The sequence below is a fragment of the Magnolia sinica genome, chromosome 3 (genome assembly GCF_029962835.1).
Source record: "Magnolia sinica isolate HGM2019 chromosome 3, MsV1, whole genome shotgun sequence".
NCBI lineage: Eukaryota > Viridiplantae > Streptophyta > Magnoliopsida > Magnoliales > Magnoliaceae > Magnolia > Magnolia sinica.
In genome coordinates, this window is record NC_080575.1 from 3,107,651 (window position 1) to 3,251,829 (window position 144,179).

A 144,179-nucleotide genomic window follows, 5' to 3' on the forward strand; every position below is an offset into this window, starting at 1 on the left:
ATTCGCAACTTACTATAAATAGTAAATTTACTATTTATAGTAAGTGTCATATGTGGCTTAACCACGTTATTCTTCTAATTTTTCTAAACACTTTTCATGTTGGGCACAACTCCTAAAGCCCAACAGATGAAGAGTTATAATAAAACTAAAACTTACTAAAAATAGTAAAAACAGAAATAAACATGGAATTTGACCGTCGATACGATGGAATCTCGTAAATTCGGCGTGGAAAACCAAGAATAGCCAGTTGGTTGGCTAAATTAGCTTGTCCTACCCCAAAATCATATATGATACGTCGAGTAACTCATTCCGGTTTGCGAGATATGCCTATTTTAAGGTTCTGACGGTCTTGATGACCTTTGCCTCTGATCGGGCCTTCTCTGATCCATCTTGGACATGAAAGTTTCCGTGACCCACTCGACATCACCCACCAGATGAATGATCTGGATTACAGAACAGTGGGCCGTCTATAGTTTTGGGGCCAAGTAAACAGAGTGATGTTTTGCTTACCTGAGTATTGTACATTTTCATTCTCATTTCAAGCTACTTGTGGTCTGGCTGAGGACAAGTGGATTTTAAATTGCTTACAAGTGGTGCCCATAATTCAGTGATCCAGACCACTAGCGCGTGGTGCTCCCAACTGCAAATTTGATCGACCAATTCCTTGAAAAGCTGGCAATGAAAGGTTTGGGGCAAATTCATTTCATGCTGATCAGTCGAGTTCACTAGGGTAGTTTGGGGCAAATTCATTGAGTTTTTGTATTATGAAAATAAGTTAAAAGTTAGTTTATTATTGTCATTTTCATTATGTTGATATGTGAAGAATAAACTCATTTAGAAAAAAAAAATAAAATAAATAAATTTTATATGGAATAATGGCATTTAACTTCTCTTCACGTCAACATGTTTTTTTTATAAATATTCTATAGAACAATGACATGCTTCCATGGATCTGCCTTTCATGCTATACAATTGCTTATTTTGGTTTGTTTTCTTTCTTCTTCCTTTTTTCATTTTCATTTTGATTTTTTATTTTATTTTATTTTTTTGGGGGTAAATCTGTAGTCTGTTTTCTTTTGTTAATTGAAAGAGTGGTCATTCTGATCATCGAATCAGGTATAAGACCGAAAATGGTCAAAAGCTTGAGCCACTGGAAGAGGGGGGAAGGCGCTGAATGATTTTCAAGATTTGAAAGGTTCATTCTATTTTCTAGTCTGAATTGGAAGCTTGTAGCAGACCCTTGAGTTTCTTTTTTTATTAAGGCAATGCTTGACAGACATTTTCAGACACATCATCAAGCTTATGAGAATAATTAGAAATCCTTGATTGATCTTTACTTGATTTTTCTTTTTCTTTTGTGGGGTGGGTTAATATATGAAAGAGTACATTTATGCGTCTGAAACTGGCATATGTGACTGTGTATAAGTGAAAAGTGGGTAGGTTGCAGCCATTGCTTTAAACATCTTCAATTAGTCTAGATAATGGTGGATGGAATTCCATAAAGTCACTTGAGTTTTGCATTGTAGAGAACATTCGTGCATTTTTCCACATAAGGCCTCTCCTTTTGGGAGAGAAATGTAGAACTTTTGTACCTGTGGTAACTTTGGATTCATGTATGGTGCTTCTGAAATTCGCAGAGAATAAGAGAGAGCAATACAGTTTCAACAAGGTTTTCCATCTGGGGTCTTTACAAGGTGCTCAAAATCAGTATGTTAGATAGTTTCCATTTCTCTATTGTTATAAATGCAATTTCCCAGTTGCTTCTCAATGCGAAATTGTGAAGTTGGATTCGTTCTTGAAAATTTTTAGATGATTTTTTTTTCTTCCAAAGTTGAGCCAGTGATCAAATTTGCCTTTGATGGTTGCAATGCCTGCATCTTCGCATTGGTGTGATCTAAGCCTGCAATCTTGCATATCATATTTAATTTTCCATGTCCTGCATCAGAGGGTTTATTTGAACTTTCAATTTAGTTCATCCAATCTGTTTGTGGAATCCCTAGCTAATAAGAGCATAAGAAATCTTTTAATTGGATTAATGATCTGTTCTTGCTTTTAACATATGCATGGATAGCAATGGGCTAAGTGGTGAGATTCCTTCAACATTTTCTAACTTGAGAAGCATGAAGATCAACTAGGAGCAATATATAACTTTTAGTGCTCTAAGAGCACTGGATCTTTTCTTGGACAGTCCAGATTAATCCATTGAAATGCAACTAGGAGTAATATAACTTGTATTGCTCTAATCATATTCAGATCTTCGGAGTAAGGGAGTAACATGGGGCCTTAGTTCTTCCATGTGTTGTTGAAGGAGATGAAAAGTTTGGCTTGTCTTAAATGTATTGTTGTGAGTAGCACTGAATTATATCATTTAATTGTATTAAAGTGAGTATCATGTTGCTTATACAAAGTTTGTTGCTGTTAAGAATGAGATTATCCAAATGAATCTCATAAGTAGAGTTTATCATGCCCCAAACTCAGGAATCGGGCTCACTAAATTCCCAGCTATTGAATTTGGTGTTGACAGCCTCCGTAGTCCCCCATTCTCGGCTCCTAGCTCTCATACGTCAGGTTCTAATCCTGTGATCCTATAATGATGATTTTCTTAGTGATTTATTTATTATTATTATTATTATTTGTAAAGGAGCATAACCATAAGTGCACCCAAGTCACAAAAACATCATCATCACCACATATCCGTTACTATAATATTTGACTACAATGCTAGAAAGAAAAATACAGAATATAACTAAGAACTCAAAAAGATCAGGCTCATGCTCCGTGCTTACTCGTCCATCAGGAGAAACAATCTGAGAGGTCAAAACCCCTTCTTAATCCCCAACACTAAGTATCAGACTATTGTTCAAATTTAATACTCCGGTGGGAGGTGGTATGGTCAGTGTGGAGAGTTCAAATCCAGTGATTCGATTTCTCCTTCTATTCATAATTCTAATTGGCAATGTTACGCCAGTAAATTAGAGACAAGATCCCACTGGGAGTGCCAAAAACTTATTTCTCTTTGTTTTTGGCAATATGGTCACGTGGTGAGTGCAGGCATGCTAGAATTGAATTTGTGACTCAATTCAAACCGAACAACTATGACCTAAGCGCCAAGATAGGCAGATACATAGCATATGACCAAGATCAGATGAGATCGGACGCCTATTCAGCCACTCGCTCGACATGTAAATAAGATTAGACAATATTTTGAGGGCAGGGTTCATCCTCTAATGATTGGTTACACCTTTGTCTTCTATACAAAAGTACTTTTCATTACAAATAAAAGAGAAATAAGAAGGAATCTTTACGGTCGGTCGCAGAGGATAGTTGCGGAACACCTTCTTGGATCGAGAATTAAATCCAACATTTGAGTGCAGACAAAATTACAACGACAATTACCAGCTACCTGATTATTGCTACGAATTATATTAGGGAATGTCAATAGCAAATAAAAAGTAAAGAATTACACTAAAAACGTAATTGTCTTGTAGGAAAGTAGAGTGTTTACACTAATGAATGTAAAGTAACAGACAATTGAAAATTAATGTTTGGGTTTGATTGGGATAGTATAAGACTCAATTTTTTTGTTGAATTCCTCTACTATTTATAATCTTACTCTGACCATTCAGATTCTTCTCTCGTTCTAACGGTTGTCATAACTGTTCGACATTACATGACCTTCTTTGCTCCTGCTCTTGCCATCCGTCTTGTAACTGCTTCTACACGATTGCTCTTCCATCGACCGCTTAATCAATGTCGTGGCATCGCTCGATTTGCTCAAGCTATATTATCATAAGATCCTTTTCGTATATCTCCGCAAATCTTTAAATATACCACTCGGATCCATGCAGATTGCACGTAACCCATTCTAATTGGTTCCTACAGGAATTGACACCAATGGGGATGAACAATATTGACTTAGGGCATATGGACCCTACCATTAAGGTAATGTCCTGTTGCTCTAATGTTTGTCGACTAGCCACTTTAGGTGTACAAAATCCACTACCTTGCAAACCTCAATGCAAGGAGTCTTGATTAGTTCCCAAGAAATACTGTGTATCTATATGATTAGCATTTAAGTGTTTGAAAGAGAGTCATGTAATTAGTCCTATCTCTTATGGGTGTATTAAGGTACTTGGGTGCATTCATTCATCATTGTGGTGCTTGGACACGATATCTTATATAGTAATTCTCTTTCCAGGTTGTTCGTTAAACACAAATCAATAGGCTGGACAAACTAGATTTTCAAGAATAGTGTATCCTTGAAATCATGAATGATACTACATGCATTTTCTCACAAGGGTTCAAGATGAAAATTCTGGCTGATACACCAATTACCAGCAGGCACTCCTCTTTTCCAACGCATTGCTTCTTTAAATTAGCTACATAGGCAACTTGGGCCATCAATGGGTAGGCTGGCCCCTTGGGTTTGACCCACTTCAATCTAGGATTGGGCTGAAATACTAGACCCGAGGTCCTGACCCAGACCTATAGATTAAGCCCGTTTATTAACTGAGCCACGCTTGAGCTGCATCTAACATCCCATCAGCCCAGTCCATCAATATCATGTATAATTGGGCAGGCCAAAGGAACAGCCTAGATTTTTCAGAATAGAGGGTTTTCGAGCTTGGCCTTGGGCCCCGGCCATCCACAGTTATGTACTAGTCTTGGGCCTATTTGTCTAGGCTGATCACGGGCCTAATCTGGATACAGGCTGGGGTTTTACCATGCGGTATGGGCTTAGACCTGCTTGTAATCGACTATCACAGCCCAGGCCGGATGGGTCTGAGTTCTACTTTGCCGGTGGGCCAGTGAGAAATCGGGGCTGGGTTTTACTTTGCGGGCTACGCAAGGGCCTATTTTTATTGGCCTGTCACGAGTTTGGGCCAGATCTGAACTGGTTTTTGCTTTGTGGGCCACGCTTCAGACTATTTGTCTTGGCCTGTCAAGGACTGCAGACTCAGGACTGGGTTTTACTTTGCTTGAGCCCATTTTTCTTGAAACTGTCATGGGCGTCGGCCAGATTCAGGCCTGGGTTTTACTTCGCTGGCTAGGCTTCGACAGATCTGAGCCTGGCCCAAACGCAGCCGGACCCATCCCATCGGGGGAAAGGCCGAAATCTTTTTTTTGTTTTTTTTTCCCATTTGCCACATGGAAAATGTGTTAAGTGATTCTTCTAACTCCCACGTCCTTCGCAAGAGCTTTCTATACATCCGGTTGGATTGGCAGGAATCAAAATATAAATAATAAAAAAATCCAAACGTCACATAAGAAAAGGAGAAACGTGTAGGTTTCACAAATTGAAAGACCGTGGAATTGAAAATAAATTTTCATGGAAAGATGTGTCTTCACAAATTGAAACCGTTGAAAACTGATTTCATTTCCACGACTTTACAGTACAACTAAAGATAAGCAAATATATATTTTTGTATTATTGAAGAGAACTGGAGCAACATTGAGTTAAGGAAATCAATGATCCGGGTTAAGGATAGATGCAATAGTTGAAACGATGTCAGAGAGACGATTCAGGTCGTCATTTCTGAGACTCAATGGCGATTTATGACCCTTCTCTCCAAACGAATCTTCGCATATTCGAGCTTGAGCACCGACAAACTGAACACTTAAATCGAGATTCTCATAAACCTGAGAAGCCAAAGACATGATTGCATCTGAGATCCCAGCAAGCGCGTAGTCGTAGTTTTCAAAGCAAAGGTTAAGCCATTTCTTCATTGCAGGCTCGGTGGCATTTTCCAGCAAGTGAGAGATGTATCCATGTGTGTCCGTAGCATTATGTGACGTTAGATCGAGAGAGATGTTAGCAAGACGAACAAGATCTGCGTTTGCAGTTCGAGGATCAGAATCTAGGGTGTGGATACAGAATTTGTAGTCAATCGTTGACTTACATGTCTTGTGAATTAATGAAGAGCTCATGGAATTCGAAAATTGAAGGAAAACGGTGACTGATACTAGTAGAATTGGGAACGAGAAAAGACGGCCCATCCTCTTTTCTTTCTTCTTTCTTGGTTCCTTTCATAAAAGGAGCGTGAGTTGGCATTTTATAGGGACGGGACTCCCAAATCCAATCAGTTGGGCCACAAACTCACCGTCCATTTAGTAAATGACTTCCAACCTGTCATGTGTATGTGACATCTAACCTCTGCAATACGTTTGACGAATCATGCTTTCAAAAACAACAACCTGCACTCATCAGGTGGACCGCACTTGTATTTTGTTACTTATAATCGGGTAGACCTTGCTTCCTATGGTGTGGTCATTTGATCAACGGATGGGTGTGATTTTTACAGATGATGATCTTCGTCATGGGGCCGACCAATTAGAAGGCTTGGATGTCTTGATGTTCATGACAGCTTGGACGTTATCCATTGGGTGGACGGTAGCTTATGGTCCAAACGATTGCCCCCAGACCCTCATGGAATGAGTGAGTGTGCTGAATAATGGCATTGATTGAATTTGTTGGTAATGGTCTCGCATACAACTGGTTGTAACTGTTAATAATTGAGGAGTGGGGCCCACCGTGTCCTATGCACGGCATCCAACCGGTCTAACATGGTCGCCCCGCAATGAAAATGGTATACCCAAAAATTCATGCCGGCCTAATCATCAGGTAGGCCAGCACGTGACTTCAAGGATTTGGGTGGTTGTCCTTTGTTTTCTATCATATAAAAAGCGTCGTATGATGGTTGGATCGCTGGGGCTTTTGGGGCGTCCTATTTTCATGATGTGACAACTATGAGAGATGGACAGGATATCGATGTCATACGTTTACCATTTTGGACCCCACATGCAGCTAGTTGCACGCTTTTCCTCTGCAACTAGTTGCGCTAGAGATATTGCGTTTTGATTTCTTGCCACAAAACGCCTCAAGTAACCGTTACTAACTGTGTTCATATTGCACACGTCGCACGGGTCGCCCCCTTGGGCCCACTTGCTGAAATGGTCTGATGATTTGAGCCGTAGATTTTCTTTGTAACTACCGCATATATATAAGCCATAATCCTGTTATCATGCTACAATATATATTCTGACCATTGATTTCACACGTTTAAAGAGGGTTTTTTAATTTTCTTGTTAATGTTCTAAATTAATCTTTGATATAGTGATTACTGAAATCATTCATGCAATTAAATTATCCTTATATGGCCCTAATAGCATAGGATTTGATCATGGACGGTTCTGATCATTGGACCGTCACAGCACACATGCTCAAAAATGAAGTAGATCCAATCTCAAGTATGCCATTCAAAGTGCATCTATTACATTGGAGTCTTTGCAAGAGAACCATTAATTAGGCTACCTCAAAATGACTAATGCCTAAATATCCTTTATATATATATATATATATATATATATATATATATATATATATATATATATATATATATATATATGGAATCTCTAACTTGTAAAATGATTTAAAAAAAATTTCTAACAAACACCTTCTAAGCAACATAAAAATCAAGAAAAACTAAGAAAAAAAGGGTATTTATTTCTAACAAACACCTTCTAAGCAACATAAAAACCAAGAAAAACTAAGAAAAAAAGGGTATTTATTTCATGTACATACCTTCCTTGCCACCAGCCACACTTCGTTGAGTCATTTTATCAAACACTTGGTGAGCAACATCAATGGTAAAGTAACCGAGTCACCGAACTGGTTCGATTCGAGCTGGATTCAATCTGAGTCGAGTGAGCTAGGGCTTGCTCGAACTCAGCTTCGAACCGAGTCGAATCGAGCTTTTTCGAGTCGAGTCGAGCGAGCTAACCGAGCTAGCTCGGTTCGTGTACACCCTAGTCTCAACGCAGAAGATCGCTTAGATTGGAAGATCCTAACCATCAATCACATACACTGTGTAGTACAAACTAGTGGGCTGGACAAATTAGAAATTCAAGCATTTGTCCTTCAAATCATAGATGATTCATTTTACATTTTCCCACAAGGTTCGGTACAATTCATGAAATGTTGATGCAACTATCTGACGCAGGGATGAACATGATGAGGCACCGTCTTCCTCAAGGATAACTACCCCAAATCCACGGAGCTTCTCTGAACTCCTCGCAAAGACTTCTCAAATCCACGAGGAAATAAAGAAAGAAGAATAGAAATAAATTCTAATAAATTCGAAATTTGATTGATGATTGAAATAAACGAGTTCACAACCCTTTAAATATATATACCAAGCAAATGAGAGAGAAATCAAAAGCAAACTATAACTAAAACTCCTAGAATTCTTAACTTAAAATAGTAAACTTACTATTTATAGACGGTCGTGATGTCTACTATTGCGCAAGGTTTTTGACAAAAAATAATAAGTGTCCTATTTGGCTTCACCAAATCGTTCTCCTAATTATTTTAAGCTCTTTTCATGTTGGGTGCAACCCCTAAAGCCTGACGGATGAAGAGTTATAATCAAACTAAAACTTACTATTTATAATAAAAACAGAATTAAAATAGGGAAACAACTGTCAATCCAGTGGTAATTCGCAAATCCGGCTTGCGCAACCCGTTTTACCACAAAATCTTATATTTTACGCCCGATAACTCATTCTGGATTGTGAGATACGCCCGATCTAAGGTTCGATGGTCCGGATCACTTTTGTCGTCGACCGAGCCTTTTCTGATCGATCTTGGCCATGAAACTGTCCACGACCCGCTTTACATCAGGGGGACCAGTCGACTATTCAGGAGGCTCTTGATGGGCCTGTTGAAGAAAAGTGGAAGATGGCTATGGATGATGAGATGAACTCGTTGCACAAAAATCATACATGGGAGCTGGTGGAGCTTCTAGTGGGTTGAAAAGCGATTTGATGCAAGTGGTTATTTAAAAGAAAACAAGATAAATATAAAACGAGGTTAGTAGCGAAGGGATATGCTCAAAGAGAAGGAATTGACTTCACAGAGATATTTGCATCGGTGGTTAAGCAAGTGTCTATCAGATTCGTGTTGGCGCTGGTTGCCTAATATGATCTCGAGCTGGAACAAATGGATGTTAAGACTACTTTCCTTCACTGGGAGTTGGAAGAGCAGATCTACATGAAGCAATCAGAGGGCTACGAAGTTAAAGGAGCAGAAAAAAAGGTTTGCAGGTTAATGAGGTCATTGTACGGCCTAAAACAGTTGCATAGGCGGTGGTATAAAAAATTAATTCTTTTATGCTGAGTCAGAAATTTACTCGAAGTGAATACAATTACTGTGTCTATTACAAGACACCGAGTGATGATAAATTCATCATCTTATTATTGTATATTGATGATATGTTAATCGCCTGCATAATATGTTTGAAATGAATATACTGAAGAATCAGTTATCAGGGACATTCAAGATGAAAGATCTGGGGGCTGCAAAAAGGGTTCTTGGCATAGACATTCATAAAGACAGAAAAATGAGCAAGCTTTGGTTATCACATACAAAATACCCTGAAAATGTGCTGATCAAGTATGAGTTGGACCAGGCAAAGCCAGTGAGCGTTCCCCCACACGTCTCACTTCAAGCTTTCTTCAGAACAATGTCTTAAATCAAATGAGAAAAAAATAGGTTATGTCTCATATGCCTTATTCAAATATGGTTGACAGTTTAATGTATGTCATAGTTTGTACGAGACAAGATATTTCATAGGCAGTTTGTGTTGTAAGAAGATACATGTCAAACCTCGGCAAGCAACATTGGGAAGCGGTGAAATGGCTACTTCGATACATTCAAGGTACAAAAGACTACATCTTAACTTTTGAGAAGACAGGGGCAAAGTTGGTAGGGTACGTGGATTCAGACTACGCAGGCAATGTGGATTCCAGAAAGTCTACTTCAGGATACTCGTTTGTACTAGCGGGTGGAGAAATTAATTGGATGTCGAAGCTTTAGTCCATAGTGGCTCTTTCCACGACCAAAGCAGAATATATGGCAGTGAAAGAAGCGTTTAAGGAAGGTGTTTGGTTGAGAGGCATGATAAATCAATTGAGGCTTCAGCAGGAAGCCATGCCGGTTAACTATGACAGCGAAAACTTTATAAATTTGGCTAAAAATTCTGTTTATCACTCTCATACTAAACACACTGATGTTCGTCATCACTTTATCCGATAGGTATTTGAGGAATGAGACGTAACTCTAGAGAAGATTCACACCAGCGTGAATCCAGCAGACATGTTCACCAAGATTGTTACTATAGAAAAGTTCAAGTTCTGTACAATTTTTCTGGGCTTGGCGATGATGTAAAAGGAAGACTGTGCATGTGAAGCATTGATGAAGCTATGATGCGAGGTAGAGATAAGAGAAGAGGACAAAGAGTTACAAGTTTGAAGATAGAAGACATGGTAGAGATGGTTGTATTTGATGTTTTAAATCTAATCAGATTCTGCGCAGATTTTTCCCGCAACTGCGGAATTTGTTTCCGATTTCGTTTATGATTCTTTCCAATTTTGTTTGGAATTCTTCCTAAGACTATATATATGGGTGTAAACAAGATTAGGATTTATTATTCTAAGGGATTCTAAGGCTTTCTAAAAGGGTGGAGCAAGAGAGGAATTTGAGGATTTCTCAAGTCTGATAAGTCCTTCCTCTTTGTAATTTCTACTTTCATAGTAAAGATCTGTCACTTTGCGCCATAATTTTTTATCGAAAGAGTTTTCCACATTAAATCTTTGTATTTTCTTATGTTTGCTTAGTGCTCCTGGATTGCTATCCTAGATTCATCTCCGTGTGATTCTGCAGTTCAAGTCTCAACAATGGCCGTGTCCCATGATTTTTGAGGCATCCCATTTTTGAGGCATCTCATTTTCAGTAGGCAGCGACCATTTTACACTGTTTAAATGCTATACAAACGTCACGGTGGGCCAACACTCTAACGAGTAACATTAACAATGATATCTTCACCGATCAAACTAATGCTATCATTTGGCATGCTGCCTCCTTGAGTCCGACCGGGTGTACCGTCGTTTACCATCCATTTAATGGAGAACTTCCAATCCATCAGGAATCTGTTACATCTAACCCTTCTAATAGGTGGGTCTCATCACGAAATTCATCTTCTCCAAAATTCATTCCCACCCACGTATCAATTGGACCACACCATAGGAAACAATTTATAGGTGATGATAAGTAACAAAATATAGATGCGATCCACCTGACCAGCAGAAGTTGTTGACTTTCATGACAATAATTGCTAAATAACGTTGTATTGAAAACTGTTAGTATGCGCTTGGTTGTTAGGATACTCTTTATCACATGTTATATGTTTCGTGCAAGATTTGGGCTGATGGGCCACACCACAGTGAACAATGAAGATATAATGTCAGCCATAGATCTCCATGTCGGGCCACCATGGTGTGGTGTATACTTTTCATCAAAGCCAATAATCAAGTGAAAATCAAGAGGATGAAGCGCAAGCGGACTAGGGACTACCCTGCCTGTTTGGAGCTCAGGACTGCTAGGCCAACGAGATGTATGAACTTTATCCACACTGTCCATTCGTTTTTTTCATATTATTTTAGAATATTAGTCCGAACATAGAGATTATAGAATTCTTAAATTGGCCACACGGTGGTGATTAAATTCCTACCGTTGAAAAATTATTAGGAACGGTGGAAGGTTTATATCAAGATGATATTTGTTTTTTCACTTCATCCAAGTGTATATGACCATATAAAAATATTTCATCCAAGTGTATATGACCATATCAAGGGGTTGGATGAAAAATAAACGATACAATGGGCCCTAGGAAGATTTCAACGGTGGGCGTCCTTAGAACTGCTGCTTCCTATGTTGTGGTCCACTTGAGCCTTAGATATATCTTATTTTTTGTCCAGTATGCTAGAATGATATGAAAAAAGAAATGAACAGTGTGGATAAGATTCATACATCACGGTGGCCCTTCAGTGGCCATCGGAGCCTCCGCCTGTCGCGAGCACCGAAGAGGAGGGGGTCGTACTTAATCCGCGCGCCCGGATGAAGTAACTCGGAAGCAGATTGCGCTCTGTGGGGTCCACCGTGATTTATATATTTTATCCGCTCCGTCCATCCATTGTAACAGACAATTTTAAGGCTTGAGACCAAAAATGAAGTATATCAAAACCTCAAGAGCACCACACCCTAGGAAACGGTGTGAATTGAACATCTACTGTTGAAAATTTCTTGGGGGCCACAGAAGTTTTGGATCAAGCTTGCATTTATTTTTTCCCTTCATTTATGTCTGTGTGATCTTATGAACAGTTTGGATGAGAAATAAAAATCACTGTGGGCCCTATAATGGTTTCAATGTTGGAAGTCATTATTCCAACTGTTTCCTATGGTATGGTCCACTTGATCTTTGGGTATGCTTAAATGTTAGTCTAAACCCATAAATTAAGATGTAAAAACGGATGGACGGCGTGGATAGACCAGATACATTCACGGTTAACTCTACCAAAAATACAAAATTGAAAAGGATGGGCTACGCCGACGGATGGGCTACGCCGACGGTGCACGTGTAGCACCACATGTGGGCAGTAAATAAACATCATCCATTTGAGCAAACATCTTCTCTTTTGCTTTCAAAGAAGATCACTCCTCGTTAAATTACACGGATTGGATGCTTACAGGAATAACCATGCACCACTACGCGTTCCAAGATCTATGGGCCCACCATGATGTATGTGTTTTATCCATGCCGCCCTCTGTTTTTCTAGATTATTTTTGGGAAATGGTCCAAAAATGAAGGAGATAAAGAGCTTAAGTGGACCACACTATAAGAAACAGTGGGAATTAAAAGCCCCCGTTGAAACCTTCCTAAGGTCCACATTGATTTTATTTTCCATCTAAATTGTTAAAAAGGTCACATAGACCTGGATGAAGGGAAAAAAAAAATACCAGCCTGATCCAAAACTCTGTGTGCCCATACAATTTTTAATGGTGGGCGTTCAATCCCCACTATTTTCAGTGGTGTGTTCCACTAGAGGTTTGGATCTTCTTCGTTTTTTGGATCATCCATTAAAATGATCTGGTAATACGGATCAACGGTGTGAATAAGATAGATACATCACGGTGGGCCTTACAGAGCTTAGGCCATGAAGTAGTGGAGGAATATCCTGGTAATAGCAATCGGCGTTAGTCATTATCAAATTTTACCTCTGAAAACGAACCGTACAGGGACCGATAACAGACTCCTTCCGCGAGAAACTCTAGTAATGTATCTTGTGCTCGGCAATTTCTCCAGAAATTTTCAGATTTTCACATTTTCAGCGTAGAAGTGGCTGCGATAGGCCACATCATGTTTATCCTAAAATGCACGATCAACCATCATGCCAAGTCTACAAAATCAGATCCACGTTATTCAAGGATACTACATGATTTAAAACATGGTATTATGAGAGTTTCGACAAAAATAAATAAATAAAAATCGGAATTTTCAACTCTTAATCATGACTCTCTTGAATTTGGAAGGTGAAAATCCCTAATTCCAAAAATCCTTAAATCTTAAAATTTCTAATTTCCCAATTTATAAAATCAAAAAAATCTCAATTCAGAGTCCACCTTCAAATATGCAAGTCATAAAATTCCCAAATCCCTAAATGTGAGTCCACATATGAATCAGGAATCCACAAATTAGTAAATCTCCAAATTCCTAAGTTAGCATTGAGATTGAGAGAGAGAAATACCTCAAGTGAGTGAATATGATTCAACTCGAGGCTAAAAAATAGAAGGGGCGTGCGTGAGAGAGGGAGCAAGGTGGTGCGTGATATAGGTAGGGAGGAAAGTGGTGCATGAGAGAGAGAGAGGAGGTGCGAGAATGAAAACCTAGCTCGGAGACTTTTTGTGGGTGCGGATTGGGTACCCCACCAAGAGGGAGCTAGACAAACAGTCTTGTCAGGGACTCTATGGGGTCAACCATGATGTACATGGTTTATCCATGTTATCCATTCATTTCAATGGCTACTTTTAGGGCATGATCCCAAAAAGGAGGCAGATCGAAGGCCCAAGTGGACCGCACCATATATCAACGGTAGACAATCTCCATTGTTTTCTACGATGTGGTACGTATACTTGAGCCTTTGATATGTCTACTTTTTTGGGCTCATGCCCTAAAATGCCTTAAAATGAGCTGTCAAAATGGTTGGATAACTTAGATAAAACACACACATCGCAATGAGTCCTATAAAGCCCCTTACATTGTGGTGGTCCATCAGAGATTTTAATGTTTCAGTGTTCAATCCCCACTGTTTCCTATGGTATGGCCTCCCGAGATTTTGATCTACGTAATTTTTGGGACCACATCCAAAAATAGGCTGAAAAAATGGATGGATGGCATGGATATACATCAAATCATCAAGGTGGGCCCCAAGTTAAATGTAACACAAGGGTTTAAAAACCTCTTGCTTATGGCGACGGGCAAAGGCTGTCGGTGACACTGACAGCTACAGGCCGTCGGAAAAACCACCATACGACCACCAAATTTGGTCAAATTTTTCTTAGTAATTAATGGTATTACGTACTAGTTTAAGTTTGGACTGCCATGGTAGTGATAATAATTACCCATGTATATAACATTATAGCACATTACGGTTGTATTGGTTAAAACAAACATACCCTAAGTGTGCCTAAAATATCCTGCTAGTCCATGCGGGCCACATGACTCATTGCCACTGTTAGATGCAGTGCACCTCTCCACCTAGATATAAAAATCATGCATTCAAATCGCGAAATGGGTGGGGTTGATAGGTGTCCGGGCGTGGCCATCCATGAAGACCCAAGTTGAAGCCCAACCCATGTGTTAAGGTCACGAAACATGGATGGTTGGATATGAACCCAACATCCAAACCTCAGCCTAACAATCTTAAAATAAACTGGACCTTGCTATTTCAACTTTTGAAACCTATAAGCAGACTCCAGCACAGGACCAGCTTGGGTTCTTGTGTCATTTAGTCTCGATTGGTCACTGTCTATGTTACAGTAACTAGCTTGCCACATTTTAGTTCTGAGAAGGGTTAGCAATGGAGGAATATTAGGATGATCTGGACCGTTTATTTAGTTAGCTAGCAATTCTGCGGAAGCCATAGGCTAGGAAATGTACCCATCAGATGGTCCTAGCAATTCGATTAACATGTGGACCAGTACTAAACTTTTATAAACCTTCCATCTGATGACTCCAATCAGACGGTTTGGATCAACTGTAAAGTGGCTATTCTGAGAGAGAGGTGTGATTCGCACACGGTGATGTTGCTTTGTTTTTTTAATTCCTCGTAAGGGCATTTTTGCCATTTACAAAAATGACCAGCTTAATTTAAATGCCATTATAAAAATCTAATAAGGGAAAGGGTAATTGCTTAAACTAATGAGGTAGTTTAATGAACAGTTTTTTAAAAAAGTAAATATAAATGTCATAATAATGAGGTCCTATTTTATAAAAACGTCAAAATTATGAACTTCCTGTATTTGGAATTTCTCATAAGATTTGATATTTCTAATGAGATTTTCAAATTTCTCATGAGATGATATTTTCAGTGATGTTGTTTTGGCGGAGGGGGCGGCGGAGGTTTGGCTGTCTATATAATAATGGAGGCTTTCGTCTTTGATCTGTGCTTACGAGAAATTTTTTTGCAAAAGAAAAAAAGAAAGGAAAGGAAAAGAAAAGAAGAAGAAGAAGCTTTAGCTTCATTCATCTTTAACCGTGATGGCTTGTGCAATTTTTTTCTTGATTTTCTTGATGGTGGAGATGTTCCCTGTAAAAGTGGGTCCCACGGTAACATCTGTCAATGGAATTTTTAACGTTGTTAAATATGGAGCTGTGGGTGATGGAAAAAGAGAAAACAGTAACGTAAGTTTCATTATTCTTTTTAAATATCCTTACTGTCGTTGTTTGTACTCTCAACTGAGTATGAACATACGCACGCATGCATGCAATGTAGCGTTGCATGTAAATCGATCTAATGTATCTATTTGCTGTCCAATATCTTATAAGGTAGCCGCTTTTTGGTGATCCAGTTTCATATCCTGTATAACATACAACATGTGGTTGGTGGGCCACTACGAGTCTCCCTCCCAGGGCTGTCAAAAGGTTGGGTTGGGGTCTGGTCCTATAGTACCCATTCCTGGGTAACCGGTTCGGGTCTTGCTGCTGAGTCTAGGTCCTTTTGGGTCTGAGTAAGCTAGATCTTGAAGACCAAGACTCCCCTACGATCCAGATCTGATACTCATTGGATCTTTGAATTCCGGATTTCAAGTTGGGTTCAAGACAAATAAGCTCAGTTGCATGGTTTTACCCACCCGATGGATAGTTTATGTTTCACGCCCATGTATCACTTTGACACATGCACTGTGTGTTTGTGAACTAGGTTTCTTACATGCTTGTGGTATTGGGATTTGTTTGTAGATCATCAACACATTAAATGTTATATAATCATACTATTAAAACTAACAGGACCCAGTGGATGTGAATTAATCTAGCAACAAATAAGGTTTCAAATGAAATGTGGGGTCCACCAGGTTCTTGCAGCGGCTGAGTTTCTGAGACAAGGCCATTCATGAATCAAGGACCCAAGTTGAAGCCCAGGCCAACATACAGGAAAACAAAAAAAAACAAAAAACAACAGGGTTAGATATGGACCCAACATTCAAATATCAGCCTAACAATCTTAAAACAAATTGGGCCAGGCCATTTCAACATATCAAGATTACTAGCAGACTCAATCACAGGCCCAGTCCTACAGAATGTATTTGGGCCCTACATATGAACTACTGCCCGGATCATTCAAATTTCTAAGTTCTTATTGTGCTGGGCCTTTACCCGGCCCATTGAAAGCCCTACTTGTCATCAGCCCTTAACAACCAACATAGGCTTAGATATGAATCTAACATGCAGTTCCAATTGACAAACTGATGGGTCCTCATGGATGGGCCAGTTGGCTATTTGTAAATATTTTATTTGCAGGATTTTTTTTGGGGACCGTTGATCAAAACTTCTCCTGGCCATCCTGAAATGATTAATGCATGGGAGAGTTCTCAACTTTCAGTCTAAACAAGTTTCAGTGTATTGCTCATCCAAAAAATTGGATGGTCTGGATTATTGCCTAACATGCACCATTGGATTATGGATTCACCAAGAAATAGGCATGTTCTCTTGCAAAGTAGAAATGGAAACGGTATATGGTCAAGGACCTAAGGTGCCAATTAGACTGGGATGGTTTATTCCTGCATTAATACAGCCAGCTTTGGTCCTGTTTTGAGCAGAGCCTAAATGATTATTGGTTGGATAGTTGCCTGAGTTTTAGGCCCATTAGCTAATTGGGCTTGACCTGACTTATGTAACATTATGGGCTAGTTGGCTGGTGGAGTGGGCCCAGCCCAAGTCCAATTTCTATTCAAGCTGCTTATTAGTTGTACTTAGACACGTCTTGTCTTAGCCTAGTCCAATTAGACACGCCCATGTATCACTTTGACACATGCACTGTGTGTGAACTTGATTTCTTACATGCTTGTCTGGTTTAGGGAACCTTATTTGTTGCTAGATCATCAACACATATTAAATCTGATATAACCATACTATTAAAACTAACTGGACCCAACCTGGGTCAGACCAATGGGTTCAAAAGATGGAACCTGGACCCACTGAAATTCAAAATATGGGACCTGTACCCACCAATATAATCATCGGCAATTACGATCACCATATATATTTGCCGCCTATATTGTGAGGAGGGAAATGCAAGGAAACTCGGCGTGATGCACAACTGCATTTTTTGTGACTGTGGTTAGGGTTGTCAATGGGCTGGGCTCAGGCCTGCCGAAATGAAAATTTTGAATAGGCCTGGTCCGCAGCCCAACCTGAAACAGTTTAAACTCTAGGCCAAGGCCAACCCCAGGCTTGGCCCGTTGACAGCCCTAACTGTAGATTGTCCTGTAAATGGGCTGGGCTAAGGCCTGACAAAATCAGAATTTTAAATAGGCCCAGTATGTCAGGCCCAGCCCAAATAGCTCAAAACGGGCCAAAGCCACCCCTAGGCACAGCCTAACTGTAGATGTTTCTATTCCTAACCCTGATACTCCGACAAAGTGTGATGGATGATACGCAAGCACTTATAAATTTCTTAGAAATTACATACCTAGCATACAACAAATTCAAATTAAACTCTCCCAATTATGATTCCTACTTTAGATGAATCATGAACCAAAAAATTACACTTATTAAATTATCTGACTACTGGATTGGTGTATAATTATTGGACGATTAAAAAGCTTGGCCCAGCCCTAACCCAGCCTATCGAAACCCTAATTAATCTTTAAGGACAAGTTCTTCCCAACCAAGAAGGAATGATGCAACCTATAGTAGGCCCATGATAAAATGAGAAAACGTTGAAGCCATATATGTGCTATAGCATGCACCTCTATGAAGGTTGTGGATATTTTGGGGCCCTCACACGAGCCCATCGTGTGTGATATTTCGCTCAAGTCCACAAATTGATGTCTTGAAGTCTTTTCTTATTTAGCTCAATTTGAACAGTCAAGCCTTCAATTCTTTTCTTCTTATCTGTTTGTGGCTATATTTTTTCAGGCTTTCTTAGCGGCGTGGAAATCTGCATGTTCCTATGATGGCAAATCGCACTTTCTGGTGCCCAATGGAGTATTTTTACTGGGCCCTGTCACATTTTCTGGGTCATGCTATAAAAAAGCATCTCCTAATGTCCAAATAAAGGGGATAGTCAAAGCTCTCCCAAACCTTGTTGCATTTACTGATGAAAATTGGATAAAGTTTACAAACTTGCACAGGTTCACGGTGAGCGGTGGAGGAATTCTCGATGGCCAAGGAGCTGATGCTTGGAAACAAACAACCTGCCCGGAGGAAAAAAAATGCCAATTTCCCCCAACTGTAAGTTTATTCGTCTCTTTTTGCATTGCCAATTTAATTAGAGATCTAATCACTATTAAGAACAGGTGCTTGCACGATTTCTCCCACTAATATGCTACTTGCAAGGACATCAATACCAAGAAGATCAACCTATTCAAAAAACTAGGTTGATTCACTCATTCGGTGGCCGCACCTATACATTGAGTTAGACCATTGATTGTCCATTAATTCCAATGGTTCACCCCATCTTGTGAGCAATGTCGACTAATTGTTTGGCTCATGGTCTTGATTATGTGGCCTACCATTTTCCTGGTGCATATTTCCTACATAGTTTGTATGTTGGCAGGAAAGATGGTATGTCACCATTAGTTATGGAATCATTCCTTTGCCTATGGTGGTCTGTTTGCATTTGATTATTCACATGGGGATCAAACCCAAAAACCTTTTTAAAAAAAGAACATGAGATCCTATCATAAGGTAGTCCTTAAACCATTTGGGTACATTTCTAATTTTGAATCACGAATGAGATGTTGAAGATTAAGAATGCATGCGAATTGAGGGAGAAATGAAACTAATGCATTCTTATGGTATGGTACAGTCTACAAAGTTCACGAATATCACCAACGCTGTAATCCATGATATTCATCTCTTAAACAGCAAGTCTTTCCACATCAGCATATTTAGGTCCCAAGGAATTCAACTCCATAACCTCAATATCACGGCTCCAGGGGACAGCCCTAATACAGATGGAATACATATCAGTTCATCTACAAACATCAATATCACAACTTCAACCATAGGCGTAGGTGATGACTGTGTATCAATTGGAGAAGGCAGCAATGATATCTTCGTCTCTGGCATATTCTGTGGCCCAGGCCATGGAATCAGGTACATGCTTGAAAACTGGAAGTTAGATCAGAAATTGTTGGAGTCTAGTATCTTTTTTATTTCTTATATTGTTGTTGCTTTCTCAGGAGTTTAGAATATTTATATCTTATTTTGTTAATAAAATAGAATGAGGTAGTCATTTTTTCTTAATCTACAAAATTTTGAAATTAACTACTTTCATAATGTGGCATTAAAGCTAAGATTCCAACCTCGCATCTCCTCTTTTCCTTATTTCTTTAACGAAAAATATAGTTTGTACTATCTAATTATATCTTTCATTAGTTCTATTTGTAAATGGTGCTTGTAATTAGAAATGACTAATAAGAACTCTAGCTACAAATAGGGTGAATGTGATATCACAAGTGTGACGGAATCAAATACAAACCATGACTGAATTTAAGTAGAAAATAAATGAATCTGAAAAAGAGTGATGTGAAATAAAATTTAAAGAACAAACTTGAAGTATCCAATTGACTCATTTGTTCTAAGATTGCACCATAACTCACCCGAGTCTAATGGTTACTCATCCACTTGAACCTAGTGGGGTGTATTCTAGCTGCTGACCCATGGGTTGAATTAGATTGAGATTGATTGAGTTATCAATTCATAATAAGAAAAAAAAAATGATTATAAAAGAACTATTTATTGAATTGTTTTAAATTTATTTTAACTATTTATTGAATTATTTTAGATTTATTTTTTATTTGTCAAGAATGTCCAACGCGCTGTAATGAATTCTTGATTGTTAAGATTTGGTAAAATTTGCAGCATTGGTAGTCTTGGTAAACGTCCAGAAGAAAAGTCTGTAATTGGGGTGCACGTGACAAACTGCACTCTCACCGGTACCACAAATGGCGTAAGGATTAAAACATGGCCTGAATCACCGATGCTTGAAGTTTCTGATATCACATTCAAAGATATCATCATGGACAGAGTTTCTAAGCCAATCGTCATCAACCAAAACTACTGTCCAGTCCAGCCTTGCACAAAGAAGGTAACTTTCAATACATAATTCTCTGCACTTGAATATTTTGAGCCCGTCAAGTTATAAGAAGGTATGTTTTCCAGTTAGGTATGGGGGAAAACAACTATCAAATCATGATTTACTGTGTTGATTAAACACGATTGATTCTATTGGATCATTTATCCATTTTATTATTCCATGTGAAAATTTGAGTTTTCTCCTTGGCTTTAGTATTATGAAATTTTGAAGAAAAAGAGAGAGAGAGAGAGAGAGAGAGAGAGAGAGAGAGAGAGTGGAAAACCCACATCTAGTCTTAATTTTATTAACAAAATATTATCTAATCTGGTTTCCCACAAGTGCACACAAAAATATACTATTGTAATCAATTTTAAGGTCCAACTGCCCAGCAAATAAATAAAAATAATTACACAAGTCATATAAATCTAGGCTGCTGGAATCATTTTCTTCACAAAACCATATTACTTCACAGTAATAAACCAAATCAAATCCAACGATTCTAAGAGCTTCTTGTTGAATTTAAAATAACAACTTTGCAACTTGCAATCAAACAGTTAATCCACACCTTCCAATATCATGTGTTTTTTTACTTTGTTTGTGAACTTGTGCAGCCCTCACGAGTTAAGATCAGCCATGTTACATACAAAAACATCACCGGCACTTCTTCAAAGGAGTATGCAGTCGAGCTTAACTGCAGTTCGGCTGTTCCATGCCAGGATATGCAATTTACTGATATCAACTTAGGGCCTATGGACCCTACCATTAAGGTAACGTCCTGCTGCTCTAACGTCAATCGACTAACCACTTCAGGTTTACAAAATCCACCACCTTGTAAATTTCCATGCAAGGAGTCTTGATTAGTTCCAAAGAAATACCGAGTGTATCTATACGGGTAGCATTTCAAGTGTTTGGAAGAGAGCCATGTAATTAGTCTTATATTTCTCTTGTTGATGTATTCAGGCCTCTGGGCTCATTCATTCATCATTGCAGTGCTTGGACACAATATCTGTAATTAGGTTTTTTCTAATCTCTCTCCTTCAGATCCTTCTCGTTAATCAATCTCTTTCCAATCTGTTCATTAAACACAAATCAATGTGCTGCACAAACTAGATTTTCCAGAATAGTGTATTCTTGGAATCGTGAATGGTACTACATGCATTTTCTCACAAGGGTTCAAGATGAAAATTCTGGCTGATACACCAATTACTAGCAGACTCTCCTGTTTTCCAGTGCATTCCTTCTTTAAATTACCTACATGAGCAACTTGGGCCATTGTTAGGTAGGCTGGCCCCTTGGGTTTGACCCACATCAATCTAGGCATTGGCTGAAATACTAGACCCGAGGTCCTGACCCAGGCCTATAGAATAATCACGTTTATTGATTGAGCCAGGCTTGAGCTGCTTCTAACATCCCATCAGCCCAGTCCATCAATATCATGTATGATTGGGGGCAGGACAAAGGAACAGCCTAGATTTTGCAGAATAGAGGGTTTTCGGGCTTGGGGGACCTGGCCATCCACAGTCATTACTCAGGCTTGGGCCTATTTGTCGAGGCTGATCACGGGCCTAAGCTGGACTCAGGCTGGGGTTTTATTGTGCGGTCTGGGCTTAGGTCTGCTTGAATTCTCCTATCACAGCCCAGGCCAGATGGGCCCAAGTTCTACTTTGCGGGCTGCATTTGGGTCAGGGAGAGATCATGGACAGATGTGTTTTCACAAATTGAAACCATTGAAAAATGATTTCATTTCCATGACTTTACAGTGAAACAATAAACATCACATTGTAACAATCTTCATTACAGATAAGCAAACATATTTATTTATTTTTTATTGAAGAGAACTCGAGCAACTTTGAGTGAAGGAAATTAATCATATTCTGGCGGGTTAATGATAGATGCAATGGCCCCAACGATGTTAGAAAGACGATTCAGGTTGTTATTTCTGTGACTCAACGGAGATTTATCACCCTTCTCTCCGAACGAATGTTCGCATATTAGAGCTTGAGCACCAACAATCTGAATAGTGAAATCGATATTCTCATAAACCTTAGAAGCGAAGTCCCTGAATGCATCTGAGATCCCAGAAAGCGCATAACCGTAGCTCTTAAGGCAACTGTTAAGCCATTTCTTCATGGCGGGGTCTGTTGCATTTTCGAGCAACCGAGATATGTATTCATGAGTGTCCGTAGCATTTCGGGACATTAGATCGAGAGAAATGTTAGCTAGGCCAACAAGATCTGCGGTTGCTGTTCGAGGATCAGAATCCAAGGTGTGGATACAGGCTTTCTTAGCTGCATGGGAAGATGCATGTTCCTATGCTGGTTGTAGAACGAGCTTCGTGGTACCTGATGGAGAGTTCTTACTCGGCCCCATTACATTTTCTGGGTCCTGCCATCAGGAATCATCTCCTGAAGTTGTGATAAAGGGACTAGTGAAGGCTCTACTAGACCTTGTTGCATTTAGTGATGATAGTTGGATAAAGTTCACAGACTTGCATGGGTTGACAGTGAACGGTGGAGGAATTATTGACGGTCAAGGATCTAATGCTTGGAACCAGACAACTTGTCCAAAGAAAAAAAAAATGTCAATTTCCCCCACCGTTTATGCATATCTTTTTCCATTGCCAATTTAATTAGAGATCTGTTAACCTGTAAGGGCAAGTGCTTCTACTATGTTTTCCACTAATATGCCACTTGTCCAGGACATCAAACCATGAAAATGATAGATCCCGCCATGAAGATTAGCCTATTCAGAATACCGGGTTGATTTATTCATTAGGTGACCACACACATGTTGAGTTAGACCATTTACTGTCTATGCATTAATTCCAATGATTCACCTCATCCAGTGAGCATTGTTGACTAATTTGTGTGACTGACAATCTTCATTATTGGGCCTACGACTTTCATGGTGCATATTTCCTGCATTTAATTATTCACAAGCAGATTAAGTAAAAAAAAAAACCTTTAAAAAAGAGCATGGGACCCTTAGCATAAGGCCGTCCTAAACTATTTGGGTACCTTTCTAATTTCGAATTACAAATAAGATGACAAACATTAAGAATGCACATGAATCAAGCGAGAAATGAAACTAATATGTTCTTGTGGTATGGTGCAGTCTATGAAGTTCACAGATATCACCAACTCTATAATCCATGATATTCATCTGATGAACAGTACAAGTCTTTTCACACCAGCGTATTTAGGTCCCAAGGGGTTCAACTCTACAACCTCAGTATCACGGCCTAGGGGATAGCCCAAATACAGATGGAATACATATTAGTTCATCTACGAATATCAACATCACAACTTCGATTATATGCGTAGGTGATGACTGTGTGGAGAAGGCGGCAATGGGATCTTCGTCTCTGGCATATTCTATGGCCCGGGCCATTGAATCAGGTACATGTTTGAAAATTAAAGGTTAAATTAAAAACTGTTGGAGACTATTTTCTTTCATACTTCTTATCTATGATACTTTCTTAGGAGTTTAGATTGTTTATATCTTATTCCTGTAATAAAATATGATTAGACAATTTTTTTTAAAAAAAATTCTTAATCTATAATTTTTCCAAATCAACAATTTCATAACATGGTATTAAGCTAGAATTCCAATCTCACATCTCCTCTTATCCTTTTTTCTTCAATAGAAACAAAGTCCATGTTAACTATATTCTTAGTTAATTCTATTTGTAAATTGTGTTTGATAGAAATAACTTGTTAGAATGCTAATAACAAGTAGAGTGACTGTGATAACATAAGTGTAAAGGAATCAAATATAAGTTATGATTGAGTTTGAATAGAAAACAGAGGAATCCAAAAAAGAATTATGTAAAATCAAATTTAAAGAACCAACTTAGAGGAAGAACCCAACCAACTCGCTTGGTATAGGGTTGCACTATGACTCGCACAAGTCAAGGGGTCACTCATTTTGCTGAACCAAACAGGGCCTACTTTTACTATTGAATTATAATGTTGCATTGGATTAGGATTGATCGGGTCATCGATCCATAATCTGAAATGATAATATGATTACAGATGACTATTTATTAAACAATTTCATATTTATTTTTTAATTTTGTCAAGAATGTCACACAAACTGTATAAATTCTTGATTGTGAAGCTTTGGTAAATTTTGCAGCATTGGTAGCCTCAGCAAGCGTGCACAAGAGAAGTCTGTGATTAGTGTACATGTGAGGAATTGCACTCTTAGTGGCACCATGAATGGTGTAAGGATCAAAACATGGCCTGAATCACCGGGACTTAAAGCTTCTGATATCATATTTGAAGATATCATTATGGAAAATGTTTCCAGGCCAATCATCATCGATCAAAACTATTGTCCAGTCTATCCTTGTACAAAGAAGGTAACTTTCAACACTTAAATTGTTTGCATTTAGATTTTTTTTTATTTTTTTTTGACTGATCAAGTTATAAGAAAGCATGTTGTCCTATTTAAGCATGATTGTCATTTATGTATGGGAACCATTACCTGGAAAAAAAAAATCTAATACAAGCCAATGAACAACCATCAAATCATGATTTATCGTTTGATGATAGAGTATAATTGATTATATTGTTTGACTATTGGTTTTCGTAAAATTTTGAGTTTTCTCCTCAGCTGACAGCTGACATTATGAAATTTGAGAGAGAGAGAGAGAGAGAGAGAGAGAGATTGCTTAAATTTATTAACAAAATAATTATCTAATTTGGTGTCACACATGAGTACACAAAAATATACAAGTTTAGTCAATCTTAAGGTTCAATTACCTATCACTCAAACAAACTTAATTACACCAACATGGTAAAAGTAGCATCTACCACCAATTTTAGGCCGTTGGAATCACATGCTTCACGACACCATTTTACTTCACAATAACAAACCAACCAACAATTCTATGAGTTTTTTTATGGACTTGAAATAATAATTTTACAACTTAGATTCAAATAATTTAAACCTACCATGTGCCTAATTCATACCCTCCTAACTCACGTGTTTTTTCATTTTCTTTGTTTGTGAATGTATGCAGGCCTCGTGAGTGCAGATCCGTCATATTTGAAGATATCATTATCAATAGAGTTTCTAAGACAATCATCATCGATCAAAACTATTGTCGAGTCCATCCCTACACAAATAAGGTAACCTTTAACAAATAAATATTTGCACTTGGATTTTCTTGCGGTGCACCAAGTTATAAGAAAGTGCGTCGTCCTATTAGGTATGAAGCTAATGAAAACTTATCAAATTATGGTTTACCGTATGATGATTGAACACAATTCTATTAGATCATTCATCGATTCTATTATTCTACATGATTTTTTTTATTCTCCCTAACTTTAATATCATGAAATTTTGAAAAAAAAAAAAAAGAATAGAAAGAAAGGGAGAGGAAAACCCATCTCTAATTAACCTTAATTTTAATAACGAAATAATTTTCTGATTTAGTGTTATACAAGTGCACACAAAAAATACTATTTCGATCAATCTTAAGGTCCAATCGTCCAACATCCAAATAAACTTAATTCCACCTAATCCAGGTTGTTGGAATCATTTACTTCACGTAACAATTTTACTTCATACTAACAAATCAAACCAAACCCAACAAATTTACAAGTTTCTTTCCGGATTTAAAATAACAGTTCAGTAACTTAGAAAAGACATTTAAATGCAATATATGCCTAATCCACACCTTTCAATTTCATGGGGTTTTTTATTTTCTGTGAAGATGTGCAACTCTCGCGGGTATAGATCATCCATGTTACTTACAAAAACATCATTGGCACTTCTTCTTACAAGTTTGCAGTCCATTTTGATTGCGGTGCAGTTACCGCACACCAGGTATAGAGCTGGTGGTGTACATACGTGTCGTGCGAAGAGGAGGGCCGACGCTCTTCGAGCTCCGAGTTGTACGAACGGTTCAAAGGAGATCAAAGTTACATGGGCCCCACAGTGATGTATTTATTATATCCACACCATTCATCCATTTTTCGAGATCATTTTAGAGCATTATCCAAAAGATGAATCATATCTAAAAATCAACTGGACCACACCATAAATAACAGTGGGGATAATGGCTTTCACCTTTAAAAAATTCATAGGTCCATCGTAACGTTGATTTTCCATCCAATCTGCTCATAAGGTCACAAAGATCTAAAAGATCTCAAAGATCTGGATGAATTTCATATTGATCCAAAACAATTTTCATATTGATCCAAAACTTCCGTTACCTCTAAATGGGTTTCAATGGTAGACGTTCAATCTCCACTGCGTTTTGTAGTGTGGTCTAGTTGATGGTTAGATCTGTCTTATTTTTTTCCTCAAGACTTAAGACGAGATCATCAAATGAATGGACGGTTTGGATATAACAAATACCTCATGATGATATCCACAAAATTTGCTGACGTCAATACACCCGCTAGATAGCTGGTCTCTAGTACACCAGCCAACCTACTCTCTCTCTGATGTTGAAGTAGATTTCTGACAGATTTTGTTTTCTTTCTCCGGCCTTTACGGAGACAATTGTGTTTCCGATTTGGATAGATGAGATGTGACAGCACTTCGTCAGAGATCTAAACTTGGTTGGGGGGAGCGGATTGCCTGTCCAACAGTGACGTTGACCAATGAAAACGCTGGAGGCAGGGAGTTCCTGCCTCCGGGAGGCAGAGGATCCGCACTCATTTCGGATTCATGCTTTATACTTCAAATTTGACAACCGGGGCCTTAGTATATAACTTCCAACATGTGACATCCAACCAGTAGATTTCACTTCACTCAGGATGTTCACCGCACTTGTATTTTGTTAGTAATGATAGGTGAGACATTGCTTCCAATGGTGTGGCCCACTTATTAATGGATGGGTATGATTTTTGCAACGAATGATCCCTGTGATGGAGCCAACCTATTAGAAGGATTGGATGTCAGACATTTATGAGAGAATTGACAATAACCGTGGGGTATGCACGTTAAGTAATCCGTCCGGGCAGAGATATGTGGGGCCCACCATGATGTAAGTATTTTATCCACGCTGTTCACCACTTTTCTCATATCATTTTAAGGTATAATCTTAAAAATGTAGAAGCTCTACATATCTAATGGACCACACCAAAAGAAGCTGCACTGTTACTGACACCCACTATTGAAACCTTTCTAATACACACTGTGATGTTTTTTAACCATCCGACCTATTCATAAGGTCATGTAGATGTGGATGAAATGAAAAAACAAATATCAGCTTCATCCGAAACTTCTCCAGCTCCCAAGAAGTTTTTAATGGTGAATGTTAAATCCCCACTTTGTGGTCCACTTAAGCCTTGTATCTGCCTATTATTTTTGGTTTGCGTAATAAAATTATCTAATAAATGATTTGAATGGTGTGGATAAAACACTTACATTATGGTGGGCCCCACAGATCCCTGCCCAGACGGATTAGGTGGGACGCAATCTGCATAGCGAGGGAGCTTGCCGAATAATCGCATTGATTGTATTAATTGGTGAAGGTCTCACCTACAACTGGTTGCAAATGTTAATAGTTAGGGTGTCGGCCCACCGTGGGGTATGCACGTTATCAAACTGGTCTAACATGGCTGACCCACGATAAAAATGGGACACCCCCAGAAATCATGCCGAACCAACCATTAGGTAGGCCCCAGCACCTAAAAAGCCCTGTGATGGTTGGATCGCTATAGTTTCAGGGGCATAGTATTTTCATGACGTGGCAACTTCTATTCTCGATGGATACGATTTCTTACGTTCACCATTTTGGGTCCCTCATGCAGCTTGTTGAAATGGTCAGATGATTTGAACTGTCCACTTTATTGGTGACTACCGCATATAAGCTATAATTCTATTGTCATGCTACAGCTAAGATTCTGACCATTGATTTCTCAAGTTTAATGAGGCTTTCTAAATTTTTATCATCAATGTTCTAAATAAATCCTGATAGTAATCGCCAGAATCATCCGTACAAGGAAATTATCCTTATATAGCCCTAAAAACATTTAGGATCCCATCATGACAGTTCTGATCATTGGAACATCACACCACATATGTTTATTTGATAACATTGAAGTGTTTGCAAAAGATTTAAACAATTAATCTCTTGTTGATATATTTAGGCTTATGGGCCCATTCTCACCATGCATGTATTACTAATTAGAAGATCCTAACCATCAATCATGTAAACATGGTGCAGTACAAACCAATGGGCTAGGCAAACTAGAAATTCAAGCATTTGTCTTTTGAATAGTGAATGATTCAATTTACATATTCTCGCAAGTGCCCTGTGAGAGAAAATTTTTAGAGAGACTAATGCACCTATCCCATCCATACCTTCCTCTCTTCCAATACATTGCTTCTTTGAAATGGTTACTTGGACAACTAAGGCTATCAATGGACTGGCTTGTGTGCGAATTCGGCCCGTCATGCTAGGCCGTAGGGTCAGACCCAGCCCCAAATTTTAAGCCTGTTTATTAATTGGGCCAAGCTCGGGCCACATATAAGAGCCCAGCATCGAGGCCCATAAGGTTGCAAGGGCATTTTTCCGTCAACTAGATGTTGCACGATATATAAAGTGTGGCTGGTTTTGGCCGGACTCGGGTCAGGCAAATGACATTAATCATGGGTCAGACTTGGGTCTGTTTGCCTCCGCTCATCATGGGCCTGTTCCGGACTTGGGTTGGAACGGGCTTGGGCCTGCTTGTTGTGGCCCACATTATCAAGTCTGGATGTGTGCATATTTAATCTATATGCAAACATTTGAATGACAGAAAAATTGTAAATATAGATTAAAGTATTTGTGCGTGCATATATATATATATATATATATATATATATATATATATATATATATATATATATATATATATATATATATATATATATATATATTATTCAAAGCTTTAATATTCATATTCATGAAAAAGAGTCGAATGATCAAATGGTCAAAAAATTCCTATAAATTAGCATTCATTTTATGTACCATACTCATCCAGGGTGAGACCCACTGTATAAATAGTTTGAATAAATGAAACATAGCCCTATATCCAATGATTAAATTCTCCACCAACTCTCGTAGCATATGATAATACACATCTATCAAGCTTAAACATGACACTCCCCCAGTGCAAATATGTCAGGAGATTATGGGGCCCATCCTCGGGTGGGCCACACCGTAATGTTCATGTAAAATCAACCCAACCATCGGGTGTGTCAACCTATATTAGGCCAAATGCTTAAAAATTATATTTATATATGATTTAGGGAGACCACATCATTAGGGAAGGTGTATAAGGTTGTAACACCCTGAATCTCGAGTTTTGAGTGAATACTCGACTCCCCATGTGTCACTTATGCATTACGGAAGCAGATGATATGGTTTATTTTACTTGGCATGAGAGCATTTGAGGAATGTAACATGGATCATGGGACGTGCACTGAAATGGATGCAAATTCTAACTTAAAGTATGACTAATCGAGAAGATGTGTATGTCTAGTGTACGGGACCGTATCCCAGCAAAAATATATACGGTTCTAAAATACAAAATGTCTAAACTCAAAATCCATCGTTGCCCCTAAAGCGACCTATAGTGGCCCACCCAATAGCTAGAAATACAAAAACTCCTCCTTGGAGTCCACGGATGCCTCCTCTAATGTGTCGGACTCCGGGGTACCTTCATTTATGATAGAGTCTGGTTGATGTTTTAAAATATTATCCCAAAGTGGGAGTGAGTGATCAACTCAATGGTTCCATTAGCATCAAGTTACGCATGTTATCAATTCCACGAGCACAGATAATGATAAATCAACTTAAACATCTAGTTCATATATACTCTTATTAATGCATGTGCATGTTATTATGAGATGATGCATGTCCTCGCAATTCAACATTCCCTCATAGCAACTTCGACACCTCATTCGCAAATACCAACACTCCTTCATCACACGAACACAATGCCCAAATCGCCACAACCTGTACTAATGCAATGCGACGAGTGATCATGTTATTTGAGTATTTCATTCAAGTTACATTCATCCAACAAGATTGGAGAAGCCGAAACACCTCCGTTTTATCGATGTCCCAAACCCAATCACTAGGCCCAGAGGAGGCCGTAGCGGCCTCGTGCCTATGATCCTTGATCTGTCTGGGTTCGTTACTCTCAGATGAACTCATACGATGGGCAATATTGTGAATTAAATCGCTCGCAGTATTATAGGGAGGCTCGTCACCCCAACGTAGGCCGACAACGTGAACACAGTATCTCATACCACCATACCCGCCTCCCCGAGGCTCGGGGATCATAATGCTAATGGTTATGAGTAGGCCTCTCTGGGGTGCGGGGTACTTCAGATTCAAGCGGGCATGGTCATACATCATAGACACACATGGTTGGTCAACTAGTAGATTAGTTCAGTTAACTCGGGCGAACTCTAATACAACCGGTACTAGGTGCAATCATCCCGTGTCGTCCAACTATTGTCGATTGTCCGTGTTCAACCTAGGTTAGTCGGACTAGCCCGGGGCAGCCACCCTGAATATGACTATCTTTCCAAAATTTACGGTTTGTTGGCCAACCCGATTAACCAATTAGCCACAATCAATTGGTACACTGCATGCTTTACTCGTCGCAAGAATAGTAAGGAACACAAAACAATAAATCATGAGGGTTTTACTTGATTTATGCAATTTATCGAACATGCAGGCGTACTACCCAAATTATCGCAATTCACATGTGAAAAGGCAAAATTAGGCGCGTATGATGAGAATAATATGGAGCATGAACAAGAAATTTAAGTAATTTCTCTCTATTATAACATGCAATTAGATGTTCAAGCTACATTACGCAAATTTTGAAAATTATGGAAAGCAATTAATTGAACAAATATACATTGATTAACATGCAGACATCTACTCACTACACAGACCATTAGTTGCGACATGGGTTCGATAATCGGCAACCTAAGGGTAATGGTTTGAACCTATAAGTGGTTTGTTATTTTTTTATCTTGCCACTCTTAAGGTTAGGGTCCGTAGATCAGTGTGTCAGTGCCCTACGCCAGTGAGTTTAACTTACAAGAGGGTATGCAATTATCCTATAAGGCTCAAATCACGAGGAGGTTCGATAGTTACCTTTTTCTTGTCGTCAAGTTGTTTCCTATGGTGCGACACGGTCGTAAGCTATGTAGCTGCCAGTTGTGGCGGAAAAATCTCTCAAATCAGCTCCACCGAATGTTTCTTTCTCCCCCTCTCCCTACTCACTCTCCATATGTGCAATTAAAATATCGTATGGGAGTGAATTTACGGGCCTTTTATAGTCCGAGATTTGTGCACAAATAACCCTGGGGACATCTTTTCTATTAGAATTGCCCTCGATGGACTTTTTTTGGCCCACAAGGTCCCTTTGGGGGCCTGTTGGCTCATCTGCACTAAGGGGCAAGTGCCCCACCATAGGATATGTGATTGGTCACACTTGGGCGGAGATTAGATGCTTTGATCAACCGTGGTGACCCACTTGCGATGGAGGTCATCGGTGATCGATCGATGACTCGATTACAAGGATCTAACAGTCGAAAAGTCATAAATTTGCGAAAGAGCTAGTAGCCTATTTCACATAAGTTTCAAAATTTTGCCCATGAGATTTCGCGTGTAAAGCGCTTTAACTTTCGGCCCAAGTTGTGCGATTCTAGGAACTTTCTTGGTTTGCTACCTGCGATGGGCCTCGAGCCCAGTGAGGTAGACGATCATCTACAGTCTCAGACCAAATGGAACTATGATCGAGTGGTCTAGATCTATTTTGGTCTGTCGAGGTGGTTTTGGGGAGAGCCAACCCCTGAAGTTCGCTTCGGGTTCGGTCTTACTTGGGTGTGTAGCTATGTTTGTGATGTCATCCATTCACGACTTGTGAAAGTGGTCGTTCAACCCTGTTCGTCCTTAGTTTATAGGGCTTTGCACATTTCCCCATGTAGTATACCTGGCATGGTCTTGGGGTGGCTCCGTTGGTGGACGCCCTAGGGTCATGCGTCGTTTGGCTCAGGTGTTACAAAGGCAGTGCTCATCCTCCGAATTGTCTCCATTAGTGTGACACAAGTGAATCATGGATAAAAGTGTTTTTTTTAGACAAAAGCATATTAAGATAGTGCACAAATGCATCCAAATGCATGGCTGCAAGCCTATTGACACTCTGTCAACAAAGGTTATGGACTTTGTCTAAATATTGCCTCAAGACGGATGCAAAAAAGAAACAAACTAAGATTACTCAATTTCTATGTGTTGGCGTGATTGGCAATTTGATGTATGCCATGATATGCACTCGACCAGACATCAGTTTTGCAAGTGAGTTATCAAAGTAATCCAAGACTGACTCATTGGACAGCTGTTAAGAGGATATTTCGATACCTATGTGGGACAGCAAATTACATGCTATGCTATAGAGGTCATATCTTCGCATGTGAAGATACAATGATGCAGACTGGGGTAGCGATTTGAACGAGCACAATTCTACTTCTGGATATGTGTACATGCTCAATGGTGAGGCCATCTCTTAAAGTTGCAAGATTGGATTTCCAAAATTCTTTAAATTTTTTTTTTTAATTTAATTAACTTATAATATTACTTATTAACCATTATGACTCAATGTTAGTGTATACAGGGGTAGTACCAGTAAAGAACCACACCAGTCCGATTAATCAGCCGTAGGAAGCCAATGAATCCGCCCGATCACTTGAACATCAGGTGTAGTGTAACGACCCGCCGAACCAGAACAATGTCTTGGGGCGTCCACGAAGGATTTGCCAGAGGACCGTTCGTTTAAGCCACTCGTAGTGAGGTATCACAAATAAATTGGACCAATATTAGCCCAATTGAATAGACCAGTCGGGTCCTGATAGAACCTGGTGCGGGCCTCTAAGCTAGATGGCCGTTTACACCTAGCAACAGCCCGTGCGGGCTGTACCGCGACGCAGGAAGGTCAGAAAAATCTAAAAATTTAGGAAACCATAGAGCTCACTGGGCTTGTGGACCATCGCGAACCACAGACCCAGTGGACACCCAGAAGTGAGATCTGGCACTGACTAAATGCACCCCACTTATGCAGGACCGGAATCTGGCGCTCGCAAATGAAGCTGAGATACAAGGCTATCCAGCCGTCGGATCTCTTCTACATTTTCAGAGGAGGTCTAATGAATTTTTCTACACCCGTCCACGAACTCTGGGACCCGATCGTGGAACGGTGACCGTTGATCGCAAATCGGGCCCGTGCGACCAAACTCCAGATCCGATCGTCCCCAAATTTTGCGTGGCCCTTCATCGGGCCATGGAGCACCTATCCTATTAGTTTCATGGCCAGAGGGCTACCAGAACTGTCCCGAATCTCCAAACAAGCTCTACACCACTCGTTGGCGGGCCACTAGTTACGAAACTATAGAATAATGTCCGTCTCATTGGGACATTAAAGTTTGTTTATGGAAATAATAGGTCTAATCAAGAATTCCAAACATCCATTTGGAGGGACCATAGTTGATTGCTTATGGTTGTAAACAACTCCTTTGAATATATGCTTGTTCACTCCCCAAGTATAGGGTTGTGATGTAGTAATAAACTCGGTAAGACCGAGGTCGAATCCACAGGGACTGATACCTGTACGTTATCTGAAACCAAGTAGAACTAGAACTAGACTAAGATGTGATCTAAACCAAATAGAATTTAAGAAATAATTGTGGAATAAAAACTTCAGTGAATTCAGAGGAAGGAAACTAGGGATTCAGAGGATCCACTTGTAGAGATCAGGGAGATCTTATGCCTGCATCAAGGATTATGGAATTCAAACTGAACTTACTTGATTTGGTTTTCAAGAGATGAAAGGTATATGAATTAGAATGGATTCCATCATCTAACCATGCCCAGGAGACAAAGCAAACAACAGGATTAAACTAATTACCAACCAATCAACAATGTATGAAGATCAGGAAGGGTACTGTCATCCTACCATGCCCATGGAACAATGATGAACAACAGGGCTTCCTGACTTCATAAACATAAAAAGGGGAAGAAATACTCAAAACCATCGCAGATCTATTGTAATTTCAGTCACAACAAACCATTAAAAATAACTGAAAGTATTTCTTTTAATTTGAACAAAAATCAACATCAGTCAGTCTAAACAATAGGCACAAGCAAAGTCCCTCCCATCAGACTACAAGCTTCACCTCTTAGCCCTAGCTAAGAGGTTTAGCCCAACATGATTAGGCTAATAACCTTAGGCATCATAAGAGAAAGAAGAAAAGGAAAAACAACAGCCGGTAAAAAAATAAGAAAAAGAAAATAAGAGCATTCCTTTTTTCCTTCTCCCTGTCTTCACGTTCCAGCCCAAACCCAAGCCAGCCGTCACACGATCTCCTCTTTCTTCAGAGCCAAAATCGCAACCCTGCTCCTGTGCTCTCTCTCTCCAGCCGTGGATAGCAGAAAGCCCCTGCCTGTCTTCCTGTTTTTCCTCCCTGACGTGCAGCAGCAACCACCCTCCTTATAGAGCTGTCCTCCGAGAGCTGCTGTAGAGTCCTACCGGAAATAGGTTGCGGAGACACTCCTTACGCAGCCAGGACCGGTGGAGAGCTGGAGTCCGCAGACGAGCCAGCTGCGGAAACTTTCTCTACGCACAGCAGAGATGTTTCGCCGCCGAGAAAAACAACAAAGTTGTTGTTTTGTTTGCACATGCAACCATGGACGTAGGGCCAAAGGGCGACCTTGGCGAGGGTCTCATCCCCCCTCCGGACATCATGGACGGTCCAGATCGTCAATATGATCAGCGCTGGTGGCCCACCTGAATCAACCGCAACCTCTGCTGCAGAACAGAGTTCGCGCACACGTCGCTGTGAAGGTCGGTGGGCCTTTTGTGGAGGCCGAGTCGAAAATCCACTCCGTCCATTCGAATCACGTCGAAAAACCGTTGGGGACGGACGAGACCGGTTTGATTCCGTTGCGACCCACAAGACTTGGTGTTTCACCGTTCATCTTGCGTTGAACGGTTGGGATCGTGAAGCTGCGTGCATGGTAGAAAAAGGACACCTAGACATTGTTCTTGGCCATCTCCTACGTCAAGTGGACGGTTTGGATCATCGAACTGAGGAGCGAGTGGGGCCCACAACGATCTCCCGGTGAAAACAGCGTCGGACGCTGTTTCTTTTAAATAAACGGACTTCGGGTCAATCCGTGGTTGGACCGGACTCTCCGTCCGGTGCACTTCTCGTGCACATGTAGTGTGTACTTTCTCTCACAAAAATGGGTCCCACCTTGATACATGTAATAAATCCGCTCCATCCATTTGGTTCTTCTCATAATTTAAGGCGTTAAGACCAAATTTTAGGCATATCAAGATCTCATGTGGGCCCAAAATCAATAGTTTATGGGCTTCTTTGAGCGTTGGGCCACTTCCATAAGTACTGAACAGATGAAATTTGACGTGTACGGTTAATTTATGGTCCTCAAGCCACGTATGGAGTTTCGAACCGAACAGATGATGGGAACCCTGTGATCTTGTATTCTGTACCAATTTCAGGCTACTTGAGCATTAGTTTCTCAATTTTCTCGAATCCCTGGCGCGCACATCCGTCGATCTTGGTTTCCTGGGGTCCGTCGCTTGCCTTGGTGACTTTAGACCTGTTAAATCCATGCTTTCAGTACCCTTTCCAGTCCGTGCTCGTGAATATGCCCTGCATCACAAACATGATTAAATCAGGCCATTAAGCGGTATCATGCTTGTAATTCTATGCAGCAACTGGGTCTGATATGCAATATTTGACCCTGAACACAACCCCCAACCAGCATCTTGCTAGTCCCGAGCAAGGTATGCGAAAAATAAATTGAGAATTACAGGACAATTTCTACAAACTCAAGAGATTTATGAAAAATAGTTCAGATACTCGAATTCTAAGATTCATGAATGTTGGCATTACTTTCTCCTGGAATCAAGCTTACAGTAAACTTCATAATCAAGTTCAAATATTAATCCCTTAATTAGTCCAATTCCAAACACTGAATTCCATGGATGTATAGTCTAATCTCGACTTATCAACATTGAGATTCACCTCGATATTTAAGGATATCCTTAGTAACAACTAAGAGAATTCACGATAACCCAACTTGGCTTACACATTATCTTTTTATTCTTTTAATTTTTGAATTTTTTTTTTCATTAGAAGTAATGCCAAGAAGAGGGATCAGATCCTCACCTATAGGGAGCAAACCTAAGGTAAAGACTGTACACCCAACTTTTTCACATATCATTCATGGGGAATCGAATCCTCACCTATAGGGAGCAAACCTATGGTAAAGACTGTTCGCCCAATCCATTCAATTTCTCAAGTTGGTTCTTTTCATGTTTAGTGATTACCAAGTTAATCCTCTAATATCGAACTGAAACCTTAATATGTAAGCGAGATGTGTCCTGCAAATTCATGACTCAATCAATGTTTACAAATTCTAATAATGGATTAACAATTCAAACTTAGCTGTGAAATTTAATAGATAACTGAATCCAAGAGTCATAAAGTACTAACATCACGCATCTTGAAATTTTAAGTGCCCTAGATGGCCTGTCAAAATCATTTCGACTTCATCAGAAATCCTGAAAAATTAAAAGTTTTCACAACTTTTGCTCAAGACCAAGAAAACACTGATTAGGAAACCTAATCTCCCACCCCCAACCAAAAATCTACATTGTCCTCAATGTAAAAGAAATAGACATGCAATGCACATGAGATAACGAAAAAATAGGAGTGATGGAAAGATAGTACCTGGACGAAAGAATCAAGAGGCTTTCCAAGGATATCCACGTAAGAGCGGGTCAGCACAAGAGAGAAACCAACAAAAATAAAATAAAAAATACAAAAATGAAATCCTACCTACACCACTTTCGTAGGTGCTCTCGATTGCATTTGGCGTATGCAACAAGCCTTTAAACCCCTAGGTTGCCCCTAGTGGACGAGTTTGAGTCTCGTGAGGGTTTGCAGTAATGTTACCCACAAACATTGAACTAACTAATGATTAAAAAAAATGAAATAAAATGAAGAACTGGGTTGCCTCCCAGGAGCGCTAAGTTTACCGTCTTCAGCCAGACAAATAAAGCAACTACCCTAGTCCTATGAAAGCGGGAAACTTACCTATACCTCCATCAGACTAGGAGATCAATCCTGGTAAACAGGATCAGTCAGAGGCATGGACATGTCCTCTGAATCAAATTTCTCGACAAATGGTTTCAATCGATGTCCATTGACTTTAAACTCCTTGCCATTGTCGGGATCTCTTATCTCAACGGCCCCATGCGAAAAAACAGTGACAACAATGTAAGGGCCGGTCCAACGAGATCGAAGCTTACCCGGAAAGAGATGTAATCGAGAATTGTACAAAAGGACCTTCTGACCAGGTGTGAATGATTTTCGCAAAATGTGTTGGTCATGAAATGCTTTCATCTTGTCCTTGTAAATTCTCGAATTATCGTATGCATCATTCCGGATTTCCTCAAGTTCATTCAATTGAAGTTTGCGTAGCGAGCCAGCGTTGTCCAGATTGAAATTAAGATTTTTGATCGCCCAGTACGCTTTATGTTCCAGCTCCACAGGCAAGTGACAAGCTTTCCCATAGACAAGTCTAAAGGGAGACATTCCAATAGGGGTTTTAAAGGCAGTACGGTATGCCCATAAGGCATCGGTCAATCGGATTGACCAATCCTTACGATCAGGGTTAACCGTTTTCTCCAAAATGTGTTTAATTTCCCTATTAGAAATCTCGGCTTGCCCACTTGTCTGTGGGTGGTATGGGGTGCTCACCCTATGAGAGATACCGTATTTCTTCATTAAGCTCTCGAATGGTCTATTACAAAAGTGTGAGCCCCCATCACTAATGATGGCTCTAGGCATTCCGAATCGAGAAAAGATGTTTTCTTTTAGGAATTTAATGATCGTGCGATGGTCATTAGTTCGACACGGAATCGCTTCAACCCATTTAGTGACATAGTCTATGGCGAGCAAAATATACAGATTTCCAAATGATTGGGGGAATGGTCCCATGAAATCGACGCCCCAGCAATCAAATGCTTCAATGATAAGGATGGGATTCAAAGGCATCATATTTCGACGAGACAATGCTCCCAATTTCTGGCAACGCTCACAAGCTTTACAAAACTCATGAGTGTCCCTAAACATAGTGGGCCAATAAAAGCCGCACTGCAGAATCTTGGTCGTGGTCTTTGTTAGTAGAAAAGTGACCACCACAGGCCTGTGAGTGACAAGGAGATGACGCTCCGATGCTCATCGTCTTCTGATACACATCTCCTTAGGATTTGGTCCGGGCAATATTTAAATAAGTAAGGATCATCCAAGAAAAGTTGCGCACCTCGGTGAAAATTTTCTTCTTATCTTGCGCATCTAATGTGTGGTATGGCATCTGTAGCAAGATAATTAGCAATATCAAGAAACCAAGGTGAATGGGAGACTCGAACAATTGTTCATCGGGGAACATGTCGTTGATATGGGTTGTCTCAATGGGATCAGAGGTATTAAGGCGAGAAAGGTGATCGGCCACTACGTTCTCTACTCCCTTTTTATCTTTAATTTTCAAATCAAATTCTTGGAGTAGAAGGATCCATCGTATCAAACAGGGCTTAGAATCATTCTTAGAAAGAAGATACTTAAGTGCCGCATGATCTGTGTAGATAATGATCTTGGATCCGATCAAGTAGGACCTAAATTTGTCCAAGGCGAACACTACAGCTAAGAGTTCCTTTTCCGTAGTCGAGTAGTTCACCTGGGCAGAATTTAAAGTTCTACTTGCGTAATGAATGACGTAGGGCCTCTTATCTTTTCTCTGGCCTAGGACCGCTCCAAGAGCATAATCAGAAGCGTCGCACATAAGCTCAAAAGGAAGGCTCCAGTCGGGTGGCTGCATGATAGGTGCAGTGGTTAACGTGCCCTTAAGCTTGGTGAAAGCTTCCTGGCATTGCTCAGTCCACTCGTACGGAGCATCCTTTTGAAGAAGAGTGCATAAAGGACGAGAGAGGAGACTAAAGTCCTTTATGAATCGCCTGTAAAATCCTGCGTGTCCTAAGAAGGATCGCACGTCTCTGATGTTCTTGGGTGGAGGTAGGTTAGAGATGAGATCGATTTTTGCCTTATTTACCTCGATTCCCTTAGACGAGATAATATGCCCAAGGACAATTTCCTTCTGAACCATGAAATGACACTTCTCCCAATTAACTACCAAGTTCTTTTCTTCACATCTTTTCAGCACACATTTAAGACTTTCCAAGCATTTGCTGAAAGATGGACCATAAACAGAGAAGTCGTCCATGAAGACCTCTAGATATTGCCCCACCATGTTAGAAAAAATACTAAGCATAAATCGCTGGAAGGTGGCAGGGGCATTACATAGTCCGAATGGCATCCTTCGATAGGCAAAGGTGCCGTATGGACATGTAAATGTGGTCTTTTCCTGGTCTTCAGGAGCTATCTCTATCTGGTTGTAGCCCGAATACCCGTCAAGGAAACTATAATAGGAATGACCAGCTAACCTTTCAAGGATCTGATCAATGAATGGTAAAGGAAAGTGGTCTTTCCTCGTGACGGTATTCAATTTCCTGTAGTCAATGCACATTCTCCAACCAGTAGTGACTCTAGTTGGCACGAGTTCATTATTAGCATTGGCTACGATGGTGATTCCGGACTTCTTAGGGACCACTTGAGTTGGACTCACCCATTGACTATCAGATATAGGGTATATAATACCCACGTCCAATAGTTTAAGAACCTCGGCTTTAACCACTTCCTTCATGTTTGGATTTAGTCTACGTTGTGGTTGCCGAGCGGTTTTTGCATTATCCTCAAGATATATGCGGTGAGTACATCGAGGGATCGATTCCCTTGAGGTCCGCTATCGTCCATCCCAGGGCTCCTTTATGCTCAATGAGAGTAGATATGAGCATACTCTCTTGTTCTTTCTCCAGGTGGGCAGAGATCACCACCGGGTATGTCTCATCTTGACCTAAATATGCATATTTCAAATCAGAGGGCAAAGGTTTTAGGTCAAGCTTCGGCGGCTTGAGGTTAGACGGTAGAGGCACTATATCGGTTTGTGGCAATTCTTCAAATTGTGGCCTCCACCGGTTAACTTCAAGTACCGGTGCAGTATCAAGCAAGGCACACGTCTCCCTAATCATGTCATCATCAAAATCATGGGAGTGGGCCAGGCATGTCTCTAGATAGTCGGAGGATAAGGTTAGAGGTGTCGTATCTTCCACGAAAGAGTCAATCATGTTAATGTCGTGGAAATCGTCATCATCCTCTGCGTTGCTGCCGTTATTGAAAAAAATGTTTGACTCCAATGTCAAATTTTCAAAAGACATAGTCATGACACCATTCCTGCAATTGATAATTGCATTTGACGTGGCAAGGAATGGGCGACCAAGAATGACGGGAATCTGAGTGCTCATGTTATTGATGGGTTCGGTGTCCAGGATGATAAAATCTACAGGGTAGTAAAATCTATCGACCTGGACTAACACGTCCTCAATTATCCCTCTTGGTATACGAACAGAGCGATTGAAAAGTTGTAGTGTGGTTAGGGTGGGTTTTAATTCACCCAAACCTAACTGTTTGTATACCGAGTAGGGAATCAGATTGACGCTCGCTCCTAAGTCAAGAAGTGCGTGATCAATTCGATGGTTCCCGATTACACATGATATGGTTGGGCTACCGGGATCCTTGAATTTCTGTGGCACGTCTTGCTTCAGGATGACACTCACTTTCTCAGTCAAGAAGATTTTCTTTTGAATAATTTTTCGTCTTTTGGTCGTGCATAAGTCTTTCAGGAATTTGGCATATGAAGGTATCTGTTTAACGACATCAAGTAGAGGAATGTTGACTTTCACTTGTTTCAACACCTCTAGGATATCCTGAGAGTTAGAGAGAGGTTTTGGTGAAACCAACCGTTGGGGGAATGGAGCAACTGGCTTCTCTAGAAGTTCCGGTTCTACTTTTTGTGGGGCATCACTGGATCCATCATTGTTGTCCTCTTCTGGTTCTTGAGGCTTTTCGGGCCTAACCGGAAGAGTTTTATCAATGATCTTCCCACTCCTAAGAGTGGTGATGGATTTAGCATGCCCCATCTGATTTGAAGAGCTGGGATCATTAATCTCGTACTGCGGTTTAGGATTGGGGAGAGGTTGTGCAGGAAGCATCCCCTTTTCTATAACCGTCATACGAGAATCTATCTTTTGCATAAAATCTGTAATTCCCCGCATTGCCTGAGCCAGCTCTTGTATGGGATTTTGAACCGGTTCCTCTTGAGGTTTCACTTGATTTGGATTTTGATTGAAGAAACCTGGAGGAGTAGCCGTCTGTCCATTCCTCCAACTAAAGTTTGGATGATTTTTCCAGCCAGGGTTGTATGTATTGGAGTTAGGTCCAGTAAAAGGTCTTTGATAATTATTTACGGCATTGGCTTGTTCATTCAACACTCCTCGAAAGGCGGGTATTGTAGGACAGTTTTCAGTTGTGTGAATGTTGCAATCACAGATGCCGCAAACAATTTCATTAACCTTATCCTTCTTTCCTTCCATGGCCTCAACTTTCCTTATGAGCGTAGTCACTTTACACTTGAGATCATCCTCTTGTTTTAAGCGAGATAATCCGCCTTTCTCCTTTAATTGAGTCGGCCTAGACGTGGTGTTCGACTTTGGGTAATAGTCCCAAGATTGTGTTTTTTCAGCCAAACTATCGAGGTAGTCCCATACCTCGTCGACATCTTTATTAATGAACTCTCCATTACACATTGTCTCGACCATTTGGCGCATGGAAGATGTCAGTCCATCATAGAAAAAATTTGTAATGCGCCACGTTTCAAATCCGTGTTGTGGGCATGAACTGACCAAATCTTTGAACCTTTCCCAACATTGGAAGAATGTTTCATCTTCCTTTTGGGCAAAGTTCATGATTGCTTTTCTGAGGGTAATCGTTTTATGATGTGGGAAGAATTTTTTTATGAATTCCCTCTGCATGTCGTTCCATGTGCCAATGGATCTAGGACGCAGTGAATGTAACCACGTCTTAGCTTTCTCTTTTAAGGAAAAAGGAAAGAGTTTCAGCTTAATTGTATCCTCAGATACATTAGGAAAACATAATGTAGCTATAATCTTATCGAACTCTTTCAAATGCAAATATGGACTCTCTGATTCAAGTCCATGAAATTTGGGAAGGAGTTGGATAACTCCTGGCTTGATGTCCATTTGTCCTGTGTTTTCAGGAAAAATCATGCATGAGGGCGTACTCACTCCCGCCGGTTGTAGATAATCTCGTAAAGTACGAGGCGGGGGTGCCTGTTGCACCTCATTCTCATCTTGGGTATCCTCCACCCTGGGTGGAAGTAGAGGAGGTTGGTCTTCCGCCATAACTTCAATTAACTCAGGAGATTTCGAGTGGTGTCTAGTCCTGCGATAGATAGTCAACCCCTCAACCAATCCTTCTTCAGTCAAGAGACGTCGAGTGTTGTCACGGGCCCACTTGGGCATGAAACACTCGCAGCCCTCAATTAAAAACTTAATCCTAAGAAAGGAAAAGAAAATCTAGAAAGAAAGAGAGAGTTGGAAAGAAATTACCAAATTGAAGTCCTAAGTTAAAAACCTGCAAAATAAAACAAAAATAAGTTAGATTCTAAAAAGAGAAGAATGATCCTTTAAAAGAAAAATAACATTAAATTAATTTCTAAAAGAAGGTATTCTTAAAAGAAAGTGGAAATTTCTAAAGTAAATTAGGAAAGATCTAAACTAGAAAGTAAATTATTAAAAGAGAACTGAAAAATAGAAAGTAGGGAAGGAGCTTACCGAATTAGAAATTTCTATCTTGAAGGCCTACAAAATAGGAAGGTTAGTTTCTAAACAAAAATTCTAAAAATAAATTAGGAAACAAATTAGATTTTAAAAGAGTTAAAATTAGAACGTTACTAAAATAGAAAGTTAATTTCTAAAAAGGAAAAGAAATAACCTAATTTCTAAAAATAGGAAAAGTAGAGAGATTAGGAAGGAATTACCAATTGAAAAACTTATGTCAAGATCCTATAAAACAGGAAACAAGTTAGAACTCAAATAAAAATAAATAAAAAAACTAAGGTTAGTGAAATCCTAATCTTAAACTAATCCTAAAACCAATTAATTTCAGAAAAGCAACGGCGCTAAAACTTGTTCACTCCCCAAGTATAGGGTTGTGATGTAGTAATAAACTCGGTAAGACCGAGGTCGAATCCACAGGGACTGATACCTGTACGTTATCTGAAACCAAGTAGAACTAGAACTAGACTAAGATGTGATCTAAACCAAATAGAATTTAAGAAATAATTGTGGAATAAAAACTTCAGTGAATTCAGAGGAAGGAAACTAGGGATTCAGAGGATCCACTTGTAGAGATCAGGGAGATCTTATGCCTGCATCAAGGATTATGGAATTCAAACTGAACTTACTTGATCTAGTTTTCAAGAGATGAAAGGTATATGAATTAGAATGGATTCCATCATCTAACCATGCCCACGAGACAAAGCAAACAACAGGATTAAACTAATTACCAACCAATCAACAATGTATGAAGATCAGGAAGGGTACTGTCATCCTACCATGCCCATGGAACAATGATGAACAACAGGGCTTCCTGACTTCATAAACATAAAAAGGGGAAGAAATACTCAAAACCATCACAGATCTATTGTAATTTCAGTCACAACAAACCATTAAAAATAACTGAAAGTATTTCTTTTAATTTGAACAAAAATCAACATCAGTCAGTCTAAACAATAGGCACAAGCAAAGTCCCTCCCATCAGACTACAAGCTTCACCTCTTAGCCCTAGCTAAGAGGTTTAGCCCAACATGATTAGGCTAATAACCTTAGGCATCATAAGAGAAAGAAGAAAAGGAAAAACAACAGCCGGTAAAAAATAAGAAAAAGAAAATAAGAGCATTCCTTTTTTCCTTCTCCCTGTCTTCACGTTCCAGCCCAAACCCAAGCCAGCCGTTACACGATCTCCTCTTTCTTCAGAGCCAAAACCGCAACTCTGCTCCTGTGCTCTCTCTCTCCAGCCGTGGATAGCAGAAAGCCCCCGCCTGTCTTCCCGTTTATTTTTCCTCCCTGACGTGCAGCAGCAACCACCCTCCTTATAGAGCTATCCTCCGAGAGCTGCTGTAGAGTCCTACCGGAAATAGGTTGCGGAGACACTCCTTACGCAGCCAAGACCGGTGGAGAGCTGAAGTCCACAGACGAGCCAGCTGCGGAAACTTTCTCTACGCACAGCAGAGATGTTTCGCCGCCGAGAAAAATAACAAAGTTGTTGTTTTGTTTGCACATGCAACCATGGACGTAGGGCCAAAAGGTGACCTTGGTGAGGGTCTCATCCCCCCTCCGGACATCATGGACGGTCCAGATCGTCAATATGATCAGCGCTGGTGGCCCACCTGAATCAACCGCAACCTCTGCTGCGGAACAGAGCTCGCGCACACGTCGCTGTGAAGGTCGGTGGGCCTTTTGTGGAGGCCGAGTCGAAAATCCACTCCGTCCATTCGAATCACGTCGAAAAACCGTTGGGGACGGACGAGACCGGTTTGATTCCGTTGCGGCCCACAAGACTTGGTGTTTCACCGTTCATCTTACGTTGAACGGCTGGGATCGTGGAGCTGCGTGCATGGTAGAAAAAGGACACCTAGGCATTGTTCTTGGCCATCTCCTACGTCAAGTGGACGGTTTGGATCATCGAACTGAGGAGCGAGTGGGGCCCACAACGATCGTCCGTCGAATTAGCGTCGGACGCTGTTTCTTTTAAATAAATGGACTTCGGGTCAGTCCGTGGTTGGACCGGACTCTCCGTCCGGTGCACTTCTCATGCACATGTAGTGTGTACTTTCTCTCACAAAAATGGGTCCCACCTTGATACATGTAATAAATCCGCTCCGTCCATTTGGTTCTTCTCATAATTTAAGGCGTTGAGACCAAATTTTAGGCATATCAAGATCTCAGGTGGGCCCAAAATCAATGGTTTATGGGCTGCTTTGAGCGTTGGACCACTTCCATAAGTACTGAACAGATGAAATTTGACGTGTACGGTTAATTTATGGTCCTCAAGCCATGTATGGAGTTTCGAACCGAACAGATGATGGGAACCCTGTGATCTTGTATTCTGTACCAATTTCAGGCTACTTGAGCATTAGTTTCTCGATTTTCTTGAATCCCTGGCGCGCACATCCGTCGATCTTGGTTTCCTGGGGTCCGTCGCTTGCCTTGGTGACTTTAGACCTGTTGAATCCATACTTTCAGTACCCTTTCCAGTCTGTGCTCGTGAATACGCCCTGCATCACAAACATGATTAAATCAGGTCACTAAGCGGTATCATGCTTGTAATTCTATGCAGCAACTGGGTCTGATAACTTAAGTGAATTAAGTCGTCCACTCTTATGCAAAGTTGAGAATTTCGGACCATCGATTTGCAACCAAACTTTACCCGTGGAGTAAGGATATTTTCCTACTCATATCCGTATAACTGTGGCCCCGATCGACCATCGGTGACCGTTGAACAGACTTCTAATAATATTTGTCGATCGACGCATCCAAATGGCGGGCCGATCATGTTCATACGTAGATCATCATTAGGGCTAATTATCATACGGTGTATATCAATATGTACACCCCATAGTGGGCCCTAGAGCTTAGAAAGAACATCTCATAGGTCTAGTATAGTAAAAACCCAACACTTGGGGCCATTTTCACCAAATCTGACATTATAAAAGGGCCTCATTTGGGCACCCTCTCTCCCCATACGATTTTGCCCTAGAGAAGGAAAGAGAGAAGAGAGAAAAAGGAGAAGAGAAAGAGGAGAAATGAGGAGAAAGAGAGAGGAAGAAGAGAGTGAAGGAAGGTATTGTTAATGGTGGGGCCCAAGGAAGCTCAACCTTATACCTCCCTACCTCTTCTTCAAGGGAGAACCCTCCACCACAACCACATATTCACTCCGTTGATCGTTTAGGTAAAATTCCTCACCATTTTTTCTTGAAATCCATGTATTGAGGAGAGATTAGCATGGATTCTAACATACAAATGCTTGCTTTAGGGATTCCAGCCGTTCAACCCCAAAAATCCCCGCTCCTAGGTCGTTCCCAAGCCTCCAACGAATTCAAAGGTGCGGACTATTGATCTTAGGTGGCCTAGCACCAATTCTAGTATGAGATTAATGATTTTGATTGCTTGGATGCCATATTAGGAGAACTAGAGGAACCCTAGGAATTGTATGTTTGTTGCAATAGTATGGAATTGTAGGTTTGACTCTTATGATGATTGTTCTTGTCTCTCACATGATTTTGTGTATGGATTATTATATGTTCATGCCATGTTTGATTTTTCTATGTGTTGTTGCTTCATAGGATGTATGATTCATTACCCTTGTGCATGTGATTTCTTAAGTTGGAGGAAGTGTTAACTTCCTCACCAAACCACGCCACACACATACACTTTATTCATGATGTTAATAGTTTGCTTATTCGAGAAATTTGAATTGTATGTTGAGCAACATGAGAACATGGTGTTGAGTAGGCTTGATGTTACTTTGGTAGTTGGCATGCTATGAGTCTCTATTTCTATCCTTGGGTTGGTTAGGAATTTGAGAAGTGACGGTAGTCCCATCGGTTGGACTATGCTATAGCTAGACCCATGCGTTTGGGCGGGTGTGTGCGGGTGGCTGTAGTTCGACTACATGGGTCCTATGTGCCCGATGTCACTCGCCTCATGCTCGCCCGACTCTGCTGGTCTAGCCTACTGTCTGACCAACCTTGATTGTTAACTCTGCTTGTTCACACTTGTATAGAACCTGGAACACCCTACAACCGTTGTAGCTCATCAATAACCCACTTGAAATTTGGTCCACAGCCTCGTGAGCCAGGCATGGTGGAATGGGACACTGTGTCTGAGCTGTCGGCCTATGCTGGGGTACCGCGCCTCCCCGTAGTGACCGCGAGCGATCCCTTTCTCATGGCACTCCTCATGTGCTTGAAGTTGGGGATGAGGAACCCGACGGGATCACGGACCGCGGGATCTCGACCTCACGCATTGGGGGGTCTTGGCCTCGCAACCCGTTTAGGGCATTGATACGTGGGGTGTACCAGATTCTCAAATCTGCTGGATGAATGGACCTAACTAATCACACGGCTAATACGATCGCATTGCATCGCACTAGTTAGGGTGGCGACTCGCAGTCAAGGTCGCATTGAGGGAGTGTTGGCATTGGCGATCGTTAGATGGTGTCACACGAGGGAGCGTTGTGGTGAGGGCATGCATCATGTCATGCTGCATACATGCGCATTAATAAGATTACTTAGACGTATGTGATTGTCTGCTTTTCATTAAGATCATATTATAATTGATGTCTGTGATAACTTGAGACTAATAACACCCACTGAGTTGATCACTCACTCCCACTCTGGGACGGTGTTTTAAAACACCAACCAGACCCATTCATAGATGCAGGTGTCTCGAGGCTGGAGGAGCCTGGTGAGGCGAGCTTCGAGGAGGAGGACGAGCTGTCCTACTTCCAGTTAATGGACGGTTCTCCGCCAGCTTGAGAGGCGGGATTGGATCGCTGAGCAGGGGGCTCAGTCCCATTCTTTTAGTCTTGCTATTCTTTTGAGATTTTGTTGGGTAGCGTCTTATGCGACCCATGTATTCTTTTGGTCATGTATATATATATATATATATATATATATATATATATATATATATATATATATATATATATATATTTGTATTCGGTCTCTTTCATTTCAGTGGACTTGTGTGGATGTACTTCATGTTCCAGGAGATTCCAGGCTGCGCATTTAGACTGGATCGCATATTAATGAAAATTGGCTATAAGTGACCCCGGGAACTCGGGAGTCGAGTATATGCACGACCCCCGATTTTCAAGGCGTTAGTGAGGCCATCTCTTAAAGTTGCAAGAAGCAGTCTTGTATAACACTTTCTACCACAGAGTCGGAGTATATTATGGGTTGCTTTGCCATTCAAGAAGCTATATGGTTGAGAAGATTCCTTCGACATTTGAAATGTACACTGCATGCTAATGACAATGTCATGGTGTATTGTGATAGCATGACTGCTATTTATGCAAAGGATCACAGATATCATGGCAAGTCACAACACATTTAGATATGTCATCACCATGCTCGAGATATAATGGTGAAGAAAAATATTGTCCTAACGCATATACCTACTAGTGAGATGATTGCTGGTCTACTAAATAAGTCGATTGCTTAAGATCCTTTTCAGACTCACATCAAGAGTCTAGGTTTTCGTAGGATGTTATTGTATGACATGGACATTTTGGCATTGTCTATTCATCAAATTATTGGTATTCAAATATTTGTATATTGATTGTTCTTTTTGTGGACATATTGCTAGCACACACATCCACCTCGTCCTTCTATGTAAGATGTAGGTTAAGACATGTCATCAGGCAAGGGTTGTCAATCTCACACATCAACCGCCTTTGCGCGGTGACCGCGAGCAAGATGAGATGTGCGATCATGGAATTGTTGTGATTATTTTATTACTCACACATTGCCTTGAAGTAGGTTCAAGATGGGGTCCTTTGAGGAATGAGTATGGTCATTCCCACCAAGGTTGTGCAACTTAAATAAGTTAGATGTGACTCATCTAAGTGCTTATGAAAGCGATTGAGTTGAGTAGCTCAAACTAAGCGGCTAGATAACAACTGTGTTGAGATTTGGGTTTAGCTATGTTTGCGATGACATCCATTCACGACTTATGAAAGTGCCCGTTCAACCCGGATGAGAGAGAACATAAAGCATAGAAAATAGAATGAGCTCACCCTGATTGTCGAGCACGACCTCTATGGATAGCTCAAACACCAACCGCTAGCAGTAACCTTGGCCTCGGGCAACGTCTTGTTATCGCGATCAACGAACGACTTTGCATACCAACTCGGCCCCGAGAATAAGCCCCGACCATTACCAGCAGTTTGGCTTGGTCTATAGGACCTCGACCAAGCTGACCTAGGGGCCGACATCAGTGGCCAACTGCAAACCTCCTTGTAAGCCGACCACAGGGAGACGACCTCTTTGGAAGTTGACCATCGTGAGATCTCCTTCGTGTATGAAGAGGATTAGCTCCCTAAGATCTTGGTCAAGAATCATTGAGGATAACGTTGAATATCCTAAGGATGATTCCTTCCGTAATATGCGACTGTATGGCAGATTCATTGCCATACACACAACAAGCAACAAGAGGATATACATATGAACTCTACACATAGTAAAATGTATGCACACAAACTTAATCCTAGGGGTGCACATGGGTCGGTTTGGTCCGGTTCTGGGGTGGAACCGGAACCGAACCGTTCCTAATGGTTCTACAATTTTTGGAACCGAAACTGGTCCGCTAGCACCCTAAAACCGGAACCGGACCATGAAAACGGAGTGGAACCGGAACTGAACCGAACCGAAACCGACACATGGGATGAATTATTGAATTCAAACCCATTTTATAAGGAAAACAAAGAAATGAAAAAAGAAACTAATAAAAATGAAAACCCATTTCAACAGAAAAAAGAAGAAAAAAAACTAATAATCGTACCTTAGCGAAAGTGTCATTGAAGGGAATGCGATGACCGTCCTTCTCAATGTCAACGAGCACTCCATCAGAGTCAAAGAGGAGAGCAATACTAGTTTGGCATGGGGTTTGCCGTTTGTAGGTGCCATAGCAACACCCAAATATGGCGAGTCGGTGAGAGAGAGAGAGAGGGCGCTTTTTGTTTTTTTTGTTTTTGTTTTTGTTTTAAACTAACTTGGATCGACGGTTCAGATCCACAGTTACTGTCATAGTTTGGATCAATGTTTGATTAACAGTTCGGATCAACGGTTCAGTTCGGTTCTACATGACCCTAAATCGGAACTGATCTGTAATCAACGGTTCAGAAAATTTGGGAACCAGAACCAGACTGTTAGCACCCTAGAACCGGACCAAACCGAACCGATCCAACGGTTCCCGGTCCGGTTGCACGGTTCCAACGGTTAGATGTGCCTGATATAACTTTGGCATGGGAGGGTCACTTGTCATAAGCAGGGTGCCCAATATTATTCCAGCGACCATATATTAGCATCAAGAGGATCCAATGTCTCCCCTTCCTTTTCTACTCTTGTATTATAAAAATAAAAAAAGAGGGTATTTTTATCAGTAAGTCTGGCGGTGAATATCAATCCCCCTTTCTAATTTTCCCTCCAAAATATCCCCCCTGGCTCTCAGTAGAGAGAGAGAGAGAGTCCTTCTGTACGTCGCGCGTCATGTCCGGCGGTCGCCCCATCCGCGTCCTGAACGTGGCCGAGAAGCCGTCCGTCGCCAAGGCAGTGGCTGGGATCCTCTCTCGCAACCACGGTCTCCGCACCCGAGATGGACGGTCCCGCTACAACCGCATCTTCGAGTTCGACTACACGATCCGGTCCCAGCCCTGCCGCATGCTCGTCACCTCCGTCACCGGCCACCTCATGGAGCTCGACTTCGACGACCGCTACCGCAAGTGGCATTCCTGCGATCCCGCCGACCTCTACTCCGCACCTGTCCGCAAGAACGTCCCGCAGGTCGGTCTGTCTCGACTGACTGTCCCCCTGTTTTTTCTTTTTTTTTTGGAAATTCCTAGGGCACGATTGTAAATTAGAGATGCTACAGGGGGTAAATTATTTGAGTTCTTATTTGAGTCGAAGCAAACGTTGGATCCTTGTCTCGAGCCAGCAGCATTTCAGTTGGGGCTGGCAGCATGTATGTTGGGTGAGGCCCATCGTCCCGTGATCTGGACCGTTCATCATGTGGTCCTCACAATGGACATATGATGCAGTGAAAATATTTCCTGTCAGTCAATCTTCTGCTATCTGATTGTTGGATTGATGAATGAATGGTCTAAAACAAAATAAAACCAATGGTCTATTATCGTGTATGGGCGAGGCTCATTGTTCTTTGCAATCCAGACCGTTCATCTTGTGGTCCTTGCCGTGGATAGATGCTGCTGCAAAAAGGGTTCCTGTCAGGCAATCTCTAGCTATCTGATTGTTGGCTTGTGAATTAATGGTTTAAAACAAAAATATAAGTCCGTCGACCCCCAACTACTGTTTGACAAGAGAGGTGTTATACAATACTCTGCGTTATCATTTGCGCAGCATTCCATAGAAGTGGTGCCCATCTTTCCATGATCCAAATTGCTCACCTGGTGGGGTCCGCCATGGATGGTCACTGGACTGATATGGTCCATCTGATAGGCAGGCTATTTCGCCTTGTGTGTGGCCTGTTGGATGTTCTTCTATTGATCATCCACTTGCAGGCTGACCGTCCGATGGCTGGAGCATTTGCAGCATTGTCCATCCCCTATGGAGTCTCACAGGATGAGCGGTCTGGATAATTGTAAGGTGGCCCATGCCTGCATGGAATGCAGGCCAGATTGAAAACTACGGCAATTTGTCGGAGCACTGCATTTGTTTTTGAATGGTTCTTCTTAGCACTGCATTTCCTCTTGAAAAAAATCATTACTTGTGCAATTCAGTTAAGATGGAATTATATTTGTAGACTTTGGAAGATGTTTGGTGGACGATGTCAGCCTAGTAAAGCGAAGAACTTCAATTTGGAGAATAGCCTTTCTGGCTGTTTGGTGGGCTGTATGGGAAGAAAGAAATGGAAGATGTTTTTTTTTTTTTTTTGAAAGATGAAAGGAATTCATTAAAAGGAAAGAAAGAACAAAAGAGAGGCTGCTGAGAAAGCAGGCCTCAAGTTATACTCCTAAAAAGAAGAAATCAAAACCCGAAAGGTCGTTAACATTCGAAGCCCAACCGATGATAAGACGCTTGGCCAACGTCGCCACAGTCCCGGCCGAATTAGGTAAATTCCTGAAACATCTGTTGTTCCTTTCCCCCCCAAACTGACCACCAGACAGCAAGGACCGCCATCCTCCAGATGGTGGTTTTCGTCTTATCAAAATGCATCCCATGCCAAGCAAGAAGGAAAAGATTTACCTCTCTCGGAATACACCGAGATAAATTAAAGCTGATCAAGATCTCGGCCCGGATGGATTGAACAAATTGACAGTGAAGCAGAAGGTGATCAACAGACTCTTCCGAGCGCATACAGCAAAGACAAATATTGGGAAGGACCATACCTTTCTTCCTTAAATTGTCTATAGTTAGAATTTTCTTTTTCCTTGCCAGCCAACCAAACACAAGAATTTTCGGGGGGGCGTCGTATTTCCATATGAAAGATAAATTGTATTTCGGGTTAGCTTCCATCTTGTGCAACTGATTGTAGAGGGAGCGAACTGAAAAAAGGGACGACTTTTCCGGTTTCTAATACAATTCATCTTCGGAGGAAAGAGAGGGATTTGTAGAATAGAGACATTCCAGGAGCCTTGTGTAATCCGAAACTTCCCAATCTTCAAGTCTTCTTCTGCAAGACACATTCCAAACAATATTCCCCCCGGTTTCATACAGAAAATCAGCAACGTGAGCATTTTTGGAGGTGGCGATCCGATAGGAAAGAGAGAATTTGAGTTTGAGCTTCTGATTTCCAATCCAGATATCATCCCAAAATTTGATTTTAGCACCATTGCCGAGCAGGAAGCCAATGTTAGGGATAACTTCCCTTTTCATTTTCATAATTTCTTTCCATATATGAGTGACTTTGTGAGCCGATAAGTCTTTCACCATCCAGCCGTCAGAAGGGCTGCCGTATTTATGATCACCATAGGCTGCCTTCTTCAATCCCAAACCTCCAAATCCACTTCCCAAGAAGGGCCTTGTTCATGTCTTTGAGATCTTTTACCCCCGCTCCCCCATTCGACAACTGTAAACAGACCTCCGGCCACTTTAGAAGATGGAATTTCTTGCCTATTTCCTTTCCTTGCCATAAAAAATCCCTTCTCATTTTGTCGATCGACTTCCTAACCGAATTCGGGCATTTTAGAAGAGACATGAAATAAATTGGCAGATTTGAAAGAGCGGCTTTGATTAGCGTGAGGCGACCACCTAGGGCGTGTTTGATTTCCAACTAAAGACAAGTATCGGCTCTTCCATCTTGATAGAAGCGATTGAAATCTGTCAATGACTTTGTCCCAAGAAGAATTAGGCGGTTTTCCGACGCACAACGGTAAGCCCATGAAGGAAGACGGTAGTGAATTAGCAGTACAGCTAAGGGATTGAGCAAAGTTTTCAACCTCCACTTTCTCCAAGTTGATCCCAAAAATCTTGGACTTTGCCATATTCACCTTCAGGCCGGAGATAGCTTGAAAGCAACGGATAGAAGTACCCAAGTTGATCACCTTCTCAGTCGAAGCTTTGGAAAAAATGAGCGAGTCGTCCGCATATTGGATATGCGTGATTGGGCGAGATAGACCATTGATTTCGATTCCGCCTAAGAGGCCCTCCTCTTGCCCCTTCGAGAGCATACTAGACAAAGCCTCACCCGCCAAGAGGAATAAGAAAGGGGAAAGAGGATCTCCCTGCCTTAGGTCTCTATTGCTTTTGAAGAAGCCCTTAGGAGACCCATTTAATAAGATGGAAAAAAGGCCTGATCCGGTGCATGCTCTCATCCAAGCTCTCCATTTGTCCCCGAACCCCATACGCTTTAACAAGTACTGCAGGAAGTCCCAATCTACGTGGTCGTAAGCTTTTTCGATATCTAACTTGCATGCAATATACTTCCGACCTGATCTGGCGCTAGCATCCAAAATTTCTTTGGCACATAGGGCTGCGTCTGCTATCTGCCTACCTGCAATGAAAGCACATTGATTTTCTGAAATGAGATTCCCAATTACCTTTGCCAGACGTGTAGCTAACACCTTTGCCAAAATCTTGTAGGGGCCCCCCAACTAACTAATTGGCCTGAAGTCTTTTGGAGATGCGGCACCTGACAACTTTGGGATTAAGGCAATAAAGGTTGCCCCTATGGTGTTAGAGATCCTCCCATTTTTATGGAACTCCTGGAAGAAATGTAAAACATCCGCTTTGATCACCTCCCAAAAATGAGCATAGAAGGCAATCAGAAAACCATCTGGGCCTGGGGCCTTATTAGCCCCAGGGGAGTTGATAGCCCGTTTGATCTCTTCTTCCGAAAATGGGGCTTCGAGAGATGACGCCTCCTCCTCCGGGAGAACGTTGAATTGGATACCGTCAAGTTTTGGTCTGGGCCATTCTTTTCCATTGAGAAGAGAGTAGAAATATGAAATCATTGCGCCAGAAATTTCGTCCTTATCCTCTAATCGAATCCCGTACACCAAGATGCTGCTGATTCTGTTATTAGACGCGTGCCAATTAGCCATCGTGTGGAAAAAACGAGTATTTCTATCGCCTTCCTTCAACCATTTTAGACGAGCCTTTTATTTCCAAGAAATTTCTTTTTGAAGGATTTTATCAGCGTTGCACCCTTTTGGCCTGCAAATCGGGAGAAAACCTGTCAGTTTCCATCTGCGCATCTAAAGCTGACAAATCAGTGAGAAGCTTATCTGTATCGTGTTCTCTATTTTGGATTTCACTCCGGTTCCACTCTTTTAGTTGTTTCTTCAGCAGCTTCAGCTTAACAGACAACCTAAAGTCAGCAGATCCTTCCACCTTGAAGCCTTCCCACCAGTCAGAGATCTTTCAGGCAAAACCTTTGATTTTGAGCCATGATAAATCAAAATGAAATGGTTTAGGCCCCCAGTTCTACTCTGCTACATCAAGGATAATTGGACTGTGATCGGATGTGGTCTTGGGGAGCATAGATTGAGAGGTTAAAGGAAACTAATTTAACCATTCGGTTGAGACTAGAAACCTGTCCAGCCTGCACAAAGTTGGGGATTCTCGTCCATTAGACCAAGTGAATTTGCCCCAAGGAGGGGTAAATCCACGAGCTCCTCTTCCTCGATCCAATCAGAGAATGCCTCCATGGCTGGAGTAGACAATCTGCCATGCGAATTTTCTTGAATTTTCCTGATGACATTGAAGTCCCCGACGATGCAACACGCGCCCCCGAAGTTCTGCTTGGAGGGAGATAGCTCTTCCTAGAAAGATTTTCTGTCCCCATCTTGAATTGGCCCATAAATAGAGGAAAAAAGACAAGTGAAGCCAGAATTTATATGCTGGAGGATAACCGAAACAGAATAGTTACCAGTCCAGCTATTGATGCCAAATTGACGGCCTCCAAGCTACTAGAATCCCTCTTGCTGTGCCTGTAGAATCCTTAGCCACCCTGTTCACATTACGGCCCGCCAGAAGTACCCATCAACCTATTGTCGAAACTGGAGCACTTGGTTTCCTGGAAGCAGATGATGTCTGGATTGTATTTACCGCAAGTGTCCTTGATGATGCTTCTTTTGCGTTTGGACCCCACCCTCCGCACATTTCAAGAAATCGGCTTCATTTGGAAATCGAACTTCCCCGTGTGCCCTGGGTGGAGATCAGGGGTGAGAGGATAACCTTGCCCTATTAAACTCTGCAATTCCCTTTTGCTGCGATTACTCTGCACGTTCCTGCTGGAGCTCGGCGTTGATCTTCGAACCTTTGGAGATTTCTGCTCTACGAGGGGTCTTCCACTGGCCTCAACACATTGGAATAATGCTATAAAATCCTTCGGGCAATCTCCAAAAGATAGCCCTAAAGCTCTGCGCACATGTCCTATGGCGTCTTTTATCCATTTCTTGTTCGGGATCTTCTCTATCAATTCTACGCTTCTTTCAATTGCTGGGGAACGTCTTCCACGATGGTCGAAACAACTCCCCCTCTGGTTTGGAGGGGTTGCGCCTCAAGCTCCTCTAAATCTGGATGTTCTTAGAACAGGTCAAGGAGTCCGTGATCAGACCAGTGACTAACTGAGGATGTGGGAGAGGATGGAGCAGGCATCTGAGATGGCTGATTTCCAGATTGGAAGGAGCCTTGATCGATTTCGGAATGGTCAGGTCCCATCTTCATTTTCCTCTGACAGGAATGGGGCGGCGGGAGGAGATACTCTAGCTGATGGTGAGCTTCGTAGCGGGGCGGGTCTTCATAAGGGGCTGGGTGTAGGATGAGCGCGTCGGAAGGGATAGGAGAGGAGAGGATGTAGCTTGTATCTGTAGCCTGATCGGGTATAAGAGGTAAATTAAGATTGAAATGAGTCTGGTCTGTATTGTTGGACCCGCAATCCCTCAAACCCGAGAAACGATTAAAGGGACCTGAGGAAACCAAAAGACCTGAACAACGACTGCCCGACTGAGCTGAACCAGCGGGTTCGTGTCCACTACCCGAATAGAGTTTCTGGGCCTCGATCGTATCGCAAGTCGTAGTCGACACGTCTTCCGATGGCTGATTGCCACACGTCACCATCTCGCCTTCACAGTCGATCGATGGACGGTTGAAATAAACGTCAGAAGTAACGTCTGTCAAGGGTACCACTCGAGGTAGAGAGTGGGTGCCACCTGTCGTCCGTTTGTTGCTGCTGGGGAGATGAACGGATTGGGGGGCTCCACATGTCTAACGAGGGGACTAGGTACTGACCAAAGCATTAATCTCCTTCTGAGCAGACGCTGCCACTGGATTCGGTAATTTGTGTGAGCACTGAGGAGAAGTTCCTCCATGCTCCGCGCCGGGACGATGATCGGAATCGGACGACAGTTCTCTTGCACTCCAAAGGTCACCCCATCTCGGATATTGGGATAGATTGTCTTCAAGTTGGATCAGAGGAAGAATCTCTCTGTCATCAGCCAATACCTTGATCTGAGGCGGAGTTGGTTCACCTTCTTCCTCCTGATTATCAGCCTTGCAAACGCCATTTCCTCCTCGAGCTTTGTTTTTTGATCCAGTTCTATCAACTGCCCTAATTCTTTCGCCACAGTGATAAAGAATTCATTGTACGATAGTTCTAAGGGAATCCCCCATATGAGAATCTATACCTCCTCATATCCAAATATGGAATACTCGTCCCAGCTGACGACGGAACGAACCAGACCATCGTTATGTAGAGCCCTTGCCATTCTAAGGATATCCGGATTCAGGCCTGGTGTGAGCTTGACTCACAACTCATTATACCCTTTTGGTTTGATAGAGAACTGGGCAGCTCGGATTCTGCAAACATTGTTCACCCACTCCTTGACCTGTGATAATGGCGCCCCTTCTCTCGTTCTGCTGACCACCGAATCCTGTAGTTCATTCTTTGATTGAGCTATCCGCTCTGAATTGATGTTGATCGTGTATGCTTCCTTGTGGTCACCTGAATCCTTCATCCTTTCTCCTGTATTCTAGGAATCAGTTTGAGCATTCGGTGCTCGTCTTTCTTGAGTGTGTTTCACAAGTGCATACCGGTATGAAGTTGTGGGTGACTGTATATTAGTTGTGATCGGCGCAGCCTGGGAGACCGATCTGTCTGGCCTTTCACCCTTTCTACCTTTCCTCTTTGGACCGAATCTTGCACGTTGTACTAGCAGTTTTTCGCCTCCGAAGCTATGGCCGTGAAGCATCGAAACGGCACGAGATAGCTCATCCTGATTAGGGCGAATCCCCTGTATTGTCCGCTAGTTTTGTCTCTGGGCATAATCACATCCATGACTACCCCTGTACGTCCAAAAACCCTTTCGAAATTTAAAGGAAACCAGCAAGGTGGATAGCCTTTGACGAAAAGGGTTGGAAAGGAGTCGTAACGGTTGCTTCCTCTTCCGTGATCCTGTTTTCTCCTGCCTACCTGTATCCATTCCTCCTGCTTCTTCCCCTTTTGGATTTCATTCACATTTTCTACGAGTCCTTTCGTCGGAAAGGTGAGGGCCGTACTGTTCTGTAGCTCCTCAACTTGTCGGTCGTCTTCCATCGTTCCATTGGCATCATCGTTCCATCGTTGCTGGAATGAGTATAGACTATTTCAGAAATGATTCCAAATCGGTCGGGCTGTTAGTGCGTAGAGCAAAACAATTAATCTTAGAGTGGGCCGCAAATGTAGATAATCTAAAGGGCTGTAATTTTCTTTTCCTTGGATCTTAAGTGGTACTCTTCCTCAGCGGCCTCGCTCTTTTTGTATCTTTTTCTTCTTTTAATATAAATTTTTTGATCCTTTAAAAAAAATAATATTTGTAGACTTTGGTGATTATCAATTGGTTGAATTTAGTTTTAGCTGGCATCTCATAATAAACCAGTAGTGCATGATCTGGCCATTCATTGGGTGTGTTCCGCCATGGATCTGCCATGGTGGAAAAGCTCAATGATTGGACGATCATTACTATCATTCAATGAGCTATAAATTGATGGCATCAAAAGATGTTGGCAATGATCGGGTTTGAAGCCAAAAAGGCCCACCAGTTTGACACTGTTTGACTTGTGTGGCCCGTGGTGGGATGCACCCAGCTTAAGGTCCAGATCATGAACCATTTTCTTTCTTTTGAGAGGCGTTTTCTTTGTTGGATTCCTGGAAAATACAGGACAAGTTGGACATCAAGAGGACTTTGGAGGATGAAGCCAGGCAGTGTCAGTGGCTTGTATTGTGGCTTGATTGCGATAGGGAAGGTGAGAATATTGCATTTGAAGTGGTAGAGGTCTGTACAGCTGCAAATCGTCATCTAGACATATGGAGGGCTCGGTTCTCTGCATTGATTGACAGGTCTGGATGGCTGGCTGTGGTATATGTTTCTTCTGCAAATCCACAGTGCATTTGTAGTCCAAGTCTTACATCTTTGATTGTGGGAATGTCAGGGAAATCCATGAGTCTGTGCAGAATCTTGTTCGCCCAAATGAACTGTTTGCGGATGCAGTGGATGCTAGGCAGGTGATTGCTTCATTTTAAAAGATAGTTCTTACTTGCCCTTTCTTTTAAAGTTCTCTGGTATCCTTGTACTACTTGGGAGATGGAACTATCATAATTGCTTAAATTTCTTTTATCCGTAGAACTGATCCCTACTATGCCTGCTTGCAGTAGGTTTTTGATTCCTCTCTGTACACATGCTCACACGTCAGGTCTGTGTGATATCCAAGCTGCTCAGTTTGACCCACTGTATATGTGATGTGGCCCAAAAATCAGTCCCATTTGGTCGTCAGGTGGGTCATGCGTGTCCATTTGAGTGTGGACATTTGGTCTATTTTTTTAACTGTCCATATTTCCATACATGTTTGGTGGTCCATATGATTAGCAGACATACCTTTTTTTGGGCCACTTTGCATACATGGTGGAGAACTTGATGAGTTGCCCAGATCTTGCAGACACTTGCCAAATTTTTATGCGTGGTAAGAGTAAGATTCAAATCATGCTCTTGAATAGAATTTGAGATCTTACTCTCATTAGTGGTCTCATCTCTTGTAGAATTCTAGGATTCAAATCATACTCTTGAATAGGATTTGAGATCTTATTATCGAAAGTAGTGGTCTTATCTCTTGTAGAATCATCTTAACCCTTTTCCCCCTCCCTCTTTCTGTGGTTGTTGATGCCTGGAGATGAGACAGAATTCTCAATATGAAAATCCTCCACTTTTTCCCTACTGTTTTAATGAAAAGTTGTTTTTTTTTTTTTTTTCCGGCCTTGGATTTCATAAGCTGGTTTTCTACGTTCTAATTTAATTTTGAATCATCTGCAGGAAATTGACCTCCGTATTGGTGCCTCCTTCACTAGGTTTCAGACAATGCTTTTGAAAGATGCATTTGTTCTAGATTTTGTTGCAGGTGATAGGAATCTCGTTCTAAGTTATGGTCCTTGTCAGGTGGGACACCTCCTGTGCCCTTTAACAAAAATATCTGAAGTAACTAAAATGATATGCCTCATGGCTCTTTCACCTGCTCAATTTATTTAGGGATGTATTGATAAGTTAGCTGAACTTCTTGTTCTTGTCTTCTGTAGTTCCCAACACTCGGGTTTGTCGTGGAAAGGTACTGGGAAATACAGGCGCACGAGCCTGAAGAGTTCTGGACAATCAATTGTTCTCATACCTCAGATGATGGAACTGCCACCTTCAATTGGATGTAATACTTTCAGGGCTTTTGGCACATTCAGTTACTATTACTATTAATATTTTTTCTGTTTTAAGTTTTTTAACACCCATAGCTTTGTATCAATTTTCATGTTTTTTTAACAGGCGTGGGCACTTGTTTGACTACACTTGTGCTGTCATAATTTATGAAATGTGTGTTGAAGAACCCACTGCAACTGTTAAGTCATACACTTGAACTTGATGCTAAATTGCCTGTCTCATTTTTATAATCCAAGAAGTCATTAGGTTTCTCATAAAATGTGTGGGCATTTGAAATGAAATCTAATCTATCTGCTGTGTTCGTTATTTCAGGTCGCTAAAGTGAGAAATCAGGAGAAGCTTAAGTATCCCCCATATCCATTGAGTACTATTGAGCTCCAAAAACGAGCGTCCCGGTACTTCCGGATGAGTTCTGAACACACTATGAAGGTGTTGAGTGGGGAGTTGCTTCCATGTTTTGATAGCTCATAGCTGTGTTCTGTTTTTGTGTCTGCACTTACAATACCATCCATTATCCCTCCATATGTCCATTGTACTATTGAGGTTTGCTAGCCATAGGGCCGCCCATGTACAAAAGGAATTGACATTTTAAGGAAACCTGTTAGTGGTCCAGATTCAGTAGCAGTGTGGGTTCCCTAATGAGTGGACCAGCCTGGTCAAAATATTCTTAACAGCAGGACCCACCTCTGGTGAGGCTTGGATGTCCCAGACACGTGCTGGGTTGGCACATGTGCTGCCTGTAGTACATAGATCATCATCATCATCTAAGCCTTTACCCCAATTAGTTAGGGTTGGCCACATTAATTCTGTTCCGCCATTCCACTCTATCAAGTGCCGTACCTTCAATTAGACCATAGGTCATCAAGTCTTTTCTTACTACCTCCATCCACGTCCTCTTGGGCCTTCCCCTTGCCCTTTTAGAGCCTTCAACTTGTACCAACTCTTTCTAACTGATGCGGTTTTTGATGTCTGTTGTACATGACCAATCCAAGTCTACTTCCCCTCATCTTATTACCTGTTGGTGCTATTCCTAAATTCCCTCGAATGCATTCATTTCTAATTCTATCCTTCCTCGTCTTGGCACCCATACATCTCAACATCCTCATTTTAGCTACGCTCAACCTGTGAACATGTTATTCCTAGATTGCCGAACATTCTATCTCATAAAGCATTGCTGGTCTTATAACTATCCTGTAAAATTTCCCTTTCAGTTTGGGTAGTACATGATGGTCACATAAAACTTCAAAGACACTTGTAAATTGTAAAACATAGATGCGTTAGTCTATATTTTATTTTGTTCCAGACATACGAAATAGACCCGAATCATTGAACTGTATTGCTGTATTAGTTACCAAATTATGGTGATAGAAATGGAATGGCTAGGGAAACGATGAGTTTTCTTTCGCTTGTTCTCTATTTCCTTATCTTTCATTTGGTCTCTCAATGCTTTCTGTCTATAATATATTCATCCATCAATGCAATCTCCATTTTCATTAGATAAGTGATTTTTCTTTTTCTTTCGTTTTCACATAAAAAGGAAATCTCAAAAGAATTCATTGAGCTTTTATAATGAGTTACTTTCTTATTGTATTCTCATGGGCTTGTCTACGTTGCAAGCTTGGATGCTTGTTCAAATGGTACATGGGATAGTCTTCAATTAAATGCTTGAGTATGATTTTGTTTTAATTCTTTTGCCCAGGTGGCAGAAGATCTTTATCAAAGTGGATTCATCAGTTATCCTCGTACAGAGACTGACTGCTTTTCAGTGAACACGGATTTGCATGTTCGTATTTGATATCTTAGTTACATTTATATTTGCTTACCAAGGTGGATTCATCAGTTATCCTCATATAGAGACTAACTGCTACTCAGGGAACATGGATTTGCATGTTTGTATGGAATATCTTATTGACAGTAATGTTGCAAGTGCCATTCAAATTAATTAAAAAAAGGAAAAAAAAAAAAAAAACCCCATTGATGTTGCAAGTTGTCGGAATATACTTGTTTGTGAATTCTACTTAATCCTCTCTTGGTTTCAAAAAATACAAGCAAACATATGATGATATTTCTTCTTTGTTTAGGTAATCATTCATCAAAAAATATTAGCATACAACTGAAAATCAACTAGACGGTCATTTATTGAGATAATGTTTATCCTTAGCACGCGTCCATATAAACCATAAATCAAACTATCAAGCAACTTAATAATTGATGCATACAATCTGAGTAATGAACTTTGTGATGGTTATGTAATTGCTACTAGGTGGTCATCTACTTGTAATAAAAATTAATCTTCAACTTGGTTTGCAGCAATGTAATCAACCTGATTCCTTGGTACGCAATTACATTGCTCTTCTGGTTATCAGTTAGTGGTTGGCTGCTGATAAAATAGTTGTTGGCTTCTAATAAAATGTTCTGGATTGTTGGTGATGCATACAGTGTGACTACTGTTATACCATTTTTATTATGTTTAATTCCATATGAAATAGAACAAAGGATACTTGTTTGGTTTGTGGGAAAAGAAAATTGAAGAAAAGAAAAGAAAGCGTTTAATGATTATCTAATGATGGATTCCTATGGATTCCATATGCGCTATTGAAACATGGATTCCCGCGGATTCCATTTTATTTTATTTTATTTATTTACTTTTTTTTTTTGTGACTTGTTTGGATCGCAATTGAAAATCTCCTATCCTCTCACAATGGTCACCTCGTATCTTGTGCATAAGAATTTGACTATGGAAAAGACTACTGATTGCTAATGGAATCCACTATTTCCTGTTGCTATCCAAACAACTCAAAAGGTCCAAACAATGTAAAACCCTTTTCTTTTCTTTTCCCACAATCTGAACAGGCCCTACAAGGTAGCAGAATTCGAGAGAGGGAGGGAAATATACAAGAAGTACAAGTCTGAGAGAGTAAAGGTCAAACGAAGTAGATAGGCCCAAATCTATGCTAACAACAAATGGAAAAACCTAAATATAGCACCTAAAACTAGGACCAGATACAGGGCCCAAAGCTATGATGGGAAGATAGGGAAAACAGCCACCTGAGAACAATTGGCCGAGTCTTCCAGTGTCTAGGATCCCTCAAGAGCAAATATGGATAGGAAGCTAGTTATTCATGAATAAGCAATCAAGCACAGAACAAGATATCAGAGAATCCAAGAAACGCTGTATTCACACTGCCAAAACAACTCTGACTTGGGGTTTGCATCAATAAGATGGTGAGCAAATTACTTCAGAAATGTCCCAGAGACAATGGAAGATAATCAACAGAAAGCATGAGGAAGAAAATTGGCATGAGGGTTCCGGGGTTTAGAGTGCTCGATCACTGAACCATGGGCCCCACCTGTAGTGACGGGCTGCATCGGTTGACATCCTGATCCTGATCCATCAGGACCCTGTGATTCCTTATGTCTCTTTCTATCTGCTTTCTTTATGATTACATTTAGATCTACGCATTAAACCATTGGTAATTTATGAGTTTTAACCGAACTTTCTGCAATTTTAATGTTGTTGAATTAATCTCTTTTAGCCCATTCAACATTGGGGCAGTGGCTCATTTCTCGGTACAGCGTTTTTCTGCTGGAGAACTGATCTTTCTTCTGAATGATTCTGCATTTTCTTTCAACAAATCAAATCATCATCTGGGCTAGTTTTATGCAGGCAATTGTGCGGGAACAACAAGGGCATCCTTCATGGGGTTCGTATGCGCAACGGCTTCTGGATCCTGATGCAGGGCTGTGGAGAAACCCTGGTAGTGGTGGGCATGATGACAAAGCGCACCCACCCATTCATCCAACAAAATTTTCTGCTGGAGAATCTGGATGGAGCCAAGACCACAATGTAGGTAAAGTGCAACCGTTTTCATTAAATATTTTGTGCATGCATGTATATATGTAGAGTTCTCAAATATAGTGAGTTGGACTGCTGAGTTACGGTCCAGCTGGTGCATCATTGCCGACATGTCTTGTGCTTATGACATCCTACCTTTCCAAAAGGTTGGCCCTACCATGAAGATCACTTGGCGCATAAATTAGGCCAATCCACTCATCAGGTGGTTCACACATGTACCTTCGGTCAGACCCGCGACGGCCATCCATTGTTTCCTACATTGTTGCCCACCTGATGACTGGATCGCCTTGATTTTTGCACCAGGTGGTCTTCATGGTGGGGCTATTTTCTGGATGGGCTGGATGGCATACTGATACACCAATTACACAATGCTAGGACCATAGCTTAGCAGTCCATATTTGAACTCTACATATGTGTTTATACTCTATGACAGCACCAAATAGCTGGGAGAAGGCTATGGTGACGATGTTCACAATATGTGTAGGACTTGCATAATCCTCTGCCTGGAAATATGTACAATATCCTCAAGCCGTCAATTTGTACCAGTGGGTCCCATGGCTTGGTTTTCCAGACTAGTAAATATGTGATCTAATGGGCCCTATCATACCATGCTCCATAAATCTCCCCAATGGCCCAATCGGAGGATAGCAGATACAGCAACCCAATCTTTGGCTTCTTTTCCTGTCAAGTGTGGAGAGCTGCTGCTTTTGTTCCTCATCATTTATTTTCAGGCCATTGATTGAATTGTTAGGATTGGTTTGTAGGGCATGGTCTAACTGCAATGGGCCCATCAGATGAATGGCATGGATCGCCAAACAATGGATTGACTGGTCAATACTCAAGGTCAAGGTGAGGGTACTACACATATCCTTGTGTTAAGGATCATATGGTTCTTCTAGATTGTATTCGTTTCCTTCGAAGGTTATGTTTCTTGTTAACCAGTGGAAGGGTGCATGGCTCCTATGCTTTCATGGAGCACTAAATCTCTTTTGTAATTGTCATCAGAGGTTGTATGAGCTGGTTGTTCGCCACTTCCTTGCCTGTGTCTCACAGCCAGCTGTAGGGGCTGAAACTACTGTCGAAATTGACATTGCTGGCGAATTATTTTCTTCCTCTGGGCGTGTGATAGTAGCAGTAAGCATTTTATTGCTTATTTATTTATTTATTTATTTAATCCTCATCAATTTTAATAACGATATAGAATTGCAGTAAATCTTATGTTGAAGTGATAAAGTCCCTTGATATACATTGATACACCACACTCTGATAGCTTAAGCTTTTGGAGTAAATGGTTGTTTGACATGGTATCAGAGCGGAAGGTCCTATGTTCGAATCTCGATAGCAGCAAATATATTATTCTCCCACATTGCTGGCGAATTATTTTCTTCCTCTGGGCGTGTGATAGTAGCAGTAAGCATTCTATTGCTTATTTATTTATTTAATCCTCATCAATTTTAATAACGATATAGAATTGCAGTAAATCTTACTCTTGTACTGTCGTTGAGTATTGACATCTACTCTCCCTTGTGAGTTGTGCCTAAGAAGCTTGTATTCCGTGTGTTGTACCATGCTCGTCATGTCATTTTTATTTTTCAATAGGATTAAAATTTTTGGAGGTATTACACAATACTTGGCCATGTGGCCCATACTGTTCCACGGTCCATACTGTTATTATGAAGGTACAAACGGAAACTCAAATTGCTTTTAAGAAGTACAGTGTAGTGCTTAAAACACCGATAGAAGAAAGAAATCAAGAAGAAGATCCATGAGGTTATGATAAAGCTAAGAAATTTGGGAGGGTATTTTTTCATCAATCAAAACTCCGATCTAAAATAAATGGGGAAAAGCATTCAATGGGTGTCAAAAATTCCCACCGTTTCTGAGGCATCCATGAGGGTACCTCACAACATTTTTCAGGTTGCACGAGGTGCAGGTGGCCTAAAATTTCTAGGCATGCTGCTAATGCCGTTAGTTACACTGGATATAAATTCATCCAGATGAACAGTTTGCAATTCATTTAAGAGAAAACCTTGAGGCTATTCTATGTTTTTGTTAATTGATTTCTCCTTTTGTATGTTTTCCAGAAAAATTACTTGGATGTATATAGATTTGAATCTTGGGGTGGTTCAATGATCCCGAATTACACCTTCGGTCAACAGGTTAGTTTTCAGTCTATGCCTTCATATATTTACATTAATTTGGATAAGTGGAGAGTTGATTTATTTTAATGGTCTCATCTTCATCATAAGCATTTATCTTGATGTTTTTTTAGCAGTGTCACACTGTCACTACATGTTTATTTATTATTTTTATTTTTTTTATTATAAATATTATTTCCCTTAAGGTAGAGCACTCTCAGTTTTTGCATGGTATTGAACAATTATTTCCAAGTTTACATAATGATATCCTTTTTCTTTTTTATTTTTTGGCTCCTTTCCAATGAAATCAAATGTCCAACAAGTTACCACTTGGAGTTGGAACATAGCTCCCTCATTTTGGCCAAAACCTGTGTGCATGACCTGATAGTATAAATGATGATTGAGTTTTATAAAAAAGAATGTAACACGGGTTCTTTTGATTAAAATGCAACACATTTCCTGAACCTATTACTTTGTAATTTAGTTTGAACCGGCTGATTGGCGGGTTCAAATTGTTGGGGCCCATTGACTTATCCATCTATGCCTTTTTTCCTTTTCCCCCTCATAGACTTGTAGGCACTCTTACCTTATTTGGTGGAAACTTAAAAAAGTTTGTGAGATGGTTAAGTTGCAGTCTATGTTTGTGGGGAAGTAATTTATCGTCTCTATGGAAGCATTTTAATTTCGGTTTCAAAATTCATTATTGTGGATTATGTAATGTTTTAACAGTGTCATAAGATGTGCCTAGGTTCATAAGGCTGTGTGGTCATTATGCATTTAAGCAACATATTCATTTCTTGATAGAATAGTTAAGGAAGCTGAAGCAAAATCTGATATTTTCAGATTGTTGTGATATGCAGTTTGTTCCAACGACATTAACTCTTGATTCAGGTGTTACAAGACCACCCCCTCTTTTAAGTGAATCCGATCTGCTAAGTTGTATGGACAAGGTAAGATTGTGAGTACGGTACATTCTCCCTCATGGCTTAGGATATACTTCTTATCAACTCTATTATTATGTTTTTTTTTCTAATATTCATTTGTTTATAAACTTCTTATTCATCATTTACAATAGTTTGCTAATGTATGTGTATCTCTCCTTTTCCCTGTTTCTCTAGGCCGGTATTGGCACCGATGCAACGATGCACGATCACATAAAAAAGCTACTTGATCGGTTCTATGCTACTAAAGATGCAAACACTCGTTTCTCACCAACAAATCTGGTACTTGTCATTGCTTTAGAGACTTATTAGAAATCTTTCTTTTATTGTGTTCTTTCATATTTCCCATTTACACTTGTTTGCATGCATTGATATGTCCACGTGAAATGGATGAAGTGTGTCCATCTGTGCTTGCTGGTATGGGTATTGTAGACACCCACCTAAATATAAAATGTTGAGATCGCCTAACCGAATCGAACTAAGCTACTCTTGACTTGTAACCATGATCATTGCATGGATTAACCACAATTAGGAAAACCTCTCATCCAGTAGGACTAGTACCCAGCCAGAAGTATTCTAGAATCTTTAGAAGCCAATCCAAATAAGCCAAATAGGTATGGGACCCAGCCTTGCCATAAGCTGGGGTCGGCACCACTTTTAATTTTTCTGAATATCTATGTTGTGGAAATCCAATTTCCATGCCACAGAGGTACTTTCGTTCTTTCTTTTTTCTTTTTTATTTCATTATTATTATTTGTAATTCACAGTTTCTCTAACGTGGAACACACATACACACACACAAACATAGAAACCTAGGGTTTTATATATGTATTGGAGCCGCATAAATCAAATTTCCACAACTCTGTTATATATATATATATATATATATATATATATAAATGTTGCCCTCTTTTAAACCCAAGCCAGTTTCCTAACTGTTTATTTGGATATTCTAATTCTCGAAGAGCCTTTTAGGAGGTGCCATGCGTCTCCAGAGGGAGGGAGATCATCAGTGCCCTTGCCTGGTTTTTTGGATTCCCAAGGATTTTGGATTCAAGACCACATCATTGGAGTCAAACTGTTTGAAGTCTGATTACATGGTCCCACCTTGAGAAACCCCCTTTAAGCTTTTCTTCCACCCTTCATTTACCACCTCCAGCTGTCCGCTCCACCCTTCATTTACCACCTCCAGCAGAGTCCCCTTTACGCCTTTTATTCCACCCTCCCTTTACCATCTCAAGCAGCACCTCTTTAACCTATAACAGTCCTCTCTCGGTGCACGTCAGTGGAGGGTGTTTAGTCCTTACATTAAGAGATCCATTCTACATCATGAACATATTTTTGTAAACATAATTTATACCTACATATTTGCAGATGCATAATACTAGATGTACTTTCAAGCTTATAAGTACCTAAACTGCAGTTTTGGAAACCAACCTAAATTGGCATGTGTATATGGGTGGGTTGGGTTGGGTTGGCACGTTAATTAGATGTAGGAACATGCCATGAAGAGATGTTTCTTTTGGGTTCTTGAAAGAAGAAAAAAATGTACAATGAAAAAAAAAAGAATAATGGGGAAATACACAACTGGCCTAAATCATCCTAATTTTACCGTCTCTCTGTTTTTTCATTGTGGCCCTTGGGAAGAGAGTAGTGACGATAGAGAGTGATGAGTTGGTGTTTGCAGAAATTGATAGGGTACTTCAATTTATATTTGTATCGAAGGGGCAAATATTTGTCTCTGTTATATTCACCTACTTATATTGAACCATAATGCTTGGATTATGTGGTACCTGGGCCAAGTATTCACTATTTTTTTTTTTAAACCTTCAGTTTATGTAACATCTTAAGTGATTTTCTGGTTTTGTTTGGATACATCTTATTGGCCAGATGGTTTTGATATACATGAGACATGAAAGATTGGTTAGGGCTTGATCATGTCAAGATAGAAGTCTACCATTAGGAGTTGAATGATTTTGTACTGAACTAGAAGTGATCACGAGTAGTTCTATGAGTTTCACAGTTCCTTTTTTACTAAATTTTTTAGTGTGATCATTACGGTATTTGTAAAGTCAATCATAAATCTTTCAGCAACTATCCTTTCAAAATTCTTGTGGGTAATTTTATCTTGTAGGCTTAGCTGTTCTGCTAGTCAATTCATTGTTGTGTTTGTAATAAAGATTGATTATTTTTCATCATTAAGAAAGTAAATGATCGTGGCATTGATAACCTAATTGGAAATACATGCAATGGAATTACTAACTCTTAATTTTTAAATGATCGTGGCATTGATAACCTAATTGGAAATACATGCAATGGAATTACCAACTCTTAATTTTCTATTAAAATGCTGGCTGTTTGGTTGATTTTGGGCTCTATTAATTGTAGGGAGAGGCACTAGTGATGGGATATGATGACATGGGGTAAGCCATTCATTATTGTTCTTGGATATTGTTTTCTTATAATGGTAGTTGAAGTTGGTGTTAGTTTAGTGGATCAGATTGTTCCACAGCATTCTTGAAAGTTTTGAAACATCTTGGATGCCCATGCATTTCAATATAAAGTGAATGCCAAGAGTTGTTTTGAATTATAGTGCTGATATGAGACCTTCTGTTCTCTTGCATTTGAAGGATTCTTGTGGCATATATTATTATTAACACATTCCTTTGGGATTTGTTTTTGAAAGACGAAGCAATTTATTAGGGCCAGAGGCCAAAAAAAAAAGAGGTAGAGAAAACATAAACAAATACAAGAACAACTCGCATTCCACCTAAACCCTTTAGGGCACCTAATACTTGACGTACATCATAGCCTGATTAAAAACCCTGGTACTAGAACCACTCTATGGCATGAGCCAAGGCACTCGTGGGCAATCAAAGCACTATCGATAATCTTCCTACCAAAGATAGATGCACTCTAAGAGTGAGAAATAACATTGGGGAGCACCTTTCTCAGACCATGGCTAAGAATTTTGTCGAGGATTTTATGAGGGCTACCAAGCAGTCTAAGGGGATGAAAGTCCTTCAAACTCTTTGCACCATGAATCTTTAGAATAATGGCCAAGAAAGAGCAACCTATCTCATTTAGAATCCAACCAACTGAACAAAATCCTCAACAAAGCCCCAACAGATCTGATTTAACCAAATCCTTGAAAGTCTAGAAAAATTATCATTCCCTAAATCCATCGCTGCAGCTTTGATCTTCTCCAACAAGATAGGCTTCCCAAGGGATTTGGCCTTTCCGAGGATAAACTGGCAATGGGAAGGTTATCAAGGCTCAACCTCTTTCCGACCCTCATCCAAGAGCAAAACAGAGTAAAACTTGACAATAGACTGGCAAATAGAATATTTATCAACTATCCTTTTACCATTCACCAAGAGCGAGGAGTAATTGGCTTGGCCCCTAGTCCTGGCCATCCCATGAAAAAATTTAGTGTTCTTAGCCAGGCAACCTGAGAGCGCCGACATGATTTGATCTCCTATTCGAGTCCAGAGCAGTGATCAACAGACAACTTAACTTTAGTATCTTCCTTCGCTTTTGATAGCAAACCTCCTTCCTCTTTGATATTCAACTCTTGGATCTCTCTGAGTAAAGAGTCCTCAGGCCAAAGTGCCAAACACCTCTTGCTTCCAAGAATTAAGCTTGGCTTTCAGCAACTGTAGCTTCTTAAACAACTTGAAACTAGTGTGACCCTCAACTACGAAGGACCACCACCATTTAGAGATCATAGGGTAGAAACCTTTCACTTCAAGCTATGCCTATTCAAATATGAACAGTTTAGGGCCTCAATTGATATTGTCCACCTCCAAAAGGTCAGGGCAATGATCGGACACTAGCCTAGGAAGACCTTGTTGACGGACCAAGGGAACTTTTAGATCCATCTAGGAGACACGAAAAATTAAGTAAACTTGACAACTTCCATAGGAAGATCAACCATCTCATGCTTGAGAACCCATTTAGCAAAGCCTCACATGATATTGGTGACTTGATCCCCATTAAGTGTCTTGCAAGCAAAGGGAACGTTGAAGTCCCCACCAACTCATCGGGGAAGTTGCCATCTATAAAAACAAAAGGCAGCTCCTACTGCATTAGATGGCGGGAGGTTAGATGATTCGGATTAGACACCCTAAACGATCCATTTGAAACTAGAGGACACTTCTTGGAAAACCACATTGACCAAAAACTGGCCCTTAAAACTAGGGGTGTACATCGAGTTGAACCGAGTTGAGCTAGCCTCAGCTTGACTCGGCTTGGCCACTAGCTGACCTCAGCTCGAACTTGGCTCGGCTCGGTCCTCGAGCCTGATTGGCCAGCTCGGCTCGGTCAGCAGCTCGGGCTAGTTCGAGCTGAGTTCAAGCCAAGATCAAGCCGAGTTCGCCTGTGCGGCATTTTCACAAACACCTGGATTGCACCTTCAAATCCCACTGTATGTAAAACAACAGCAATGGGTTTTACAGGTATTTTATTAAACACCTTCTAAGCAATATAAAAATCAAGAAAAAAAGGGTATTTGTTTCATATACACACCTTCCTTGCCACTAGCCACACTTAGTTGAGTAATTTCATCAAACACTTGGTGAGCAACATCAATATCAAAGCAACCGAGTCACCAAACTGGTTCGATCCGAGTTCAAGTCGAGCTGGTTCGATCCAAGTCGAGTCGAGCTTGGGCCAGCTCGAACTCGGCTCAAACTCATTTTTGAGCTCAAAAAATCAGCTCCACTCGGCTCAAACTCAACTTCGAACCGAGTCGAATCGAGCCTTTTTGAGTCGAGTCAAGCGAGCTAGCTCGGTTCGTGTACACCTCTACTTAAAACCGTCCTCACGACACCAAAAATTAGGATCCCACTTTACTAGGATACCACCCGATGACCCAACTAATTCAAGGGACTCCCGCTCCACACCCTGCCAACCCTAGGCCGACTCGACTACTCCCGGTCCATAGACTGAAGCTTGGACTTTTAAAGAATAATAAGACATGCTTTAGATCTAATACTAATATCCTTAACCTAGAGATGCTTCTGAGAACACCCCAACCTTCGAACATTCCAAGAGATACTTATCTAGAATGATAAAAGCTGAATAGAATTATTCTCTAATGAATTTATCACTTCTCAAAAAAAAAAAAAAAAAACTAATGAGCTCATGTATGAGGCAGATCTCTTGAATCTAACAGTGTGACCAACAATGAATATGCTAGCTTGATTTTTAGGTCAAATCCACCACATGGTCAGACCCACCTGATGGACAGCTTGGATCATGCACCTGTGGACACATTGATACATATGGTGGTGTGTGGATGGCTACCTTGTGGCTTATACACACACATGGGCTTAGGTTAACATCTTCAAATTTTGCAATGGACTTCAACCTAGAGCTGTTCACAAGTTGAGTTAGCTCGGTCAGCTCGCTCGACTCGACTCGGAAAAGCTTGACTTGCCTTGACTTGAAACTGGAGTTGGACCGAGTCGAGCTGGTTTTTGGAGCTCGAGAAAATTTCGAGCCGAGTTCGAGCTTGCTTGAACTCGACTCGACTCAGCTCGAACCCCGACTCGAATCAACTCGGATCGAATCAGCTCGGTGACTTGGTCATTTTGATCTTGATGCTGCTCGCCAAGTGTTTGATGAAATGCCTCAACGAAGTGTTGTTTCTTAAACTACCCTCATATTAGGGTATTCTTGAAATGGGTATTCGAGGGAAGATTGAAGAAACAAAACCTAAAAAAACTTTACATTGTAGGACTGCCCTCATATCTTGATCTTGATGCTGCTCTCTGAGTGTTTGATGAAATGCCTGTAAAACACTCTTACTGATTTGCATTCAAAGTGTGGGAGATTGAAGATGCAATATGTGTTTGAGAAAATGTCACACAGGCTCGAGTTGGCCTGAGCTGTTGACCGAACTGAGCCAAGCCAAGTTTGAGCTGGGGTTGGCTGCTGGCCGTGCCGAGCTGAGCTGTGCCAAGCTCAACTCGGTTTGACTCGTGTACAACTCTACTTCAACCTCATTGGTCAACTACATGTAACATAGGAAGATGATGATCTTTTCTTGATTGTACCATTGAAGTGAGATCTTCGCAGGGGCCTTTTAACTTTGGCAACCTTCAAATTATGGACAAAATCTTCTGGAGTGGTTGCAAGTGAAGGCAAGGGACTGTCATTGTTGGTTTGTTACCTAGACAAGAATGATCTGATTAATCCTTGTGCCGGAATATTATAGAGACCATAAGAGTTGCAATGGTCTGGGTCAGGTTAACCTGAGCCCCGATCAATTATTTATCAGGCCTGAATTTCATGCACTAGCCTGGGTCATTTGTTTCTTGGGCTTGAAATTCTGGTCCAGGCTCAGCCCATATATTTGAATATTCTGTCGGCAAATTTCTGATGTAGTGAAGGTAAGATACGTCAACTGCAAGACATCTCAGACATTTCCATGTTCTCATGTAGGTTATTCTAATAAGTTGTAGGTTTCCGGTGCCTGGTTTGGTAGAGGAAAACAGCAGTTAACTACAGTAAATTTTTTTTCTTTTTTACTTCGCATGACCTTAGATGTATTTAGGAACAGATAATATATAAATACAAAATGCAGGTTCCTAATTTTATTTCATATTCTTTACTCTTATTATTATTATTATTATACCTATGGTGATATTTCAACAAAACTTTTCAGGTATGAGCTCTGGAAACCATATCTTAGAGCTATGATGGAGTGCGACATGAAAGCAGTTAGTCTGGGCCAAAAGAGAAAATTGGAAGTTTTGGAGACATGCTTGCAGCAGATGAAAGCCTGCTTTTTAGATGTAAGATGGCATGGAATTTCTTTATCATGATACATGTGGATATTGAATCTTGGGAAACTCCATCATCAGATTTTATTAGTCTCCACAATAGGTCTTCTTGGAATATATAGTTAAATGTTAAAGTCTGAGAAGTGGGAGTCAAGATGTGGTTCGATCAGTTCAAGGGCATACTATTTTTTATTTCAATTTTAGTTATATAATAACAGTATCTTGCTTAAGTATTATAAAGATATTCTCAAAATACTGTTCTGTTAGATGTGATAATTTTCCTACAATTTGGGAGAGGTGTTGCACAAGCTCACTTACTGTTCATATATGCGAGAGAAGTGAACTCCTTTACTAAGCTTAGGAAAATGAAACCTTCTCAAAGTATCATGGGCAAGTTTTTGGCCATAATTTGTTCTTGAACTTCAGTTGGATGCACAGCTTAATCGAGTTCTCAACCGAGTAACCTAAAGATGAAATGACCAAACTGTAGTTATGTTTCTCAATGTTCATGAGAAGCGAGCAGCTTCACCTTGCAGTTTCCCTTCATGCCCAATTTGAAAGTAACATAACTACAGTCTGGACTCTGGAGCCTAGTCCATCAATCCGAATAGTAAGGAAGTAAATTACAGTTGGTCATTTTCACTTTATTGAACTATTAATTACGATTCAATTCAACCTTAGGTGCGTATCAGATTTAGTGCTGCATTTATTGATGTATGCTGCTATTCTTGGTGTGGATGGGTAGTCCCTGAACGTGATTGTGGAATCTGGTACCTAAGTTTTCTGTTCATTAGTAATAGGGCGATGGACTTCTGACTTTTTCCATCTTCTCTCTCTTGCTTGTGTGAGTTATTTAATAGACGCCCCTTGGTGCAAGGGCTGTATCATTCTTTATCGATGTTCTTTAATGACATTTATGTTATATGTATTTAATGCAGTGTGATTCCTCACTACACATTTGTATATGCTGCAGGCTAGGTTGAAGAAAGTGAAACTCTTGGAAGCGATGGAGATTTTCTTTGAAAGGTTCTCTCCTATTATCTGATGCGCAGAGCTTGTATAGTCATGAATTGGTCTCACAAGTTTATTTCCTTTCAGGTCTAATAGGCCTGGTGGAGATGAGCAGCATGCTGTTGGAGAGACTGTCCGGTCCTGTAGTTTGTGTCGCGAATCTGATATGGTTCTGAAGCGAAGGCCGGTAATGTTTTTGTCAGCTTTTACTGGAGCTACACCCTAAGACTTCTTCTAAAAACCAAACATCAGATTTAGACTTATCAAAAACAAAAGAAGTGATTCTATGGTTGAATATATTGTGAGGTTCATTTCAAATTTTTGTGCTGGCTGCTGCATCATTGTGATCATGTAATTTGTCATTACATGTTTATTAATTGACATTTGTACTGAAACCTATGAATTCTTATTACAAGTATAACTTAACTGAAGTATATCCTTGGCTATTGATGCCCATATCTTTTAGCATTATTTAATTGCATTTATATTTGACAGATTTTCCCTTCCCAAAGGCATTCAGTAGGCAATCATGTTTGTTTATGCTATACCTGAATCTCGCACCTGCTTTTCATCTTATGCATTTGGTCTAGGCTTCTATGCTCTCTCATCTGAAGGTCTTATGCCATTATCATCATCGTCATTGTCATTGTCATCGTCATCGTTGTCGTTGTCGTCATCGTCATCATCATATAAGCCTGATCCCAATTAATTGGGGTTGGCTACATGAATCTTGTTCCTCCATTCCACTCTATCAAGATTCAAGGGCCAGTCCTTCAGTTAGACCATAGGTCATCAAGTCCTTTCTTACTACCTCCACTATGCCCTTTTGGGCCTTCACCTTTCCCTTTAAGAGCCTTTAACTTATACCAACTTATTCCTAATTGGAATAGTTCTTGGTCTCCATTGCACATGACCTGACCATCTAAGTCTACTTTCCCTCATCTTATTACCTATTGGTGCTACTCCTAAATTCCCTCAAACGTATTCATTTGTAATTCTATCCTTCCTCGTCTTGCCACTCATTCATTTTCAGCTAGACTCATCCTCATTACAGCTTCAGTGAGCGACAACTCCAAATACCTACCATGGGTTAGAGCCCATCTTACCTATCGAAAAAAAAGAAAAAAAGAAAAGAAAAGAAAAGAAAAAATGCATCCTTGCTATGGATGAACCTAAGCTTGTGCTTGATTGCTTTGTCAATCTAGGTATGACCGTGCCATACGTATTGGAGAACTTGAAAGGCACTAGTACACCTTGTTACTGTGGTCAACATCATGGCACTGTTCTCATTAGCAAAGGGTTAGAACTGTCTTTAGACACTATTTGCTTTGTACTACACATACTGCAGGGTTTATAGTGGAAATTTGTCAACAAATAATGGAGCCTGCATGGGTTTCTTGGGTACCAATTCTATTTACACCATAATTAAATGTTATGAAGGAGAGCTCGCGGCGATTCTATTCTGTCAAGGAAGAGCACCAGAATTGACGATCTATTCGATTCTATAGATCGAAGACAAGGTTCTCATGACCTCAAAGTGATAGATTACGTTCAATATGTAGGAGAATAAATTCTTCCTCTCCCTAGCTGCAACTGCCCATCCAAGAGCATTTGGCTTCAGTAGACTTCTTTTTTTTTTTTTTGATGTTGATGGAAGAACGTGAGTAGCCAGGTTTACTCTCCTGTTGGATCTGTGATGTGTTAGAACTCCTATGTTATTGCATGTTTTGTTTATTGAGCCAATGCATCTTGCCTGTATTCAACAATGTACTTTCGTTGATGTTCCTACTTATCTCAGTTACATGTTTATTTTGTGATATTTTTTAATGTCATTTATAGTTTTCCATGTTTTTAATACTCATCTATCTCTCTGCAGGATGGTACTTTTATGGTTGGATGCTTGCGCTTTCCACATGTGAGTTTTCAATCTTTGATATCTCCAACTTCTAGCAACCAGAGATTTGTGAAGCATGTTTTGCTGTATACCATGCAAAATTTCTGAATAGAAATACACACAAGTCAACGGCATTGGCCTAAAAAAAACACATGATTGACCATGATACTTGTGTAGGAAAAATGTTTTTGGCTTTTTTACTTCACTTTTTTTCAGAGGGAAAAATCCCCTATGTTGGAGGAACCTATCTTCGAGATCATGTTTTATAAACAGGAAGCTTCTATTTCGTGAAGCCGCTGCAAGTTTGCTGCCTTAGCATCTCAGTGTATAAGACTTGTTGTTTCTGACAGTCTTTGATATCTCCAGCATAGCAGTTAATCCTGTATATCTTATGCAGTGTCGGAATGTCGTTTGGCTTCCAGGAGCTGTATCAGAAGCAGCCGTCACCACCCATGTTTGCAGCTCTTGCACTCCAGGTTGCTAGCTCATCAATTTGTTTTTCCTGTTTTGATATTTGCCAGTCGAGCAACATGAGAACTTCCGGTTTTATTAATTTTTTGTTCTTAACTTTATCCATGATTTCTTTGGTCACTTGATTTTTTTTTTTTTTTTTGTTATGTTTCCGATCACATTTATTTATGATTTATGCTATAATTTGTCATCATAGGTCCTGTTTTCAAGATTCAATTCAAGTTTCGTCGCTTGGAGATACCACCGAACTACAATGTTGACCATTTGGGTAAGCACTATATTATAAATAGGGCCCATTTTCAGTCTAAATCTTTATGAGAACCTCAATTTTAATATCTAAGCTGTAAGTCGGTACCTATTGCAAAGATGACTGTATGTAAAATCAGGATGGTCCACTCTCACTTGAGCCACACCTAAAGGAAACGAGTGCAGTTTAGGAAAATGTACAAATGGTCCATGGTCATCATATGCATGTGGCGACCTGATGATTGGACATGCTTAGTTTTTTCCATGTGGTCATCTTGATGGTGGGAGCCACCTACGCATGGTTTAGATTCCTCGCACAGCTGGTAGGTTGGTAGTTTCTCTCTCTCATCTTCATCATCACCATGTCATCATCATAGCCTGTCAGCTTTCCATATCCTATTTTGCTAATCATATTCAAAACTGGAGTTCTTATGATTTGAGCAGTAATTTGCTAGTTAGATCCTAACTCAGCAGTCCAACTAGTTGTTTTTTAGCACTTATATAGATTATCATCATCATCTTAGTCTTCTCCTAGAAAATTTGGGTTGGCTTTTAAATGATAGATCACAAAAGATTTATGATTGGCTACCAGCTGACGTTAACCTGCCTCTTATACCTGGGCTTTGAAACCATCTCATATTGACAATACTCACATCAACACATTCCACCCAATACTAACCCCATTACATGCACCTCCAAAGTGCGAGCAAGCAAAAGGGGTCATGGAGGGGTAGTTGTACAACATACCATTTGGTGCAAGGCACAGAAGCATGCACATGGAGGAGCAAGTTCGAGTAGTTGCCTGCTCAAAATAATAGGAATCCTATTGAAATGTGATACCAAACACGACACCCATGCCAACTCAGTCATGCTCCACACTGCACTTTGCCCCAATTAATTGCAAGGACCATCACGGTGCTTTGTTTTATTTAAACGTTGGTTTATTCCACTAGTGCACTAAGGTCAATATCAGGGTTCTGCATTATTCTTGTAGAAAACCATATTGCATTTAGTTTAAAAAGAAAGAGCCACTGATCAGTCCAGTGCTGGATCAAAATGCAGACATAATATATACTTTAGCATAGCTTCCTTGGCTTTTGTAGATTTTAGATGTCTTCACATTGTTCCAGACTGCTATTTTATCTTGTGCTATTGAAGTTCGATGCTGCTATGTAATATTCTATATATCATGCTAGAAGCATCCCTGTCAAGAACCTTTCATTAAAAAAGAAAAAAAAGAAAAAAAGAAAAAAGCATCCCTGTCAAACAGGTGATGTATAATTAATAGTTCGAAATGAATATTCAAAGGATTGGGTATAGTTAGTTTTTTAGACATTCCTTTCATTGGGAGACAATTAATTCGAGGTTCAAAATTTTCATCATCATCTAATCCTTATCACAATTAATTCGGGTCAGCTACATGAATCCTTTTCCGTTCGGATTCATGTTGGAAATTAATGGCATAAGTTTGACGTCGGCTGCCAACCTGACACAGCCCTCCTTTATCCGGTCTGGGAACTGGCAATGAAAGCATAAAACTCATAGACACAATGTAATAGACTACGACATAAGTTGGTTACAATCAAGCTCTATCAAATAGTCTATTACGTAGATTAATTACAATCACCGAGTTTCAAAATTTCAGGCTACTTATTTTATTCCAAGTAGTGGACTTGGAATTAAGGCAAGGAATAAACAATATGATAATAAGGGCCTTTGCTTATGAAAATTCTTAGGAAATGTCGACTGTCTCCTAGGTGGGGATGAGTTATAATAAATTTGTTTCCCATCTGAGACACATCTAGGCAATATTTCTGTTAAGGGATTTTCTGAAGGACCCAACAAAGAAATAAAGGATCCGTTCTAACTTTAAGTTGAAATATCCATTTATCTTTGGCTCCTATTTGTGAGATGATAAAATATGACAAAACCCCAAATATATGGGATAAGGCTATGATGGATCAATGATGGTGGTGGCGGCGGTGATGATTAAATATGATAACACTTATACCAAGAATTGTTTTATGTAGGAATGTGTGCATCAATTCTTGTAAAAAGTGGACATAAAATATAAAAAATATTCATTTTATTATTGTTAGGGTTGTGTTGTATAATTCTGTATAAGCAAGGAGTTTTATCCTTTATGTTTTGTTATAAGTAATATATCCAATTCTCATCTTCATTAGGTAGCCACCACAAAGATGCTAGTCTTTGAGTGGAGTCAAGAAAAGATTTTGCTTCATTGGACTTTCTTATCCTTTGATTGTCTCAAACTCAACTTCACGAAGATCATTGTTTCCGATGTTAAGGGTGTGTTTGGATGCTTAATTGAACTGAATTGCAATAATATGAAGTGGATTTGCCACCATGTTAATTCATAATGACCCCCTAATTGCAATTCCATGTCTTTCATGTGTTTATTTGTGTCTCAATGCACACATGCACAAATATTTTTGTCAGGTTGTGTTGGTGGCTGTGACGAGACGTTGAAAGAATTGATAGAAATTTGCGGAACCGGCCCCCGCATTCCTGTTAGCACGCCAGGTATAAAATATGAACCATCCCCTCCTTTTTGCTCATCCACACATTTGTTAAAAATCAGCTTATATGAAATGCTATGGTTGCATGGATGTTTTACTATAGAGAAAGTATCCAGTGCTAAATGGTAACATCTAAGCTATCAAGCACTCACACTCTGAACACATGGCACACATGTATGAGGTCCAAGCCGTTCTACGATTGCGGCCTGCCATGGATAGGCCGTACGTGAAAAATGACAACAGTTAAATGATCCTAGCTATCACTCAAGAGGACTACTTCTTTTGCCTATTGAATATTGGCCTTGTTTATACTTTTCTCTAGCCGCCCATTTGTAATCCTCAAGAGTTCTCCAATCAATGGCTAGGATGATGAGACATACTGAAGGAATTGAACTTCGAATGCAATTTATACGCTTTAGATGAACAAACTTCCAGAGATTTACGACAAGCTTGATAAATAAGCCAACAGAATGGAACAACAGATGCTAAGGAGAAATAGGGAAACTAATGCTAGAAACTAGACAACAACTGCATGATCTACAGAGACAGCATCACTTGACTGACCTGTGGGCCCCATAGTCCAATCATTTCCTTGATTTAGACCATCCTTTGGATTCATGTGTCACAGAGTCCAATTGGGCATCTCTTTACCTTGATCGTGAATTGGAAAGCTTGTGGGTCCCATCTAGGACCCATGCGATGGATTGATCTACTTGAACAGTTAGATTTTTGGGATGATGCGCAACTGATGAAAGGTCTAGATCTCGTATACGTACTGCATATGTACATGTCAAGTGTTTGATGACTAAGGTAATATTGATAGCATCGAATCCTCTTCCTTTTTTATATTTGTCCCCGCCCTTTTCCTCAACCCCTTTACCTGTTTTCTCCCTCCATTTCCTGCAGCAAGAGGGCGGCGCCCTATGGAACCTTCAAATAATGCACAGGGAGGGAACACAAGGCAGGCTAGTTGTGTACATTGCAGTCAAAGGGGGCATTCTTCAAATGACTGCCCTTCCCAGGTTTCCAACACACGAGGCAATCGACGCGGCAGAAACCTAAACTCAGAAAATGGTACGACGGATTCTGATCACCTTAGCTCCTTTATATCATTCCTCACTTTTCATTCCTGGTAGAATTGTATGAGCTTCAAGCCTTGGGTATCAACAAATTGGCTCCTGCCTCAGGCCTGGCAGCCACATGCAAATTGCCCGTAACCAGGGGTTACAGGAGGACCCTGACACAGCCCTGGTTACAGGAGGACCCTGACACAGCCCAATGAAAAAGAGCCATGTGCACATGTAAGAGGTGGGGTCTGCTGTGAAAAGCAAAGGTTCCACCGTTTTTGCCCTTTTTATTGCAGGCCAAACTTCTGATACTCGCACATGACACTTTTTCATTGGGCCATATCAGGGGTTACAAGAGATTCCTGTAACCAGTTCTAGGCAATTCACATCTATGGCAACCTAGGCCGTTGACCAGATGGGCCCTGACATAGATAGAGCATACCCCAAAATCACCTGGAAGGTTCTAGGTTCCTATTCATCCAGCATTTTTCTTTTTTTTTTTTCCTAACAAACCATTAGCTGCTGCTGTATTTTCATCGTAACCATCCATTTACAGGCCACCAACAAAAGATCTATGATCGTTTCTAACTAGAGGATTTTTGGGGAATCACCTATCCAAGGTGGTTTTGACCACTTGTCCAAACTCGAGGCCTGATAATATTGTGCAACATCAGGGAACAGTTATTGATGATTTTTGTGAATCAGATGGACCCTGAAATGGATAGACCATGCCCTAAAATCACACAGACCGGAAGACCGTAATCATCCAATATTTGGTCTTTTTTCCACCAAACCGTTAACTGATGCTGTATTTTCATCTTAACCATCTATTTGCGGGCCATCCACAGTAGGGTTAAGATCTTTTCTACCTGGAGGATTTTGGGGGAATCCCCCATCCAAGGTGCTCTGGACCACTTGTCCAAACTCAAGGCCAGAGAATATTGTGTATCCTCAGCCCGAGATTTGTAAATTCCTCATGTGTGAGATTTGGGCCATATCTAAGGTGGGGCCCACTTTGAACAGCTCTTGGCCAAAAGTGAAGCGACACTGCTCCTCTCATCAGGTATCACACGTTTGTGCTGAGAATCATGGGTCGCTAGTCATTTAATTCCAACTGTCCATTTTTCTCATGCATATGCGACCCACCTGATTATTTGACTGGCCTGAATTTTTGGGCAAGGGCGCATCCATGGTGAGCCCTGGTGGATGAATGGCCTGGATATTGCACATGCTTGTTAACTTAAGTCATCTTCATCTTTCCCTCAAGTTCTAGAAATCTAATCAATGCTTCTGACAATGCAGGAACGGATCCTGTTGTGTGTAATGCATGTGGGACACCTTGCGTTTTGCGAACCGCTAATACAACCGCTAATAGGGGAAGAAAGTTCTACACGTGCCAATCGCAGGAGTGCAATTTCTTTGTGTATGTAAAAGCATGCTTCAACATTTAGAAGCCCCATCATGATTAGGTGTTATCAAATGATCCTAGCATCTATTCTGCCCTGCCATATATTGGCATTTGACCATTGATATCCTCCATCAAACAAGCCCCACATCCTATTGGAGAAACTATCTACGGTTGTCTAAACTTTTTTGAGCCTCTGATTTTTCAAGCGTCCAGTTGCATGCCAACAATCAGATGGGTAATATCCAAGGGTGAGATTTTTGTAGCATTGCCCATCTATGGTGCAGAGCACCAGATGAACAATTCAGATACTGAAAGGTGGGCCACATCCATATGCAATGTAGGCCCGAACTAAAATGCTGCCAGTATGGTCCAAGCAGTCTTTTTTCACTGACCTCCCTCTATATTTATATCTTGAATAAATGAAATACCTTTGGACGAGGGGAAGGCCCAAAAGGATGTGAGTGTCTTACTGAAATTATGGTCCTTGATAGAGTGGAATGGCTGAAAAGAATTCATGTAGCTGACCCCAACTAGTTGGTATAAGGCTTGATGATGATCACGATGACAAATGAATGAAATACTTTATTGGCACAATGCCGTTACTGTGAATGGACGATTGTGATATGACGGAAGCGATGGACTAATGAATAGATTTGATATTTGTGATACAGATGGGAGGATACCATCGACAACAATGGTGTGGGCAGAGGAGGTGGGCCGCATGGTAACAGCCCCACCAGGAGAGGTGGACGTGGCAGAGGGCGCAGGGGAGCACACAATGCAGCAGATGCGACCTTTGTAACAGCAACAGGCGAGCCTGTATCTGGTCGGAGGTGTTTCGCTTGTGGTGATCCCTCACATTTTGCAAATGTCTGCCCAAACCGAGGTTTGTGAGCTTTATTGGTTTTGCAAGCTTTTGCTGCTGCTGCTGTTCTAAGAAATTTCGATTTTTTGCTATTTTGTATTCATGTTATGTATTTCACATGCAAGTAGAATCTAATGCATGTTTATTGATTTTACGGCAAAACGCTATGGTCACCCCACTTGTGGAGACGCGTTAAGGAGCCACCTCGTCAGGTGATCTCCACTGTAGTTGTGTAATCGATCAGCTAAATCTGCACCGTCAGGTGCGATGTGCCTGTATGTAGGATTTGGATGGTTACCGTTGTACATTTGTGGCCCACCTGTCTTTGATCTTGCACATATTTTCCTGGTTCCCACCTGTGATGCGAGTGCACTTAGCTGTTCATCTGGGGGCCCATCATGTGATGGGGCATGCTTCATATCTCCCCTATCAAATGATCCTAGCCATTGGATTTGTAGCTTGAGAATAGTGGGCAACAGCCAATGTCTCACATTTGATGAGGAGATTGTTGGTGCATTCACATCCATTGTGGGACCTGCCATATGAACTCACGTTTATGTATTACCACCTAAAGAAAAAAACAAACATGAACATGATTTAAGTAGCGGGATTCCTTTGGTTGTCTTAGGAAACTTGGACATCATGATCTTGGATCTCAGGATGCTGATGCATCATGACCATCCAGTGTGGGCTCCATCCATGATGGGGCTACTCATGTGAACAATTACCAGCCGGTGATGTTGGGACCAATGTTCATCTACGACAATTGGATAGGGGTGGCAATGAGTGAGTTCTATGCCCCATTGGGCCAGGGGTTGGACCCTAATCTCAGTCGATGGCCTGGCCCGGGCTTGTAAATTAGGACCACTATCCGGACAGACTTGTGAGCGGTTCAAAGGTTGGGGTCCCATCAGATGAACAGTCTGGATTATGTGCATAGCATGCTACACACATCTTCGTGCATCAAGAGCCGATGTTTCTCAGCACACATGGTTGTACTGTTAGCAAATCTTGACCGTCCAGCTGGTTGGTCAGATCTCAGATGGTCCATGGATCTGGATCATTCCTATTATATCCCTCGTGTGAATGCCGCCAGTAGATGTGGCCCAGATCAGGACTGCTCACTGCATGGGTGACTGTCTAAACAATTTATGGTCAATTGCCAACATGCTGATGGTGGACCACATGATAGCTACATCGCAGGTCCCAACTAAATGAGCGGCTTGGATCTGCTCTCTTTAGTTTTACGTGCGAAACATATGGGCGAGGCCCCTCTGATTAACATAGATTCCAAAACCTAGGTGATTGGATAGAGTGGTATTGGAAATTACATATAATCCACCTACCAGGGTGCTCATAGCAGAGGGAACGGTGGATCGACACCGTCCGTATACAGCGGTTTACTGGCAGGGTAACGTAACTCGAGAAAGCAGAGAATATCCGCCATCTGATTAGTGGCATTTGAAAGGACAGTGAAAGGATAAAAATCAATGGTCACGATGCTTCTGATTGACGATAATAACCGTTTTTTCTTCACAGTGGTCCATCAGCAATAGGTCTAAAAATTTTAAATACCTCTGTGATTTGGATCTGCCTCATTTTTGGGCTCATGCCCTAAAATAAGACGGCAAAATGGATGGACGGCGTGGATAAAGCACATACATCATGGTGGGGCCCACAGAGCTTCGACGTTAGCTAGCTGGCTGGTGTTGAGGTAACTAGCCAAACCTCGTCCATCCCCCCTCGTGGCAGTAGAGTGGGGCCCACCGCCGTGCCAAAACATTTAAAAAGAATGGAGCGGAATAAATGGGGCCTGGGGGAGAAATGGGGCCCACCTTCAGAAACCGCCTAACTGCACGCAGAAACCACTCGACAGCGACTTCCCGCCAAATATAAAAAAGAAGGGAAGAAAAGGAAAGCCTACGTTGCAGGAGCCGACGGTTCTCACTGGCGGGAGCGGATTACCTGATGTGGCCCTGACCGTGGGGCGACCTTGAAGTATATTTTTGTATATCCACGCCGTCCATACGTTTTGCCAGCTCATCTCAGGGCATGATCCAAAAAATGAAGCGGAACCAAATCCCGCGTAAATTGCGCGTGTATCATCCATCATACACCGCCAGAGTATCAAAGTTCTCCTCTTCGCATCTCAGAGGACTATGAAATATGGTGCTCCTAGCTGAATCGGTTCGGTTAGACAGTCCGATTGACTGATCTGAACTGTACATTAAGTTTAGAATGCCTTTCATGGGCAACCATTAAAAAATTACAGTGATCAAATGATCTAATTCATGTTTAATTAGACCTTATTTTGTGTAGCTATTCTTTTTCTAAGAACGGATGGTTATGATTGTCTAGGAACAAAATGATTGTTTAGAATCACAAGCAATCCATTGTGGGCCCTAAGAAATGGATGAATCAAATTGTTGATAGGACCTCTTTTGTGTAAATGATCTTAATCGTCATTTATAAGGCCATTGATCCAATGGTTAATATTTTTTAATAACTTTGACGCTTTCACCACAGCCTCATGAAATATGGGTTGGACCCAATGAACAGTTTAGATCAATGGATTGACTATCTAAGTGTATAATGCAACCAGGAGCACCATAACTTATGGTGCTCTGCGAGCACCCTATACCTCGCTTTTAATTAATTCTTTCTCTGCCCTCCAAACTTACTGTACTGGACTATTATCCTTATGTACGGGCGCAATTTCAGCGGACAAGAATGCCATTACTTTAAATACGTGAAACCTCTAGCTGCGGATTACTTCACGCCTCACGTGTTGGGTAAGGCCCAACGGGAACATTAGCTACCCTGCACACACCAACGCCTTCCTCTCTCTCACAAAGACGTGTCCTTGAAATAGATTCAAGGAGCAATAATTTCAATCGACAGATATAGAATCGGACCCAAAATAGACATTCCTACCAGCCTACCATTCACATTAAAACCTCGAAACCCTCTTCCTCTTCCATTCCTCATCCATCCATCCATCTTCAACCCGGCATCGTCACAACCATCGTTTCCGCCCTTCATCAGCAGCAACACCCTCGTTCGCCGCTCGCCAATTCGCCGTCAGCGGCTGTTTTTTCCGGCCCTCTCGGACCGGTGCCCTTTCTCAGGTGACAATCCTACCTTGCTGGGCCACAAGCCAAAAAGAATTGAATGCTGCTCGCTACTTCGCCGTCAAGTAAGTTTTCTTGTTTTGTATGGCGTTTAAGGGCGAAAGTATTTCATGAAACTCATGATTGAATCTCTCTCTATCTCTTCACTACTATTCTTTTTGTCTTTTGGGGCTGCAGATGAGACGGAGGTTTCGTTACATTCTCGTTATTTAATGGTCCAGAATATCACATGTTACAGGTATGATGGTTTGACTTTATATCTCGTTGATTGAGCTTCTTTTGCCACTTCAAATTGAATCTTAGATATTTGGTGGATTTTCTTATGTTTGGATCCACAGGTTTGTGTTTCCAATTATATGATTTTTTCTTATTTGCTAAATCCGATGCTGTTCTTCTTTGAAATGCAATGTTTAATCATCTATACTATTTTGGCCTGTCACTGGGCCAGCGCAGGGTTTGGGCATACATTGAAGAATACGGGCCGGGCTTGGACAGAGATTGGCTCGTTCTAACCCGGCCCGTTGACACCTCTATCTGTAAAATCCCCTGTCGATGGAAGCTGGGGGCCATAGAGATCCCCGTGAGAAACTCACTCCATTCATCAGTTTCTTAACCTCACTATAAGGGTAGCGGTTTGGCTAGTGACACTGCCAGTAGCCAGGTGGCTACTGGTCAGTGCTCTGTGGGCCCCATCACGATGTATGTGTTTTATCCACGCCATCCATCCATTTTTCCAGATTATTTTAGGGCTTGATCCAAGAAATTAGGCAGATCTAAATCTCAGGTGGACCACACCACAGGAAAACAGTGAGTGAATGTCGACCATTAAAATCTCCAAGCGACCACTGTAATGTTTATTTGACATCCAACCTGTTGACTAGGTCATTCAGACTTGGATGAAAAGTTAAAAAAAAAAAAAAACAACAAATATTAGCTTGATCCAAAACTTTTGTGGCCCCTAGGAAGTTTTTAATGGTGGGGGTTCAATCAACACTCTTTCCTTTGATGTGGTCCCCTTGAGATTTGGATCCACCTCATTTTTGGGCTCTTATCATAAAATGATCTAGAAAAAAAGGATGGATGACGTGGATGAAACACATATCACGATGGGGCCCACAGAGCACCAACCAATAGCCAGCAGCATCAGTGGCCAAACCCAGTCCCACAATAAGACAGGAGTCCAAATATTAGGATGATACAAAACTCAGGTGGGTCACCACAGAAAACAGTGAGAATGGAAACCTCCACCGTTGAAACTTTCCTAGAGCCAACCATGATGTTTATATGCCATCCAAACCGTTCGTATGGTTATTACAATTGGGATACATACTAGGCACAAATGTCATCCCGATTCAAAGCTTCTATGGTCCCCACAAAGTTTTGAATGGTGGGCGTTGAATCCCCATTGTTTCTTGTCCTATGGCGCACTTGAGTCTTGGATCTACCTGATTTTTGGATTTCTGTTCTATATGAGCTTGAGAAATTGATGGATGGAGTGGATTTCATGGGAATATCTGTTGAGCCCACATAGAACTTCCTATGAGAGAGGGGCATAGGCAATTTGCATGTGTGGGCATTAATGGTGGATTGTCTGCAGCCCGGAATGTCCCTAGCAGCCAAGCTCTGTGGGGCCCGCCGTGAATATGTATTTTATCCACGTTGACCATCCGTTTACCAGCTCATTTTAGGGGAGCCCAAAAATGAGGCATATCCGAAGCTCAAGTGGACCACACCACAGGAAACAGTGGGGATGATGATGCCCACTGTTGAAACCTTCCTAGGGTCCACCATGATGTTTATTTTCCATCCAACCTGTTCATAAGGTCATACAGAGCTGAATGAATGGAAAGCAGAAACATCAGCTTTATCCAATCCAAACTTTTGTGGCCTCCAAGAAGCTTTCAACAGTAGGCTGTTTCCTATGGTACGGTCTACTTGAGCTTTGGATCTGCCTCATTTCTGGGCTCACGCCTAAAATGAGCATTGGCAAAACAGATGACTTGAATGGATAAAACACAAATATCACGGTGGGCCCCACAGAGTCATGCCACCACCCACCTGAGATATCCCTGGTGAGTGTCCCTCAAGGAGAGGTGAAAGGAGCTGTGAGGGAGGACACCCAATCAACTGTCTGAAAGTTGCTATGCTAGGAGAGTGCCGAAATCATGCCTCCTCAGCCATCCGTGATTACATTAAGGTTTCTCTTGCATGTATGAATGCATTGTTTCATCTTGCCTGGTAAACACGATCCCACGTGCCAATTTGGCACACATACTAAGATCCAATCCGACTATTGAGTGGACTCCATTGTATGCATGCCTCTGTCAAAAGGTCAGTCCACTTCCCGAACAGGCCCAGGTGTTGGAAACAAAAAGTTCGGTTTAGAAATAAATTGGGCTGAAATCCCTTTGCCCATCCATGTGTTTTATCTGGCATGGTGGGGCAAATATTATGGATGGCTCGTATCTATCATACTTGTGTCTCTCTGGATCTATGACATGTGAAAAATATGCTCCATTGTACTTGCATGATTTCATGTATCTGCCTTTAGGCTTGGGGACGCCACCTGTGGCTGTAACTTCCTGTAACCACAAGCTTTGTGGGGCCCACCATGTTGTTTGTGTTACATCCATTTTGCCCATCCGTTTGGCTAGCTCATTTAAGAAGTTGAGCCCAAATATGAGGATATCCAAAAATCAAGTGGGCCACACCCACACCACAAGAAACAGCGGGAAATGATCGCTCACCATTTAAACCTTCTTGGGGGCCTGGAAGTTTCTGATCATGCTGATTTTTGTGTTTTCCCCACACCCGGGGGGTATCGCCTTATGAAGGTGTTGGATGCCATATAAACATCAGGGTGGGGCTCAAGAAGGTTTCAAAAGTGGGTTTTTCCATCTTCACTATTTCGTGTGTAGTCACTTGCATGTCTGATTTCCGCACATATGCTTGGCCACGTGTGTTTGCATATAGAGAGACGGAAATGACCTCAAGAAGCATCCGAATGTGCGTGGACCATCCAAACTGTGAATGAGATGGACCAGTTCATCTTGATGAGAAAATAAGGATGGTGACTCCATAATGAGGCCATCTTTTTTAAACCATGATGGACCCAATCATCTAGATGATCTCGACCATAAGGAGGATGGCCCATTCTTAATGAGCACCAAATGTTTACGTTTAATGTTGATCATTGATCTCTTTTGAATTGTCCATTCTTGTCTACAATCTGATGCCTTGTAGGACTTTGCCTGTGAAAATGTTGCATTCTTATCAAGGTCGTAATTTGTACATGCGCATCTTCAAGTGTCAAAAGAAATGCTGCCCCTCAGCTCCTACTGTTGCACATTTGCAACTATTGTCAATTAAAAATAAATAAATTTACTTCATTCATATGTAAGCCAGACAGCTGAGAATTGAACAGTTCAAAATTTATAACCGATGGTCTACATTCAATGTACATGTGATACCACATGATGTGTGTCATGGGACCATCCAATGATCATCCTTGATCCCACATGTTTGCTATATTGGGACATTTTTATGCTTAATTTTAGTGGCCCATCTACAAATAGATTTTCTTGTATATTCAAATATTTTACCAATAAACACATGCAGCATTTTAGCCATTCATGATATGTCTCTAGTGGTGATTCTTACTACAACCTCTTTAGTGATGATTTATATTGTTTATCCAGAATGTCCCACTATATACAGGCCCACGTGGAATTTTTTTTTTCTGTATAAAAAATATTTACCATCTATATGGTGGTGAGTGATTTTCTATAGATTGTTTTAACTTGCTTGCCAGTGTGCACACCTTAGTTGCACCATTTGAATCCACCATATTCTATACAACTCACACTGTGGCCCTACAAACAATAGGCATGGGTCCATTGTATTAATGGTTCTTATTGCTTGTAAAATAAAATGAAGCTAACGATTTTTATTTTTATTTTTTAATTTTTGTTGCAACTAGGATGCTCATTGGATTGGGTGGCATAGGAAAAAATGGTATGATGTTCATCATTTTTAGTTTTAGAGCTATAAAATTTGATTATTTTACAAATTTAAAATGAGTCTAGATCCTGACTGAGTAGTAATTGGTGGGGAAGTGAGTGAAGACGGTCCTGACTTTGGCATTATCCTAACTTTTGGTTGGTGAATGTTTGTTTATTAAAACATGACTATTAGATTTTATTTTATTTTTTTCATTTTATCCATTAAAAAATAAATAAAAATCCACAAATCAGATAGTAATATAACCAAATAATCTCAATTTTTGTTTCATGGTGCGTATAAAAAAAAGACTAAAATTTGCATGGAGTTTTATTTAAATTAGTGTTAATAGGTATGAACTTTGTAAGAAGTTGCCAAGTGCTTGTGTATGATCCATTGGCCTTTGGAAGATTACCAGACTCACTCCTTTTTTTTTGGTTAAACGAGTTTCCCTCCCATTTTCCTTCCTTTTCACTTGAGAAAAACATTGATACTCTTGCAGAATGTGATGGATGATATTCAGGCACTTAGAAATTGCACACATTGCATATAGGTACTCAAATAAAACTGTCCAAATAATGGTCCCCAGTATCGATGTATAATGAACTGAAAGTTAATCTTATTTGATTATCTAACTATCGGTTTGGTGGGCATATATCGGACGGTTTTAAATGAAAAATATCTGAAGATCCTAATTCGACAAGCATCCACAAATAAGAGGTTAGGATTGTTCCAACATTATGATCTTAGGAATGTAATGCAAATAGATCAAGGAAGAAACTAATAGGCATAAGATTCAATAAGAGAGAGAGAGAGAGAGAGAGAGAGAGAGAGAGAGAGAGAGAGAGAGAGAGAGAGAGAGAGAGAGAGAGAGAGAGAGGCGTCACAACTATCAACCCATGATGGGCCAACACAAACAGGCCCAAGCATGGAGTGATGATTATGCACTACACAAGAAGAGAAATATCTGGAATGACAAATAAAATTAATATTATTGAACAAAAATAGTAAACGACTTATAAAATGACTCTAATTCATTCTAGTCACTCAAACGAGTATTTTGGGCTATTAACTTAAACAAGGACTGTAAGCAAAACCATTAGGGAGCAATGGCATTTGGCATTGGCCAACATGTAGAGCTAGTCGAAGGCTTCCAATGAACAATCAGTCTTCAAGTCTTTTCTTCTTGTCTTTCGTTGCTATGTTTTTGTAGGATTTCTTAGCTGCATGGGAATCTCCATGTTCCTATGTTGGTAGATCGAACTTTGTGATGCCCAATGGAGAGTTCTTATTGGGCCCCATCACATTTACGAGGCCATGCCATCAGGAATCATCTCCTGAAGTCATGATAAAGGGAATGGTGAAGGCTCTCCCAGACCTTGTTGCATTTACTGATGATAGCTGGATGAAGTTCATAGACTCGCGCGGGTTGACAGTGAGCGGTGGAGGAATTAATGATGGTCAAGGAGATGATGCCTGGAACCAGAAAACCTTCCCTAAGGAAGAAAAATGTCAATTTCTCCCAACTGTAAGTTTATGCATATCTTTTTTCCATAGCTAATTTAATTAGAGAACTGGTCACCTACAAGCGCTTATATGATCTTTCCCACTAATATGCCATCAGAAATCATCTCCTGAAGTCGTGATAAAGGGAATGGCGAAGGCAATCCCAGACCTTGTTGCATTTACCAATGATAGCTGGATAAAGTTCACAGACTTGCACAGATTGATGATGATGAGCAGTGGAGGAATTATTGACAGTCAAGGAGCTGATGCCTGGAACCAAACAACCTGGCCTAAGGAAGAAAAATGTCAATTTCTCCCAACTGTAAGTTTATGCATATCTTTTTCCATTGTCAATTTAATTAGAGAACTGATCACCTATTAAGGACAAGTGCTTATATGATCTTTCCCACTAATATGCCATCATGAATCATATCCCGAAGTCGTGATGAAGGGAATGGTGAAGGACCTCCCAGAACTTGTTGCATTTATCGATGTTACCTAGAAAAAGTTCATAGACTTGCATGGGTTGATAATGAGCGGTTGATGAATTATTGACGGTTAAGGAGGCTCATGCTTGGAACCAAACAACCTGCCTTAATATAAAAAAATGTCAATTTCTCCTGACTGTAAGTTTATGCATATCTTTTTCCATTGCCAATTTAAATAGAGAACCGATCACACATTAAGGACAGGTGCTTATACAATCTTTCCCACTAACATGCCACTTGTGTAGGACATCACTACCATGAAGATCATCCTATTCAGAAAATCAGGCTTATTCATTCACTAGGTGGCTACACCTATACATTGAGTTAGACCATCAGTTGTCCATTAAATCCAATCGTGCAGCTCATCTTGTGAGCAACCTCGCCTGATTTTTGGTGCTAGGTGATCTTCATTGTGGGACCTACCATTTTCATGGTACATATTTCCTGCATGGGTTGCACGTTGGCTAGAAAGATGGTATGTCACCACAAGTTGTGGCGACATTGCATTGCTTATAAGTGTTCGCGTTTGATTAATATAGAAAGTAACATCTTGATCATTGTAGAATGTTGTTGGGTCAACAAATGATAAGATTGTCAATGGGCGATTGTCAATTTTGTTAGCTCTTTCATGGGAGCATGGTTATTGGGGCTTTTCTTTTTTGTGAAAGGACTTCTCGCACTACCTTTATCTTTGCGGGTGCATGATAGGTGGTGGGCTGTCCCATTTTTTCACAAAAAATGTAATGTAGTAATTTCACGGTGTAAGATCTCAATTAGGTTAAAATGATTTATATGATTATATCAGAAACAAAGAGAAGGTGAACGAGAACATAATCAGGGCTGTCAATGGGCTGGGCATGGAGCTGCCTTTGCCTAGATTTTGAACTGCTCAGTCCAGGCCTAATGGGCCGGGCTGGTTCAAAATTTTGATTTTGCTCGGCCCAAGTCTAGCCCATTGACAGCCCTACACATACTAGTGCAATTCACCCAATGACACAAATGTATGTATTTTTTTTTTCATAACAAAAGGAGCGAACATAAAAAACTGAAATTTATTCACATGGGACCCTAACATGAGGTAGACCCACACATCTGGATGCTGCTAATTTCGAATCACGAATAAGATAACCCATCGTTAAGAACACATGAATCGAGGAAGAAATGAAATAAATGTGTTTGTTTGTGGCTTGTAGTCTATGAAGTTCACCAAAATCAAACTCTACAATCCACGACAATCATTTACTGAACAAAAGTCCTTTCACATTACAGCTTATTTTGGTCCCAAGGGGTTCAAGTCTACGACCTCAATACCACAGCCCCCAGAGACAACCATAATACAAATGGAATCCATGTCAATTCATCCACGAACATCAACATCATAGGTTCCATCATTAGCGTAGGTGATGATTGTGTATTAGTTGGAGAAGGCAACTATGAACTTTTCATCCCTGGCATATCAAGCAACCCTGATGATGGAATTAGGTACATTGTTGAAAATTAGAGGTAGTTTGATGATTAAATTAGAACCATTGGAGTGTAGTATTTTTCTTAATTCTTATTTTCATTGTTTGTGAACATGTGCAGCCTTGCGAATGCTGATCAACCACATTACGATACAAAAGCATCACCGGTAGCAAGTTTGCGGTCTTTCTTGCAGTGCAGCTGTTCCATGCCAAGACATACTGATATGGTGTTGGCAATATCATCTCCTATTGCTCTAACATTGATCAACCGACTGTTTCAAGCATATAGAATCTATCACTTAAGCAGTCCTTACTAAAGAAACACCACTTGTATCTATTGGGTGACATTTGAATATTTAGAAGGGAGTAAGCAGATCCAAATCTCAATTGGACCACAACACCGGAAACAGGGAATTAGGGAATTGAACACTACCATTTAAAACTTCTTGGGTCCACCTATGACTGTTTGTAAATGTTAACAGTTGGGGTGTAGGGCCCACCGTGGCATATGCATGGCATCCAACCAGTCTAACATAGTGGGTCCGCAGTGAAAATGGGATACCCCAAAGATCATGCCGACCCAACCATCTAGTGGGCCAGCACGTGAATTTAAGGTTTTTGGGCGGTGGTCCTTAACATTCTGTCAAATAATCCCCATATGATGGTTGGATCGCCATGATTTTTGGTGCATCCTATTTTTATCACTGGATGGATGTTGTACCTTCACCATTGTGGGGCCCACATGCAGCTAGTTGCACGTTTTTCCTCTGCAGCTATTTGCGTCAGAGAAATTAGGATTTGATTTCTTGCTAAAAAGTGTCTTTACTGCTCGAATTGCATATCGCATGCATCATCCCATTGGGCCCACATGATGAAATGGTCCCAGGATTTGAACCGTCCACTTTCTTGGTAGCTACGGTGTATAAACCATGTTCCCATTATAACACCACAATGATGATCCTGACCATTGATTTCTGAAGTTTAATGAGGACCCTGAAATTCATTTTGTCAATGTTCTAAATTAACCTATATATTAATGGTCGGAATCATCCTTGCAAGGTCAAATTGACGGATGGCTATACAAAATAAGGCCAAATTAAAGATGTATTAGATCATTCAATCAGTGTGGTTTTTTAACGGTTGCACATTAAATGTGTTCTAAACTTATTGTTCGGATCAATGGATCAGATTCTCTCAACAAACCGATTCAACTAGGAGCAGTAATGCTGCATTGCTCTGAGATGCTAACATGCTGGTGCATTTCTACTGTTTATTTATTTATTTAACAATAGATTTGTCCTGACCCACTCTTCATTAGTTCTTTTAAAAAATCATAATGATCTGATGATCCAAGTCATGGGCATGCAGAAATGGATATCTGAGACTAGATCAGAGAAGATAGTTCCAGAAATGGATATTTCAGACTATCCAATTGCTATGATTTTCCCACATCAAGATAATGATCCAAATGCATATGATTGATGGTTATGATCTTCCAATCCAAGTGATCTTCTGCGCTGAGACTCCAATAGTTTAGAAGGGATATATGCATCACAAGAACGAACGCAGAAGCCTAAATATATTATCAACAAGAGATTAATGACTCTTGAAAACACTCCAATGTTATCAAATAGACACACTTAAATGGTCTACTTGAGATTGGATCTACTTCATTTTTTAGCACATGTGCTGATCAGAACCCGCCATGATCAGATCCTATGCTATTAGGGCCATGTAAGGATAATTTCCTTGCATGGATGATTCCGGTGATCACTATATCAAAGATTAATTTAGAACATTGACAAGAAAATTAAAAAACCCTCATTAAACTTGAGAAATCAATGGTCAGAATAGAATATTCATTGTAGCATGATAACAGGATTATGTCTTATGGGCGGTAGTTACAAGGAAAACCTACGGTTCAAATCATTGGACCATTTTAGCATGTGGGCCCAATGGGGGCGATCCGTGCGACGTGGGAAATATGAACGCACTTAGTAACAATTAGTTAAGGCGTTTTTGTGGCAAGAAAAAACAAATATCAGCTTGATCAAAAACTTTTGTTGCCTATTTAAGTTTTTAATGGTGGGCGTCACTCTCTCCACTGTTTTCTGTGGTGAGGTCCACTGGAGCTTTGGATTTGACTCATTTTTTGGATCTTTACCTAATATTATATTTCCAAATGGATGGACGGTGTGGATACAAAGCATACATCATGATGGGGCCCACATAACTTGGTGACGTCACTTTAGGGAGTCTTGCCACTCAACCAATCCGCGTCCGCGAGCCAATGGCTAGTGGTCAGTGCTATTTGGGCCCCACCATGATGTATGTGTTTCATCCATGTCGTCCATCTATGTTTCTAAATCATTTTATGGTATGAGACCAAAAATGAGGTATATCCCAATCTCAAGTGGAACACATTACAGGAAAACAGTGTTGAATGAACATCAAACCATTAAAAACTTTTTGGGGGCCATGAAAGTTTTGGATCAAGGTAATCTTTGTTTTTTCCATTCATCTGGGTATATATGACTAATCAACAGATTGGATGTCAAATAAACAGTACACTGGGCCTTAGGAGAATTTTAATGGTGGATATCCAATCACTATTGTTTTCTTATGGTGTGGTCCACCTGAGATTTATATTCCTCTCATTTTTAGTATCAAGCTCTAAAATGATCTTTAAAAATGTATGAATGGAATGAATGAAACACATACATCATGGTGGTCTTAGAGAAGTGCCCCATGTTAAAAGTTAGGATGTGTATAACGCAAGGGAGAAAATTTCTCGCAAAGGATAATTTTAGATTAAAAAATTAATAATCACAGAGCGCATTCTTCTTTCCCCATTAAGCTAGACCTCCCATCATTGAAAATTTTCAACATAATATCCTGGAGCACTTTTCTTCTTATGTGGTAACAAACACCAGTAAATATGGAATATTTTCCAAATACCATTAAGTGTAAAAATTCAGCGTTAACAAACCGACCCTATAGAGACGGTGAGTTTGTGGTTGGACTCGAATACCGTCCCTATAAAATGCCAACTCCCGCTCCATTTATGAAAGGATACAAGAAAGAAGAAAGAAAAGAAGATGGGCCGTCTTTTATCGTTCCCAATTCTACTCATAGTAGTCACCATTTTCCTTCAAATTTCAAATTCCATGAGTTCTTCATTAATTCACAAGACCTGTAAGTCTACAATTGACAAAAAATTCTGTATCGACACCCTGGATTCTGATCCTCGAACTGCAAACGCAGATCTTGTTAGCCTTGCTAACATCTCTCTCGATCTAACATTGCGCAATGCTACGGACACACGTGAATACATTTCTCACTTGTTGGAAAATGCCACCGATCCTGTTATGAAGAAATGGCTTAACGGTTGCCTTAAATCTTACGGCGGTGCGCTTGCTGGGATTAGAGATGCATCAAGGGACATTGCTTCTAAGGATTATGAGAGTATGGTTCACAGTATTCAGATTGGTGGTTCTCAACCTCTAATATGCGAACAATCGTTCGGAGAGAAGGGTCATAAATCCCCGTTGAATCACAGAAATAACGACGTGAATCGTCTTTCTAACATCGTTGGGGCCATTGCATCTATCCTTATGCCGCCGGATCGGGATGATTGATTTCCTTCGCTCAAAGTTGCTCGAGTTCTCTTCAATAAAATAAATAAATATATATGTTTGCTAATTATCTTTAATGAAGATTGTTACAATGTGATGTTTATTGTTTCACTGTAAAGTCGTGGAAACGAAATCGGTTTTCAACGGTTTCAATTTGTGAAACCCACACATTTCTCCTTCTTCTGATGTGACGTTGGGTTTCACTCACACATTTTTCCTTCTTCTGATGTGATGTTTGGGTTTTTATATTTATATTTTGATTCCTTTCAATCCAACAGGATGTATAGAAAACTCTTACAAAGGTTGTGGGAGTTGGGAGAATCGTTTATCTCATTTGCAGAGTGGCAACTGGGAAAAAAGATTTCGGCCTTTTCTCTGATGTTGGGTCCAGTGTAGTGGATATTTTTAGGCATGCGGACAGTTTCTAAACATCTTTGGCTCGTAAGGCCAGGCTAAGATCTGTTCTAGCACCGGCCTGAAAAGGAAAACACAGGCTTGAGTCTTCCCCCAGCCTGTGATAGGTTGAGATAAATAGGTGTGAGTGTGACCAGCAAAGTAAAACCAAGCCTGAGTCTGGCCTAGACAAAAAGGTCCAAGTGCAGCCGGCAAAGTAAAGCCCACTCTTGAGTCTGGCCAGGCCCTTGACAGTTTACGAAAAATAGGCCCAAATTAGGCCCAAAAAGCAAAACCCATTCCTGATCTGGCCCAAGCCTGTGACAGGCCTAGAAAAATAGGCCCTTGCGTACCCTACAACATAAAACCCAGCCCTGATCTCTCTCACGCTGAACCAATGCCCGCAAAGTTAAACTCGGGCCCATCTGGCCTGGGTTGTGATAGGAGAATACAAGCAGGCTTGAACCTAGGCAGCACAGTAAAACCCCAGCCAGAGTCTAGCTTAGGCTCATGATCGGCCTAGACAAATAGGCCTAAGCTTGAGTCATGACTATGGATGGTCTGGCCCAAAGCCAAGTCCAGACACCCTCTATCGTGCAAAATCTTAGTTGTTCCCTTGGCCTGCCTAATTATATGTGATAGTGAAGGACTGAGCTAATGGTGAATGCAAAACATCCTGTCCATCAAAAATAAAAGTTGCCACATCATGAAAATAAGATGTCCAAAAAATTATAGCTATCCAACCATCATTATCTATAAAAATTATACCCATCTGCTCATCAAGTGGGCCACACCATTGGAAGCAATGTCTCGCCACTAATCATAACTGACACAATACAAGTACGGTCAACCTGATGAGTGAAAGTTATTGATTTTGAAAGCATTATCGGCCAAACCTATTGCAGAGGTTGGATGTCACATACAAAACGAGAATGGATCAAATATGCTGGGATACATCAGGACACTTCACATTGATTTTGACAAGGTGGTGGATTTGTACACATGAAGTGGTTAGTTGATCTGTTTTAGAGCAACGAGAGAAGACATTGCCGGTGGGGTCCATGCACTGTAAGTCAATATCAATTATGTCTTGGCATGGAACAGCTGCACTGCAGTCAAGACGAACGGCAAGGTTTTTAGAAGTTCCAGTGTTGTTTTTTTAAGTAACATGACTGATCTGCACTCGCGAGGCCTGCATACATTCACAAAAAAAAAAATGAAAAAACACGTGAGTTAGGAGGGTATGAATTAGGCACATGATAGATTTAAATATCTGAATCTAAGTTGTAAAATTATTATTTCAAGTCCATAAAAAAAAAACTCATAGAATTGTTGGTTGGTTTGTTATTGTGAAGTAAAATGGCGTCGCGAAGCATGTGATTCCAACAGCCTAAAATTGGTGGTAGATGCTACTCTTACCATGTTGGTGTAATTAAGTTTGTTTGAGTGATAGGTAATTGAACCTTAAGATTGACTAAAGTTGTATATTTTTGTGTACTCATGTGTGACAGCAAATCAGATAATTATTTTGTTAATAAATTTAAGCAAACATGCTTGTTTTCCTCTCTCTCTCTCTCTCTCTCTCTCTCTCTCTCTCAAATTTCATAATGTCAGCTGAGGAGAAAACTCAAAATTTTATGAAAACCAATAGTCAAACAATATAATCAATTATGCTCTATCATCACAAGATAAATCATGATTTGATAGTTGTTCATTGGCTTGTATTAGATTTTTTTTCCAGGTAATGGTCCCCATACATAAATGACAATCATGCTTAAATAGGACAACATGCTTTCTTACAACTTGACCAGTCAAAAAAAAAAAAAAAATCTAAATGCAAACAATTTGAGTGTTGAAAGTTACCTTCTTTGTACAAGGATAGACTGGACAATAGTTTTGTTCGATGATGATTGGCCTGGAAACATTTTCCATAATGATATCTTCAAATATGATATCAGAAGCTTTAAGTACCGGTGATTCAGGCCATGTTTTGATCCTTAAACCATTCATGGTGCCACTAAGAGCGCAATTCCTCACATGTACACTAATCACAGACTTCTCTTGTGCATGCTTGCCGAGGCTACCAATGCTGCAAAATTTACCAAAGCTTCACAATCAAGAATTTATTACAGTTTGTGTGACATTCTTGACAAAAAAAAAAGAAATTGTTTAATAAATAGTCATCTATAATCATATTATTATTTCGCATTATGGATTGATGACTCCTAATCCAATGCAACATTATAATTCAATAGTAAAAGTAGGCCCTGTTTGGTTCAGCAAAACGAGTGACCCCTTGACTTGTGCGAGTCATAGTGCAACCCTATACCAAGCGAGTTCGTTGGGTTCTTCCTCTAAGTTGGTTCTTTAAATTTGATTTTACATAATTCTTTTTTGGATTCCTTTGTTTTCTATTCAAACTCAATCATAACTTATATTTGATTCCTTTACACTTATGTTATCACAGTCACTCTACTTGTTATTAGCATTCTAACTAGTTATTTCTATCAAGCACCATTTACAAATAGAATTAACTAAGAACATAGTTAACATGGACTTTGTTTGTATTGAAGAAAAATGGAAAAGAGGAGATGCGAGGTTGGAATTCTAGCTTAATACCATGTTATGAAATTGTTGATTTGGAAAAATAATAGATTAGGGGAAAAAAAAAGACTGTCTAATCATATTTTATTAACGGAAGAAGACATAAACAATCTAAACTCCTAAGAAAGTATCATAGATAAGAAGTATGAAAGAAAATAGGCTCCAACAGTTTTTAATTTAACCTCTAATTTTCAAACATGTACCTGATTCCATGGCCCGGGCCGCAGAATATGCCAGAGACGAAGATCCCATTGCTGCCTTCTCCAATTGATACACAGTCATCACCTACGCATATAATCTAAGTTGTGATGTTGATATTCGTAGATGAACTAATATGTATTCCATCTGTATTTGGGCTATCCCCTGGGGCCGTGATACTGAGGTTGTAGAGTTGAACCCCTTGGGACCTAAATACGCTGATGTGAAAAGACTTACTGTTCATCGGATTATAGAGTTGGTGATATCTGTGAACTTCATAGACTGCACCATACCACAAGAACATATTAGTTTCATTTCTCACTTGATTCATGTTCATTCTTAATGTTTGTCATCTAATTTGTAATTCGAAATTAGAAATGTACTCAAATAGTTTAGGATGGCCTTATGCTAAGGTTCCCCTGCTCTTTTTTAAGGGTTTTTTTTTTTTTTTTATTCCTTTTTTTATTTAACTTAATCCCCTTGTAAATAATTAAATGCAGGAAATATGCACCATGAAAGTGGTAGGCCCAATAATGAAGATCATCAGGCACACAAATTAGTCAACAATGCTCACTGGATGGGGTGAATCATTGGAATTAATGCATGGATAGTAAATGGTCTAACTCAACATATGTGTGGTCACCTAATGAATAAATCAACCCGGTATTCTGAATAGGCTAATCTTCATGGCAGGATCTATCATTTTCATGGTTTGATGTCCTGGACAAGTGGCATATTAGTGGAAAACATAGTACAAGCACTAGCCCTTATAGGTTATCGGATCTCTAATTAAATTGGCAATGGAAAAAGATATGCATAAACTTACAGTTGGGGGAAATTGACATTTTTTTTTCTTTGGACAAGTTGTTTGGTTCCAAGCATTAGATCCTTGACCGTCAATAATTCCTCCACCGCTCACTGTCAACCCGTGCAAGTCTGTGAACTTTATCCAACTATCATCAGTAAATGCAACAAGGTCTGGTAGAGCCTTTCACTAGTCCCTTTATCACAACTTCAGGAGATGATTCCTGATGGCATGGCCCAGTAAATGTAATGGGGCCGAGTAAGAACTCTCCATCAGGTACCACGATGCTCGATCTACCACCAGCATAAGAACATGCATCTTCCCATGAAGCTAAGAAAGCCTGTAAAATCATAGCCACAAAAGAAAAGAAGAAAAGACTTTAAAACTGACTGTTCGGACTGGACTAAATAAGAGAAAAGGCTCGGAGACTAACTAGACAGACCATGAGAATCTCAATTTTTGAACTTGAGCTAAATATCACACATGTGGGATCTTATGACTTATGAGGGCCCACAAAATATTCACAACTTACATAAGAGTGCAGTGCTGTAGCAAATATATGGCTTCAACGTTTTCTCATTTTATCATGGGCTAGCATGGGCTGCATCATTCATTTCTGGTTGGGAAGAACTTAATTACCCTTAAGATTAGGGGTGTCAAGGTTAGGGCTGGGCCAAGCTCTCTCCAAGCCCAGCCCAGCCCAGACTGCAATTTTGAATGCAGGTTCAATTCCAGCCTGGGTCCGTGACAAGCTACAATAGACCAGCCCAAGCCCGACACTGCCTATATATGTAGTTGGCCTGAGCGCGAAAAGGTGCAAAAACAGAGATTTCTTCACCCTGATACTATAGTTTATTGAGTACGCTGTGGGGCCCTCATCCACGCAGTCCATCTGTTTTTCCAAAACATTTTATGTCAAATGATAAAAATTTAAATATATCCAAAGTTCAAGTGAACCACACCAGGAAATAGTAGGAATTGAATTCCTATTGTTGAAAAATTCTTGGGGCCCACAGAAGTTTTGGATGATTTTTTTATTTTTTTATTTTTACATTCATATATGCCTGTGTGAACTTATGAACAGTTTGGATGACAATTAAACAACACTGTGGGCCTTAGGAAGGTTTCAACGGTGGAGATCATTATCCCCACCGTTTCTTGTGGTGAGGTTCATTTGAGCCTTGTATATGCTTAAATTTAGGTCTCATGATTCAAAATGGGTTTTTAAATGGATGGACGGTGCGAAAAAGACACATACATCACCGTGGGCCCCACACAGTATACTCTGTATGGTGGTGTTGCAACGTACTGAGTAACTCATTATACTGCAGCGTGGTGAGTTAACTCTGTATGTGATTTATCCATACCGTACATACATTTTACAATCTAATTTTATATCATAAGCCCAAAATTGAATCATATCCAAAGATCCAGTGGACCACAACACAGGAAACATTGTGAATTGAATACCTACAGTTAAACAGTTCTTATGAGCCACAGAAATTTTGAATCAAGCTGATACTTGTGTTTTCCCTTTATCCATGTCTGTGTTTTCCCTTTACCACAACACATCACCGTGGCCCGAGGAAGGTTTCAATGGCGGTTGTCATTATCCCTTGTTTTCTATCGTGCGGCCTACTTGAGATTTGGATATGCCTCAATTTTAGGATCCTACCCAACAATGAGGTGGTGAAACAGATAGACGGTGTGGATAAGGTACATACATCACAATGGAATGGAAAGCTAAGTGGGGCCTCATTAATGTTCATGAGAAATCCACACCTTCGATCCATTTTCCAGCTCATTTTACAATGTGAGATAAAAAATAAGGCTGACCCAAAACTCAAGTGAGCCTCAAGGGAGGAAACAATGGGGATTGAAGGACAACCGTTGAAGCATTTGTATGGTCCCAAAAGTTTTGTATCAGGTTAGAGTTTTTATTTTTTTAGTCCCGTAGAGACAAACTTATCAACCGTTTGGATGGTATATATACATCGAGGTGGAGCATAGAAAGGTTTTGATGGTAGACATTTCTTTCCCCACTTTTACCTCTCGCATAGTCTACCCGGGTTTTGGATTGACTTAGTTTTAGTCTCATGTATCAAAGTAATATGCCAAAACCAACGAACGGGTGGATTTATCACAAACATCATGATGGCCCACCTAGCTTTCCAGTGCAAGAACTTCCCGTCAATGCCTTTAATAGGGTGAGTGTGAGTAGAGCTGGGCAAAAACCGGACCGGTGATGGATCCGAACCGAACCGAAGGTTTGGATTGGGTCAGATTGAGTTGACCCAGTCAAATCCGACCGTACATCGGATCGAGTTCGGATCAGTGGTCAATCCAGACTGATCTGATCCGGTCGGGTCTATATAAGTAGTATTTTAATTTTTAATTTTTACTTTTTACTTTTTACCTATCCTGCCTGGCAGCAGCTACCCTCATCTGAAGCCTAATCCCTCATCTTTTCTTTCTCCTTCTCTACCCGGACGAGCGCCGCACGGCCCGTACCCATCTCAGATTTGGCCACTCATCATCACCGTTCTTCACCCGGCCCATTTATCATCACCGTTCTTCACCTGAACCCGAGCCCTAAACCCCTAATATTTTCTTTCTTTGTCTCTACCCGAACAAGCGCCACACCCATCTCAGATTCGACTACTTAGCAGCTTGGCCCACTCATCATCACCATTCATCTTCTCCATTGATTAAGTAGGTACCATAGGTTTCAATTTTTTATTTTATCCTATATTTTGGAGTATTTTGCCCGCCCTTCCTCTCTGGTGGACCGCATTGGCTCGCTATGCGGTCATGGCTTGTCGACTGTCCTGCCTTTAAAAAAAAACATTAGGACCAATCCGAACCGTACTCAATCCGATCCGACTTGGTTTCCCCGATTGAGTCGAACTCGGATCCGATCATGCTAGCAGTTGACCGGATTGGATCAAGTCAGGTGATCCGGACTTGGTCTCAAATCAGATCGACTTCGGTTCAGGCCATGGAAATTTCAGACCGAGTCGAGTCTAACTCAACTCGATGCCCAGCTCTAAGTGTGGGGGCGTGAGTGCCTGTGTAAAAAGAAAAAAGAAAAAATGTATTTAACAGGGCAATCCGCATCCAAAACCTTGGGATGCACATAGGTGGGCCACACCTTGATGTTTATGTAAAATCCACCCTAACTATCAGGTGAACGGTCCCAAATTAACGATATTTTTAAAAAATTTACAGGGGTCCTTGATTCAGGTGGGCCATTCAAATAGGAACAGTTGTAAAAGAGACACTAGATCGCCCTTAATTTTTGCGTGGCCCACCGTAATGACTATACCAAATCTAATCCATACATTACATGTTCCTGTAAAAGTTATCCCTAATGAGATAAAATCAGCTAAAACCGTGATTCAGGTGAGCCATACGAATGAAAACGGTTTCGAGGGTGGCTTGCACTCTATTTTTTCAATCTCGTGGTCTCCCAGAAGCATAGATGGGACAGAAATTTGAACCCTATGCCTAATATATAGTGAAGAACTTGATGGATCGAGTGGATTTCACAAATAAATCACGGTGGGCCACCTCGATTTTAATCCATGTCACGGGACGTGGATTGCAATCCGGATGCGGACTGTACTTCGTACTAGCTGTGTTCTGTGCGCCACACCACGATGTATGTGTTTTATCCAGGCCGTCTATCCCTTTTGAATGATTATTTTAAGGAATAATTCGAAAAATGAAGCAGATCTAAATCTCTGGTGGACCGCACCACAGGAAAACGGTGGTGATTGAAACCCCACCATTAAAAACTTCCTAGGGTCCACTGTAATGTTTATGGCCAATCCAACCTGTTGATAAGGTCACGAAGACCTGGATGAAGGAAAATATAAATTTCGGCTAAATCTAAAATTTTTGTGGCCTCAAGAAGTTTTCATCCCTGGGCGGTTAATCAACACTGTTTACTAAGGTGTGGCCCACCTGAGATTTGAGTCTGCTTCATTTTTAGATCCATTCCATTAAATGATCTGAAAAACTGTATGGTCGGCGTGGATGAAACACATACATCATGGTGGGGCTCACGGAGCTCGGGCAGTGAGTCCCGGCCTGAATGCTACTATCTCTGCCGAAAAGCCAGGTTCGGCCTCTGGGCCGGTGCTGGACTATTTTGGCCTACTGGCACAGCCGGGATTTGGGCATAGATTCAAAATTCTGGCCCGTAGACACCCCTGGGTGCCGCTGTCAGATGTCTGCTGTAATGATCAAGACCGTCCATTTATGATATTATAAAATATACCGTTCATGTGAAAATATTATAAAAATATCATATCACAAATTTCTCACCCAAAATCCCTCTACACTCAAATACCAAGATTCCTAGCCAGACTTTGGTGTTGGAGGGTCCTCTGCTCTAACCAGGGTCTTAGTTGCTTTCTTCCCACTGCGGAGGTGCTCGAAATAGGGCTGTACACGAGCCAAGCTAGCTCGAAAAGCTCGCTCGACTTGGCTCGATTTAGCTCAACTTGACTTGACTCGAACAATGAATCAAGGCCAGCCAAGCTTTATATGATCTAGCTCGTTTTGAAAACAAGCAAAGTTCAAACATAGTGGGGTTTGACTCGACTCGACTTAGCTTGAAGCTTGAGCTCGAGCTCGGCTCGACTCGAATATATTATTATTATTATATATTAATGGATATTATATTATATTTAAAAATTAAAAAAAAATAAAACATAAACCCTATCGTACCCATCCGTTTCTCTTATACCATTTCCTTTCCTTACTTAACCCGTGACACTCGAGCTCCCCCCCCCCCCCCCCCCCCTCTCTCTCTCTCTCTCTCTCTCTCAACAACAAAGTACCATCTATGCCAAGCTTCAACAGTAAGCTCGAGCTCGATCTCGAGCTCAAACTTGAGAAGAGCACAGACAAGCCAAGTTAAGCTTGGCCCACCTCAACTGGACTCGGCTCGATGCACAGCCCTAGCTTGGAAGGTCAGCGGCCGGTGAGGATGAACCAAATATTTGTATCAACAACCATAATAAGCAGAAAAAACAGTACTACAAATTCCAAATTTTAATAATAACAACAACAATAATAGTTAATAAAATATTCAAACTCAGCTATTTTCATTTTTTCCATCCGCCGTGCTCCATACTATAACACCCTTAAAATCGAGGGTCGTGCATACGCTCGACTCCCGAGTTCCTGGGGTCACTTATAACCAGTTTTCATTAGTATGCGATTAATCCAGTCTAAATGCACATTCTGAAATTTCCTGGAACATGAAGTACAACCACATAAGTCTGCTGAAAATCATTTATACCTATATATATACACACATGTCCAAAAGACATACAAACGGGCGCACAAGGTGATGCCCAACAAAAACACAAAAAGAATGGTATGTCCCAAGGAATAAAGCTGAACCGCTGCTCGGCGATCCAACGACCCATCTACTGATCTGACGGCGGGCCGATCATCAGCTGGAAGAAGAGAACTTGTCCTCCTCCTCAAGGCTCGCATCGCCAGGTTCCACGAAGTCTGTATCACCTGCATCTATGAACGGGTCTAGTTGGTGTTTTAAAACACCGTCCCAGAATGGGAGTGAGTGATCAACTCAGTAGGTGCTATTAGCCTTACGTCGCAACAGGCATCAATTATAATAAGAATTTAATGAAAAGCAATCAATCATAAACATCTATCTAGTCTTGTTATTGTGCATGCATGCAGGATGATATGATGTATGCTCTCACCACAACGCTCCCTCGTGCGACAACATCTAACGATCGCCAATGCCAACACTCCCTCAGTGCGACCTCGACTGCCGAGTCGCCAACCTAGCTAATGCCATGCAATGATGATGATAACCGGATTTTTAGTTAAGTCTATTCATCTAACAGATTTGGGAATCTGATACACCCCACGTATCAAATGCCCTGAACTAGTTGCGAGGCCAAGACCCCCCAATGTGTGAGGCCGAGACCCCGCGATCCTTGACCCCGTCGGGTTTCCCCCATCCCCGACTTCAAGCACATGGGGTGCTGAATGTGGGGTCGCTCGCGGTCACTACGGGGAGGCGCGTCACCCCAGCGTAGGCCGACAGCTCGGACACCGTGTCCCATTCCACCATGCCCGGCTCACGAGACTGTGGATCAATATTCCATCCGGTATTGATGGGCTACAATGGTAGTAGGGTGTTCCAGTTTCCATACTTATGTGAGCAAACAAGGTTAACAACCAGGTGGGTCAGCCAGTGAACTAAACCGCACGAGCCCAGGCAAGTATGTGGCGGAACGACATCGGGTACAAGCGACCCATGTAGCCTAACTACTGCCGCCCACACGTACTCGCTCAAACCCATGGGTTTAGCCTCAAGGTGGTCCTACCAACGGAACCACCTTCGCTCTCCTCATGTTCCTGACCAACCCAAGGGTAGGAATAGTAACTCATAGCATGCCAACTACCAATGTAACATCAAACATATTCAACACCATGTTCTCATGTTGCTCAACATACAATTCAAATTTCTCTAGCAAGCAAACTATTAATAACATAAATAAGGTGTATGTGTGTGGTGTGGGTTGATGAGGAAGTTAAGCACTTCCTACACCTCAAGGGATCAAATACATAAGAGCAAATGAATCATACACAATATGAAGCAACACATATGAGAAAAAAAAAATCAACCAAACATGAGCATATAATCATCCATGCACCAGATCATGAGAGAGGCAAGATTAACATCAAAGAGAAATAAACATGCAAATAATACAATTCCAACAACATGTCATCCCTAAGTTCCTCTAGATTTTTTCATATAATATACCAAGCAAACAAAATCATTAAACTCCAACTATAATTGGTGCTAGGTCACCTAAGGATAATAGTCCGCACCTTAAGGGGAGATTTTCATTCTTTGAGATCTTAGGGTTTGGAGATTTAGGTAAAACCACCATTTCCTAAATCAAAATCAAGAAAGACAACATTAATGCCTAGCAATCTACAATAAGTTGCTCTATTGAAGGAAAATATACTATTCTTACCTCCGCTTCTTGGTATGGGTGGGTTTGGTGGAGGTTTTCTTGGAGAATGGGTAGAGAGTTGCAAGGTTGTGCTTCCTTGGGCCCCACCTCCTACCACATACTCATTTCCTTTCTTCTTCCTCTCTCTTTCTCCTCCTTTCTCCTCTTTCTCTTCTCCCTTTTCTCTCTTTTCTTCTTCCTTCTCTAGGGCAAATTCGTATGGGGAGAAGGGTGCCCCAAATGAGGCCCTTTTATAATGCCAGATTTGGTAACAATGACCCCAAGTGTTAGGTTTTTACTATACTAGACCTATGAGAGGGTCTTTCTAAGCTCTAGGGCCCACTATGGGGTGTACAAGTCGATATACACCGTAAAATAATTAGCCTTAATGATGATCTACGTATGGACACGATCGGCCCACCATTTGGATACGCCGATCGACAGATATGATTAGAAATCTGTTCAACGGTCACCGATGGTCAATCGGGGCCGCGGCTATACGGATATGAGTAGGAAAATATCCTTACTCCACGGGTAAAGTTTGGTCGCAAACCGACGGTCCGAAATTCTCAACTTTGCATAAGAGTGGACGACTCAATTCACTTAAGTTTCAACTCCTTCCTTTAGGGTATTTGCACTTCTCATGCACTTGTCCTTCACCTCAAGTTGACCAGTTCTCGACCGTACCCAGGTCCAATTTTCGCGATGGACGTCAAACCCAATGAGACGGACATTATTCTATAGTTTTGGAACTAGTGGTCCACCAACGAGCGGTCTAGAGCTTGTTTGGATAACCGGGGCAGTTCTGGTGGCTCTCTGACCATGAAACTTATAGGGTAGGTGCTCCATGGCCCGATGAAGGGCCATGCAAAATTTGGGAATGATCAGATATGGAGTTTGGTCGCATGGGTCTGATTCGCGATCAACGGTCACCGTGCCACGATCGGGACCCAAATTTTGTGGGCGTGCATAGAAAAATACATTAGACCTTTATCGTAAATTTGAAAGAAATCCGACAGCTGAAATGCCTGAAATCTCAGTTTGATTTACCCGTGTCAGATTCCAATTCTGGCATTGGTGGGGCACATCTGGCCAGTGCCAGATTCCACTTCTGAGTGTCCACTGGGTCCGTGGTCCGCGATGGTCACCAACCCTAGTGAGATCTATGCTCCCCTAAATTTTTATAATTTTCTGACCCTCCCATGTCGCGGTATAGCCCGCACGGGCTGTCGCTAGGTGTTAACGGCCATCTGGCTTGGAGGCCCACACCAGGTTCTATCAAGGCCCGTCTGGTCTATTCAATTAGGTTAATCTTAGTCTGATTTATTTGTGATACCTCACTATGAGTGGCTTAAACGAATGGTCCTGTGGCAAATCCTATGTGGACGCCCCAGGACACTGTTCTGCTTGGGCGGGACGTTACACTACACCTGATGTTCAAGTGATCTGACGGATTCATTGGCTTCCTATGGCTAATTGATCAGACTGGTGCGGCTCTTTACTGATACCACCCCTATATACACTGACAATGAGTGCTAATGATTATTAAGTAATATTTAGGTTAATTAAATAAAAATTAAAATTAAAAATTAAAAATTAATAGATTTTTGGAAATCCAAAACAGTGAAAATCCAGGATGTTACACATACTCAATCACATTAAATGATCCGTTGCCGGACATTACCGTGGGCGCCATTTCGAGAGCATATGGTAAAGTCACCATGGAATCGGATTGGCTACTTCCCCTGCCACCAGCCCGGTGGCTGGTGGTCGGTGCTTTGTGGGCCCCACCATGATGTATGTGTTTCATCCATTCCGTTCATCCATTTTTACATATCATTTTAGTGCTTGATCCCAAAATTAAAGGGATATAAGTCACAGGTGAACCACAACACAGGAAAACAATAGTGATTGGATATCCACCATTAAAATCATCCTAAGGTCCAATGTACCATTTATTTGACATCCTATCTGTTGATCAGGTCATAGAGACCCAAATGAAGGGGAAAAAACAAAGATCAAATTGATCCAAAACTTTTATGGCCCCCAAAAAGTTTTTAATGATCAGACGTTCATTCAACACTATTTCCTGTAGTGTGGTCCACTTGAGATTGGGATATACCTCATTTTTGGTCTCATACCATAAAATGATAAAATAATAATAATAATAATAATAATAATAGATGACAGCATGGATTAAACATATACATCATGGTGGGGCCCACAGAGCACCGACCATCAGCCATTGGCTAGTGGCAGGCGAGTAGCCAATCCATTTCTCAAAACCATTCAACGTACAAACTAGCATGAATGCAATGGAAAGACCATAACGTATCTTTCATCAGAGCCATGATGATGAACAATCACAACCCTTGATCAGAGTGAATGGACTTATTCTTCAACATCACTGGCATTAATATAGAAAAAGAGACGTGTTTCTAATTTTTGAGATTATTACGAATCTCGGTTTAAGTAGCTTATTATCAAATGGCTCAATTGCTTGGGGGGCCGCACCACTGGAGAATGATACTTAAAATACCTGCCACACGCTACACGGATATAAGAGCTTTGCTTCCCATCAAATTCCCACAACTGAATTGCGGATTGACTCTAGACAGATTTCTAAACAGAGCCACCAAATCGACAATACAAGTGGGACCCGCCATGCACCATCATGAGCACATAGTGGAGATCCAGGCCGCTCTCCCCATGCAGCCCAGCTCGATGAGCTGATTAGCCTGATCTGCGAGAGAATCTGTGGTCCCCAAGCAGGCTGTTGAGCAGGGAGGCCCGATCTGCCAGAGCCAAATGTGCCGCTGGATCTCACCATTGTTTTCCATTACCAAACCTCACCTCAAAAGTCACATGCAAGGAATGATTCAGAAGTAAAAGGACAGAAGAATTGAAATGGAGAGAAGATCACACCTTCAATTACTAGAGGATCCCATCATCTCCCTCTCCTCTTTAGCAGAGTACAAAACATCATCACTTCCACAAAAAAAAAAAAAAATTCAAACACAACACAAGCTCTCTCTCTCTCTCTCTCTCCCTGTGTCTCACACTCCCTCAACAATCACCCTTCCCACTCCAAAAAGCAGAAACCCACATGGTTTCCAACCACAAAAATAACAGAAAAGCAGAAGAAAATGGGGGAAAAAGGAAAAAAGAAAAAAGCAAGAAGCAGAGAAGCCTTTTCAAACCGAGCAGCGCAAAACACACCATCCACCCCTCTTGCTCAGTCTCCTGTACATTTATTCCTCTACGATCATCCAAAATCTCCCAAGGAAAAAAAAAATAAAAAAAAATCACGTCACTCACCTACGCTTTCGGTTCCAAAACTAAAAGGCTTCTCAAAATCACCCCAAAAGAATAATCCTTCGTCAGCCAGCACGCTCTTACATGTAATTACTAGGAATTCAAGGGAACAGCAAAGACCACTGCAGCCGTGATAATGCTACGGTTTCAGTTCTAAGGTTAGTGCACTTGTACGACCCCCCCACCTCCTCAACCGGAGTCCTTTACAGAGCCCGGCGACGAGCCCGTTCCGTTGGCATATTCTTCCCCACTCGATGGGCTTCCTTGGTGGTTTTCCTCATTGGTTTGAGTCCGGGTTTTCCCGGGTCTTGATCGGATGTTGACCCCTATTGGGAAGGGCTCCTGGAGAGGAAAAAGAGAGACAGTTAGAGCAGAGCTCCAGCATTGGCAAGCCAATTCGGAAAGCAAATGTGCGTTTCGAGAAAAGAAGAAAAAAGGGCTTGGGACTAATCGTGTTTCCGAATGCACAAAAACAGCCAATTATGAAAGAAGAACAAATAACAGTGGTGGTTTCCAAAGGATTGATATCATATAACGAAGTAGTTATATCCTAAAATCAAAACAAGTATATGATTCATTGTCAATCCATTAGCATTTAGTATATCATATCAATGCCATCCATCACACATTTACATATGGTCAAGAAAAGCTTAGAGCGGTGGTCCCAAACATAAATAAATTCAATGGTAAAAACATCCAGTTGCTGCCACTTTCCTATCACTGGCCCATTCATGAGGTGGGCCTGCTAATTAGTCAATTCGGATTTAATCAATTTAAATGCTAAGTGATATGGACACACTGAATCCACATCACCAAAATATCTAATACGAAAATTTCAGTAAAAAGGATGCAAGGGGCGCCTACCTGATCACCCGCATTCGGACCCTCGGAGTGGAAAAGAATAGGGCGGCATCTTTTGTCCTCATTCATCAAGCTTGAATTCTGAAAATGAGCAATGAGAGCAGCTTTACCCTGGATCCGTGCATATGCAAGAGACGCCACCTTTTCGCTGTTAAACTTTTCCCATTTCTTACCATTGAACGCCTGCAAAAGATTTCCCTTTTTATTTAGCCTCGTTCTTTCTGTGCGAAAAGGGCAAGGGAAGCACACATCCCAACAATGCAAAACTACTATAAAACATACAATATTTACGGTATCAGTCCAGATTGTAGTCAGATCATGAAAACCTACTAATTTTTCCTTGAAAACCAAAAGATAGGCATTTATGGGGCATGGCTGCCTTTTTCAGTGTCTAAACAAAACAAGAACATTCAAGTAGAAAATTCCAAAACTCTTGATTTTACTGATAGTCTGCTACTTTTTTCCCTTTTCATCCATTTTGCCTCTTACCTAAATGGTAACTATTTAATTGTGGCAATGGGTTGGGTAGCCCACCCGACCGAACCCAACCAGGCTTTTGGCTGGGCTTGGACATACTAGCTTGGCCCGTGGGCCTGGCTTGGGACTCGCATGCATGGCCCAATCAATCTCCAGTCAGGCCTAAGATCAAGTCATTTTAGCCCAACCCAACTTTTTATAGACACAGACTGTTCTAATCCTACAAATATGCCATTCTAATCTTCAGTCAGGCAACCATCTATCTTGAATGCAGACCATTCTTTTGCTCCTCTAAAATGCTTATTTTTTGTGCATGTATCAGAGGCTAGGATTGTTTAACCAATCTGATTTTTAGAAATTTACTTGGCGACGGTGGGTTCACAATGTAGTTGGTTTAATTTGAGTTGATACATTCCACGTTTACCATTTCCAAGTGCATGTGTATCAAGTGTCAAATGCAGCCAGAGTATGGAATAACTTCCCAGTTTAAAAAGCGATGTACTGAATAGAACAAACCTGAAAGAAGGGAACAATCCTCATAGGATCAATCATGTTGATAAAGGCGTAACCAACGTTGCATTTGTTCTACAGAAATAAACAGAAGAAAATCCACAAACTGAGTCAATGAACCAGTATATAGGAACAGGAAATCTCAACAATGACAGTAATGGAGGTCCCATTAGTAAAAGGTGTACTCACCTTAAAATCGATCGGCAAATAAATGAAATCATAAGACCCCCGATGGTGTTCATCAATTGCAGCCAAGAGCATCTTAGAAGTATACCTGTAATGCCAAGAGCCAAATCAAGATCAAGATGCCAAGAAGAAAAGAAACAAAAACGACACAAGAGTGGATAAGGGTGGTGCTGAGAGTGCCACCAGATAAAGATTGGTTCCACAACTTGAGCAGAATCCATCCATCCTTAAAAATAATAATAAATAAATAAATAAATAAAAAGCAGAATCCATCTGCTTTCCATTTGGAGGGGGCGGATCCATTAATCAGGATTTAGTTTTCCTGTCTTTTTCACCCCAAATTTTTGTGGAAGTACCTCCAAATCAGGATTGGTTCCACAAACTGAACCAAGCCATATGCTTTCCATTTTGGGTGGCATGGAAGATGGAAACCACATATGGCAGGATTCTGCCTCCGCTTTTTTCTGTGTAGTTATATGCAGGATTCAGCAAGGGCACATCACATGAACCACTAAAGGCGGGAATCTCAAAAAATGCACCCTAATATGCTAAAGGCAGCATAAATTCAGAGTTATATTTTTCTGAAAAGAAAGCATGTAGGAAGAGAGAAGGAAGTGGGTTGGGCATGGCAGGTGAATCACATCAAACACGCTCAAACCAGCAACTTAAAAATGCCCCCTAATATGTTAATGCCAGGATAAATTCATGGTTATATTTGCTGAAAATAAAGCATGCAAGAAAAAGAAGAATGGTTCACGTACTTGTTAGGAATGTTTTTTATCATAAGCGTCGTTCTAGAGTCTTCCCCGCGCAAGATGCGATCGATATCAAGTTCAAACTGTTTCTTGTTATCCGCCTGATTGGAATTTGCTTCATTTCTCCGGCTCCTAACCCGCTGCTCATTAGGTGCGTCAATTGAATTAGGCATAGGAATCATTGGGTTTCGGCTCGGAAACATGTGACACCTTTGCTGAGGGGATGGCAAACCAACATTTGGAGAAGAAATCGGAGGGTCAATAGAGTTCGCACCAACATGTGGAAAAATATTATGCTGAGCGAGTTCCAACTGGTGCAATGTAGAGCCACCTGAAAATCCCATGCTTCCAAGGGACCCTGGGTGAAAAGCAGATGCCTCAGCGGCATGGCCTGCATAGGCATGTCGCCTGTCCCAGACAGATGGATTGACAGCAGGTGCAGAACCCACGTGGTGGTGATGGGGATGTGGGTGTAAAGGCAACACAGTGTTTAAGATATGAGAAGGTGGTCTAGGAAACCCATGCATTTGATGCGGGGAATGGGCATGGACACCATTCACAAATGATGGCGAGTTTTGCCACATGATGGAATTTGGGGGATGAGGGTGATATGAGTTGGAGTTGTTCCAAACATATTGATGCCCGTGAAGGGGGCAGCTGCCATTTCCTGAAGTGCCAAAAACTGCAAAGCAGAGGAGCCATCTGTTACAAAGCGAATAAAATGAAGACCAGACCTTGCCAATCAAAATAATCAACACCAGGCAACGGGGTGATCCTACAAGTTTAATCGGATCATGATAACTCAAACGGGGAATTAAGGCTAAATTTGGATGTTCAATCAAATTGAACTGAAATAATTCAATACAATAAAATTTAAAATAACCTGAGTAGGGTCAGCCCCATTGCATTCCTAAAAGAGTAGCCCATAGCAATACTGTCTTTTCAAGTCCACTTGAAATTCACAGAATTGCATTTAGAAGTTGGGCTGTGATTATGAACCAAAATGGTGCCACCCTGATTCTGGTCATTTCCACTATAATGAATTGAATGAATCATAATTCAACTCAGTTGAGCATCCAAAACGTGTCCTAAGTTTTAGGTCACACCAGAATTTAACATGGCAAGAAAACAATATGGTTCAAAGGACCACCAAATGAATCCAATTGCACTTACCACTTTCATTCAGCTCAAAGGAGTGACCATTGTTCAGCCCATTAGAGGTTACTCTATGAATGTGTCTGTTATCAACTCCTTCAGCAGGTCTGGAAGTTATGTTTGCTGATATGGCTGACATGGTGCCAGGGGAGTTGTAAGCAACAGCATTGGCCACACCATCATGATACTCCGGAAGTGAATGAGGATGAAAAGTTGGCATGCCTTGAAAACCAAATTTCATATGGCCCAACGAATGGCTGGGCTCACCAATGCCGGAATGACTGCTGTGATTGCTGACAGATGCGACCCTTATCGGAGAAGATAAACTATGAGGAACACTAGAAGAGATCCCGTGAAATGCAGTTTCAATGAGAGGGCTAATAGGTGCTCTGGTTGCAGAATGTAGGCCCTGGATGGCAACACTATCAAGGCAACTGGATGTACTTGTCCCGGGTGGGACTGGTCCTGAAAAACATGGAGAAATGGACAGGGTTGATCAAATCAACAGCATAATGAAATTGTCGAGGATGGCACTTATCAAGAAAGAAGCATACCAAAGCATCCTGATGGTGAGTTATTAGGGGGGCTTCCCTGTTGCCGACATCCACCATCTTCCTCCTGCTCCAACTCAGGAGAAAACTGTTGCATCAAGCTGGTAAAAAAATAATAATCTATCAGCAAACAAATAGGTAAAAAAAAAAAAAAAAAAAAAACAGAGAGAGAGAGAAGAAGAAGAGGAAAACGTCTCCAAATGAAAATCCACCAACAAAGTCCTACAGGCATCATTAGAAACAGCATCCAGTGGGTAGATATTAAGGGCAGTAGTGTCCTTCCAAAACGGTGCAAATGTTAGTTTACTATATTGGCAAATGCCACAGCCACCAGCCAAAAGACAAACTCTAATGTATTTGAAGAAGTTTAGTGCAACCTTAGCTCATAAGGGCTCAAATGTTGGCCCAATACAACATCAAAAATGGATCAAGTAGTGCATAAGGATCATATGATTGAAACCAAAACAATAGCATATCAAAACATAAATCCCACTTCAATATCATGGCCAACAATGTGGAAGAAAAGCAAGAACCAGAGAGAGTGAATGTGTTTGGACAATACCACCGTCTTGCACCCCCAGGGCGGCTAGGCTCAAGCTTGATCCGTTTCCCTGCAATATCACTCTTGTTCAAAGCACGAAGGGCAGCTTCAGCAGCTCTAACATCATAAAACTCGATGAACTTGTGATGACGCTTGTGTGGAGTTTCGCGGATCTATACAAGAGGAATAAAATTAATCATGTCAATAACATTTAACCGGAATTTGGAAATAGGATAGAGTAATCTGGAAGGCTAACAAGCTAGTTCACCTCTTTAATTTCTCCATAGCGACCAAAAATTTGGCGAAGTTCGTCATTTGAAACAGAAGAATCAAGATTGAACACCACAAGTGTACCCTGGTTAACATCCTTCTCTGAGGGATTATCCTAACAACAAATAAGCCATAGTCAATACATCATCCACCTGAATACTATGCGACTGTGTTGGTGTAGGATGTATACGTGATAAGTAGAATCACATTAAAACATCAGAGTCAAAACATCTTCCCCCCAACAACTATGTGACTATGTTGGTGTAGGATGTTTATCTAATAGATAGAAACACACTAAAACAGCAAATGGATATACTCCAGTTTGCATTTGACACGAAGCATTTGTAGCAACTCATCCACCGTACAAGTGGCATGGGTGGAGCAAGCCCAGAGGCACACTAATGGTTGCTCCAAACCACCCAATTGGTGGCCATCAGATGGACAGTTAAAAATGGTGATGGTCCAAATTCCATGGGTGAGATCAGGTGGTTAATGTGGTCAGTGATTTTTGGCTATGATCCACTTGAATGGGACCCAAAACTTTGACAGTCTGAATAAGGATGCATGTATAGTGACATATACCATGGATGAGTTGCCACGAAGTAGTACTTTGTGCAAGAGGAGAACAGGAGCAAAACCCAAAATTAAGATTAGCACAAAAAACAACGGCATATTAAATTGAAAGAAAAAGATGGGTGCCCATTCTAAAAAGAAACAACAACACCCTTGATAAAAAATAATAATAATAATAATAATAACAGAAGTGATGTTGATCATGTTAAGCACAATTCAAGCCAGTGTTCAAACACTATGCAAGTCTCCATTTAACTTGCAATGATTTTTTTAAATGCAACAGCAAAATTTTAGTAGATGAGAAAAGATACAATAGGGTCCAGAATCCACCAATTACATCAGAAAGCTGACACATTTGGAACATAATTTCGCTGCAGAATATATTAATCAGCTGTAGAAAGTTAATGTTTATATAATATTGTTTTGAAGGACAAGTTTGTAGAATAATTAGGTTAAAATGGTATCTACTATGGGAGGTTTAATAGGTCACATAAAGTTCATGTCATCGTTCCCACATAAATCATTTCTATTGAAATGTGTCTTGTTGCAAATAGAGTGTCGGAGTCGAAACTAGTGTCATGTGGATACTCTGCTCTTCAAAAAAAAATAAAAAATCTGTGAAAGCTAACAAGATGGAAAAGCTAACACCGTCTACCTAAGTTTGAGAGAGGCCAGTGAAAATTCCAATAAATTAGCAAACACATATACAATCAAATTAGAATACACATAAAGGATTCATAGAGCCGACTCCAAATAGCTGGGACAAAGCTACGATGCTGACACCATCTGGCGTCCAGTTACTGGGGACAAGAATAAAAGAAAGGTGCATACCTTAGGAATTGAAAAATGTATGTCAAGCTTCCGACGCCTCAATGGCTTGTTTTGAAGTGCTCTCATCGCGTTGCGTGCAGCCCTTATATCATAATAAGAAATCATAACAAAACCACGATGTTTGCAGGCAGTGTAGAGGGTACGGATATCTCCATATTGCTGAATGAATACAAAGCACAATCATAAGGAGCCAGGAAACAAAAAAGACTTGGCTGGATAAACTGAACTGGTTCCGACAATTAACAACTAATAATAATACCTCAAAAAGAATCCTTAACTCAGAATCTTCAACATTGCTATTAATATTTCTCACGAAAAGTGTTCTAGAAGGGTGTTCGCCATAAGGGTGCTCCCCAGCAAAAGCACTATTAGGCCCCCCCTGCTGACCATTAGGGATTCCCCCATTAAAATCCGAACTTTTGTTGCCCCCATAACAACTTAAAGCATCATCTACTTCTAGTTCCATCCCTCCACCGCTGCTAAAAAGGTCAAAATCTTCTATATCGTCTCCAATATTGGGTTGAGGGAAGTACTCGAGGTCATCAATAACTCCAGAAAGCAAATCGTCATCATCAGGGAGGAGGTTTCCAATAGTTTGGGCCTCAATCTCTTCAAGGGACTCGAAAGGCTCATCTTCATCAAAGTGGGAGGTAACTGCATTGATAGACTGACTGAATAGAACATCATTTGATGATAATCTCACTGCACCAACAATATGTGAGGGTAATTAAGGTAAAAGAAAAATTAACCAATATGCAGGACATTATGCAGTTGAAAATCAGCAGTGAAATAATATCATCTGAAGGAAAGTAAGGTAGCCTTCACCAGATAATTTTTATCTTAGCGGCAGACAACATTGGAGGCACTGCACAAAGATGACAGCAGGACAAGGATGAATGTAGAAGAAGAAGAAGAAGAAGAAGAAGACTTACACTTTTTGTTAAATATTTCTGATAAGGAGCTTGAGAAGAGACTATTCTCATACGGAGGCCCACTCAAACCAACCTTGTTACCTTCAACAAATAGTGCTGCGGGCTGCACATATAAATTTGACCGTGTTCCTAAATCCTGCTCCATAACCTTCCAAGAAGACATGGACAGATTGGATGACCTCTCAACACCCACCATGTGCCGCTCAAGGCTATGCTTGGCATTTTGATCTTTGACAATATATGGCTGACAAAGTTCTACGCAGTCCACTACATGTTCCCCCATTTGTCGATTTTTGTCCAGTGGTGATGAAGCATCCATTTTGTTACCTGACATCAGTGATCTTCCTTCCGTTCCTACCAAATAAAAATAGAGAAAATGGATGGGATGAGAAACTAAATCAAGCTATCCTATCTACACCATGATTTGAAAAGAAAATAGTAAGCAATAATCAATTGAAGTAAGACTTGAACGCGAATCAGGACATGGGCAAGGCAAATCAGGCAGGATCGTGGTTCACAATATCAATTGAAAGATATGAATCCCTAAAATTCCATACAAATCAACATATCCACCAATTTACAAGAGAGTTTTATTATTATTATTATTATTATTAGCAGTGAAAAAGAGAAAAGGTCATAGTTTTTAGTTGCAGGATCCTTCTAACTAGGTTCCCACTCCCGCTTTGGACTCTCACTCCCACTCCCGCTTCCTACCTATTTACACTAGTTTACATTTTAAATGGACACTTTCCTGCTCCTGCACCTGAATTTGTTGCCACTTCACTTTACACTTCATGCAACTATAAGTCATACTATGGAAATTCAGATTATGGAGCCCCAGTTTACAGTGTGATTGTATTTCTTTTTCCTAATGTGGTTCCAACTGATTGAGCAAGTTACCCCACATAAACCAAGTCGATTGCATGCTCAGTCACAAATTTCCCTGGACTCAAAGCTACATTGGCACAATACCTTAAGAACACTTCAAGGAGCCAACAACTACTGCACGAGATTACAAAGCTATTGCTTTCATGGTGACCAGGACATAAACCAATATTCAATAATCTTTTTCCGCTATTTGGGTTGTAATTTCTCTTTGCCTTTGATTCCGCTCCAGCAGGGCCTCTTAATAAAATATTGTTATCTTTCGGAAAAACAAAACACACACACACACAGTCAACATTAGCTTTCCAAGTTAGACCAGTCTGAATGAGTGGAGAGAACAAGTTGATATCAGCAAAAGTAAGCTTGGACAGAAATTGGAGCCGGGCCAGAACAAGTAAACTCAGCCAAGTTCTTGGTTGATAGCAAGATATTGAATAATGATACAAGCTAGATCCTCACGAACAAAATTCAAACTCGAGAAGCGCATACCATATTCATATTCTTTGACGAGTACCACATGATATATGGATAATAACACATGGACAAAAGCATGTAACAATTCAGATGTACATATCATATGCAAAAAAGAAAGGGACTGATAGTGCGCAATGTAGCTAGCAGTTGTGATGAACTAAAAAGCTTAGGTAATTGAAGCATTAAGCAACACAGACAAGGGATCAGTGTATGCCACTGAATTTCACATCAGCCAATCCAAGACGGTGCATGGAGCATAACAGTATTTCAACATTGCTTTAGTTTGTCCTTTCTAACACTTCCCTTCAAGACAATTGTCAGCAATATGTGCCTCAATCTGAAAATTAGCACAGCTCCTTTTCCCCGAAACAATGACAGATTACGCAACGCAAAATGTTCAATCCAGGAAAAACAATTGACCAAGCAGGGAATCTTATGGTATGTTGATTACAAAAATTATCCTATGGTATTGCTTCAGAAGTCAGCTTCAGGCAAAGAGATGAGATGATAAGAGAGTGCCATTCGCTGAGCATACATGTCTGGTAACAATTCAACGGTTTCCCATACTAAAGCAACAAATCCGATATGATTTGCATCGAGACTCAAAATCCCATGCAAATCATAAAGCAAAGATGAGCCTCACCATGATCTGGCATGGAACCTGGCTTCCAAAATCCGACTTGTCTCTGCAAAAGAAAATAAAAACATCTTGAAAAAAATCATGGAATACAGTATTTGGAAAACAGATCTTGAGAAGGGCACATCACTTGGGAGATAAAACTTGGAAGCATTGTGAGATATAATGAATTGCTTAGGAGTCTATGTTTAGATGTTTTTGGAAGAGACAAAAAATGCACTATTTCTGGCCAGATCTGAAGTGAGATAAAAACAGGTCACAACCATTATTATCTCCCCCACAAAGTCGGTTTGGAAATCCAGGTATGAAGGCTCGCTGGATAAGGCAGTTGCGTTTTGGGGCTGCCCCAAACATTGAGAAGTAAAGTTCCGCATCATATCAGCAGAATATCAACAACAAGGTGGGTTTACTGTATGTCCAAGCAAACTCCAAGGAAAAGAATAGACGACAAAGATGCAGGAAGCTAATTTTATTCATATATATAGGACAGACAAATTCAGCAAATAAACGTTGGAAATTCAACACACTAGCAGAATTGAGATGTGTCTAACAGGATCCATACCTCTGCTGGAAAGCGGATTTCCTCGGAGAAGAAAGACAGCGGCCTGAGCAATGAAGACGCGCCCCTCTGATCCATTATTTCAGATGGCATCCTGCAATTGACGAACCATAAAACCTACAAAACCAAAACTTCTAATTCCTGGAATTTCTCTGTTTCGTTTTGCTCACACCAAAACTTCTAAATCTGCTCTTTTCCTCGTTTCTTCCAGAGCCCTTCACCAATATCCGCAACTCTGCCGATCATCAAGAGAAAATACAATTTAGTCCAATCGTCAAACCCAATCAGATCAAATGATCGAATAAATTATCTATAAATAAATACAAAAATACTATTGCAACAAATGCAGTGGGAAGATTGTAGATTATCTCGAAAACATAATCTTTAAATCTACATATGAGAAATCATTAAGAATTGTGTGATCTGAAGATGGAAAGATCAAATTTTCTGGGAAAAATGAGAACTTTAATCAAGAGACTCAGACAAAAGTAAACCTGAAAAAATTGTCAACATCATGAAAAAAGATTAATTAGAAAAAAAAAGAAAATGAAACAAAAATCAAGTGCGCAATTGCCAAAGGAACTGATCTCCTATACCATGACACAAATCAACCTGAAAAGAAACCAATAAAAAAATAAAAATTCCCAAAATCCAAATGCAGGACTGGTGGCAAAACCAAATGCAAAAACCACAAGTAGAAATCGACCCAAGAAAAAATTTAAGAAAACCATATCTTCAAATTTTCAAATGCAGGATCGCTGGAAAAACAAAGTTCCCAACAGCACAGGAAAATCAACCAAAGAAATCAAAGGAAGAAGCACTAAAATTCAAATGACTGATCACAGGAAAATCTAAAATAAACCCAAAGGATCCATGAAGAGGAAAACTGAATTTCCCACCGGAGAAACCAAATTGACCATGGGAAAAAAAAAAAACAACAACAAAAATCCAAGCAATTTCCCAAAACCCAAACACAAGATCGCCGGAAAAAAACTAAATTCCTAACACCACAATAAAACAATTCCAAGAAAAATCCCAAAATAAAAACAGGATCAAAGCAAGAACAACCCAAATTCCAACACCACCAATACACCAACCAACACATTGAAGAAATCGTGAACAGAAAATTATCCAACCACGCCAAATCACCAAAAATCAAAACAAAACAAAAAACCCCCGATTCAGAAAATTGGATCATGTAAAAAACCCAAACACTTCAAACCCTCCAAAAAAAAAAAGTAAAAAGAGGACCATAAAAGAGAAGAAAATTACAAAAAAAGCCACCTCACCAGATCGCCATCTTTCACTCCCCGCAATTCCTAACCCAGACACAGCAAGAAGCGACGGAGATAGAATGCGCGGGAGTGCGCATTTAACACCCCCTCGGATCAGAACTCGAATGGATTACGGCATAAGGCAAGCCGAGAGAGATCTCGGCATCTGTGCCGTGTAAATACCTCCAAAGCGATGCCTTTTTTCCATCGCAAGTAAATTTATTATTATTTTTTTTTTAAATCTCGGAAAACAGGAAAAGAATATTTTTTTTATTTTATTATTTATTTTATTCGTATGAAGAGCGTTTCGGGGCGATATATCGGAATTTCCAGCGATTGAGAGAGAGAGAGAGAGATGGATGTTTCAGGTCCGATCTCCCTCCCTTGCCCGATCGCTGGAAACGGGATGAGAGAGAAAGGGAGAGAAGGAGAGAAGGAGAGGAGAAGGGTATTTTGGGAAATAAAAATAGGCGGGGGTTGTGGATAAACGGCGGAAGCAGACCTGGTTCCTACAAACACGAGATGAGAAGGAGAGAGAAGCGGCAGACACGACGGACATTAGAGACGCCGTTAGCTGTTTAACGGAGCTGCCGGGGGTTGCGGAAAAGGGTCATCTCTCTCTCTCGTCAGACTCGCGTGTGTCTGACCGTAGGTGAAAGGAGGTCGAGCGTGGGAGGATGAGGATGGAGATTATATGGTCCGCGGCCCTGAGGTATTGGCACGGATATACGCGGGTTCTGTCGTTCTGGGTAGTGGGGCCCACGGTCAAGATATCTGGACCGTTGGATTGTTGTTTCGTGCTACGGATGGAGTATGAACTGAAATCTTCTTCATTGATCTATCATGAGCTTCTCATTTGTGGCCTGCTGATTGAAGTTTTAGAAGAGAGATATAGCTATGGTGAGATGAGGAAACGCAAAGGGTTGGTGGATTGGGATTGCTCCACGATGGGCAATACAACAAACGGATGGTCTTGATTAGCTACCCGTAGGCCCCACTTCAAGGAGATTTAAAACTAGCGTGTACTGAGTAGAAACTCCGGTCGCGTACCATATGTACCCTCCAGGGGAAGGAGAGGAGCCTTTTGTTCCTGAGCCTAACGCGAGGAGCCGCGTATGAGTGACTGAACGAGTGATGCTGAGAAGAATCGCGCAAATGGAGAGTGAGAGATTGGAGGGACGGCACGCGGCACACGTGTCGACGTCACACTCCGGTGGGGCCCACCGTGATGTATCTGTCTGGCTAACTCAGTACGCTAAAGCGGATTGCGTACCGAGTAACTCAGCTTCATCCAAAACTACAGAGCCCTCCGAGAAGTTTTCAAGCATTCAATTCCCACTTTTTACTCTCGTGTGGTCTACTTGGACTTTGGATGTGATTTAATTTCCATCCATGCATTCAAATCAGCTGGGAAAACGGATAGACGGTGTGGATAAGACACGTACATGATGATAGGCCCCACCGAGTTTACTCGAGTGGGGGCCGCCAGAGCGGTCCACACATCATGACGGCGCTTGCATGAATGCAACTCATCATCGCACACGTGTGAGATACATTGTGAGTCGATTGACTCGTTTGGGGGTGATCAGGGCACCCTCACCGTCGGGCCCAATTGATAAATGGCCGAGATTTATAGGAGCGAACGGTGAACGACCGGATCGATCTCTCGCCGAGATCGTGTGTTTTCACTCACTACAATGACTGAACCAGAATAGGCCAATGCAGGACACTGGGCCACGTTGGATGGTTCGTTAGGCTGCTTCAGGTGGGCCCATGGTATGAGAAAACGGACAGTTATTAAATTGACAAATGTCAGCATTTGATATGCATGTGTTGCCACCTAATTAGTGGGTAAGCCCGCTGTCTTGGCCGTCGTACATATAAGATGTGGGGCCCACTGGATGGACGGCTCGGATCTTGCAATAATTGTACTACATGTGCAAGTGTGCGACGAGTCCATGTACCGGATGAACCGGGGCCCAGCATGCCTGGGATATGATATGGTGGAGCCACGACGACTTGCCTGTAACCCAGAGCTCTGTGGGGCCCACCATGATTTTTAGTTACATCTACTCCGTCCATCTGTTTCACCAGCCCATTTTAGGGTATGAGCCAAAAATACAGGAAGATCGAAAACTCAAGTGGGCCATAACATGAGAAACAGCGGGGATAGAAATGCTGACAGTTGAAATCCTCCAAGGGCCCACTGTGATGATTGGATGCCATCCAAGTTGTTCATAAAGCGATTCCCACCCGGATGAAAGGAAAACACAAATATAACCTTGGTGAAACCTTCTATGATCTCCAATAAGGTTTCAACGGCTGACGTTAAGTTCTCAACTGTGGCCTACTTCAGTTCTGTATCTCCCTCATATCTGGGATCTTATCCTAAAATAAGCCTATGAAAGGGATGGCCAGAGTAGATATAACACAAACATCACGTTGGCCCTGTAAATCTTTGGGTTCGCCTGGCAAGGGGCTGCGTGGAGGGAAGCAGATTGCTAGTGACCCTTCCATCAGGATATCCTCGGTGGCTCACATGAAGTATCCCAGGCGTGTTCTTCTGTACAGCGCCACCGTAAAAAATGAAGAAGATTAAAATCTCAAACAGACCATACTATCTGGATCATTGGGATAATGACATCCACCGTTAAAACTTTCATGAGGCCCACCATAATGTGTATTTTCCATCCAACCACTTCAAAAGATTACACTAACATCTAGACAAGTTCCTGTGTGTATTGGGTTCATCCACATGCTGGCACCAGTACGGAGGACGCAGATTGCCCGATAACAAGAACTCAAATTTGATAGGGACGACGCCTATACTATTTGGTCGGTGCTGTGGGCCCCACAATAATGCACGTGTATTCATGTTGTCAATCCATTCCACCGGCTCATTTTAAGGCATTAGCCTAAATACATATGAGGCGAATCCAATTCATAGAGCGACTGCAACCGCAGCCGAAGGATGGGGAAGCGGATTAGCCACTGACAGATTGAGTAGCGAATCCACACAGCCAATTCAATTGGAGAGATCATTTTAGGACATGAGCTAAATAATGAGAGAGATGCAAATGTCTAGTGGACTCCGCTGCAGGAAACAGTGGAGAGAGTGATGCACACTGTTAAAAACTTCTAAGGGGCCCCGTAAGTTTTAGATCAAGCTGATATTTGTGTTTTCCTTCATATATGCTAAAACTTATGAACAGGTTGGATCTCAAATAAACATCCCAGTGGACCTTAGGAATGTTCTAAGTGTACATTACTCTCCCCACTGTTTTTTGTAACGGGGTCCACTCCAACTTCTTATTTGCCTTATTATTTGTATCATGCACTAAAATGATCTCTATAATGGATAGATTGTGTGATGAAACACATACATCAGGGTGAGTCCCAAGGAACTTGGTGACATCACTTCAGTTGCCACTCTGGCTACTCAACCTGTCAGTAGCTAATGGGCGGCCAAACAGAGGGATCACTACTGACTCTGAGTTTGTGTGGTGAATGTCATTAAGGTGGTGGATTTGATTGCGCAGGCCTTCTGATAGGGTCCCAAGTAAATTATGCGTGAAAGTTAGTGGCCATTTATGGCAATCAAACCAATTAAATTTTGCCACATTTGGAACACTAGTCAGGTAGGTGGTGCCAGGATCACCATGCAATCAACGTCCTAGGATAGATGGCTTAAATACGGAAAAAAAGATGCCATCGGACAATTTTATCCACTACTTTTTTCTAAAAGGTTATCTCACATGAATTTCACCATTCATGCTAGTGCCCCACACAAATGGCTGGATCCTTACTCTTGCTTCGGTGGTAGATTGTCGGGAGTTTCAACACCCAGTCAAGGGTTTGAGAATCCATAGGTGGTGAAATCTCACTACTGCATCCGAGAGTAAGGTAGAAGTAAACATAAGCAGTGGAAACTATTTACCCCAAGATTGATTGATTAGTTATCATGGCTTGAAGCGGGTGCAAAAAATCAACTGTATGGAGTTTCTACTATTGTATGTATTATCATACTAAAGATCAATAAAAAATGAATTTTCATTAATATGCGATCTAGTCTAAATGCGCAGCCTGGAATCTCCTAGAACATGAAGTACATCCACACAAGTCCACTGAAATGAAAGAGACCGAATACAAATATATATATATATATATATATATATATATATATATATATATATACATGTCCAAAAGAATACATGGGTCGCATAAGATGCTACCCAACAAAATCGTAAAAGAATAGTAACTCCAAAAAGGAATAAAACTGAGCCCCTGCTCAGCGATCCAATCCCGCCTCTCAAGCTGGCGGAGAACCGTCCATCAACTGGAAGTAGGACAGCTCGTCCTCCTCCTCGAAGCTCGCCTCACCAGGCTCCTCAAGCCTTGAGTCACCTACATCTATGAACGGGTCTGGTTGGTGTTTTAAAACACCGTCCCAGAGTGGGAGTGAGTGATCAACTCAGTGGGTGCTATTAGTCTTAAGTTATCATAGACATCAATTATAATATGACATAAATGAAAAGCAGTCAAGCATAAACGTCAAACTAATCTTATTAATGCGCATGCATGCGGGATGATATGATGCATGCCCTAACCATACACTCCCTTAAGCGACAACATCTAACGATCGCAAATGACAACACTCCCTCAGTGCGACCTCGACTGCCGAGTCGCCACCCTAACTAGTGCGATGCAATGCAACGTGTTAGCTGAGTTATTAGTTAGGTCCATTCATCCAGCAGATTTGAAAATCTGGTACACCCCACGTATCAATGCCCTAAACGGGTTGCGAGGTCAAGACTCCCCAATGCGTGAGGCCGAGGCCCCGCGATCCGTGATCCCTTCAGGTTCCTCATCCCCGACTTCAAGCACATGAGGAGTGTCGAGAGAAAGGGATCGCTCGCGGTCACTACGGAGAGGTGCGGTACCCCAGCGTAGGCCGACAGCTCGGACACGGTGTCCCATTCCACCATGCCCGACTCACGAGGCTGTGGACCAATTTCAAGTGGGTTATTGATAAGCTATAACGGTTGTAGGGTGTCCCAAGTTCCATACAAGTGTGAGCAAACAGGGTTAACAATTAAGGTTGGTCAGACGGTAGACTAGACCTCACGAGTCAGGCGAGTGTGAGGCGTGTGACATCGGACACGAGGGTCCCATGTAGTCGAACTACAGCCACCCGATCACACCTGCCCAAACCCATAAGTCCAACCATAGCGTAGTCCTACCGATGGGACTACCGTCACTTCTCAAATTCTTGACCAACCCAAGGGTAGGAATAGGGGCTCATAGCATGCCAACTACCAATGTAACATCAAGCATATTCAACACCATGTTCTCATGTTGCTCAACATATAATTCAAATTTCTCTAACAAGTAAACTATTAACATCATGAAATAAGTGTATTTGTGTGGTGTGGGTTGGTGAGGAAGTTAACACTTCCTCCATGTTGAGAAATCATATGTACAAGAGCAATAAATCATACATCCTATGAGGCAACAACACATGAAAAAATCACACAAGGCATGAACATGTAATCATCCATACACCAAATCATGTGAGAGGCAAGAACAATCATCATAAGAGTCAAACCAACAATTCCATATTATTCCAACAAACCTACAATTCCTAGGGTTTCTCTAGATTCTCCAAATATGACATCCAAGCAACCAAAATCATTAATCTCGTATTAAAATTGGTGCTAGGCCACCTAAGAACAATAGTCCGCACCTTCGGATTTGTTGAAGGCTTGGGAACGACCTAAGAGCTTGGATCTTTGGGGTCGAATGGCCGGAATCCCTAAAGCATACGTTTGTATGTTAGAACCCCATGTAAATTTCTTCTCCACTCAAGGATTTCAAGAAAAAAAATATGAATGATCTTACCAAGACGATCATGGAATGAATGGTGTAGTTGTGGTGGAGAGCTTTTCCTTGAAGAAGAGGTAGGGAGTTGTAAGGTTGAGCTTCCTTGGGCCCCACCATCAACAACACCCTCCTTCACTCTCTTCTTCCTCTCTCTTTCTCCTTCTTCTCTTCTCCCCTTTCCCTATTCTCTCTCTTCTAGGACAAAATCGTATGGGGAGAGGGGGTGCCCAAATGAGGCCCTTTTATAATGTCAGATTTAGTAGAAATGGCCCCAAGTATTGAGTTTTTACTATATTAGACCTATGGGAGGGTCTTTCTAAGCTCTAGGGTCCACTATGGGGTATACATATTGATATACACCATAGGATAGTTAGCCCTAATAATGATCTACGTATGAACATGATCGGCCCGCCATTTGGATGCGCCGAACGACAGATATGATTAGAAGTCTATTCAATGGTCACCGATGGTTGATCGGGGCCACGACTATACGGATATGAGCAGAAAAATATCCTTACTCCATGTGTGAAGTTTGGTCACAAACCGACGGTCCGAAATCCTCAACTCTACATAAGAGTGGATTACTCAATTCACTTAAGTTTCAGCTCCTTTCTTTAGGGTATTTGTGCTTCTCATGCACTTGTCCTTCGGCTCAAGTTAAGCGGTTCTGGACACTATCCAGGTCCGACTCCCGCAATGGACGTCGAGCCCAGTAAGAAGAACATTACTTTATAATTTTAGAACTAATGGCCCACCGAGCAGTCTAGAGCTTGTTTAGAAAATTGGGGCGTTTCTGGAATAAATTAGGTATTGAGATTTCTCGTGGGCAATGATCAGGGTTTGGATTAACTATATTTATAGGGTGGCCCATTTATAACTAGTGGAAGTGGATATTTGGTCATGATCACTCTAAACCGTCGATTTTAGACTAAAAGAGTAATGGGGTTAATTTAGTCTGTTATTCAATATCCAGACCTTATCTGACTCTGTCCCAGTTAGATCTTTAATTTAGTCATACTTACCTTGATTAGTTAGCGAATAGTCGGTTAGATTTGGGCCCTCTGGCCTTAAGTTTCAATGAATTCCCACAATGGCCCTCTAGGATTCCTCATTGGCTTTGGGGCGGACCCAACACCCCCTTGGCCACCAAATTTGGTGTGTAGGTGCCTTATGGCCCAATGAGGGGCCATATAAAATTTGAGAACAAACGGATGAACGGTTATGGGGTTTGAGTAAACGGTTCCGATCTTCAAATGGCCCTGTGGGGTCCATTTTGGTGATTGGAGTGGTTCTGGTGGCCCTCTGGTTATGAAATTCATAGGATAGTTGCTCCATGGCCTGATGAAGGGCCATACAAAGTTTGGAAATAATCGGATATAGGGTTTGGTCACATAGGTCCGATTTGCGATCAACGGTCACCGTTCCACGATCGGGTCCCAGAGTTTGTGGATGGGTGTAGAAAAATTCATTAGACCTCCCCTGAAAATGTAGAAGAGATCCGACGGCTGGATAGCCTTGTATCTCAGCTTCATTTGCGAGCGCCAGATTCCGGTCCTGGCATAAGTGGGGTGCATTTAGTCAGTGCCAGATCCCACTTCTGGGTGTCCACCAGGTCCGTGGTCCTTAATGGTCCCCAAGCCCAGTGAGATCTATGCTTCCCTAATTTTTTATAATTTACTGGCCTTCCCACGCCGCGGTATAGCCGCACGGGCTGTTGCTAAGTATAAACGGCCATCTGGCTCGGCGGCCCGCACTAGGCCCTATCATGACCCATCCGACCTCTTCAATTGGGCTAATCTTGGATTAATGTATTTGGGGTACCTCGCTATGAGTGGCTTAAACGAACGGTCCTGTGGTAAATTCTACGTGGACGCCCCAGGACACTGTTCTGGTTAGACGGGACGTTACAATCTACACCTGATGTACAAGTGATCGGGCGGATTCATAGCTTATGAATTCGCAGTAAGAAGATTGATTCTCATTCCCTATGTCCGAGAGTAAGGTAGAAGTAAACATAAGCAGTGGAAACTATTTACCCCAAGATTGATTGATTAGTTATCATGGCTTAAAGCGGGTGCAAAAAATCAACTGTATGGAGTTTCTACTATTGTATGTATTATCATAACAAAGATCAATAAAAAATGAGTGGATAGTTAGGAACACTAAGGTATACAAAGGATTAGTAATAGAGATAATGTAAGGTATCCAAAGGGGCATTTTTGCATAAAAGGAATCATAATGAGGGCTTTAAGTTGGTAGAAATGATCAAGGAGTACTTCTCCACGATTCCGATCTAGAGTATGCTCTCATCCATTGATTAAAGAAATGACTATCGGGAACGGCGTAATCCTTTCTATCGTCTAGCGGTTCAGGACAATAATATATATATATATATATATATAAAGAGCACCCGATGTATCTACTATACTATGGTTCTTCATGATCCACCACATATCACATTTGCATGTCTTGGGCGGATGCTATGTGGGGGCCACCATGTGACCCCGTCCATCCATCAATTTATCTAGATCATTTTAGGCTTGAAATAAAAAATTAGGTGGATTCAATTGTTGGTGCGTTGTTTCCTATAGTGGGTATGCCGGTGTGTCAGAATTAGAATTACGTTAGAATTACAACTAGGTATGCGGGTGTGTCAAAGAGCCCTAAGGGAGAAAGACAGGTAGGGTATGACCAACATCTTGAGATATTGATCGCCTATTCAGCTACTTACTCGATGCGTAAATTAGATAAGACGATATTCAAAGAGAAGAAAATTAGCAGTCCGCCGCAATGAGAAACTAAAGAACACATTTCTGATTGATGAATTGAGCCTAATGTGTGAGCATATTCTCGAATTACAATATAGGGTGTGTTTGGGCGGTGAGATTAGAAGGGATTAGGTGGGATGAGATTCAAAAAACATAATTATTACCCATGGCCGGGATTGTCCCGTTGCCATGGGATAAGATTAATGCCATGCTTTGTTGGTAATACGGTGGTACATTGAATGGATATACCCACCATCATTTGAAATTAATGAGAATAACACACGTGTTATATCTAAACCATTCATTTGTTTTGTAACCTCATTTTATGGCATGGGCGCCCCAAAGAAGTTTTCAACGGTAAGTATTCAATCCCCGTTGCTTTCTATGGTGGGGTCCACTTGAGCTTTAGATTTACCTGATTTTTTGGCCCATGCTCTAAAATAATCTCAAAAAATGGGTGAACGGTGTGGATATAGCTCGCACATCATGGTGGGACCTACACAACTTGTTAACATCGAGTGAAAGTGGCACAAGACCCAATGCAATTCCATCTAATCTAATTCCAAGCTTTGCCATTCTTCTCAAACAGGGAGTGGAATTAGCACGGGACCAGATGAATCCCATACCACCTAATCCCTTCTAATCCCACTGCCCATACATGCCCTTACGCATCATGGAATTACTACTGCGGTCTACGCTATGTAAATTAGCATAATTGGAAAGTAAAGATTGCGTTGTTGCTTGATAAGGAAAGCAATATGTTGCATTAGGAAATATAAATTGACACTATAATTTGAAAGATAAATTTAATTTATGCAGAATTCCTTTTATATTTTTAACTTTGATACACTCATTTTAGATCAGTCACGTGTTTGGACCAAAACTACTGTTCATTAACCGGCTTACGATGCTTTCTACATTTTGTTTTCTTTACTTCTTACTGTGCCACCTGTCATGCGATCGACAAGGCTCAAGTGATCTCTTCTTAGCCGCTGCAGTGTATAGATCACACGTACTCGCCTCTAATCGGTCATTGCAGGGAACGGTCATAAAAGGGGGCGAACACCAATATTAAATTGGGCCACACAACAGTAAAAATTAGGGAAAGTAATGCCCACAGTTGAAAAATTCATGGGCTCCACCTTGATGATCATATGCTATCTAAATCATTTATAAGGTCATTTGAGATAAAGTGAAAACGATAAAAACTTAGCCTGATATAAAAATTGTTTGGACATGCAAATGTTTCAACGGTGGTCATTAAATCTCGCTATTTTCTCTCGTGTGGTACACTTGGGTCTTGTGTGCGCATATTTTTTAGTCACGTATCTTGAAATAATTTCGCAGAACGGATGGAAGTAGTGGATTTGTAAGAAACATCAAACATCACGGTAGGCTCATCTACGTACCAGTGCTGGAACTTCTTTCCAAAGGCAGGCAGGATATCCGCGTCCGTCTTGGACAACTCCGGCACATGGTTTTGAACGAATTAACGAAAAAGAGAAATGATTCGGTGGAATTGTCTCTACCAAAACCATGATACAACTTACCTTTCACTACCCACGTGGCAGAGTAAAGAAGCCAATGGGATCGTCCATCTATGGTCTCCCTTCTGTGGCTGTCCTAAGCTTAAAATACTGCATCAATCGGACAATCCTGGCCATCTGATCGGAATCTTTCAAGTGAACCGTAGAGACCAAAATGGGCGATTTTTGGTCTCCAAAGCCAGGATCTCATAGATAGACCAACTAGATGGAGGGTCCAGATCCATTGTGTTGCATCCGAGTTACGTTGAGACAACTCCATCGAATTCCCATTGTTTTACGTTGATTTAACTAAATCAAGTGGAAGGTTTCCATCAATCACCGAAATAGCGGATTTATTATTTTAGTAACGCACACCATTTTTCGTTGTTTTTTCAGGGAGCGGATTAGGTGCGACCCCGGCCTCACCATAGACGGTGCGGCCCTTACCGTGGAGCTCACCTTGATGTATCTATTCTAAATCCAAACTGTTCATCCATTTTTTCAGATCAGTTTAGTGCATAATTTCAATATTTAAATAGATTCAAATCTCAGATATACCATATTATAGAAAACATTGGTTATTGAACGTCCCACCGTTAAAATCTTCCTAAGGACCATCGTAATGTTTATTTTCCATCCAAACTGTTGATAAGGTGAAAAACAACTCTGATCAAGGAGCAAAAACAAATATCAGCTTAATCCAAAGATTATGTGGCCCAAAAAGTTTTTAATGGTGTGTCACCACAGCTTCCTAAGGTACGGTCACCTTAGATTCGAATCTGCTTCATTTTTATTCTCATGCCCTAAAATGATCTGGAAAAATGGATGGACGGCACGGATTTAAAATACATACATAAAGGTGGGCTCCACGCTAAGGACCGTAGCATCTTGGATGAGGCCAGGGCCGCACACAATCCGCTCCCATTTTTTCAAGGCAAGATAAGCCGACGTGCCCGTTTATTGGTCCACGTGTACAAGGCTCCATTGGCCTAAATAGCCCCAACAGCCCATGCTCGTGTTAGGTGTGAACTAATCAGAGCCGTCTACTGTTCGCCTTAGCTTATGCCCGCATGCAATGAAATCGGATTGCGTCCTGAGTTACTCAGTACGCTTTTATCGTACTGAGTAAACTCAGTTGGGACCACTGTTAATGTATGTGGTTTATCCACACCGTCCATCCATTTTTACTGATAATTTTAGGGGTTCATACCAAAATTTAGTGATTCCAAAGCTCAAATGGACCATTACACAGGAAACAGTGTGGAATAATGATTTCCACTGTTGAAACCTTCCCAGGGTCCAAATTAATTTTTATTTGTCATCCAACCTGTTCATAAGATCACAAAGAGATGGATGAAGAGAAACCACAAACATCAGCTTAATCCAAAACTTCTTTGGCCTCCAAAAAATTTTCAATGGTAGAGGTTCAATCAAACTTTTTCCTGTAGTGTGGTCCACTTGAGATTTTAATTTGCTTAATTTTTTGGTTCTAGCCCTAAAATCATCTTTTAACATGGATTAACCGAGTGGATAAAATACATAACTAACAGTGGACCCCACACAGTTTACTCAGTACGCTAAGGTTACTGAGTTACTCAGTACGCAATCCGCTTCCGCATGCAATATTGCTTCGCCAGATTGCGATAATTAAGCGGTGGGAGCTATTGATGCTCTGCCAGAGTGTGATAGTTGATACGCAGGGGTTCATAAATTGCATATTTGGCACTCAACGACACAAATTAAACTGTCCACGAAATGGGCCCCACAATAGATAGATCAGAATTCCAATTAAGATCAGTTGAACGGTTCTAACTTCTAACTTATGATTCTTGGACTTGTTTGCTGAATGTGGAAAATTAACCGTCTTTCGCGTCATCCGTTCACGTATGTCCACCAATTGACGAAATGGGTATGACCTTTATTATGATTCATCCATACTGGATCTAATATTTGGACGGTTTGATTTTAGTTACTTGTACGGAAAGGGCACGACTTTTTTGTGCCTGTGTATCAACAATCACATTTGCGAGAGTATAGAAGTTTTTCCACTGAGCTGCAACAAAAGATCATGTGTATGGAAGCGGAATTTACAAAGACAACTGATCAAGATAAAGGCCACCAACCACAGCTTCTGGTACCGTACCATATATTCGCTAACATTGCACTTGTGTAGGACATCAATACCATGGAAAATGGTAAGCTACAAAATGAGATTATCTGAAAAAAATCAGACCGTTCCACTCATCAGGTGGCCATAAAATCGGATTAAAATGGCAACCGAGGATCTGACCCAAAATATAAGAATGGCCCACATTTTGATCGGATCAGCCTGATTTTCTACAAATATCATCTTCGTGAAGGATAATACTGGTTTCATGGTCCTGATTTCCTACACATGCAACACCTTTTATAGAAAGATTGTGCCGTACTACAAACTGTTGTACGATTGCTTGTACATTATCAGTTCTCGTTCACAAATTACAAGTTTATGGATATATTAGCCGTGCTTCTGCAATAACTCGCGGAGAAATATTCGCATACAACGTTGAATTTAAACTTGCGTATCTAACACTTCCTTTCCCGCCAATTTGCCACTCATGCAGAGAATTCCAGCCGTCCAATCGACCAAGATGGTTCAGCCATTAGCCCGTCTACGCCGTCGAAATTATTAGATATTGATTGTCCAAGCCTATCGCTTTGTGTTGACCACCTAATGAGTGGATTGGTCGATTTTCCGTTCCGAGCCATCTTCATGGTGTGGCCCACCTTTTCTACGGTTCAAATGTACTCCACCAGGACCCATACAGCAATGTCGTATCTGAATATTTTTTTTACATTAATTGCTTTCTTTTCAACACCACCGTATACATTGATGGCCATTTCGTGCGGACATAAGCAAGATTTACGCGGCCTCTCCATCGATGCACGGTATGGATGAGTTTTTAATTTTGACATGTGATCCGTACGGTTTAAGAAACCCGAACCGTTGATCCACTGCATCTGACCCTGAATTATCTGTGCCTTAAAAACCTCATTGACAAAATAATCTTAGCCTTTGATTTCTATCCTATGTATGGATAGACAATGGACGGTTCACAAGAGAAATACGGCAATGGTCGACCTTAAACTGGAAAAAGAAAAAATGAAAATTCTAAATGGGTGGCTTGGATCTAGCGGTATGAGATATTTTTGGGGGCATGCTCCGGCAATGGTGGGACCCGAGACATGGTGATCCACGCCGTCCATGTAGTGGCGGATAGTGCGGACAGGAACCGGAAGGGGGTTGGGTGGTGACCCCAACATAACCCAGCGAGGTCAGCAAGGTAGTGTTGGGCACTGTGGGACCCACCATGATGTATGTGATTTATCCACGCCGTCCATCCCTCTTGTCAGCTCATTTGAGGACATGAGCTCAAAAACGAAGCTGTTCAAAGGCTCCAGTAGACCACGGAATAGAGGTGATTGAACGCCCACCATTATTTTCTGTTTACCCATGTCCTAATGACCTTATCAATCGATTGGATGGCAAACAAACATTATGGTGGGCCCTAAGAAGGTTTCAGTGGTAGTTGCAATTTTCCCCATTGTTTCCTGTGGTGTGGTCCACTTGAGATTCTGATCTACTTCATTTTCACGCACTTACCCTAAAATAAGATGAAAAAAAATGATGGACGGTGTGGATATAAAACAGATAAAAAGAAACGTTGGGCCGCACAGAGCCCAATACTACCTAGTTCGGTGGTGCGTGGGTCACCACCGAATCCGCTCAGAAACCGGGGATCTCTGACCTGTCATCGCCCAATCCGATTTTACTTGATACTGGGGCATGCGTAATCTAAGGTGGGACCCACCAACCATAAGTTCCATATCCTCGACCTCGGTCCACATGCATCTTGTGACGAGTGCTCTTAAAACCGAGAAAATCCTATCCAAGTGCATGGCACGTGCCGACGACTATACTATAATTACAATGTAAAATCATCCAACGCTCTCCTACCCTCTCAAGTTACAGTGATCCTACCTACATCAGGATGCTTAGACTGTCCAATAGATTGATCCGTACCGTCTATTAAGTTCATCATGCATCTCATGGGACATAATGAAAAAATCCCAACGATCAGATAATCTAATCAATTAATAAATTTCCATTAATTTTTACAGCCATCCATTCTCCAAACCATGGAAGAGATGGTTATGATTAATAGAAGTTTAGAAATCCAAGTGCTCCAAACAATCGAACGGTTCAAATTGCAAACTACCCTTCTTTTCCACAAAAGACCTTAACTGCCCACTTCATACCAGCAACAGATCAGATCGATAGAACTGTCTGATCAGTGTTATTTTTTCATGATAGCTCATGAAACATCCATTGGATCCAGTGAACAATCCAGATCGGTCGATTGGACTGCTCACAATCTTCTATAAAACTAGGAGCACCGTAACTTACAGTACCCGAGGACCACAGTATCATTTACTCATTTATATATTGCTCATCCAATCCGAAAAAGTTCAATTATAAGATTGCAGGAAATTTCCTAATCCAGAGGGTTGTGATTTCAAACCTGTCATTATTCTGAGCGACCCAGTGCGTATTGTGCACTCATTTAATTAATCATAGTGGGGCCCACCACCATTTATGCGTTTGGATCTGGCCTCTGTTTTTACGTCAGAAGATATATATGTGGAGCCGTGGAGTTGCTACCTGCGCACCATGTGCAAGTTAGATCCTCCCGGTAATTGCTTCATACAGCAACTCATCAATCCAACCGCTGATTAATGTACGGACGAAAATCCCAAAAGGGGAACCAAGCCCCGAGAGCGGATTAGGTGTGGCCCCGGCCAATACGGTGTAGTCTTGATAGGACCCCACCTTGACGTATGTACTGTATATGTACCCGTTCATTATTAGGGCTGTACGAGAACTGAGTTAGCGCTCGGTTAACTCGCTTGCTTGACTCAACTCGAAAAAACTTGATTCGGCGCGTTTCAAAACTGAGAACGAGACAAGTTGAGCTGATTTTTTGAACTCTAAAAAATTTCGAATGGAGCTTGCCTGAGCTCGACTCGACTTGAATCAAACTTGGATCAAACTAGTTTGGTGGCTCGGTTTCTTTGATATTGATGTTGCTCACCAAGTGTTTGATGGAATGGTTCAATGAAGCATCCGCTGGTGGCAAGGGAGGTATGCATATGATACAAATATCAAATTTTTTTATTTTTTTATTTAATGTTGCCTACCATGTGTTCGATGAAATACTTATAAATAGTTGTTATTTTACAAATAATAGGAAATGAAAGTACACTCCATGTATTCGTGAAAATGGTGTATAAGCCTGAACATGGCTTAAATTGACACAAGTTACTAAGCGAACTGGCTAGTCAGGCTTGAGAACCAAGCCAGTATGCGTTCGAGCTAGGGTTAGCTAGTGGCTGTGCCAAGCTCGGCTCATGTACAATCATTACAGGACATGAGTACCCAAACGATGAATATCTAAATTTCTGGTACACCGGATCACAGTAAACGGTGGAGATTGAACGCCTGTTATTAAAAACTTTGAAAACTTTCCATCCAAGCTGTTGATTAGCTCACAAAGAAAAAAAAAAACAAATATCAGCTAGATCTAATGCTATTGTGGTCCACAGGAAGTTTTTAATGGTCAATCACATCTTTTTTCTGTGGTGTGGATCACCTAAGACTTGGATTTGCTTTATTTTTGGGTTCTTGCGTTGGAATAAGCTGTCAAAATGAATGATCGGTGTAGATATACAATACATGTCAAGGTTGGCGCCACAGTCAAGGTAGTACTGTGTTGGGTGATGCCAGGCTGCATCTATCTGCTCCCCCATACCCCACTGTGGATGGACCGTAATTAAACTGTTAGACTGATTGGATGATCCTAGCCACATAATTAGTTGGCCACCTTATGGACGGATTGGATTGCATATAAACATCACGGTAGGATTCCCTATCCCGACTGGTGCGGCCCACTTGAGTTTTCGATTTTCCTGATATTTCTTGTCCTAAGTCTGACATGAGTTCGCTCAACTAATAGATGGAGTGGATGTCCCAAAAACACCAAGGTGGGTCCACATAGGATTTTGTTGCCCGGGTTCCTTGCAACATTGTAAGAAATTCGTGTCCCAACCAATCAATGTTCTGGATTCGTGCAACACGGATTATTACAGTGGGTCCCATCCAATCAATGGTCTGGATTTAAGCATGCAGAACACATGAGTAAAGGAGACGTGCGTGGCAAGAGATCTCAGTGCCGGATCCTTCCACCCGTTGTCTCCGGGGATCATCTGTTGCGACGTGGCAGCTAATAAATACGTCTGCGTACTACGGCGCTCGTCGCGTATCGGAAAGCGTATACGTTATAATCTTTAACAAGCTAGCTCCACACGCACCTCCAAAAGCAGACACGTGCGTGTGACATCCGAGCCGTCTATGAGGTTGGATCCTCAAAATATCAGGTAGGCCACACATTCACGAAAGCATCTGGGATTTAAAAGACGTGGAGCTGTTTGATGCTCTGGCTGTGTATGACGCTTGATACGCATGAATTTTTATTTATTTTTAATAACACACACACCCACACACCCCAGACACTCACCCACACACGCACGCACTCCTGGGAGTCTACCACCCGGGTAAGAGTAAGGACCCGGTGTTGATTACGCATGAACTTAAAAATGACACGTGTGCATGCATTAACACAAATAAATTCTAGAAGCCACTGTCAACGAGTTACAATCCAAAAATCAGTTTTCTTGGATAACACTAACCTTCGATTGGAAAAAGCCTGCTTGCGGAAATAAGACCATTTTATATTTTTCATTTTTAACCGTTCAATAAAGGTCCACCAATCGGATGGTCTGATAATTAAATAACTCTAATTTTTTGTTCATGTTACATCGAAACTGGTGTCCGAAATTTAGATGGTTTAATTTGAATTGAGTACATACCATGTATAGAAATTTTCATCATTTTTTAAGTCCCTGCTATCAAAGTTTTTCTGTGGAAAGACATCCGTGTCGTTCATCATTTCTATACACTTGTCGTCTACCTGATGAGCTGATGGGCCTTAATTTTTTTAACAAAGAAATCTGCCGTGTGGCTCCCAGCCAATATGCGACAGGAATGTATAGGATACCGAAGCGAATTGGCTGTTGTTCCACACACCAACTATATAGCTGATATATTGATATCAGCAAGTTCTGTAAGTCCCACCATGAGGTATATGTTATATCCAAATTATTTATCCATTTGGCAAGCTCGCATGGAGGATTGAGACTAAAAATAGAATAGATCTAAAGATTAAATGGGCTACACTACAAAAAGCAGTGGGGTATGAAATGTCTTCCATTGAAAGTCTTTTGAGGGTCCATGATGCTTCCGATGAATATGAAATTTGTTTTTCCTCTTCATCCGTGTATTTGGGACCCTATTAACAAATTGGATGGAAAATAAACATTTTAGTGTGCCCTACAAATTTTTAATGGTGAAAATCGTTATCCTCCCTGCTATTTTTGGTGTGGTTCATTTGGGACTTTGATATGATTTATTTTTATACTAACGATCTAAAATAACTTTAAAAAATGGATGAACAGCATAGATATAGTAAATATGGGTGCCAATGCTCCTCGAGATTCAAGTTGTACGAAAGATTTAAAGGAGATCAAAGTTACATGGGCCTCCCAATGATGTGTTTATTATATCCACCTCGTTCATTCATTTTTCAAGTTTATATTAGGGAAAAAATAAATAAATAAATCAAATTCAAAGCTAAAATGGACCACACCAAAAATAGTAGTGAGGATAGTGATTTTCACTATTAAAAAATTTGTAGGGCTCATCATAACATTTATTTTTCATCTAATATGTTAATAAGGTCAAAAATACATGGATGAATAGGATCATCAACAAATTTCATCTTGATCTGAAACTTCTGTGACCCCCAAAAGGGTTTCAATGGTAGATGTTCAATCTCCCACTACTTTTTACAATGTGGTCCACTTGATCCTTAGATCTATCTTATTTTTCTGTTCTAGCCTTAAGAGGAGATTGCCAAATGAATGGACGGTTTGGATATATCACATACCCCGTAATGGAACCATGGAACTTACTAACGTTAATACAGCAGCTATATAGCTGATGCGAGGTACACCAGCCAATCCGCTTTCGTAGCTGGTGCGGTACACCAGCCTTCCCTAGGACACGGTGTGTCCGCGTGTAGAGGCACGCGCTAGCGTGGATTGGATACTGACAAGGTCAGTAGCTAAATTGCTACTGAAGTGACGTCACCAAGCTCTGTGAACCCCACCATGATGCATGTGTTGTATCCATACCGTCCAACCATTTTTAAAGATCGTTTTATGACATTACAGAGAAAATGAGATAGATCTAAAGTTCAAGTGTACCCCAACATGTAAAATAGAGGGGACAGTGACATCCACCGTTCAAAACTTCTTAGGGGTTACAGTAGTTTCTGATGAAGCTGATATTTTTGTTTTCACTCAATCTATCTCTATGTTAATTTATGAATAGGATGAATCTCAAAAACACATCACTGTGGGCCCTATAAATGTTTCAACGGTGGGTGTGACAGCTCCCACGGTTTTCTGTGGTGGGTCCACTTGAAATTTACATCTATCTTATTCTTTTTGTAATGCCATAAAACCATCTCTAAAAATGGTTGGACGGTATGGATACAACAAATGCATCATGGTGGGGTCCACAGAGCTGGGTGACGTCACTTCAGTGTCGATTTGGCTACTGACCTTGTCAGTATCCAATCCGCACTCGGCACGTGCAGGGCTCGCACCTCTATCTACGAGTCTTCTCTCGACCGTCTTAGTTGCGTATTCAATCGTCAATCTGGACGGTACATCTAGTGGCCTTACCGTGCGTGGATGGCCCAAAGAATAAAACCATACCTTGGGACAATCCGAACCATTATTTTTTCTGGCATTATTCCTCTCAACCATTAGGCAGTCTGATTGACACTGATTGGATGGCTATTACCGTTCCATTGATGTAGAATTTCAACCATTTGCCATCCATGGTATGGCCCACTACATGGATGGTCCCCATTGAGACATCTCCCTCCAGTCGTTCTTCAGCAATGTGGCATTTGCAGGTGAGAGTGTCCAAAACTCACGATGGGCTAGACCACACGTGTACTTGGCAACACAGATTAATTCCACACGCGTGTAGAGCCCGTCACATCCACACGTAGGCACACGTGCAGATTGAAACACCCGTGTGGGATATAACCTTTCTTTACGGTCAGAAATGATGCGTAAATATTCTGCCTAAAGAATCAAACAGTTACACTCTTCAGGTGGGCCGCAACATGAGAAGTAAATCGTCAGCTACAGTTGTTTCTAGCCATTCATTTGATTTGATATGCTATGGCCCATCTAATGTCTGAAATGGCCTGATTGTCATGCCGAGATCTTCGGCAATAAGTGGGGCCCGCTGCTTGATTTCGTCCACGTGTGACCTGGTCCCGCAAGTACGTGAGCAAGTCGCCAAAGCATTCTTTGCAACCGGGCCCGATTGGACGGAGTGGATTTGTCACGGGCATCTCTGTGACCTAGTCCGGCGAGTACGTTTCAATTCCTAATGCTTCCTTCGTTGTGGCCCCAAGAAGTTTTCAACGGTAGGAATTCAATCCCCACTGCTCCTTGCTGTCTGGTCCACTCGAGCCTCCAATCTCCATGTTTTTTTAGTTCATGCCCTAAAATGATCTAACAAAGTGGATGGACGGAGTCGATTAAAAATATACATCATGGTGGGCCCCACAGATCCTCTGACAGGACCGTCCTTCTCTAACTAGTTTCCAATCCGCGCCCGTTTGTCATGGGAATATCTGTGGCTGTGGGGCCCCCTAGTTTGAAGCAACGTCGGGTCACAGAGATTTCTGTGATAAACCCACTCCGTCCGTCTAAAAATAAGGCATATCCAAAACTCATGTGGGCCATACCACAGAAAACAATAGGGATTGGGCGACCACCGTTGGAAACTTCGTGGGGGCCACAGAAGCTTATATCAGGATAATATTTG

General features: G+C 41.1%; 7 protein-coding genes and 1 non-coding gene across 19 annotated transcripts; 6 read left to right on the plus strand and 2 right to left on the minus strand.

The window, feature by feature from the left end:
- Positions 1–5,466: 5,466 nt before the first annotated feature.
- On the minus strand, positions 5,467–5,997 carry LOC131241373 (putative invertase inhibitor). Its single transcript, XM_058240188.1, has one exon. It carries the CDS (start codon positions 5,995–5,997, stop codon positions 5,467–5,469), a length of 531 nt encoding a protein of 176 aa, XP_058096171.1.
- Positions 5,998–9,299: 3,302 nt separating this feature from the next.
- On the plus strand, positions 9,300–21,804 carry LOC131241374 (exopolygalacturonase-like). Its single transcript, XM_058240189.1, has 6 exons — positions 9,300–9,476; positions 18,531–18,845; positions 19,423–19,712; positions 20,481–20,706; positions 21,306–21,461; positions 21,655–21,804. The coding sequence occupies exons 1-6, from the start codon at positions 9,300–9,302 to the stop codon at positions 21,802–21,804; spliced, it is 1,314 nt and encodes a 437-aa protein (XP_058096172.1).
- A 1,102-nt stretch (positions 21,805–22,906) lies between these two features.
- Positions 22,907–25,729, plus strand: LOC131241375 (exopolygalacturonase-like). Its single transcript, XM_058240191.1, has 3 exons — positions 22,907–23,190; positions 24,832–25,057; positions 25,721–25,729. Exons 1-3 carry the CDS (start codon positions 22,907–22,909, stop codon positions 25,727–25,729), a joined length of 519 nt encoding a protein of 172 aa, XP_058096174.1.
- On the plus strand, positions 24,054–94,782 carry LOC131239301 (exopolygalacturonase-like). 8 transcript variants are annotated; one of them, XM_058236940.1, is made up of 5 exons: positions 86,774–87,118; positions 87,227–87,287; positions 92,262–92,576; positions 92,673–92,876; positions 94,627–94,782. In XM_058236940.1, the coding sequence occupies exons 2-5, from the start codon at positions 87,279–87,281 to the stop codon at positions 94,639–94,641; spliced, it is 543 nt and encodes a 180-aa protein (XP_058092923.1). In that variant the 5' UTR covers positions 86,774–87,118; positions 87,227–87,278; the 3' UTR covers positions 94,642–94,782. The 8 variants fall into 8 exon arrangements, 7 of the variants coding, with proteins under 7 accessions (XP_058092925.1, XP_058092923.1, XP_058092921.1 ...); XM_058236938.1 differs by lacking the exon at positions 94,627–94,782 and adding an exon at positions 91,029–91,063 and having other exon boundaries at positions 92,673–93,070; XM_058236941.1 differs by lacking the exon at positions 94,627–94,782 and adding an exon at positions 92,995–93,070.
- On the plus strand, positions 42,574–42,680 carry LOC131241582 (small nucleolar RNA R71). The gene has a single exon (XR_009169141.1). It is a non-coding gene; the product is annotated as a small nucleolar RNA R71 (small nucleolar RNA).
- On the plus strand, positions 50,921–84,220 carry LOC131239300 (DNA topoisomerase 3-alpha). Of its 2 annotated transcripts, XM_058236934.1 has the most exons (24): positions 50,921–51,343; positions 59,158–59,336; positions 59,429–59,501; positions 60,304–60,426; positions 60,564–60,685; positions 60,799–60,871; positions 61,006–61,122; positions 62,393–62,476; positions 64,361–64,540; positions 65,555–65,683; positions 66,634–66,708; positions 67,548–67,637; positions 67,806–67,910; positions 70,017–70,051; positions 74,299–74,428; positions 75,390–75,442; positions 75,515–75,614; positions 77,304–77,342; positions 77,719–77,797; positions 77,989–78,060; positions 80,499–80,582; positions 81,485–81,652; positions 82,948–83,068; positions 83,725–84,220. In XM_058236934.1, the coding sequence occupies exons 1-24, from the start codon at positions 51,050–51,052 to the stop codon at positions 83,945–83,947; spliced, it is 2,748 nt and encodes a 915-aa protein (XP_058092917.1). In that variant the 5' UTR covers positions 50,921–51,049; the 3' UTR covers positions 83,948–84,220. The 2 variants fall into 2 exon arrangements, with proteins under 2 accessions (XP_058092917.1, XP_058092918.1); XM_058236935.1 differs by lacking the exon at positions 65,555–65,683.
- Positions 94,783–97,586: 2,804 nt separating the features above from the next.
- On the plus strand, positions 97,587–98,162 carry LOC131239303 (putative invertase inhibitor). The gene has a single exon (XM_058236944.1). It carries the CDS (start codon positions 97,604–97,606, stop codon positions 98,141–98,143), a length of 540 nt encoding a protein of 179 aa, XP_058092927.1. The 5' UTR covers positions 97,587–97,603; the 3' UTR covers positions 98,144–98,162.
- Positions 98,163–112,052: 13,890 nt separating this feature from the next.
- Positions 112,053–124,971, minus strand: LOC131239304 (protein MEI2-like 4). Of its 4 annotated transcripts, none has more exons than XM_058236945.1 (15): positions 124,439–124,971; positions 122,666–122,897; positions 122,110–122,152; positions 120,108–120,461; positions 119,435–119,877; positions 119,176–119,334; positions 117,770–117,886; positions 117,523–117,674; positions 116,964–117,061; positions 116,428–116,874; positions 115,261–115,936; positions 114,503–114,587; positions 114,320–114,388; positions 113,330–113,509; positions 112,053–112,807 (listed from the first exon to the last, which is right to left on the minus strand). In XM_058236945.1, the coding sequence occupies exons 2-15, from the start codon at positions 122,753–122,755 to the stop codon at positions 112,655–112,657; spliced, it is 3,066 nt and encodes a 1,021-aa protein (XP_058092928.1). In that variant the 5' UTR covers positions 122,756–122,897; positions 124,439–124,971; the 3' UTR covers positions 112,053–112,654. The 4 variants fall into 4 exon arrangements, with proteins under 4 accessions (XP_058092928.1, XP_058092930.1, XP_058092929.1 ...); XM_058236947.1 differs by having other exon boundaries at positions 117,526–117,674; positions 124,439–124,970; XM_058236946.1 differs by lacking the exon at positions 124,439–124,971 and adding an exon at positions 123,952–124,140.
- Between the last annotated feature and the right edge of the window lie 19,208 nt (positions 124,972–144,179).

What these genes read in the sequence shown, in the direction of transcription:
- LOC131241373 (XM_058240188.1), bottom strand. Translation starts at nt 5,997, where the DNA reads ATGGGCCGTCTTTTCTCGTTCCCAATTCTACTAGTATCAGTCACCGTT.
- LOC131241374 (XM_058240189.1), top strand. Translation starts at nt 9,300, where the DNA reads ATGAATATACTGAAGAATCAGTTATCAGGGACATTCAAGATGAAAGAT. An exon ending in AGTTGGACCAGGCAAAGCCA is followed by an intron (nt 9,477 to 18,530) that starts GTGAGCGTTCCC and finishes ATATTTTTTCAG; the next exon opens with GCTTTCTTAGCGGCGTGGAA. An exon ending in TCCAGCCTTGCACAAAGAAG is followed by an intron (nt 20,707 to 21,305) that starts GTAACTTTCAAT and finishes GAACTTGTGCAG; the next exon opens with CCCTCACGAGTTAAGATCAG.
- LOC131241375 (XM_058240191.1), top strand. Translation starts at nt 22,907, where the DNA reads ATGTTAGCTAGGCCAACAAGATCTGCGGTTGCTGTTCGAGGATCAGAA. An exon ending in AAGTTCACAGACTTGCATGG is followed by an intron (nt 23,191 to 24,831) that starts GTTGACAGTGAA and finishes TAAATTTTGCAG; the next exon opens with CATTGGTAGCCTCAGCAAGC.
- LOC131239300 (XM_058236934.1), top strand. Translation starts at nt 51,050, where the DNA reads ATGTCCGGCGGTCGCCCCATCCGCGTCCTGAACGTGGCCGAGAAGCCG. An exon ending in GTTTCTCACCAACAAATCTG is followed by an intron (nt 67,911 to 70,016) that starts GTACTTGTCATT and finishes TATTAATTGTAG; the next exon opens with GGAGAGGCACTAGTGATGGG. An exon ending in TGGTTCTGAAGCGAAGGCCG is followed by an intron (nt 75,615 to 77,303) that starts GTAATGTTTTTG and finishes ATCTCTCTGCAG; the next exon opens with GATGGTACTTTTATGGTTGG.
- LOC131239301 (XM_058236936.1), top strand. An exon ending in AATGTCAATTTCTCCCAACT is followed by an intron (nt 92,577 to 92,672) that starts GTAAGTTTATGC and finishes ATATGCCATCAG; the next exon opens with AAATCATCTCCTGAAGTCGT.
- LOC131239303 (XM_058236944.1), top strand. Translation starts at nt 97,604, where the DNA reads ATGGGCCGTCTTTTATCGTTCCCAATTCTACTCATAGTAGTCACCATT.
- LOC131239304 (XM_058236945.1), bottom strand. Translation starts at nt 122,755, where the DNA reads ATGCCATCTGAAATAATGGATCAGAGGGGCGCGTCTTCATTGCTCAGG. An exon ending in AGGTTCCATGCCAGATCATG is followed by an intron (nt 120,462 to 122,109) that starts GTGAGGCTCATC and finishes TTTATTTGGTAG; the next exon opens with GAACGGAAGGAAGATCACTG. An exon ending in ATTTGCCGATCGATTTTAAG is followed by an intron (nt 114,389 to 114,502) that starts GTGAGTACACCT and finishes TTATTTCTGTAG; the next exon opens with AACAAATGCAACGTTGGTTA.